This window comes from Carassius auratus, chromosome 8, assembly GCF_003368295.1.
Source record: "Carassius auratus strain Wakin chromosome 8, ASM336829v1, whole genome shotgun sequence".
In the NCBI taxonomy this organism is placed as follows: domain Eukaryota; kingdom Metazoa; phylum Chordata; class Actinopteri; order Cypriniformes; family Cyprinidae; genus Carassius; species Carassius auratus.
The window spans coordinates 19,936,164-20,080,342 of NC_039250.1; the positions used below are offsets into that span (position 1 = coordinate 19,936,164).

At 37.0% G+C, this 144,179-nt stretch overlaps 10 protein-coding genes and 2 pseudogenes across 18 annotated transcripts in view; 8 read left to right on the forward strand and 4 right to left on the reverse strand.

Annotated features, from left to right (window-relative positions):
• Window positions 1-7,933: 7,933 nt before the first annotated feature.
• On the reverse strand, window positions 7,934-11,014 carry LOC113107527 (solute carrier family 52, riboflavin transporter, member 3-A-like; annotated as a pseudogene).
• Window positions 11,015-15,921: 4,907 nt separating this feature from the next.
• Window positions 15,922-21,265, reverse strand: peds1 (plasmanylethanolamine desaturase 1). Its single transcript, XM_026270111.1, has 6 exons — window positions 21,069-21,265; window positions 19,002-19,121; window positions 18,679-18,770; window positions 18,273-18,417; window positions 17,962-18,174; window positions 15,922-17,593 (listed from the first exon to the last, which is right to left on the reverse strand). Exons 1-6 carry the CDS (start codon window positions 21,202-21,204, stop codon window positions 17,472-17,474), a joined length of 828 nt encoding a protein of 275 aa, XP_026125896.1. The 5' UTR covers window positions 21,205-21,265; the 3' UTR covers window positions 15,922-17,471.
• Window positions 21,266-23,068: 1,803 nt separating this feature from the next.
• Window positions 23,069-24,554, forward strand: cebpb (CCAAT enhancer binding protein beta). The gene has a single exon (XM_026270112.1). It carries the CDS (start codon window positions 23,240-23,242, stop codon window positions 24,074-24,076), a length of 837 nt encoding a protein of 278 aa, XP_026125897.1. The 5' UTR covers window positions 23,069-23,239; the 3' UTR covers window positions 24,077-24,554.
• A 15,088-nt stretch (window positions 24,555-39,642) lies between these two features.
• LOC113107529 (tyrosine-protein phosphatase non-receptor type 1-like) lies at window positions 39,643-51,056 on the reverse strand. 2 transcript variants are annotated; one of them, XM_026270113.1, is made up of 10 exons: window positions 50,935-51,056; window positions 50,723-50,816; window positions 50,171-50,261; window positions 49,659-49,759; window positions 44,888-44,986; window positions 44,577-44,714; window positions 44,096-44,305; window positions 42,892-43,053; window positions 41,995-42,170; window positions 39,643-41,912 (listed from the first exon to the last, which is right to left on the reverse strand). In XM_026270113.1, exons 1-10 carry the CDS (start codon window positions 51,036-51,038, stop codon window positions 41,663-41,665), a joined length of 1,425 nt encoding a protein of 474 aa, XP_026125898.1. In that variant the 5' UTR covers window positions 51,039-51,056; the 3' UTR covers window positions 39,643-41,662. The 2 variants fall into 2 exon arrangements, with proteins under 2 accessions (XP_026125898.1, XP_026125899.1); XM_026270114.1 differs by having other exon boundaries at window positions 41,663-41,912; window positions 50,899-50,942.
• A 1,239-nt stretch (window positions 51,057-52,295) lies between these two features.
• On the forward strand, window positions 52,296-63,386 carry LOC113107530 (adiponectin receptor protein 1-like). Of its 3 annotated transcripts, XM_026270116.1 has the most exons (9): window positions 52,296-52,404; window positions 52,491-52,572; window positions 53,250-53,442; window positions 58,654-58,770; window positions 60,162-60,333; window positions 61,012-61,198; window positions 61,401-61,588; window positions 61,675-61,868; window positions 62,158-63,386. In XM_026270116.1, exons 3-9 carry the CDS (start codon window positions 53,311-53,313, stop codon window positions 62,284-62,286), a joined length of 1,119 nt encoding a protein of 372 aa, XP_026125901.1. In that variant the 5' UTR covers window positions 52,296-52,404; window positions 52,491-52,572; window positions 53,250-53,310; the 3' UTR covers window positions 62,287-63,386. The 3 variants fall into 3 exon arrangements, with proteins under 3 accessions (XP_026125901.1, XP_026125902.1, XP_026125900.1); XM_026270117.1 differs by lacking the exon at window positions 52,296-52,404 and having other exon boundaries at window positions 52,409-52,533; XM_026270115.1 differs by lacking the exon at window positions 52,296-52,404 and having other exon boundaries at window positions 52,421-52,572.
• Window positions 63,387-65,025: 1,639 nt separating this feature from the next.
• Window positions 65,026-79,990, forward strand: klhl12 (kelch-like family member 12). The gene is made up of 12 exons (XM_026270118.1): window positions 65,026-65,192; window positions 66,012-66,250; window positions 71,002-71,155; window positions 73,393-73,610; window positions 75,442-75,591; window positions 76,530-76,644; window positions 76,816-76,922; window positions 77,101-77,296; window positions 77,681-77,839; window positions 78,021-78,119; window positions 78,712-78,898; window positions 79,020-79,990. Exons 2-12 carry the CDS (start codon window positions 66,068-66,070, stop codon window positions 79,144-79,146), a joined length of 1,695 nt encoding a protein of 564 aa, XP_026125903.1. The 5' UTR covers window positions 65,026-65,192; window positions 66,012-66,067; the 3' UTR covers window positions 79,147-79,990.
• Window positions 79,991-80,689: 699 nt separating this feature from the next.
• Window positions 80,690-86,139, forward strand: LOC113107532 (tubulin alpha-8 chain-like). Its single transcript, XM_026270120.1, has 5 exons — window positions 80,690-80,832; window positions 82,991-83,213; window positions 83,452-83,600; window positions 84,753-85,433; window positions 85,533-86,139. The coding sequence occupies exons 1-5, from the start codon at window positions 80,830-80,832 to the stop codon at window positions 85,824-85,826; spliced, it is 1,350 nt and encodes a 449-aa protein (XP_026125905.1). The 5' UTR covers window positions 80,690-80,829; the 3' UTR covers window positions 85,827-86,139.
• Window positions 86,140-90,428: 4,289 nt separating this feature from the next.
• On the forward strand, window positions 90,429-109,488 carry LOC113107533 (lysine-specific demethylase 5B-B-like; annotated as a pseudogene).
• Window positions 109,489-111,167: 1,679 nt separating this feature from the next.
• On the forward strand, window positions 111,168-122,418 carry LOC113107534 (leiomodin-1-like). 2 transcript variants are annotated; one of them, XM_026270122.1, is made up of 3 exons: window positions 111,168-111,598; window positions 113,569-115,272; window positions 121,011-122,418. In XM_026270122.1, exons 1-3 carry the CDS (start codon window positions 111,338-111,340, stop codon window positions 121,035-121,037), a joined length of 1,992 nt encoding a protein of 663 aa, XP_026125907.1. In that variant the 5' UTR covers window positions 111,168-111,337; the 3' UTR covers window positions 121,038-122,418. The 2 variants fall into 2 exon arrangements, with proteins under 2 accessions (XP_026125907.1, XP_026125906.1); XM_026270121.1 differs by lacking the exon at window positions 121,011-122,418 and having other exon boundaries at window positions 113,569-115,385.
• Window positions 122,419-123,593: 1,175 nt separating this feature from the next.
• LOC113106764 (CMRF35-like molecule 1) lies at window positions 123,594-126,036 on the forward strand. 2 transcript variants are annotated; one of them, XM_026268791.1, is made up of 7 exons: window positions 123,594-123,827; window positions 124,173-124,508; window positions 124,617-124,697; window positions 124,844-124,924; window positions 125,182-125,286; window positions 125,526-125,581; window positions 125,798-126,036. In XM_026268791.1, the coding sequence occupies exons 1-7, from the start codon at window positions 123,791-123,793 to the stop codon at window positions 125,957-125,959; spliced, it is 858 nt and encodes a 285-aa protein (XP_026124576.1). In that variant the 5' UTR covers window positions 123,594-123,790; the 3' UTR covers window positions 125,960-126,036. The 2 variants fall into 2 exon arrangements, with proteins under 2 accessions (XP_026124576.1, XP_026124577.1); XM_026268792.1 differs by having other exon boundaries at window positions 124,620-124,697.
• Window positions 126,037-132,961: 6,925 nt separating this feature from the next.
• Window positions 132,962-138,508, forward strand: LOC113107537 (ras-related protein Rap-1A). Of its 2 annotated transcripts, none has more exons than XM_026270127.1 (8): window positions 132,962-133,073; window positions 134,930-135,007; window positions 135,144-135,212; window positions 135,320-135,376; window positions 135,468-135,608; window positions 137,113-137,256; window positions 137,350-137,472; window positions 138,206-138,508. In XM_026270127.1, the coding sequence occupies exons 2-7, from the start codon at window positions 134,951-134,953 to the stop codon at window positions 137,437-137,439; spliced, it is 558 nt and encodes a 185-aa protein (XP_026125912.1). In that variant the 5' UTR covers window positions 132,962-133,073; window positions 134,930-134,950; the 3' UTR covers window positions 137,440-137,472; window positions 138,206-138,508. The 2 variants fall into 2 exon arrangements, with proteins under 2 accessions (XP_026125912.1, XP_026125913.1); XM_026270128.1 differs by lacking the exon at window positions 132,962-133,073 and adding an exon at window positions 133,104-133,312.
• Window positions 138,509-139,091: 583 nt separating this feature from the next.
• Window positions 139,092-144,179, reverse strand: part of LOC113107536 (PAK4-inhibitor INKA2-like) — a 10,665-nt gene continuing 5,577 nt past the window's right edge. Inside the window, exons 2-3 of one of the 3 annotated variants that reach the window (XM_026270125.1) lie at window positions 143,964-144,035; window positions 139,092-141,334 (exon numbers count right to left, since the gene is read on the reverse strand). In XM_026270125.1, the coding sequence (XP_026125910.1) occupies window positions 140,420-141,334; window positions 143,964-143,999 (951 nt within the window). In that variant the 5' untranslated portion in view covers window positions 144,000-144,035 and the 3' untranslated portion in view covers window positions 139,092-140,419. Of the gene's footprint in view, window positions 141,335-142,233; window positions 143,870-143,963 lie in introns of those variants that run through there. The other 2 variants (XM_026270124.1, XM_026270126.1) reach the window with 2 other exon arrangements.

Genomic DNA, 144,179 nt, shown 5'->3' on the forward strand with positions numbered 1-144,179 from the left:
CCAGGCATAAGATTAATTACCACACCACCCAGGAGCACATTAATGCGCTTTATTAGTCATATTTCCATGTTCTATGTGAAGTCATTGACAGAGGAGGAAAAACATCCTATATTGAGCCGTTATTTCAGATTTGTCAAAAAAAAAGTATTCAAAGGCTTTCCAGAGTACGTGGAGAAAGAAAGGTCAGCGCCTCATTTCTGATCTAAACCGTTTCAAAGCCTCTCTTTTCAATCTCTCAGCCACTTCTTCTCTCTCCCTCTCCCTGCCTCTGAAACATTAAGGTCAACCTTTGTAAATGTTTTCATATCTGTGATTTCTTTGTATAAGGAGGTATTTTAGGCTTTAGGCAGCTACATTAAAGCTCCAGTATGTAATTGCGAAAAGTAGACCAATCGCTGAAAACCAGCTGGCCCATAACCTTAATCCAGAATGAATAGCCTTGTACAGGTTTGTGTGTGTGTGTGTGTGTGTGTGTTTATATATATACATACATACATACAGATGAAAATATCAGCAAAATTAAGTTTGAATGGCATTTATGTTTTGTTATTTTGACCTTGGAAGCACTGTAAATATGGCAGAATGACATAATTACTACATCAGACAGATCTCTCTCTCTTTCTATCTCTCTCTCTCTCTCACACACACACACACACACACATATATATTCTTAGTACAAGATTAGTGTATTCTGCCTAGTTTTCCTCCTTATCTAGTTAAGGTCACTCTGTTTCTTTCTCTGAAATGAAAATGGAAATGTAGCTTTATAAATATGTATGTGCATGATTGCCTTCCAGCACTCAGAGTAAAAATATTTAGCATCTTTGATCATGTTTATTCAAAAGTTCATCTTTCTTCACAACTTGGATTGTTTTTCAGCGCATAAGCTGAACTATCGTCTGTTTGGGCTCAGGGTGACCTTGCGGAGTACGACAGCTGTTGTCAGATCTGACTGTGTTGCACAACTCTGCTGGACTTGTGCTACATGTGAAAGCTGCAGCCAGCGCAGCAGAAACATGACGGATGCTAAGTTTAGACTCACGGTGAGGACAAGCCCGTGGGGGAGCGTGATGTGCTGTCAGCCTTCAGCTCCAGGTGAGGAGTTTGCGTGTTATGGCATGACAAAAGAGCAGTGAGGTAGAATAAACAGCAGTGGATCAGTGAGATCGAGCCGGGAGGCAAATAATGGCCTGAATGTGAAAATCCCTCTATTGTCAGTGCCCTGAAATGTATGCATCGGTTCTTTTTTCTTTATTGACCTTGCGATATAACATTTGGTAAGGAAAGTCAGAAGTAATTAAAGGGATAGTCATTATTTTTCTCACACTCCAGTTGTTACAAACTTTCTTTCTTCTGCTGAAAAATGTTACTAACTAATCATAACAATACAACTATGCATGAACTAAATTGTCATTATGTTTTACATAAACTTAAATATCTTGTTCACCTATGATTGAAATTGGGTGATATTACTAAAATGTATATTTTATCAAACACTTGCAGGTTTTTGTAGGCATATAGATCATCATGATTCATTAGTGATTAATACAATTCAAACTTCAATTAAATCTTCAATTCTATTTAATTTATAAACTCTTAAAATCCATAATATAACTCTTAATTTATAAAGAGTTCAGGCAATTAGAGATCAGGATCTTTAATATGATTTTGTGATACTTTGTGACATTGAACAGTATATTGTTAATTCATTCATTCATTTGTTCATTTGTTGCTTGATTGATTGGGGGCTTGTGCTTTCTTCAAGATAATTTTGAACAGCACATCTAGATTTATTAAAATAAATGTTCCTTGATTTAATTTTGTCATCTAATGCATGTTGCCATTTATTTTTAAGTGTGGCTTTAACAGAATGCAGGGAAGAAGAGAGGTGTGTTCAGGACACCTGTTTAAAATGGGTTCCACAGAAATTACACCCTTCACCTTTAATGAAGTGAAATAAACTTTTCTATGCCAGCCTGGCATGTAGTTACTTGTAATGGTTCAGGGGTCAGGGCTTTCATGGCAGCTTGTTGATTTGGTGCAAATTACCTTGTGCTGTGAGAGAGAGTGGAGTGAGAGAGAAAGAGTGATGAACATCATAAAGCTCAAAGACAGCAGAAGTGACTTGTGAAAGGTGAGGATCTCTCTGAAGGTCACCATGGTGATGAGCTCATAGTGTTTGGCTGGCTCTGGTCCAAATGGACACTCTCTCCATCCTTTCATTATGTGAAAGCTGCTAGTGTCCTTTCCAGACGTGGGTAAAAATCATAAATCAGCAGGATGAGATGGAAGGAGAAGAAGATTGGAGGAAGAAAGAAGAATGTTGGGAAATAAATGGAGGAAGACAGACATATATATGTAAGACTGAAAGTCAGAGACAGAGAAGTTAAAGTTTTTTTTTAATGCTAGTGATGATCTTGTGAATGTGGGAGTCTTAGGGGTTATTTGAGGTTCAGTTGGCTGAACTTGTTAAGACTTCTCCTGTCATTCTCCCTGTATTTGGCTGTTTATTTGTCCTGTAAAAGTGCATTAGCTGTATTAACACCACAGTGCATAATAATGGAACCCTTCACCAGCGTAACAGAGAGATAACTGGTTCTGTGTAATGTGGTGTTGACTTGTGCTTCATTACCGTTACACTATCATGAGCCTCAGGATTTAAAAATATTTAGAAGGTAATAAACATCGGTTCCATCAAACCATTTAGTTTCCATATCCTTATGAGTTTGACGAACGTCAGCAACAAAAACAGTGTTAAAGTTAGATCATTCACATTTTATTTCACTGAACATTTTTATATTCACATCATGTACTGCCCTTTTGAATGAAGTCTCTTAACATTTATTTGTCTTCAGTGTCACATGATCCACCAGAAATGATTCTAATATGCTGATTTGCTGCTTAAGTAACATTTATTATCAATGTTGAAAACAGTTAGTTTTGTGGAAACTAATACTTTTACCAGTTTTCTTTTTTACTGAAACCCACACATAACAGCACAAACAGAACTGGAAGGAACTAAGAGGTTTGCAAATGTTTTGTTTTATTAGTTGGTTTGTTTCACTTCAGAACTGCATAATTTGGCTAGATATTATCGGAATATAAAATATGGATATAAAAATAACTTTAAGGTGACACGCTCATGTAACTTTCAAAAGCTATGCTGTTTTATATTGAATGTCTGTCAATGTCTGTACAAACTGTTATAGAAATGCTTCCCTAAATGAAAGCATATAAACATCAAGATTGAATATAGTCAAATGAATGAGAAATTATCTAGATTTTTGTATTTCCCAGATATATATTATTGATAAATGTTGTATTACATCTAAAAATGCCCTCATAACACTTTTCCATGAGATGATGGCTAAATGCAGCTAAAGTGACTGAAGTTCTGTTGCATTAATGTGCCATGCTCATGCTAATACACTTCACACGTTATTCTCCAGATGTGCCTGTCGTCAAGGTCATCCGCACCCACTAATAATGTTTTAATTAGTATTCAGGCAGCCTTGAGGGGGTTTTCTTAATTCTAATCCTCCTTAGTGACAAATAAGGCTACTGATGAAGAATATATCAGGTGAACTGACAGAACTGCAAGCAGTATTTATCTCTTCCATCTTTTTTTAAATCTCCATTTTCTACAATGAATGATCTTAAAAACCCTCAGAAAAGTCTGTTGAGGGTCTCCTCAGACAATGCACGTCAAACAAAGATTTACTGACCTCAACAATTTACTGACTGCAACAGACCTCAGACACTTTCAACCATAAGTGAGCAATAATGAAGTCACTGCAACAGACTAACAGCCTCTGACTTCCTCGCTGTGTTTCACATCCTAAACAGTCCCCATATGTCCCAACACACACACCCGGCAACTAAAGGTTCCCAGGGGCCTTAGTTGACCTTGCTGAACCTCTCTGGTACAATAAAGGGGAGGAAACATTTACATCTGCCAGACAGTGTGAATGACACAGAGCGCAGTTTATTAAAACGTAATGTTCACACATGGTGACGCTTGCACAGCTAAGCACAGAAGAGCAGACAGCTGATTCGGATGCAGAGGAAGATACTGAAAGGCGTTATGCCAAAATATGCCAGTGTTTCATAATGACGGATTTTGTAACATATCTTAAATTATTGGATGGCAGGGAAAGTATTGTTTTGCATCATTACAATTACTTCTCCTCTGACAGGAACAGAAAATGACACTTTAACTTGCTGTTCATTGCAGGTCTGAAATTACAATCAATCAAACTCTGCATTAGTTTGGTGCACATTCATCTCTCACTTGGTATACTACGGTTTAGTTATATTAAAGTGCACCTATTATGCACCTATATAATGAAAGGTTCATAATTTGGTTCTGGGAGTCCCCCAAAACTAGTTGGCATGGATGCAAGGTCAAAAACACTTTTATTGTCAAACTACCACTATATATTTACACTTTACACTGAATTATTACTGATTCAACAATAATAAAACCCATCAAGATCAGTTTTTCGCTTATGGGTCTTCAAAAGAGTGGCATAGAAAGCTTTCTCGTTGTCTTCCCACCTTTGCATCCCATGTTCTCTCATTCTGAAGAACTTTTCTGTTCACAGGTAGCGTGTTGAGTGAGTTGAGTCTCGGCTGATGGGCTAGGAGACTTAAGGGCATGTTGATGTTGTTGAAGTTTGGTCCAGAGCAGATGGAACTCGCAGCAGTGATTTTTAAAGAGCCCTCAACCCTCTGCAGCTCTCACGTGACCGAAAAGAAGGAAACCAGGTGGCTATGCGCTCTTGGACCAGCTGGAAGAGTGAAAGACCATCTGACACTCAGCCAGAGAATCATACTCTCTCATCAGCAAACACTTTGCATGTCAATACCACAGTAGCACAAAGGGACAGAGAGAGAGAGACAGAAAGACATAGATCCAAGAAATTGAGCTAATTATCCTGGTACTCGGCTATTTCTACCCCATTTTTCACAGCTGAACAATTGGGCCCTTAAGTGGATAAACCAGCACAGAAAGTGGTTTTTGAGCATCTTCAGCTCGTAAAGTCACTCACAGTGAGTGTTTGAACAGTGTGAATCAACAGTTTTCCTTTATACACACACATCCGAGATGGAAAAAAAAATCCAGATTATTTTACTATATATTATTATACTGTGTATTGTCCGAATTTGAACGTTCTCACAAACAGACCGATATGATCCTCAGATGTTTATTTGTGGAAATCAGGATGCTGATTACAGTGAGAAGGAGGCATCTTGCGTGATCTCCTGACCTCTGACCCTTAGGCGGTATAGGGGGTAATTTAGGCTTTTTACGCCCCGTTAGGATCAGTCAAGCATTTGTGAGTGCCCAAGAATCAGGGTCAGCAGCTGACACCACTCTCTCCTTTGCTCTCCATGCCTCTCTCTTTGTCTCTTGAATCCCTCAAGACGAGTGTTGTACTGCTCTTTTTTTCTTTTTTTTTTCTTCTTCATTAGTTAACCATTTCTGGCAGTCTGATCACCTGTCAGGACTCAGGCATGCAGTAGCAGGAGATCTGACTGTATAACCTAGCCGAAGGTCAGGTTTTGGTCGATTTCTCACACAGGGTGCATTTGTAATTTTGGGTTGATTTACATTGTTGGATTTTGTATTTCATCTCTGTGAGGATGTTGAATCAAATATTGTCACTGGCACAAATGCTACAGCACCCATTTTGGCTTTTGAAAGCTTGACTAAATTAGTCAAAATGGTCAAATACTGCAAAAAATATATTTATATATTCCTACTTTTTTTGCAGTAATAAGCAAAATGACACAAGATATAATATTTTTTTATGGAAAATGCATCAAGTCAAAATTAGGAAGAAATCTCTGCCAAAGGTAAGAAAAATAGACTAATTTTCCCTTTGAATTTATTTATTTTATTTTTATTTTTTCTCATTGGCAGGTATTTTTCTCACTTAATTTTGATATATTTTCAGAACACAAAACGCAATATTTGATGTTATTTTGCTTCTCATTTGGTAAATGAATCTTGATTTAAGAATGTTTAGTTATTCGTGCTGAAAAAACAAGACAAAATCATTTTATTTTAATTTTTTTGCAGTGATCATGTAAGAGGCAAGATGGATTAGAGGCTGTGATTAGTGCTTTGTCTATTTCTTTTTATTGATAGCAGTCGGTTTGCTCAGAAAAGGATGTGGTGGACGTCTAAGGATACAAAATCTAGACTTCTAGCTCAAGAGATGCCAGACTGATTCCAAAATGTGCAACTCAAAAGCTGGGGATTTATTCAGATCACAATCACAATTTGTGCCCTTGAGCAAGACATTGAATCCAAGGTTATTACGTATCTGCAAGTTGCTCGGGATGTAACTCAATAAAAGTTTCCACTAAATGGCAAGTATTTGGTTGTAACGAATTTAAAAAAAGTGTTTGCAAAGACCTAAGGCTTCTCTCTTCCTAAAAAAAAAAAAAAGAAAGAAAGAAAAAAAAACTGTAGTAAAAAGATTTATTACTCAAAGCTTTTCAACGCTATGAATCTTGAACCCACCTAGTGGTCAAAATATGAAATAGCACCTAACAAACGGATGTGTCCTATTACAATTGCTTCACATTTAATTCTGCAACTGATTATATATTTCAGTTATTTTATTTTATGTATTTAAAATTTAACGCATGGCATTATTTTAGAAATAATAATTAATAATTAGAAAGTTATTAATTTGTGTCTATTTTAACCATGCCCCAGTCCTTGCTTCTTGTTGTACTTGTTTTTGTCAAAAGTGAATGAATCTCTGATACAATGTTTTAGTGTGATTTGGTTGCTGCAGAGGTTTGATGTGAAATGTTTGCACAACAACCGTTTGGCTTGGTTTATTCATTTATTCATTCATTTTTAAATATATATTTTTGGAGCTGCTGTCAGTAAAACTCTCCTCACTCTGAAACCTCAGGCTATCTGCATTACCATAAAAAAATAAATATACAGCAAATTAGCGCCATCTAGTGATGACATAGATGTCATGACGGTTGACGTTCTGTTGACAGACACAAAAATGTGTCTCTCACTTTATAAAAACAAACAAATATCATGTGTAATGCAGTGCATTTACAGTAGTAGTCTATGGGACAATAAACTGCATTATAATAAATGTTAAAAAAACGTTTTTAAAGTATAGCATGAAGCAAGAAGTTAAATTAGATAAAAAATGCTTAATTAGTTTTATCGAAAACTCCTGCTGTGGCCATGTAAAGCCATTAAACCATGAAGCTTACACATAATAGGAACAGAAAGGGACGGTTTACACAGAGAACAATACACCCACATGAATCTAGACTTCTATTGTGAGCGCTGATTGAGAGAAGAGCCAAAATTATTATCTGTGGTAATTGACAACACACCACAGAATCTGAATAGTGCTTTACTCGTTAGAGAGCATTCATTCAACAGAAAACATTAATTTAGTAGTAAGCATTTACAATATTAAATAATGTATTGATATAATTTGTATATATATATATATATATATATATATATATATATATATACACACACACACACAAACACATACATGTATATATATTTAAAATATTTTTATATTAAATATATTTTTCTATAATATAAAATATAATAATATACATTTATAAATGTATATACAGTACATGTAAATATTTTTTATATATACTTTTATTTTGGATGTGATTAATCGTGATTAATTGTTTGACAGCACTAGCACTCATAAGATGTTGCTATAATATTGGACTGGTAATCCATAATTGATCCAGAAACACTTGTAGATATTTCCGGATATCACGAACTCTCAACATAATAAATAATAATCCACAATAATTAACAAAAAAAAAGTACAAATGTTAAGTTAATGTGAAAAGAAAATTAAAGGGAAAAAAGGAGCAGTAGTTCATTCCCCTGTTATTCTTTATTAAACCCTTATTATAATGGGCATATGGTGTTGCAAGCATCTCCTGATTGGAAAAGATGATATATGTTAACCAGGGGAAACATAATGACGGAGCCCAACAAAGAGCCCGCTTGAACTGCTGCTCCACACCAAACGAGGGCGCTGTGACCGCGGTCCCTCAGAATCACACCCACCATCACCTTCACATAGGACAGCAAACCGGTGTAGGACACCCATGACAAAACCTGAAATAAGTTCAAAACACACAAAAAAAGAAACAAATGGGTCATCAGTGCTCGTCAGATTGGAATAAAAAAAATATTTTTAGGTCAAATAATAGAAAGGAACTGTCATGTCTGTAACAGTAGATCTGGGGCAGGTTGCATAAACTGTTTTAGTCTTCAAGACCAGTCATAACTTTTTAAATTCCATTATGAAAAGGCAGATTGGTTTTATTTGTATTGAAAGAGTACGATTGATTACCCCTTTGGCAACTGCTTGTTGGTCAAATTAGTTCGCTGCATCCGAAAACTTACACTGTGTCTACACCGGACGCGAGTGGCACAGAGTTGTTTAAACACTACAGTACTCATTATAATCAGTGATGCTGTCTACACTGGATGCCGTGTGGCGTGACATGACAAATCCCTGACCGAAAACTGCTGCTGAGTTCTATTTATGACGTATTGACACAAATTTCCAATGATTTTCAATGGTTGCTTTGTCGCGTCTAGTGTAGACTTCAGCTGACGGCGTCCGGTGTACACACAGTGTAAGTTTTCTACATATATTTTAAGGTTTGGTTTTTTTCTGCACAAAGGCACCTAATGAAACTGATTTCGGACTGGCTTCTGAGGCAGCAAAACGATTTAATGATCTACAACAAAATAGAACAAGTTTTGGTGATAACTAAACAAATACTTAATTACTATAATACTGATTACTCGCTAGAAATAACATCAAAAATACAAAAAGTTAGTCAGAAATATATATTTATACACAAACTGACCACCAAACTCAACTTTCATATGCCATCTTATTTTTAAGCTCAACCATCACGGAATGGAACGCACAGGATTGTGGGATGTCAAAGGAAGCAAATGGGATACATGATACATCTATGCTGCCTTTAAAATTCGATCAGAAGAAGGTACCTCCGGAGACAGGAAGTAAAGCAGAATTTGGATTCAGACGTGCCTTGATGTCTTCCTGCTTTGACATGATGCCTCTGAAGGGAGCATTTTAGAGCTTTCAGACGCAGCCAGTCTTAACATGGTGGCTAAGTTTATGCAACTGGCCCTTAAAAGTGGTCAGTTATCAGGGTAATTATGCAGAGGTGTTGAGAAAGCACCAGTATATCTCACTCCAGCATTACTAGTGATGCAAACACTTGACTTTGAAACTAGTGAGTTGTTTGCCACATAGGTCTGAATTTCTCTAGTGTTTCAGGATTATACCAAATCCAGCATTAATCATTTTTGATGTTCACTAGGCTTCATTCGTATTTGGAATATAAGTTATTTATGAGTGATTAACATAATTGTTTCTTCATGTATGCTGTATTGGCTATGACTATTTTACATTTGTTTTATTTGTTGCTTCAGGAACAAAACTTTTGACGAGCCATTCACATTAATCATTTAACATTTAATTCCGAATAGAATCAATAGTAGATTCATTTTATGCAAAACATCTAGAAACGGGCTGATTACATTAAAAAGTAACTCACTATTATAGCGCCCCCTAGATGTGTATCTTGGAGTAATGGGCAGGGACTCATGGCAGCCATGGACATATTATAGCCTCCAAAAACAGAGCCCAGTAGACACAGGACACCCAGAAATACTAATGAACTGCAAGAGAATTATATACTCACTGTTAGTCAAACTGCAATTCAAAACCTTGAAATGTGCTTTACAGAATACAGAAAATAATGTAGACTCATCCCTCAAATGTTAGACAGCGGGATTAGCACAAGAAACATGAAGATAAACTTTTGGTTAAAACACGTCACTATAAAAAAAACTAATGAACTCATGCTTATGCACTCTCTATGAATAAATAAAATAATGTGTATGTTTGTATATCATGTATACATAAAATATAGATATTTTTGTAAAGCAATTTATACATTATACATTATACATTATATATATATATATATATATATATATATATATATATATATATATATATATATATTATTTTTAATAGTTATGTTTATACTCTGTGATCTAGCCGTTTGCTAGGATTTCATATTTTTAATGTATTTTGATATGTATTTGATGACAGCAGGCCTCAGATTTCAAAGCTGTATCTAACCTGGAATATATCTTTAAATGCAGAATGAAAAAAAAGATAAATAAATGTAAGATTTTGAGATTGTAATTAAAGTAGAGATACCGTTTAGGGTAAAACATGGCAATGATGCAGGCCACTGGATTGGCTACCGCCGACAGAGCAGCTGACAGGTGATAGGCCATATTTCCATACGGCATACAGGAGAATGTTTGCACTGAGGGCAGCAGTCCGTTTGTCGCACCGTTCACCCACAAAACCATAAAATAGATAAACGCCAGCTGATAGCTGGAGTGCAGTGGTTTAGAAAGCAGCACTGTACTTCTCATCTTTTCCTCTTCCTCTGGACTTTTTGTCTTTGGACTGGGGTCCATAGGGTCTTCCAAACCCCCACAGACGGTTGCAACAGCATCTGAGTCCGGGACGAGATTTTCAGTGGATAGTTCAAATGTACGAGGCATGCGGTTTAATATGATGAAGGAGCCCAGGCTTATTGTGTGCCAGGGTCACCAGCAGAGGGCCTAAGTTGGCCAGCTGAATGATGACTGTGAGGTACGAGGGCAAATCCCAACCCTCTGGCAGAACATTGACGATCAGAGGAAGCTCCACCCACAAGCCATTAATGGACACCCAGGAGCCCAGACCGAAAGCACATGCCAAGGCATGGATGTACAGAGGCATGCTGAACAGCTGCTTGAAAATGGGTAGTTGAAGAAATATTTGATGTCAGACAACTCCTTTTCAACTTTAGTATTGTAAATGGTGCGATGGCACTTCAGTTCGGCTATGTGTGGATGTCTTCTCTTCTTGCCTCTGTGAAGACATCTGATTACCTTCAGTGAGAAACAGAAAATAAATATTCAAGGTCCAGACCAAGTAATTAAATAGCAATTAATACATAGATAGATAGATATTTTTTATATATTTTAAAATGTAATTTATGATCCTTCAGAAATAATTCAAATATGTGTAAAATCAAGAAACATTTATTATTATTATTATCTATAATTCTTTCAGGATTATGTGATGAACAAAAGATTCAAATGAAGAACATTATGAATTTTTTTTAACAATACTAGTATTTACTGTCAAATTTATATATAGAAAGAGAGAATTGATATATAGAATTGTATTACATTAATCATATAATAAGTTTCATACAATGCAAAGTACAAATGCAACATAGCAATAAAAAGATCAGAAACAGATATTACAACAGTAAAATGTGAATTGCCGGATTAATATGGCTTGTTAATTGTAAAAAAAAAAAAAAAAAATATATATATATATATATATATATATATATATATATATATATATATATATATATATATATATATATATTTATTTATTATTTTAAATTATTATAATATTATAATAATGCATTGTATAATTATATAATATTTTTTTTAATTCTGTAATATTTAAAATTCAAATATGAATTGTTAAAAACTTTTTTTTTTTTTGGAGGGGGGGGGGGTGCTTGTGGTCTTATTTTTTATTTTTCACAATCAAAGACATAAAATTAAAATGAACTTGAACTTCTTCCCCGTTTTCCCAGCAGGGACCTTGATATCAATTTTATGTCAAATATTAGTCAAGACTTGATCAAGATGCTGTAACATGAGTTTAAATTCAGTTTGGACAGCAATTGGTGATTGGGTAAAAATAAGAAGTTAATCCCACACTGATTGGTTTAATGTTTATGACAATATGTTTGATGTTCAGTTTACATAAAATGTAAACTCCATGTCAAGTTTTTGACATCAGTTTGATTTGCATATTTGAGCTGTTTTTTGACGTCAATTTTGATGTCTTTTCAACATCAATTGTCCAATGGGTTAAGTCAAAGACAACCAAATTTACACAAATGTAACATGATAACAGTGGCGACATGTTACAAATATTCAATCAGCATTTTTCAGCTCTAGCAAAAATCTGATGCCAGTAACTCAGGACAAAAGACAGATTTATGTGCTACCTCACTGAAGAAGCATTAAACAAATACAGTACTCACATTACTGCTGAGGCAATGAGCCGGACTGAACACGCTCTTCTTCCTCAACAGACATTAGTGCTATGCAAAGTCATAAAAACAGCTGTCACTCCATCTGGTGTCCTGTATTTCTCAACTCGGTCTAAAAATGTCCACAATGATGTGTGATTTTTAGCCTCAGAATATGAGTGTGGGTGGGTCTGCCTCCCTCATAAAGGTCATCCCGCTCTAATAAGGTGCATTAGTCTTTGGTCACATGACAGGCTTCACAAAAAAGCCATTTTATCTGATCCAGTTTTTCTGTGAAATTCGTTGTACTACAGCATTGACATCAAGATGTAAAGTGTGCATCCACAGTGTTCAGTGAATAGTAAACATTTGACTTGTAGGTCTGTCATGCCTCTGAGATGTATCGTGAAAATGTAATTGTGAACAGAATATTCTCTCTTTTGTGGCATGTACTTTGACCCAATTCAACAATCATATCTGTCTTCAAGATGAAAAAATGTAGGTCACATTCACATAATATTTGATCTATAGTTCTTGACTCTGAAGTCAGTTTTCAATGGAATTTTAACACTCATAAGAGGACACTGAACATTTTACAAATGATTAAACTTGTTTTATTTTCTTGGTGATAGCAGGTAAAATCAAGGTTAACGAATCAAAACAGCACAAGCCATTTTGACTTTAAAGCTGATTCAGGCACAGCATACGGTATAAGTGCAGCTTCCTATGGTGTGGCCTACATGTACAACCTCTATTACTGATTAACAGCTTTGGTTTGGCTTTGAACTTTCCACCTAAAAAAGAAAGATTTAATAGAACTATTACCACATTAAATAAAAGCATCAAGCTGTTCAGATGAGACCCATGAGAACATTTCACAAAAATATTAAGCAGCACAAGGCTTTTCAACAATAAGAAATGTACCTCAAGCACCAGTCGCATCACAGAAATACAGTTATTTTAAATATTTCACAGTACTGTTTTTACTAAATCTTTTTTTTTTTTTTTACAGTTAATTTTATAGGACAGTAAAGAGACAACAGTGTTACTAAAGTGTTCTCAAAAGCATATATGAACTTTGAAAATAGTGTAGGCCTATAAATTAAAATGATTTTTTATTATTTTTTCGTCCCCTTCATTTTCCAATACTGTGAAAATCTTCCAAGTGCAGCACACAAGCATAGATTGTTTAGTTGTATATTGTACATTGTATAATTTTCATATATCATTATGAAGTTGCAATCTGTTCTATTGTTAACCACCTCGATTTCTCTTTTGGTTCAGTCACAATGGGAAGTCATAACAAGGATTGGAACAGGTGTGTGTGTGTGTGTGTGTGTGTGTGTGTGTGTGTGTGTGTGTGTGACATATCAGTCACAACTCTGTATAATGACATGGGTATAACACAGGTATTACGAGGAGAGGGTGACTTATGAGGACATAACCCATGTCCCCATTTTTCAAAATGCTTATAAATCATACAGAATGAGTTTTTTTTTGAGAAAGTAAAAATGCACAAAGTTTCCTGGGAGGTTTAGGGTTAGGTGTAGGGTTGGTGTAGGGTCATTGAATATACAGTTTGTACAGTATAAAAACCATTACGCCTATGGGATGTCCCCACTTTTCACAAAAACAAACATGTGTGTATGTTTGTTGTGTGTGTGTGTGTGCTCTTGTTTTTGTGACATATCAGGACACAACTCTGTATAATGACATGGGTATGACACAGGTATTACAAGGAGAGGGTGACTTATGAGGACATAACCCATGTCCACATTTTTCAAAACGCGTATAAATCATACAGAATTTTTTTTTTTTTTTGAGAAAGTAAAAATGCACAAAGTTTCCTGTGAGGGTTAGGTTTAGGGGTAGGATTGGTGTAGGGCCATAGAATATACAGTTCGTACAGTATAAAAACCATTACGCCTATGGAGAGTCCCCACTTTTAACAAAAACAAATGTGTGTGTGTTTGTGTGAGAGAGAGAGAGAGAGAGAGAGAGTGAGAGTGAGTGAGTGAGTGAGTAAGTGAGAGAGAGCGAGAGAGAGAGAGATTGGAATGAAGTTTGGAACGAAGTTTGGAACTTTGAAATGAAGGTGAAAGGTACAAGAAAAAGAATAAAAGGAATGTGTCACATGAGTTCACAGTTTTCCAAATAAATGCTATCATTCTAATAAGTAAACTTAATATTACCCAAAATATGAGTGGGTTGTTGAATGCAAACATTTAGCTGCAATGGGCAAGTCAAAGGTGAACGGAAAGGTCCATATTTGTCCTTTAATGGAAATCCAGTTATAATATTAGTTGAAATCTCTTGAACCTGTTGCCCTCCCACCAACAGCCGTCTGATGAGTAGCTCAGTCAAGAGCTAACATCTCCAATGCCCAGACATAAACAGAACTAAGAACACAAATCAGGCAACACATCTTTCCAATTCTTTATTAATTCCATTATAAATATGAACTTAATGATAAGTTTTCAAAACAGGAAACAACAAAAAGGCATTAAGGCGTTATTTTCAGTTTTGAACGAGAAGCCGTCCTACAAAAACATACTGAATGTGAGACTTTGAGGTGAATTGCAAAATCAGCCAAGATAGTGTTTTAAAGGCTTCTTCCAATAAATCAGTAAGAACAAACATTCAGTAACAAGTGTGAATGCCAAAGGTCATTGATCAGATGACCCCTGTGAGTAAGCGATTGGCTTTGCTTTGTTATCTAAGAGAAATTACAATATTTTTGAGCAAGCACAATGTGATTAGTTCAGTCTCCTCGTAGCTACATACTACTGCGTGGAAAGCTCGGAGCCTCAGAGGAATGGTTTTTAACACTCTAATCTTGCATGTTTGATAATACAATCACTCAGCTAACACAATACATTGCACACCAAATTAGTAACATTTCTTAAGCAAAATCCAACATTTCTGAGGGTTTATATAATATTTAGCCCTGCAGAACAAGCTTAACCAGACAGAAGCACAATCTTTACTGCATCGCCACATCATGATCACCTCACCTCTTCCACCATTTTAAATCAACAGGAAATAAGCTTAGAAATGTTACAGCTGGTGGAGTCCTTCACCATCAGTATATTCAAAAAAAAAAAAAAAAGAAAGAAAAGAAAGAAAGAAAGAAAGAAAGAAAAAAGTAGAGCTATGTAATATGATTTGATCGTCCACAATGTGGAATGTAGGAGAAAATGTCATGATAAAAATTTACAATACAAAATTAAAGTGAAGTCCAATGACAAATGTAACATTTTACTAAAAGTAATTGGTTAAAGCTCCATTTCCCTGTAAAGGTGAAAATCACCACTGGAGTATCCTCTTCAAATAAACACATCACAGCAGATCTATCAGCTGAGCAAAAATAAGTTTGGCATCTTGTATAAGCATAGAAATATAGAAGATATCAGTCGACTGTCAAAAATACTTCAATATTCCACTAAACATTTCTTTCTGAATTCAGAAAAGGAGGAAATTTAGATGTAACAACACATAACATTATGAATCAGCTCAGATATCCTTTTTTACAGTTCTGGCTGACTCCTTTGTAACAGTTTTACAACTCGGGACAAATGAATTGGCTCTCTAAAACACATTCTCTGAGCTTCTGTCGAGCTGACCTATCTAAACAACACATACGATCACCATACTGACCACATGAAACACAACAACCGCCACATTGCTGCTGACAGTAACAAGGTTTTGGCATGAATATTAACACAAGCACAAAACTTAAAAGCTTTATATTCATTAGGTTGACCTTTACAGTTTTTAACTTTTGAAGGCTTAAGAATCATATTTGCAAACATGGTGTAACAGTTATTGTTAGAAACATAATTAAACTGATTCAGAAAATTAAAAGTAAAAAAATGGCACAACAAAAATAATCACAATTATGTTACGTTTTGATATAAAATATGAATTATTCATTTCTTCTCCCATTTCCTCCCTCTTATAAGACGACTGTTACAATGGTATCCACACACGATAAACACTGCCTAAACTACATTTCTTAAAGCAAAGATCTTTTTTCTTTTATTATTATTGATGAAAGATTTCTTAATATTTCTATTAATTAAAAAATATGACTAATGCTGTGTTTAAATATAAAGTCAAGTAAATAAATCTTAATCTTTTTCTAATCCATTGTCATTGCAGCTTTCTAAAAGAAAATGTGTATAACGCTCATTAAATAAGCAGTTAGCAGTAGTTGTAAGTCACTAGACGGCTAGATGTTCTGATGATTCTGTTATTTTCATCATGCTGTAACTGCCTTAAACATCTCATATTATTATTATTAACTAAGAACTACAAGCTGTGTGATTTAACATGCTAGTGTTAAATTGTACATTAAACTGTTAAGTAACAATGTATGCAAATCCAAAACTCAAGCAATGGAGTGTTAGTTTGTGTCAGTCAAACTGGTTAAGCTCGCGTCAACCAACCCTACGATGAAGTTAATACAAAATAAAAATGGATGAGGCCTTTTCTGAGGTTCTGTTGGGTTATCTCAGTGTCGAGCAGCGAGGACACCAATGTGGATCTCACGGCTTAATCACACTGAAACACTAAAGACCTAAATATTGACCTATGTGGAAAAACTTCTAATAAACTTGGTCAACAGCTGACTTCTGAATTTGCAAATGTGCTTCAAAAGAAAGTATTAATAATGAAAAGATGAATGAAGTGTAAGGATGAGGCCAAGCAAAGCAAGTTTCTCGTGATTCATCTTTTAAGGCGTACTGAAGTAAGACTGCATATGATGCTGCTCTGTCCGTTCAGACACAAGCAACAGATGAAGACACGTGTTTTCAGCCCTCTGTGGTCAAAGAGCCAAAATGCCTTGACTTTACTGCACTTTAACCCCAAACAAGAGAAGGGTGAGAGCAAGAGATATTAGTCCCAAAGGCCAAACCCAAGAGCAGATGCAAAAATGAGTAGTCAGCAAAGCGTTGTGCAGTTGAAGGATGAAAAGGTGTCCAGGAAATAGCCCAAATTGTTCAAGTATCTGCATTTTAAATTTGCTTGTTTTTTGCACTTTGAAGAGTTTTAAACATTTCACAGAAGTCTCTAGTTTTCAACAAGGATTTAGATGTTTGGATCTTTATAGAGTGGGATATTGCTTTCAATGGATGGCTTTCTAATTTAGGGTTTGATATCTTGCCGTTCCTCTTGTTCTGTCTGAGGGAGGACAAATAGACGGAAAGATTGTTCTCCTATGAGCAGGTCTGAGGTAGGGGAGGTGGGCTGGTGGCAGAGGAAGATTACTTGGATTTCTGGGCCCATCTGAGATCATCTGATCTGGGTTTCTCTCCTGTCAGGCTCTGGATCAGATCTTCCAGATTTCTCCAGAATCCCAGTTTTTCTAGAGGATAGTTCAACCAGCCTGCACATACAAAGACATTTAGATCAACAGCTTGTTATAGTATGACTGACTTTAATTTGTATATAATTGGAATTTTACAATTTAAATACGAGTTTTATAATAAAAAAAAATTACATTTGAATACATGTAAAGTGTACACTTTACTGGGAAGACTGGGGAAATTCAGCTTTGCCATCACAAAGGTATAAATTGCATCTTAAAATATATTATAAAAATAAAAAAGCTGTAAAAATATAGTTGTGATAACATTAAACGAAAGCGTACATAATACAGACCGTAAACAGAGCACTGATATGTCCTGCCACAGAAAGTGTGATCAAGCGAGGAAGATATGAGCATAAAAGTGCTCATTGTTTGTGTGCATGTACCTGTGGTAATGCAGAAGTAGGTTTCATGAGGTGAAACATGGTGAACTCTGTGGTGTTTCCGTGGTAAAATGATATGACAATCCTGAAGAAACGTCACCCAGCGTGGGAGCCCGAAATATGTGTGCGACCACTTGTGAATCTGATTGGTCAATGTAACGAAAATGGCTAAAGCAAAGACGTAACAGTACCAGGGGTAGTTCCGATAGATCTCCGCTGAAGACAGATTTAGAAAGAGAGCAGCACAATATGAAATTAATGTGGTTCATCATTTGTCTTTTTCTGATTAACAGATAATGTATGTGACGTCTTACCTGGTGAGAGCATCAAAAAGTTTGCAGCCATGTTAGCCAGAGGGATGATGGTCAACATACAGTTATCACCATTAGTCTCAATGAAATCATGGCGTGTTATAGCTGTCGGATCAATGTGGTGCTCTCGAAACGGACGAATGAAGGCCTGGGATGAAGAAAAAGTTCATTTTTTTTTTAAGAGAAGTAACTTTGCTTGGACAATTGAGTAGATGAAACTATTTACCCGAGATTCATATTCCCTTTTAAAGATGTTTAGAAGACATTTAAAAGATGTTTAACGTACAAACACTAAAATGTCTGTTGCCATTAAATGTCTATCTATTAGTTCTCAAATTATTTTATTCATTGTTGTACCTTAAATCTGGCAACACTTAATAACATGAAAAAGACTGTTTCACTCCTGTACCTTCCCAACGATGGGCAGATCCACTGAACCCCATGTGTCAGCACCCCAGTGGACCAAACCAGAGGCAAAGTCTGCTGTCAGGATCCCTGCCACTACACACACACACACACACACACAGCAGAATCTGAGAATAAACTCAATCTCGAAATCCTATTATATAAACCAAAATGTCTTTTAGTTCTCATGAAAAAAGTAGGTTTTGGTTGTAGCAAGTCTAGCATATTCTAGCTTTCTTGAATACTGTGAAATTTCCAGTACCTAAGTACCTAATACTACTTTATTAAACACTGACGAGTATATGTGGGTTTGTTTGTTGTACCAACCGATGGCCAGGAGGATGTACCAGATGTGTCCTAGGTGGAAGTATGTTACCAGGTAACAGAAGTTGAAGGCCATGAGGGTAAAGCAAAGAAGCACACTGATCCATTCCTGACATCTTTTTCCTGTGAGGAAGAGATAGAGAGTCAGTACCTTTTAAAAGGCAAACTTAGTCAACAGGGTCCAAAAATAACAGCAATGCACCAAATTTGAACAACAAAAAAAGGTTTTTAACCATTAACCATTAGGCTACTGCAAATCAACCAAATAAACCCCATTTCCTATAGAAAAATAAATCTCCCATGGTTTTCCAAGAGAACACGTGACTAAATACAAATCAACATTACAGCCACATGAAGAAAGTAACCATACCGACAGCTAATATTCCGATACAGCTTCATATCACAGATACTGCAGTGTAAACATCTATTATTTGAATAGATGAATGAGACCGATAGATATGCTATAATTTTTATTTAAGCAATCTTCTCAGTGACACATTGTTTCAATTCACAAATACAATTACGCGCCGAGGGCAAATTCACCTTTCTCCTGAATTCAGTGCAGAATCACTTTGCAGAAAATATCTGAAGTGGCCAAAAAACATGATTCACACCACAGCGGACAGAATCTAGAAACACTGCTGTGTTTGTTCCTAGGTGACTGATTCATTCAGAGTTAATCCAATACAGAAATACTCAAAACACTCCCTGAATCACCATAGTGACTGTAAACAGAACAAGACTATCAGAGCAGACTGATGTGAATTTAGAGAAGCACTAAATCTAATGCTACCCAGAAATCCACATCAGTCAAGCTCCATTTGACATTGAACTGCAGCACCCCACCCACACCAACTCCAAAAAAACTCTACCACACCCTCACACTGCTCTGCTTACTGTGACGTTTTGTTTTGCTTCCGTTCCTGTTCTGTTCTTGTGTTCGTATACATCATTTGTCCCCTACACAATGTGCACTGTTCCCTGCTGGTACTGATGGAGTTCCTCCTCCCGGGGAACACTCAGGCTTACTGAGCACAATCTATCCATCTATTGAGGGCTTTTGGTTTTGTTTAAACCTGTTGTGCTAATACTATGAAATAGCATTTTGTTGTTGTTGTTCATATTTAACACATTCCTATGAAGATAAAAACAAAGAGCCAACTTTCAATAGGATTTCAATATTCAACAGTCCCAGTTTGGGACGTATACCTATTGACTTGGATGTTAATGTTAGACACCAAACAGTTGACGGTAGCCATTGACTTCAATAATTTGGGGAAAACATACAATGGAAGTCACCGGCTAACATCAACTGTTTGGTAACCATTACATTTCTTGTAGGGATGGTATCCCCTATAACGGTTACGTTTATGCTTGGTAAATCACATTAAACACTTGCTAAATTAGCTGTAGTCCGTTGGTTAGCACAATTAGTCATGTGATGTACATATTAGCGGCACCCATGAAGGGACGACTCCGCTCCTTGTAGAAAAAGACAGCTTTTATTCTGTAAATTATTATATTGTTATTTCTCAAAAATACCATATGTTTTATTTGTACAACTCTTTAAATTATAAAATAAATTAACGTACTGAACGCATCTATGTGGTAATCAAGAAAAGAAAGCGATCTCCTGTCAGTTTCTGACAGCTACAAGTAACGTTACCACAACTATTTCTGGAACAGAATTACTACCACAATGCATGATTAATAACCTATTCTGGTCAAATTCGCCACAGACAATAATGTTTGACTCGTCTGATAATAACTGGCGTCAAGAATGGGGCGCCACATAAACATCACTCATCCATCCAGAAGCCTGATAACTGCGTCGTGTTTACCCTCACAGAGACCCCAGACTGAATATGAACGCTGAATATTTACGTGCACCTTAAAAACACACTAACGTTACTGTAGATTACGAGGCGAATGCTACGGCTCCGTGACCGTGCTGTCCAGGGCTGTCCACGGGAAACTCGTGGCTGGCAGTCCGCTCAATCCTCGGTGTGGGCAGAGGCGGGCGGATACCGGCGCCGACGGGAACCATAAAGAACCGGTTTAAATTCTCACCTGGAGAGTATAACTCCGCGAGCTCTCTAGCACCTGCATGCTGTGGACCCCACCTCGCACCCGGCTGGGCCGATCCGTTTGACTCGGGTGTGTGAAAGTTTTCCAAAGACCCGCTTTTGCTCTCGGTGCTCGCCATATTCAGTCCGGTTCGGGCGCCGCGGATGCGTTAATTCCGCATCTAAAACTCCACGCCTCTGTCCGCCCTGTTCCACGTGTCTTCCTCTCCACCAATTGCCTTCGTCCTTGTGCAGCATTCATCCAATCAGCAATTAGAACACGCATAACAAACGTGACGACCAATTAAAAAGCAAGAATGTTCTGCCCCCTCCCGGATGCAACCAATCAGAAAATAGGCTACACTGATGGCGATTCATTTTAATTACTCTGATGTAAAATTGTGGTATTTTTCTGTGCTTTGTCTAAAATATATTTTTTCTCCTAATGTTATTAAAAATCTAACTAAATTTAGTGTTTTTAGTTTGTAAAGCAAGTACCGGTTGTAATTTCATTTCACAAGTCAAAGGAGTAAATGCGAAATACATGGTCTATGTAACAAAAACAGACCCTTACAAGACAAATAATTAGTTCGTTCGAAATTAAAATATTTCTTCAAAATAAAAAATATTTATTTTGGTCCATGCAGTCCTTATGACACAAATCATATACGTTGAATACAGTCTTCTGTAGATTTCTGACAGGGGACAGTCCAAAATCACAACACAAACCTTTGATGTAGGATCTGCGCTCTATATAAAGTAACGGAATCTGTGCAATAAATATTATATAATGATAATAAACCATACGTTAAATAATAATAAATACACAATATTCAAGATATTTGACATGACAATTTATACAGTTTCTCAACGTGCTGGCAGCTTTAATGAGTCAGTTCTTGCAAGACGTTGCACTATGATGGGGGATGTTCAGGAACTGAATAAGAAAAGGAAATATTGAGAGAGAAGGTGAAGCTAGAGGCCTGACGAAATTAAGTTCATCAGCTCTTCCAGTGCAATGCTTCACATAGCCACCACCAGATGGCAGACTAACCACATCACTCAAGAGGCATAATCGAGTTTATTGCAACCAATGCCTGCTGCCTCTGGAACATGACTGTAATAATCAAATTGAAATTGAAATTGAAATTACTGCTGAGGGTACTGAAGGTTAGACAATGATATTGATTCAGTAATATAGTAACAACTTTGACATGCTCAGCCCCTATATAAAATCTTATTTGTACTGTTATATCAGGCCTATTTAACTTTAAGAAGATATTTAATGAATAATAAAAAAAGTTTTAATAATAGTATTTGTAAATTTTTCAATCCTAGTATAATTATTATGTGCTAACCATATACCAGTTGTGTTATATTGTAAATATAGTCATGGCTAACAATGGCCTTTAGGCATGACTGACTGCACATCCTCAGATGCCTTGTATTGATGAATAATGTCTGTTGTCCACTTCAGTACATAAATAAACCAATAAAATCAATTATGCATAACTTTTACTTGAAGTACTTTATATTATTAGTTGTGTACATTTGTAAATAGCATTTGTATATGTGTGTTTGTGTGTGTGTGTATGTGTACATTGTATTTATGCATATATGTATATTCTTTTTAAGTGGTGTTTTTCTTTTCTGTTTCACCTGAAGCTTCAACGAGACAAAGTCCTTACAAGTAAAAACATACTTGCCAATAAATCTCATTCTGAATCTATATTTGTTCAAAATCTTTTGGTAGACGGTTAAGCATGTGTTCCTAGGAAAGCCTAAACTCATCAAATTCGTATCTGTTTATGCCGTGTTTATTTTCTATTGTTATTCCCTCGTGTGTTTAAAGACCCCAATTGTGAGCTCTAAGTGTGTCTGCGGTTAAAACCAGAAAAAACGCGTCACACCAAACAGAGAATCGCCGCCCCTCTCACACCCCTATAAACACCCCTTTCGGAGGCATGGGAACTGACTCGAGCTCTCCAGCAAGCGCTGGGCAAGCAACCTATCACCTACATCAGTAGACAAAAGTAATCCAGTTATTGCTGCCGACGGAAGACTCTCGAATTTTTGCGTGAGTTTTGCGCTGCTGTCGGTGACACTTGCGAAGTTGTCAGGGGAAGGCGAGACCCTGATCTCCGTCCTGCCGCAATCCGGCGGGTGTTAAGATCCATGGAAGTGGCCGGTTTTTACGAGGGGGACTACCTCGCTTTCCACAGCACTAACGCCAGCAGCAGTCCGGTCAGCGACGGCATTTGCAAGCAGCCTACGAACGGCTCCATGACGAAGCTTCATGACATTTCTGAGCACGAGAAAGCCATAGACTTCAGCATCTATTTGGACTCACCCCAGTACCAGCACCTGGCCAGCCAAGACGAAGCCCGGCACCGCGCACTGGGAATCTACAGCGACTTTCTCTCTGAGGAAAACAAGAGCAAGAGAGCGGCGTTACAGAGTTACAAGAACTACATCTCGCTGACAGAGCGGGACTCGAACCAGCTGACGTATCCGGAGCTCCAGGAGACGCGCATAGACGCCGTGTTCAGCCCAGACTTTCTAGGCAGCTTTGCCAAAACTAACTGGCGACACGAAGAACCGCCAATGGATGGTCCTGGGGGCTTTGACATGCGCTCGTATCTGCAGTACCAGAACGCTCCTAGCGGCAGCCTGGGTAACATTTCCACCGCGTCTTCCTCCTGCTCGAGTCCGCCAGGTACACCTGCGCCGCCAGGTAAGGGAAGATCACCTCAGTCTGGCGGCAAGATGGCCTCTGGCGGCAAAGGGAAGAAGAGGCTGGAGAAAGACAGCGAAGAGTACAGACAGCGGCGCGAGAGGAACAATCTCGCCGTTCGCAAGAGCAGAGACAAAGCCAAAATGCGCAACATGGAGACGCAGCACAAAGTGCTGGAGCTCGCGGCCGAGAACGACCGGTTACAGAAGCGTGTGGAGCAGCTGTCGCGCGAGCTGGCGACGCTGCGCAACCTGCTCTCCGCCACCGGCCAGTGCTGACGGGACTCTCGTGGTGCTTAGTGACTGTCAGTGACTTTCAAGAGTGCAAAATTTGCAACAAAAGTTTTCTGTGATTCGTTTAATAACGGGCGAGCGATCGCTCGTTCGACGCGTTTACAACCGAGAAAGAAAAACAGTAGTGGACTGTGCGCCTGGATTGCGCAATATCCCACCGTGTGCTCGGCATAACTCTGGTAATCTTGAAACCCTGTCATGTATTTCGTCTGTAAAGTATTTTTGTACGGGTTTTAAAGTGAGATATCTGCTGTTTAATATTCTGTTATTTAAATTCTTTTCGCCATATCTGGGGCAGCGGTTGTCATGGGAAGAGTTGTACTGTACTGCAGAGGTATGATGCAACTCATTGTAACAGTATTGGAAACGCAGTGAAGTAGTCTTATGAAAATGATAAAGATACAACTGGTCTACTGCTATATACTATTTTATTGAATTAAAAAATGTTTTTACTGTACTGGAATCCTGTGTGTCTGATCACATTTTATTACTGCTTTCAAAATCATATTAGTACACACCCATCCATTCACCCACAGCTGCTGAGATTCGTTTTCCATTATGCAGTGAATACTCCTGGTTTCACTTGAGCTGGCTTCTTTTAAACAGTGCATATACATGTATACACATCAAGACATATTAATCATTCACAGTTACTTGATAGAAATCTCCTGTTTCGTGACTGGAATTTCTGAGATCTTTTGAAATCTGTGTTCATGAGTCACCACGGTACAGAGGTACAGTTATCTAAAATACACAGCCAGGGTCCACAATCCAAAGAGTCCAGCGGTCCGTTAAAGACTCGGGTCCAAGGCTAGATAAGCACTGAACTTTCTAGCCCTCTCAAAACACACAAACACTCAGTTTACTCAACAGAAAGATTAAACCAAATATTAAACATGGACATGAAGTCCAGATGGGACGTGCAAGCACCCACATGGTTGGATTTGATTCAGATAAGGGAAATGATGAATGATCAGTATCAGTAGAGGTCGGTTTAATCAAATATACAAACTCATTTTACTCTAATTCAATTATTTATTAAAATGATTAAATAAAAAATATTGTGTCCAAACCACAGATGAAGTTATGTAAATTTATCTGGAATAAAATAATATACTCGGAAGGCTGCTACACACTACATCACTCAAAACTCTTTCTATTAAGGGGAGACACTGCAGGGAAAAACACTGTTTGGCTTTTTGGTTTTTCATAAAGTGTTTTTCAAACTAGTGGAAGTAAAACATCCAAGATACACTGTTAAGTGTTTCTTTTATAGCACTTTATCTATTTGATTTTACAATATATAGCCTGTTTTTAAAAGCTGTTTTCTCAAAATGAGTTTTTTTTTTGTCCTTGAACCATAAATATCCACTTCAGTAGCATTTGCACACACCAACCTTTACATTTTCTATATTCTTAAGGTTTTTACAGAGGTATTTGTTCACATTTAATTTGCTTGATTATATGCAACATTTTATTCCCCCCAAAATTGTGAAAATAGAGTGTCCATTCTAAGCATTTTCTGAATTATGGAGTGACAAAAATGAGATACCCAGAAATGTCCTCTGTAAAATCTTTTGACTTTAAAATGTCAAAAAAAAAAAAAAAAAAAAACATTTTGAAATTGACATCATCCAGTATTTAGATTTTTGTACTAGAAATGTATGCAAATTAGTGCATATTCCATTAAACAATGGCTCATTTGCATATTTAAACCTAACATTTCAGAAAACTTGAAATACAAAAATGTTTTTGATTATCAATGTAATCAATAAGCTGGGTAAGGCCACCACTGTTTTTTAACCCTATTCAGCTACAGTGTCTCTCTTGAATAATAAAAAAAATGTGTGTGTGTGAGAGAGCGTGAGAGATATAGAGAGAGAGTGACTGTGTACAATATATTTTAAAAGTATAGCCAAGGTAGACTTAAAAAATATCTGCATCAGTCAACTCATGATACATTTACATCATACACTGGATTACACGCTAAATCTATAATTTATTAATTTTTTTAGATATTTATTGTTGGATTTCATCATTGGTAACAGGGAAACTGAACTGTTGAGGTGTGACCGTTCCTGCTTGCGTCCTGCGGGAGGAAATGAAACCTGATGGACAGGTTGAATGACCTGCCAGTCAGGGAGGAGAGTAAGTAACAGGTAGACAAGGAATAGTTCATCATCATGACAATAGAAGGTGGGAGAGTGAAAGAGAGAGAGAGAGAGAGAGAGTGTGTGTGTGTGTGTGTGTGTAGGAGAGAGAGAGGGCTTTATCGCTGGGAGATTCAATTAAAAGCATCTAAACTAAATCTAGTTCTTCTGTGTGAGGAAGACTGCTCTGTTATGTGTACACTTCTCACACCATGAACACTGCTTTTACTATGTGTGATTTAACTTGTCTTTCATAATTAAATGCCTGCATGATGATTGCACCACACTCAAAGTTTTCTTGAGAAGTTTAGTTTGACATTTTGTTTGATGTTTGAAAGAGAACCTGTAGAACAGTGAGAAGCTGATCGGTAAAGGAGGAAAAGGGTGTTGTTTTAGAACAGTGATATTTCACAACGTCGTCCTAGTGCAGGAGGATCTTAGTTGCTCAACACTTCCAACTTCCTTCTCCATCTGTGCATGCAAGTGTGCTTGTGTGTGTAACGTACGGCTGCCTTAGATAACCTACTCTCTTTAATACAACTGCTTTAGTCCAACACAGATTCCGTCAACATCTGAACATTTTTAAGAACCAAGAGGTAACAAAACGCCGTATACCTTATGAATCTGTTGAATTATATTTTTTTACTTTTCTTGAGAAGTTTTCTTAATGCCATACTAAGCAAATGGTAGCGAACAAATAATAACACTTACTGCCTGAGAATTACATTATGCATTTCAAACTAATGCATACTTTATTTTACATTTTACTGTAAAATACAAAAATCATATAGGCAAGGCCATCATCAGGGCCTCTGACAAAGTGTGTCCAAAAAGATTTTAATGTATAAGAATACTATACTTTTCCCCCCCAGCCCTGTAAATTTAAGCAACAACACATGTAGGTATGTTTGAATACTATTTTCAACAATATACATTAGCCCAACAATTTTGAGTGTTGCGCAGGACATAGTGGCCCTGATGCCATAGCAAATGGCTGTACAAACTATTTTCAATCTAGCTACATATACTGATGAAAATGATTATGTGGTGAAGTAATTAATACAGAAAAAATAATTTCTACGTTATAAATTAAATATTAGTATTTAATTTAAGATTGTAGAATTTAAAGTTTGAACTTATAAGTATATTTAACTATTTAACTATAATTGTTTGTCATTTTTACAAAGATTGTTTAAGTAAATATCAAAGTCATGAAACCCATTTTTCCCATCATATAGTTGGACAAGAATAATTAATAAGGTAAAAAAGTATTAGCTGTTTTCAAGATTACTCATCTAAATCTAACTGGCCATGTCAAATTTACTTATTTCCTTTGTTAAATTTGTTAATTTAATTAATAGTTAAATAGATTTAACTTAATTCCATACTTACATTTTATCAATAAAAAAAAAAAATGTGTGCAAAAACTTGCTAAACAAAAATTGAGTACATTTTACTTATTGTTTTTTTTTTCCAGTGTATGTGAAGTACAGTTTCATCATACAGTGTCTATGACAGTGATTCATGTACACATCATTGCCTATATTTCATCATACAGAAATGACCCATGGGCATTGTCCTTTTTTCCTTAAGGCAGGGGTCACCAATAAGAATAGAGTTTTGGAATCCAAAACTAGATTAATTCTGTGAATAATGAATTGCTTACAGTGATTAAAGTATTTTAGTGTGTTTTCAGAACTCTTTATGTGCAGAAAAATAAAAGAGGCTTGCTTATTTTCAATCACCTTGTCCTGAGGCAAGTTTTGTTATTTTACGCTTATTTTGCTTATTCTGTCCAGAACAAAGGGGTTGTATGTTTCCGTTAACTTTGGTGACGCAAGTCACTTATTTTATGCTTATTTTTACTTATTCTCTCCAGAATAATTGTTTGGGCTTATTTTCACTAACTTTCACTGCATGTATTTTACGCTTGTTTCTCCTGCGAGATCTGGCGACTCTAAACTGGGTCAGAGACGTAGCCTACAGCTTCGGTTCCAGTTCGCTTTGTTTATTTAGTTTGTCCTAGTCTCCTGAGGACCGTTGATTGCTAACACAGGGGTTTCCAGTGTCAGGATTACAAGTTTCTTTTCCCCTTTTACTAGAGAGCAATGCCCCGCCCACTTCCAGGCTGGATTTTACCGTCAATAGTGTTACGTCTGTCAGTAAACGAATTGCTGCGTCACACTGCCAGCGGACCTGCTGATACTAATACGATCCAGACTACACTGGATTGTCAAACCCTTGCACGTCTTACCTCGAAACAATTAAAGACTGCTCATAAGGCCTCCAGCTATTCTCTTGGTTAATACCTGCTTCTTAAGAATCATTGTTCACGTCAGCCGTGAAACCCTAATCATACCCAAATCAAATGTTTTCAATTAAATCAAAAACACACTCAAGCTTTCTTCTGCATATTTTTAGCATGTGGTTGTCCTCTCACTTCCTTTAAATGACCTTTTCCTTGAAAACACATTTTAAAAGAAAAGAATTTCTCTCAGTGGGTCCTCATTGTGAAACAAACTTCTCAGGCCTCTTAAAAAGCTCTCCACCCTCTCGAAAAGCCAGCTGATACTGTCCCAATGTAAAAACACTATGGTTAAATATTAACAACACCCTCGTCGGAACAAACAAGGCCAACATATCAAAGGTGAACAATCTGTGGCAGACACATTTATAATCAATGAGTTTCTGACACCTTCCCAAGTGGTTAACATCACCTTTTAAGATGGTGTTACTTCTTAAAAGGTGAAACTAGAAAATGACTTGTTTTTGACTGAAAAGTGGTCAAAAGATGTCAGGTCAACCCACTGTTGATGAGAGGAATATAAATCTTGTATTCATTTGTTTTATGTGCACACTATAGTGCAGAAGCTGCAGGAAAGTACAGGAAGACAGTGAAAACAGAACTGAGACGTGGCCTATATGACTTGAACCTGCAATCGAATGAGGCTTATTAAGACTCCAATCATACCATTTACTCCTCCAAAGTGTTTATGAAAAGAAAAAACACAAGGTGACTATATAGAATCGTTGTGGTCTACTTGGAGTAGCAAGTGGGTTTTTGGGTGGGGATGAGGTCAGCAGTTTGAAAGTGCTGTGATGTACCAATGGCAAAACCTTTCATTCATCCACCACTTCCCCGTTTCTTGACTGTTTTCTGACCGTTCTTCTGTTTCTCCTGGGCTCGAGTGTATGACGCTGGCGGTGAACATCCGGGGGTCCTTGCGGCACGGCTGCCGGGAACTCAGGCATCCGCAATGGCCGTAAGAGGTGGAGCCATGACCCAGCAGGACACTGGCCCAGATTTCGACACTGTTGCACTTCTGCTATTCTGCGTTCTGACGCTTGCGCAGTGGCTCACGACGACCGCCACGACATTGAGTCGTACCGCTCGCATCATGCAGGACAGGGTTGAGTAATCGACAGCCTTCCTGTTGTTGCAAAACAACAGAATAGAACAGAACAGTGTTCAGGCCACTCTGACCATCACTATAGCCATTTTTAACCATTATAATTATTTTAATCATCTTTAACATGCCATAAAACTAGTCCTGTACAACGTTTTTATAACCATGCTTCTACTAACTTTTTTACAATTAAAGGGATAGTTCATCCAAACACTCTCAAAACCTTACTTTCTTCTGCAGAACACAATATTTTAACTGGGTGAATGATGACAGAATTAACATTTTTGGGTGAACTATCCCATTAAGCATCAGTCCTGTTACTTAGCACCATAAAAAAAAATATATATATATATATATAAACGGGGGGGGGGGGGGCGTTACATTTATCATGCACATTAGTCACTCTTTTGTTACACGTTTAGTTGTTCGAAGGTAATCTTGGAAATTGATCTGATACTTAAACATCAATCACAAACAAGACAATCATCCCACTGTCACAAATGTGACAGCATGACAGAGTGTGTGTAATATAAGCTTGAATGCGAAAAAAAGGCTAGTTATAGTTTTGGTTTCTTTATTCAGAAAATCACATTGCAAAACACATAGACATCAACAGCAAATTAAACTAGATTTTTACAGTTGCCAAGATAACAGGGAGCTGTGGGTGGTTTTCAGTGCATTGTTATATGGTTGCTAGGTGTTTGCATAGTTGAAAAAGCCCACCTATAAATCCATGTGATATTCTCGTCTCTAGATATTACGTCGCTGTCATCTTCAGTGAACAATATACTGTGCAAAAGTTTGGGGTCAGTAAGTACATTGTTAGAGAAGATTTCTATTTTAAATAAATAGTTTTTTCAACTTTCAAGTTTCAAAACTTTCATAATAACTTTGTCAAACTTTCTTTTCATCAAAGAATCCTGAATAATTCATTGTTTCCGCAAAAATATCAAGCCGCACAACTGTTTTTAATTGATAATAATAAGAAATGTTTCTTGAGCACCAAATCAGCATATAAGATTTCTGAAGGATCATGTGACACTGAAGACTGGAATGAAAATTCAGCTTCGTCATAAAATCATTTCAGAGTATTCCTATATTTTTTATTTAATGAATTCATTGTGCATAAACCTGATCTCTTAAAAAGTAATAGCGCTCCTCTTCTAAGCAAGCAACGTGATTTGAGGTATAATTCATGCTCATAGCACAATCAGGATTATTACTGGACTAATACTGAATATGAGCAATTATAGACATTTGCCTTATATTTTTGAATCATATCCAATCACTTGTGCACATGATTTGAAATAATGAGACTAAATCACATAAAGCATTCGTAAGACCATCATGCCTTTGATCTATTTTTTTCTTGAGGCCTCAGACTTTCTGTTGTCTCAGTAGGCCAAAACGACTCGGTATTTCTGAAGAGATCAGTTCCTTGCACTGATGATGTCACTGTATCTTCTTCACAAATGCTTATTTCCATCTGCCATCTCTGTATCGCAGAGCATGCGAGGGGCTCCAGCGTGAAGGTTGCATCTGCTCTCCTCACCTCTAAGCTCGAGATAGGCAATCAGTGCGGGCGGTTCAAAATAGGCCACAGTAAGGTTCAGAGGGTACTGATATTGGTCGCGCGTGTGCACATGCGTAAGAATAACCCCTCTTAAACTCACGTGATGGAATCTTAACTGTCTCACAAACACACCGTGGCACTCAACCCACATCACTACATTGGATCTCTTCCTTCCTGCAGAGATAAAGTGAACAAGACAACGCAAAAATACAGAGAGCAAGAGAACAGGGAAAAAACATGCAAGTCAGAATTTAACTGACGAAAGCTTTTGATAACGTGGGAAAGGTTGCTGTGTGCACTTACTGACCAATGCACCTATATTAAAAATGTTCACTATTATTTTTGCTCAAACTTAGGGCAGTAAGTTTAACTAATCAACTGTGATGCAGCTCAGTTCCACACAACATAAAACCGTGCAGCTTGCTGAAGTAAAGAGTGCTATAACTTTTCGAAAGGGACTTCTAGTTACGATAAAATAGCTGGGAAAATGAAGGAGAGATCTGATCCATATTTTACAACCAGAATAGAGACTTGAAAGTGGGCTCAGCAACTGCATAGCAAAACTGCAAAAGTTTCATGGACGCAAAAACCACACCATTATTTGATTTTTTTTGTTTTTATAAATATCTTTTACGTTTCTTTATTTCGACAAATGCCATCAGAAATATATATTTTTGCTTAAATTGAAGATTTATTGCCTATAAAATATCAGTCTGTACAGTTTTAACATCTATTTGGTTTTATTTAAATAATCATATTTTTAAAAAATGCTTACGACTGTTCAATGTGACCACAATTACTTTTATTTACTTACAAAGCATGCGCATGGTTAAAAACAATATCTGTGTGGAACAAGCGATATTCCATTATTTAAATATATGACATTCAAACAAATTGGATCGATCGGTGATAAATATAGAAAACAGAAATCTCATCTGTTTCATTTATGTATGATTAACACATGTGTGTCACATGTGCTTAGCTGGTCAAAACTGTGTAATCCAAATAGACAGAAATTTTATATGCATTTCATATACATCAATCTTAAATCTAGGCCTAAATATTTGTTGAGTGTAAATTTATGTTCACATAAAAAGAAACAATGCAGTCCTGCTCAGAGTTGTTGATATGTTGGTCAGTAATGAGAGACTTCACAAACATTTGACTGGACTTTGGATAAAGACCACTGAAGACACAATTGGTCACATATTGGCTTGTTAGGTTCTTGGATAATGAAGAGCCCTCCCTCTTTACAATCTCATGTATGCATTTGAACTTTTAAAACCCAAAGAATGATTACACACATAGCGTCAGGCCTTGACTTTGGGTTATCTCTGTCTCTGACCCCGGGTAGACTCTAAAACTTCCTGCAGTGCTAAGCAGTATCGTGTTTTATGATGCAGTGTGCGTTGTGAGGAAATGTAACATTTAAAAATGTGAGCACGAAATCCTTGTGATTACTTACGTTTAATCTCCCTTTGTCTGTAAGGAGGAAAGACTTATACAACAAAGCTCAATCAAAGCATTTTAACGAAAGATCCCACAAATAGACTGGTCTCTGCCCTACTGAACACTCCTGAAACTCCAGACACACCCTTTACAGCCAGACACATGACTCAGAAATTAGCTAGAAGAATATTCTTCAAAGTTGACAGGACTCTATTGCATGCAAACAGAGCTATACGTTATCACAGCATTTTTTGGAAGTCATTCAAAGTAGAGTAATTTATAGGCTGGGATGAAAGACTAAGATTAAAGATCCTGGACGATCTTTATTTTTATTTTCAGATGCTTGATCTGTCCCTTAGTTACCTTCACGTTTACTAACTGTTATTAAGCATGTTAGCTGATATTGACGCTCCAAACTCAAGTAAACACTAAGGAGAAAAAATAAAAGTTCATTACAGAAAAGTTCATTACAATCGGTGTATTTTCCATCTCTTAGTGTGGCTCACGGATGACCCTGATGCAATCTGGGAAAGATCCCTCAATTAATTACATTGAAGGAGGAAACCACAGAACACAAGATGATTTTGTGTTGGACAGTTGTGGGTTCCCTGTCATGGTGCTGCACCTGAGTGAATATCTGCTGAGTCACATCTTCTCAAAGAAGTTTGGTCTGTAACAGTGTCAACCGAAAGCTAACAGACTCTTGTACACACAAACACATAAAACAGCGATCGCACAAGATGTGGTCTAAAAAAGACCCGAAGAACCTTTTTGGCTCAAACATTAAAGACCAGGTTGCTGCTGCATTCCAGAGGGCCGGCCAGATCTTAGTGCCAAAAGACCCTTAGGCATATCCGTCATTTGCTCCGCGCTCGAGCAGCTGTAGTAGTGACAACAATGGCTCACAAACAATGTAGGTGTTTTGTAGTTGATGTAAAAGTGAACATAATGTCTTCATTAGTGAAGATGCAGTGGATTAATTTTGGTTTCTACAAAACGTATACAAGAGGGGTGGGGTGAACTGTAGCTCATTCTCATTTAAAGAGACATGCACCAAAATGGCTTGCTGTGCACAGTTATACAGAGTAAAAATTGTGTTGTTTTACACAGCCACTGAGGAATTTTAACCAAAGTATGTTGCAGATATTTCATGAAGACTCTAAATAATCATACCAACTTGTGGAAAAACGAGCATACGATGTCCCCTTTAAGGTTGTGACACCAAATCGATCATCGATGAGTGTCTGTCAGCTCAGTCTTTGCAGTGTGTTTCACACTGTTGACACTAGTCGTTCCACTTTGGTGGCATTCTGGTCTATTGAGCTTATTGAATTGCTGTTGGACAGTCAGTGAGAGAGACCACTTGGTTTGTTTTTTTAGCTGAACCCGTGCATGACAAACGACAAAGTCAAGGGGGCACAGAAATGGCTCTTCTAATTTTACATCTTCATCTTACCTGAGCTTTCCAATATGCAAATGTTTTCATAACGACTTGGCCGCCTGAATGAAGCATCGGCATTATTCCTGTCACACATGTGTACATGCTAGTTGGCCATTGACTGTAGTCTTTGCAATTTGTTCAAGCACAACTTTTTGACCCAAGCACAGGCAATGCGAGGTGACAACACATCGGCTTTTGTCATCACTAGTTCTTTGGTGTTGGTTTGGTTTGCCATGCTTGTGCCTTACCCAACAATGTCAAGAAAAATTAGCAAAAAGTGTGCCTTACAGTTAAGGTTACAATTTTCTACCTTATCTAGCCTTAAATGGTGCATTTTAGTACATTAGAGAACTAATATGTACCTATAAGACACTTTTACAGTCCCTTCAAGGGTACTGCATCAGTGACAAACTGTTGTGCAATTTTTGTTAAAATGACATGGACATTTTGGCTAATCAAACTAGGAAATGCATGTTTTGGTTAAGCTAACATTAGAAAACTAATAATACAAGTCAAAATTGTCAGCTTTTTCTAAATGTTCTGAGGGGCCCTAATGATCAGTTTGCATTATTTGTGCTAAGTACTCTGGTATTTAGGTTTCTTTGACCATATCTAACTGTGCAAAAGGCCCCGGGCATTTCGAGGGCCCTATGGCCTTTAAGACTTTAAATTGCACCAAATTTGGGAGACAAGTTTTACTGGAATCAAGCATATAAAAATAGATACACAGTTCATAATGTATACTGCTGCTGTTTTTCTGCATGATTGTCAGCAGGCCCTTTTTTAATAGTGAGAACAACACAGAGTACTATGCTTGTGAACGTGCTGTTTTTTGCTTCATGTCCTGTGTATGAAAACATCCCCCCATCAATCGCATATAGTGTTGCTATGACGACTCTGATGTAAAGGTGGTGAACGATAGGACAGTTGTTGTGGAATATTTTTAAACAGGTCATGGTACAGCGTATACCTCGAGAGCTTTTTTTGTGTCTGTGTGCGCGCGTAAATGCATTTGCAGGAGGAAGGAAGCGTTAGTCGTAAAGAAGGGGAAGCACCGAGCTTGGCTGTTTACGTAAACTCTGCAGATCTGCTTGAGGTGTAATGAAGTGCATGCGCACAGTGAACATCGAACAGGAAATTACAGCGCACGCGCTCGTTGCCGAGGAAACCAACCTCAAAAAAACAAGATGCGGTTGAGGGGTGCCCTGAGACCAGATGCACAATGGCCAGCACAACTTTTTTTCCATTTACTTGAGCATAAACAAGTGCAATCATGGAACCTGAGAGAGGGCTTAGCTGGTTTACTCCAGTCATAATGGCAAAATACTTCATGATTGTTTTGAATATGCTGAGGATAACCTGAAGGTTACAGAGTTCATGCTGAGTTTCAGTGGGTTCTGTTGTCTACTGCCAATATCAACTGCGGCATCCTAAATGTCATAAAATGCTCTACATAGGTGTCAAAGTGTTAAAGACAGGCACACATACTGTTTCAGGAACTAAACTTGCAGTTGATTTCAGTTGAGTTTAAGATGCGGCTAAGGTGCTTGTGGCAAGATACGATAATAAGCGAAAAATTCTTTGTTTTATTTAAAATTTTGTTTAAAAAATTACAGAAAACATTTATTTTGCTCTGTTCCAAACCAGTTCTGGGTTACCAAATACTGATCTACAACACATTTCTGAATTCCACTACTATAATTTTTTTTTTTATAAGTATGGTTTATATGGGCCTTTTTAACTATTCCATTAAAGTCTTGTGTATTTTGCTGCATTACATGTCATTCTAAATATTCAGCGGTCAAATCAAAAGAAGTCCTAAAGCTTTTTTAGACTTTGCGTCTTACAGTTTTAAACGCAAAGCACATTTTATGAATGGCCCCTAAGGGGCGGTTCACACAGGATGTGTTTTTGTGTAATTATATATTTTTTTATGTAAACATGCATTATACTTGTGTCTGTTACATGTACGTATTTAGATGTGTCTCACTCATGACACAGGATTCCTAAAATGTTAGATAAACTTCGAATAAATGAATCTCTCAAGTTTTTTAAAAAGAAAATTCAGTTCCACTGTTCCAAGTCTCATATTTTTGTGTTCCCTTGTGCTGCTTTTTAATTGTATTTTTCTAAACAGCATGAGTTAGATGGATGTGTTTGACTGTTGTGCTTGCACATAAACACAAACAATTGAACTTTTAAAAAAAATATGGTTCTAGACCTTACGTTTCCATTCCAGTGGGCTGGCCTGCATTTCAGGTTTTTACAAAAAAATGTGTTCATTTGAATAGTCCCTAAGGCAGCATCCTAAACGTCATGTTAGTCTCTACATAGACAGTAACACAAATATTATATATGTAACAGAAGGTATAAGTATGTTACAAGGCCAAAAGGCATGATGCTCTATTAAGCATAAAAATACATTGCACAGTCTTGTGATTTGAAAATATGCTTCAAATAGGCAGTTACTTTGTGGGCCACACGAAAAGAATCATGAGATCATTAATTTGCAATTGCTAAAATAGAGTTTGATTCTAACCTGACTGATGCTAATCTGACATACTGCTATTCTTATAAAGATAAGCATACATAACACACACAAATAATAGGGAAAATTCGTTTTTAATTGCATAAGTTTAAATGATACTTTTATTAATGCTCACTTGGTCTGAGAACAAAGCCTCTGTAATTTAATGAAATACTAATATATATATATATATATATATATATATATATATATATATATATATATAAAATTATTATTACTGTTTTTAAGAATCAATTTAATGATTAAGAAATCGCATCTGTGCTTTGACACTGATCGGTACTGAGTCAGAACATGAGTCACTCTTTTTTTTTTTTTTTCTCTGGAGTTTCCTAAATCTCTTGCTCCCAGGAAATATTCCAAAGGCAACGGAAATGGGAGGAGAAAGGACAGAGGGAGGTACATACAGGAAATAGAGCAAACCAATACCATTCCTCACTTATGTTGTAACACACACTATGCACTTGCATAAAACTCGCACTTGTCCAATCCAAGTAATCAGTTCACGGTGTATATACAGACCCAATAGAGTTTCATAGATATTATGTTTGTTGTCAGCACTCTTAAATTCCAGAATTAATATGGAGCAGCTGCTTGACACCTGAACCCACAACTGACCCGGGCCCCAGCAGGACTTTCTTGTTCGCTGTCTTTTTAAATGCACTTCCTGTACCAAGCCCCGCCCACCAGTGTTTTTCCCAAGTAGTTGGATCTGCCTGTCCTGTCTTGTCTGTTTTACGTCAAAGTACCACGAGTGTCAGGGAGTGCCCTGACTCACTCACACACACACACACACACACACACACACATTCCTGAACAGTGTGAACCACATGCGTGCACACAAACGCGTACTTGAGAACACACTCACCTCTGCTGTTAGTTTAACCCACAACAGAATGTGATCACACACATATGGACACAGACTGTCAGACAAGTATACAAACACTTCAGTCTCTAGCATCTGCTGAACTTTCTGGAACAATAACAATCATTCTTGTGATGACACTACACATCTAGTCCAATCCTTCTTACTAAATGATATAGCTTCCTGTTGGTTTACACCCAAGCTCATTATTTAAAAAGAGTCCTAGCGAGTGTATACTTCATTTGCAGCACTATTTTGATCATAGGTAATATAAGCATGTGTGTGTCAGCGTCAGATGAATCAGTCTTATCACAGGATTTATAATGGCATTTCATTTCAGCACTTTTTTATGTGTGGGTGTTGGAAGAATGGCACTGTTTTTAGCAATGTGTGATGAAATATGTTTTTCAGAAATACATTTAGAATTTCAAATTGAGCGAATCTGTTTTTCTTTTCAACAAGGAAATAAAAAAAGTTAATAAACTGCTCCCCGCTCCCCGAAACGTGATTCCAAACTGCTGAGACAGATGAGGAAAAATGAGTGACATTAAAAACAAGTTAACAGTTGAAAGAAGGAAGGACATATTATAATGTTACATATAGGTTATGTCACAGGAAATGGGATGAACAGCCTGGCAGATGTGACATAAATCACCTCTAATTGATACATTCCAGGAGTCTGTGTAAGCACATGAAGAGACAAAGTGACTATGGACCTTCTCAGACCAGTAAAAACCGACACAAACCAGTATGGTAAAAACAGGTTAAAACAACCACAGACGTGTCGCCTCAGACTAGTAGCGTCAGAGAAAGCGTCACTTAGTACAAATGAAACCTGCTCAAAACCAGCACAGTGTCCCGTTTACTGTATACAGATGGAAACATATTTATGGCATCGGAGTTGTAAAAACATTTAAGAAATCTCTTATCACAGAAGAAGTCTGTGTGGGATCGTAAGACTGCAAATATGCTCAAAATTATTTATTTCAAGGTGTGAAGTTTTATTTTGGTAAGGTAATGCTACAGGAAATGCCTGGGTACCAGCTGTACTGTGCTGACACACACTCAAGCACGTACACAAGGAAACATTACAGCTCAGGACTCAGGACTGACATGACTAGAGCATCACACAGATACAGACAGATGTGTTTTCAGAAGGCCTGTGGATTTAGAGCGGCATTTTTCACTGTGGACATGCTTGCATGAGGATTGGTTTCATTGAAACATCCCTGTTATATGAATTTTAGATTCCAATCACACGAGTTCAGACAAGTTATATACATAAAAATAAATAAATACAAAAAATTGTTTTCTTACTGGGGAAAAACCCAGCTGAAATTAAGGCCAAGAAGCGAGTTACTGATCCTTAAGCGCCCTCTACTGGTCAAGTGAAACGTCAAAGGGCACGTAACAAAAACGTCACTTCTAACATTTCGTTAGCAAAGTGATTCTATATGGATTTTTGGTAAAATTCTGTGGGGAAAACATACAAAACGCATTTTTTTGTGTAAAATACAAAAATAGTTTTGTTAAAATTTAAATTTATATAAATAAAGTATATTTTAATTATTTTTTAATATAATTTAATGGTTATGGATTATACATATCTTTAAACGCTCTCCTTCATTGTATATAAAATATAAATATATACTGCCGTTATATGTCACAGGGTTTTCTGCAGAGGAAGGCTAACATTGGACAAGTGAAAATAGTTGCTGGGGGATTTAGCGTAATTTCATACCATAACACTAACTGGTTCACCTTTTTGGTCTCGGGACAGTCTGGCCAGAGGTTTGACGGTCCCCGGCAGTCTGGGCCCCAGTCTATAACCCAAACCTGCATATATTTTATTATAATTTAAATGTGGGATCAAATGTGAGCTTGAACAAAATAGTAAAAGGATGATGAAAACTGCACATGAAACAAGCTCAAACTCCACCATACATCAAAGATTTTTGAGTCTGTAATCTATGATTTAGATTACCTTTACAATTATAACACTCAGACAGAGCTTACATTCATATTAAAGTTTTCAATATGAGATTTTATAAAAATCTGAAAAACTTCTCTCATCATCACATGATGGAATAAGATCAAACAAACTCAAAAAGAAAAAAAAAATAGATTTAAGAATTTATGTTTATTACCACTGCTTTGTATTCTGTCCAAAAAAAATACAATTTCAAATGTCAATACATCCAACTGGAACAAAGCATATGCTTTTCTTACAAAAAAACAAAACAAAAAAAAAACACATGAATCAACATTAAAAAGGACTCAACAGGATGCTGGGAGGGGGAAAATAAATTCTTAAGCCTCATATACAAAGGCCGAGGAAGTCTGATGTCTACCAGTCCAAAGATAACTGAAAAAAGACGAACAATGACACAAATACATTTCTCTTTATATATGCGTGTGTGTAAATAAAGCCGGCAAGAAACTTTACATTCTGTGGTCCAGCAAAGGGACCGGATTCAGAGTCACTACGATGAATGGTGGCCCTCTGCTAAAACAGAACCAAACCAAACCTCAACAGCTTCAGTGTGTGAAACATTGAACCTCTACAAGCTGGGAAGAAAAAAAAAACTCCTAGCGACCCAAAAATTGCCATTCTGGACTGGTCAAGCAGCAGTCAAAGAGTCACCACACAAAGCCGAGTCACAATTAAAAGCGTTTCAGGCCTCAATACACGAGGCTTCATTTGTTTTGAGGTTACTGCATTAGACTTGTTCACACATTGTTCAAAAGTAACAGTTCTGCAGCGTGGTTTGATTCAAAGAAATTTCTATGCCCGTCTGCTGTTAAATCTCTCTCGATAATAATTACTATGACAATAATATAGTAAAACAATAAAACACAAAGACAGCTCACTGTCACTGGTCGTTTCTCTCTTTGCATTCATTCAGTGCTGGTGTTTTGTTTTTTATATTTTTTGGTAAGTCGGACCTCCTGCGCTCAACGCACACCATTAAGGTCATGTGACAAGGGCCAGAAGCATGAATGTATCTGTATTGCAACAGAAAAAATATATATATAATTCAAACCCTGTATCATGAGTCACCGTCCTCTAAAAGGGGAATAACAAGTGAAAAATCTCATTGTACTTAATACTGCCACCTGCTGCCACATTTTTGTTGTAACAATCAATCAGTCAGGTTAACTTGCTTTACCTTGATTTCCAGAGCTGGCATTAAGTGAAATGCATGGAAATTTAGAAACAAAAATCCATGAGGTCTAGTAAGAATGCTTGGTTGATTTGAAGTGGTTTTAGTATTTCAGTTTAATAAAAATAAATGAAATGTGAGTTCTAGATAAACTAAATGGCCGTAGCAGGGCCCATAGAGAACCAACTGAAGTTTGTTCTGAATGTGGCATTCAGCTCCAGCATTTTAAATGGTCTGATTTGACAAAAGGAATGAACGAACGAATGAATGAATGAATGAGAGGCCAGTGCATCAGTCACTTGATCTTTTTTTTCCCCTCACAGACAAAGTGCCAGTGTCATCTTTGGGGTATAAACAAAAGCTGAGGCTAGAAAAAAGAATGAAAAAGTAAAAGCATTTGGGATGTTTCCTGCTGTGACAGAGCACTTGATGGTATCAGACATCCCGGACTACTTATGATCTCCCTTTTCTCCAAGACACACAAATACAAACAGGTTTTCAATCAGGTACAGCAGATTTGTGTTTTCAGCATGTATAAGAGGAGCTCACCTCCTGTTCAGCTCCGTCTGAGACTTAAAAATGCAATAGAAAATAATGATTGAGATACACACACACACACACACACACACACACACACAAAAAGTTCCCTTACTTACTGCAACAATAACAGAGTCTTTTGGATTTTCGTTGGGGTTGCAACACCTGAATTGTGAGGCCCTGAGGTTTTAAACGGACACACATTTATTAGATTGTGTGTAAGAGTGTGTGTTTAGAGAGAGGTGACAGCATTTTGGCTAAAAAAAATTCGCTGAAACTCTTTCCCAAAGACATTCAGAGAGAGTGAGACGGGCCCAGCTGAGAGACACAGGTCCAGCTGAGAAACTATGAGTGTCTGTGTGTGTCTCTCTTTTTCTTTTCCCGCCAATAGCCAGCACATGGAGGGATAGAAAAAGAGAAGGATGGAAAAAAAGAGGGCATCAGTGGAAATAGGTGCGGTAACAGGCATAAGCACCTACAGCCAGTACCGTGCACATAAACACACTGGTCAGCAGGGGGCTCCACGCTCCATCGGCAGCAACAGGAGTCACCTCCTCCGTGGGAGTCTTGGGCGGAGACCGTGCAGGTTTGGGAGGGGCTTCTCTTGCGACAATTGGGTCATCGGGTTCTCTCACCTCACCAGCTGCCCGTTTGCGAAGCTCTGACCCGTCTGTGAATGTCTGGGCCGCACTGTAGAAGCACAACAACTAAATGTTTACATGTGGCTGCTGGATGGGTACTACTAGAAAGAGAGCGATATTGAGAGTTTGACCTGTTTGCACAGATTTCTGCGCTGTTTTTTATTATCTCACTGAAGAAGTGGGTGGTGTCAGAGTTCACCAGTTCGCCTTTGCCATTGGGTGGGTCTACTCGGGGCCTTGGTCTGGGAGGAGGAGGAGTTAATTGAGGGGGGAGATCCTCCTCATTCGATAACTCCTTCCATGACTCCTACTCACACATGAACACAAACAGGTCACTGATCAATACAGAATACTGAAGGTGGGTGGAATGAACAAAAAAATAATTATCACAGCAGTTTTTTTATATGTGGCAGTGAGGTATATCATATGAGGATATATATGCTAGAAATTTAATACAAAAATGTTTTATATAATAAATTACAATTTAGAGGTAATAGAATTTTTTCAAAAATAAAATCATTTAAATATAAATCTAAACATAAAAATGACAGATTTTTTTTTTTGGCATTTTATGGGCAAAATCTATGAGTATTTTTAACACTTAATTATAATGATTCAAAAAATAATAAAAAAAAATAAATAAAAAATATATATATATAAAGAATTGCTCAAATTATATAGCAATGACTATTAGTTGATATTTATACTCATGCACTACCCTTCAAATGTTTGGGGTTAAATTTTATTTTCTGAAAGAAATTGATACTTTTATGTATGCATTTAATTTTAAAGTATTTATAGTGACAAGAAAGATTACTAAATATTTATATTTCTTAATATTACTATTTTACTGTGTATTTGATCACATAAATGCAGCATTGGTGAGCGTTTTTAAGAAACTTTTAATATCAAGAAAACCTCACCAACCCCAAATGTTTTAATGATATTAACACCATCATTATGCTCAGCTTTACATCCTATAATACCTCAGCAAAGCATCCAAAAATTGGTAACATGACTTTCATTACCTGTACAGACGTGTCTCCCATTATGTACTTGGCACCCTCTATGACAGCGAGGTAAGAGAAACGCAGCTGGTCAGCTGTCTGGATCAGACCCATGCGGTATCGCCGCATTTCCAGCAAGACCTCCTGGATGCGCACTGATGTTGGATCCTTCCTCTGAGACATCTGAGAACACACATAGCATTTCTTTAGAGGATGTGTGTGTGTGGGGGGGGGGCAAGACCAAATCTGCCGGTGCTGGTGAAGTACATATGAGAAATCCTGACATCCAGTGATGCTTTGATTCAGATTAATCTCATAAATTTCAACTGTTTTCTATTTTAATATACAGTAGTCAACATTTGAATGGGATCAAAACCTTTCATTAAAGTTGTCCTAAAACCATAATGCGTTCTTGTCTTAGGACAACTTTTTTGATCCTCTTCAAATGTTGACTACTGTATTTAAAAAATTAGTTTATTCCTTTTTTATTAACCTTTATCCCAGTCTTCGGGATCACGTGATCTTTAAGGAACCATTCTAAATGTACTTTTTTTTATTTTTATTTTTTATTTTGCAGACAATTTTATCCAAAGTGACTTACAATTGAGGGATACATAAAGCGATACTTCATAAAGAGGCCAACAGACACAGGAAGTGCTTGTAATACCAAGTTTTAGGCATTGTTCAAATTTGAACAAGCTAGAAAGAGAAAGAATAAATAAAAAGGAAAGACAATTTTTATCAGTCATATTTCTAATATGATGATGTGCTGCTCAATTCATATCGATTATATCATTAATGTTAGAAACACTTCTTAATATCTTTTTTTGTGGAAATCGTGATTTTCAAGATTCTTTGATGAATACGGAGGTCAAAAGAACAGCATTTGTTTGATGCCATTTTTGTAACATGTCTGTCACATTTGATCAAATGAACACATATTTGATGAATAAAACTATCTATTTTAAAGAAACCCATCTTACTGACCCCAATCTTTTGAACAATAGACTATATTTTATTTTTTAAATAAAAGAGTGCTGTGGTACCAATAATCATGAAATTGTATCTGCAATAAGCATAAATATATCAATGTCATGATTCTTGAAATGTAATAATATAACCCAATATGCTGTTGTACATGCTCCATTATTTATAAAGATTAAATATTAACCATCACTCTTGTCCGGCAGATCTGGCATTACATACAAGCGGTCAGTCCTCTCACCAGGAGGAGGCAGGTGTCCACAAGGCAGAACGTCCCAGAGCGGCCAATACCAGCACTGCAATGGACCACGACAGGACCGTGCTCTAGACTCAGACAGCCTGACTCACGCACTTTCAACAGGAAGTTGAGAAAAGATGCAGGCGACTCTGGCACGCCAAAATCTGGCCATGTGGTGTAGTGGAAATGAAGAATCTCCCGTGTTTCCTGTGTCTTTAAACAGAAATGACACAAGCATTAATCACCACGAGCACGTGCTTGTTAGAAATAAACCTCTGGCATCTGCAATATCCTGAAACTGTTGAGTGAAGTCAACAAACCTGTCCAGAAAGAAGTTCTGAACAACACATTAAGAACATGCATCATATTTTGTTTAAAAAAAAAAGAAAGATTTTTAGCTAAGTGGAAGAAAATGACTAAAGGAGGACTATATAAAACCTCAAAGCAGGACTGGATGAGATGAAAGGAAGATCAAGTGTCTCACCGACAGATTTTCCAGCTCCAGCTGTCGTACTGTATAGTACGATTTCACATCCTCTGAGATCAGAGTAAGTCTGAAATTTGTGTCTTCAAAAACAGCCTCCCCCTCCTCTCGCTGAGGCCAATACTGAGCACACTTTATCTGTACATACACACACACACACACACTTCTTCATTATATCCACACAAAACAAACCTCACACACACAACCAATGTTCACACTCCATATGAATGCTAGAAGCATTGCAGACAGTTATTCAAAGTGAGTCTGTGTATCCATGTGGCAGATACAGGTACTGTGTGTGTTTCTCTCACCGAGCCTTTCTCTATCACGCGATTCAGCATCACAACCCCTCGGCAGCGCTGCTCCCATACCATCTCCCAGAAATGACCACAGGTGTTTGGTAACGGACCCTAAACAGACACACAACCATTAAAACAAGCACATGCAGTATACTGTATTAATAATACATTTTAAACACATGCATAAAATAAATTTTTCCTGCAACAGGGTTTATAAGAGTAAACAGCACCATTAACTGCCATACAAAACTTTGGTAAGATTTTTATTGTTTTATTATTTAAATCAAAAATACAGTTAGAGAGAAAAAAAAAAAAGAATAAAACAAAAAGCAAATTGTAGCAATAATTAATTATATATATATATATATATATATATATATATATATATATATATATATATATATATATATATTAGGGGTGTAACGGTACGCAAAAATCACGGTTCGGTACGTACCTCGATTTTAAAGTCACGGTTCGGTTCATTTTCGGTACAGTAAGGGAAAGAAATGCAAACATTAAACTGCAGGTTGTTTATAACTATAAACTTTTTTTTAACAATTTGTTCACTTTTTAATAAAATATATATAAAATAAAAAAAAAAGAATAAGAAATAAAATACTGCTGCAAAGTTCTCCACTAAATAAAATACTCAGTCTCAAACCAATATCATATAATAAAATATAATGAAAAATATAAATAAATAACTATGATTACAGTGCAGCATTACCAATCCCAGCTTATAGGCCTGCTCATATTTAAAAATATATATATAACTTTTCCAAAGTGTAAAGTGCAGCATCAACAGTTTCAGTTTTAAGACCTGCTCAGATTTCGTTATTGTGTTGGACCGATCGGAATTAAGAGCAAAGGTCTGTTTAAATGCCGACGGGAGCTGCGTTTGAATTACAGTCGTTTTTCTTCTACTTGTAGTGATGTTCACACTCACGTAATGCCTTTTGAAAACATTAGGCCGGTGACACACTGGCATATTGCACCTGTCAAACATAGTCTATTTTGCCGTCAATACTGTTGACGGTGTCCTTTATCAGTAGGCTTTATATTTATGCTCAACATGAAGTATAGATATTGTTGTCGTGAAGACAAGATCCTGGTCTGTCGGTGGTCTCCCTCTATGTCACTTACAGTAGCAGCAGCGCGCCAGCACCACGTCAGGCACGATCCTGGTGTGTAAAGACACAGAAAACGCGAAGCAGCCGTCACGCAACTGACACGCAGCAGAAACGCCACGCTCACGCCATGCAGCCAGTGTGTTACCGGCCTTAGAATCAGCTGCAGGGCGGGATTTGCGCTGAACGCCGAGACTTCCACCACTTAATATGTTCTTTTGGAAACACGAAAATGTACCTATGTTCCGCACACGAAATATTGCATTCGGTCATTTGGTACACACGTGCACCGTACCGAAAGCCCTGTACCGAAACGGTCCAGTACGAATACACGTACCGTTACACCACATATATATTTCATATATATATATATATATATATATATATATATATATATATATATATATATATATATATATATATATGAAATATTGCTACAATTTAAAATAACTGCCTTGTATTTTAATACATTTAAAATGTTTATTTATCCAATGGCAAAGCTGAATTTTCAGCAGCCATTACTCTAGTCTTAAGTGTCAAGAAACATTTATTATCTTAAAATATTTTAGACAGTTGTGCGACTTTAATTTTGTAGAACCCATGATATTTTTTCAGGATTATTTGAATGGAACGTTCAAAAGGACAGCATTTATTTGAAATAGAAAACGTTTGTAACATTATAAAAAACTTTACTGTCGTTTTGATCAATTTAATGCATCCTTGCTAATTAAAGTACTAATTTTAATTAGATTCAAATCTCACTAAATCATACACAACATATAAAATCTATTAAATCATCTACAATATATACAAATACATTTTTACATTCTATTAAATGAATTTGGTATTTTTAATTAGACTCAGAATGGAAACTCCTGCACTCTATGACCTTTATCATTAGTCTGCATAGTAAATCACACATTAGAGCAAGCGTGATGTACATGATAGTGCGGGTGAGAATGTGTGTGTGTTTTGTGTGTTTGTGGCTATAGCTGACAGTGCTCTGACTGAACAAGGCTGACAGGTTGAGACGAGTCTGCTGCCGTCTAAGAGTATATATCTAGTCTAGTATATATCAGTGTGTGACGTCGACTGGGGTGTTGGCGAACTAATAAATGCGTAATACAAACGTCAACACAAATGTTAAAACCAGGATGGGGGGGGGGGGACAGGAAGTTTCCCCATTACTTGCTTAACCTAACATTGTTTTAGAGTAGCTAACCTTTTTGTCTTATGTGAAGTCAAAAGTCCCACCTGAAACAAACCAGAAATATTAACTAAAAACTCATATAATACTGGATCATTTAGCACTTATATAAGTAAGATTACCGTTTTTGCAGTGGTTCACCTTTAAACTGTAAAGCAGTTTTTAAAAAATCTGTTATTTTATAACTGCATTTAGTTTGATACAAAGTCTTTGGTTTGATATACTTTGTCTGACAGAGCTAATGTGACAAATAATAAAAAAAGCATTTAATTTTGTTTTGTTTCAATTTTATAAGTGGCCAATCAATTAAAAGCAATAAGCCCTGTGGAGGCGTGGTTTACAGTGAATTAACAGCTAAGGGGCGTTGTTAAGCATGAAGCGAAGCCCCTTCACAGGGCTTATTGCTTTTATAAAATGGTTATTCCATATATGTAGTAAGGTTTTACGAAATAAAAGAGAGGAAATAAAATGTAATGATATAAAGAAAAGCAGTATTCTTCCAACAAACAATGGCCATTTCTTTATATGCGTTTTTGTCTGTACTTGTGTTCTTGTGCATAAAAGATTAATTTAATTTATCAGAATCAAATGAAAATTAAACCCTTTTAAAGTGCTCCACAACAGAAAACATTTAATTTATTTCAGCTTAAAACTTAAAGTCTTAAAACTGCTAAATAGTAATATATTCTGACGTTTCTTAAATGTTAAACTTAACTTTTATTTTGAAAGGGGGCCGTGAAGAACTTGCAGCTGCTGTGTGTGTTATATGACAGTAGTTTTCTCAAATTAAATGGTAAAATGCTAATTAAGTGACTCTCAGAGCAGCTGGAGATGATATTTATTCATATCATCATAGTGAGATGACAGAGGCTGAAAACACCGTGAGTGTCGTCCAAAATTTAGTATGTGTGTACATAAGTCAACAAAACCGTGCCCCCCGCCATTCATTCACTGATAGCGGATATCATGGCGCCTTATGCGTGATATCACATGCTTCCACAGATTTATTCTATTACTATTGCATTTCACCTGGGCATTGTGAATCACGCGTATGGCTTTGTTCTTAGTTCTCATCAAAAGTATCTCCGCCATGATAAGTGCTGAAGGAATGACAGGCTTTCCATAGTAACGTCACGCAAGGTAAATAAGCGTGACATCTAGTGGAGAAGAGTAACGATAAGATTCACGTTAATCAGATATTGTTTTAAATGTGTGCTGAAATAAATACCGGAAAAGATCGAATCACTGATTTTGAGAATCGATATCTAATCGACACCAGTAAAAAAAAAAAAAAACGATCAATCGAAAAGTTTACATTTTGCCCAGCCCTAGTACAAGGTTTTTTGAGAAAAGCATTAATTATCGCATGAAAGTGGTTGCCAAGCAAAACACACAGTTGTAAACAAAGGTGTATAGCTTCCCAAATGATGCATTATACACTATGTACCCCACCATGTAGTGTATGAATTATATAAGGTTATTTTGTCATTTATAAAATGAGTCTGATAGCCCCTGCCCCTTCATTAGATAATTAAAGCTGCGACAGTTGAGTGCATGAAGTGTCCAACATTCCACACTTCATTTTTTCGGTTTAGTGCATAATTTGGGTATTTAAAGTGCACTTTTTCTTTTTGGAATTTTCTGTGTTGACACCACTCTCTCTATTTATACTACAAAACATCATAGAATGGTGCATAAGTACACGATTTGAGACGCATCTTATGTTTGTAGAGTCATTTACAACAGCTTAGAACCCAGCTCAGCCAATCAGAATCAAGGATCGGAATTATCCATTTTATAATAAAACTTTTGTGCCCCGTGAATTTCAGTGATGGCCTCAAGGAAATGAATAAAGAAGTCTCCCATGTTCAGGTTTACCTGGTTTGAAATCTCTGTTCTAAGTCACATCAGATGAAAATAAATGGCTAGATAGCAAGACAAATATTTCTTGTGAAAATTCAGCATGATATAAACATTTTTATCAGAATAAACAACTGTTAATGCATCTGTTAAGACAGGCACAAACATTTGCATACCATTTATGTGACAGGGTTTTTTTTTTTAACAGAAGAGTTCTTATCTTTTATCTATTGCACTGCAAAGAAAACTAACCAACCATTAAGATTAGTTCTTTTCTAAAAGCGCCACCTACTGTCAGAGAGTGATTTAACGTTTTCATGCAGCTTGTCTACCATTTTATATGACAGACAGTATACATGCAAATATTGCACCAAACATTTTGTTGATGTGAAGAGGCTTAAATATTTCAGGAAAACTTGACAAGAGATTTTTTTTTCCCAGGATATATGCTCCAACTACTATGCTAATGAACTCTTCAGTTCCTTTATTGTGTCCGTATCATCCTCAGATGTGTCAGGTGGTGTGCAGGTGCAGATAAAACATCAGATTCAGAAGATGCAAATCTGGGGTTAAAGTGTCAGTGGGTCACCTGAGTTAGTATGTAGTTTCTCTGAGCTTCTTCCACTGAGATCAGGCTTGCATTGATGTAGTCATTACTGCCGATCTGTAGACGAATACGGCTGTGGTCAACTGTGAAAAGAGAGAGCGATTAAGCTGTGAGGCGCATCACCCATGATGCTTTGCAAGTGCAGTGGTGGAACGACTCTTTTTCAGGTCCTGTTCTCAGTTCCCCACAAGAGAAAAAAACATGTCCCTGATGAAAACGCTCAATTGAATCAAATAAAGCACAGTATCATTCATTTAATGTGGTGTTTTGTGAGCTGAGGACCTTTTCAGGTTGTTGTGGAAAAAGAAAAAGACTCAGAGAGAGAGGAAACCACAACAGCTCTTTAAAGTCTTTGTGACGGAAGAGTTAAAAAAGGGAGAGAAAAAAAAAGACATGACATCTTCAGTGTGAAATGACTTTAACAGCTCGCTGATAACAGGCCCCTTCCGTTAGGTGTCACTGACTGTGTCGAACAGGGGAAGCAGCACACTTACATGGACTGACGTCTCTGTAGCGATTACGACTTCTGTTTTCTGGAAGTTTGGCGATCTTGCATGGTAGGTCACTGGACTGCTGCTTAATCTCCTACGGTAAAACAGAAGTATATGAGATGAAAATGCTTCTTACTGTAAGTGAAACAAATGTGAGGTAAATGGTTTGCTGGGGGAAACTATAAGGCACACAGTTATGGGGACCACGAGCATCCAAAAAACGATGCCATTCATCCATCACTCATTAAAAACTGCAAGTGAGCCAGATTAGTAGATAAAAGTGTCAAACTAACTAATAGTAGATTCTCTCTCATAAAAGATGAACTCATCCCACTCATCTCTATATTGGTCACTGTTTAAAAAAGATGAATTCAGGTCATCTCTATGTAAATTGTTTTATATTTAATTCTGCGAGTCAGGGAAGAAGCAGCGCAATCGGAATGTAAAAAAAAATAAACATCACATCAAAAAGACAAAACAAACTTCTTTCGGATCGTTATGAATATTTAGAACATTATTATAAATTATGGAGAAGAATCAGTCCTTTAACGTTACCTGGTAAACGGCGTTCCAGTTCCCGAGCTCATCGATTTCCCGAAACTCGGTTTCCATGGCCGCGTGTGTTCCGCGTCGCTCGATAGATGACCCCCTGACAATACAATTGGTTTTAAAGTCGATGTCGAATCACATGAAATAAAACTGACTTTTAAAGTCTGTTTTAATTTTATTACAGAATGTCTCTAATGGTACTGTTGTGTCGTTCTTACCGGAAACACGCCGCTCGCTCCTCCCGTAGCACGGCTCTCTGCTGTCCGTAGTGATCACGCCCCTCTTTCCTCACATTGACGAATGGAATTCCGTGAGTGGCCATTAACTCCTGGCTGAGGCCAATCAGCGCAACGTAGTGGGGCGTGTCAACCCCTTCGGCCAATGATATCACGGAGCGTAACAGTTCTTATTCTGGGCATTGTAGTTTTTTGTAGTTCGAGGTGTTTACACAATACGCATGTGTGTATTGAGGTTTAGAAACGTGTATGAAGTAAAATGGCTCTTTTTTTTACTTTGCAGTTTTAAGAGTGGAAACACATAATAACATGTTGTTATATCTTCGTCAGCAGAATTAAAAAAATTAATTGTGATATTTTGTACATCTACTTGTGAATTTTGGCTAACTTGCACTTTGAAAATATTTATTCTTTTTGTGTTTTGAGGGCATAATGCATCTTGTATTTCGATATAAAATAATACAAATGTTATAACACAGTTGTTCTAAAAAACAGGTACCTGGGCTTCATCTAGCGTTATGTAGAGGAATCACTAAATTAAATATAAATTAATGTTGAAACAAAATGACCTGGTTTCACAGACAAAAAGAAAAAAACATGACAGACATTACTTATTCTAAACCAGTATTAGGCCATAGTTCAATGAGGATATTTTAGTTTTAGTTTAGTTTAGTTTAGTTTTTTTTAAACATGTCTAAGACAAAACATTCCTGGTCTGCATCTTGATACAAAACAAGGACACTGACATATTCACATCAGTACAAGTTTCTTTCAGTTAAAATAGCTCAGGCTTACCCTGCTCATTCTGGGACTAGGCTTAAACCTTGTCTGTGAAACCGGGGGTATACATTTTAATTTAATCTTTGAGTAAAGTTTTTTTTTTCTTTTACATATAAGTACAGCACAGTTTTTATTTAACTTTTAGATAAAATACATTTTAATCGAATCATTATTTACGTTTTTATTTACCTTTTTGTAAGCACAGTGCAGTGTTAATGTTCAAACTGTGTATGTACAATGTTAAAATGGCTGACAACAATAAATACTCTTATTAGGAATAAAACTGTCTCGTTCTCCAACTGTGCAGAGCTGTAGCTGAAAAGTCAGGCCAACTACACTACTGTATTTTAATGTTAGTCATTACTTGGAGATCCAAATATTTTCTGAGGTGGTACTTGGTATAAAAAGTTTGAGAACCGTTTGAGAACCACTGCAGTAGGTTTTTTGTCCTGCTTTCTTTCTTTCTTTTTTTACTCCAGTTGAAGACACTATAACACAGCACAAAACATTCAACAGGTGAATTTGTGGGCCGGATAGTATGGATTCGTCCAGGCCGCACGTCCGCAGCTCACAGTCACAGCCCTGGGTCAAACCGGTTCCGGTACCACGTGTTCTTCCCTCTCTGACAGAGACGCAGGACGTGCCCACACTGTCTCCGCGAGCTGACACAGCGTATATCATACAAGACTGTTTCATCTGTATCAATTAAGCGATTTGTCTTGTAATTTGCTAATGAACTGAACCGCCTGGTTCTACAGGTTCAGAGACTCCTAGCGACCAGACGGCGAGCAGCGGCTGCCGGTAAACTCCCATCCACTGATTTCACAGCCTGTCAGCCAGGTGACGTATCAACACCGAGCTCTTATATTATTAAATCTAGTCGGTAATATTAATCTGGGAAATGTGATAAAAGTGACTGTGTTTTTGAAATTCATGATCAAATCAAAACATAGTGCATTGCATTAGCATTCAGGCTAGTGTCAGCTGGTTTGACAAAACGGATTCAGTTCAGTCATATTATAACAGCGATGTTACACGTCTTATAATAGCAATAATAATAATAATACAAACACAGGACGTTTAGCAGAATGTTGCTCGACCTGAGAATCCGCAGATGTTTGTTTTGTTTTAATGGTTTAATTATTAGTTTGATTGGTTAGCCTGTAAGCACGTTAAGATAACGGGATGTAAACCTTTAACACCATGGAAATTGGAGCAGCCAGATCTGACCAGATCTGAGCAGAAAAATAATTGATCATATTATGACAGATTGCACGAATACAAAATGATTATGTTTAATCTAGTTTACGTTTAATCAAGTACAAGAAATTAGCTTAAGGGCCCCTTTGACATCATGTCTTTAATTTCTGACAGGGTAAAGTGAACCAATTATTATATATCAACCAATTTGATATGTCAAGAATGGAATATTATAAAATCCATGATAAGTCTTGACTACATGGCCGATGTTTTTAACAGCCATGTGTTAATCTGTACTTTTTCTGCATCCTCATCAGGCCCAGATTGTGAACTGTGGAAGGAGGTGTAAACTCTGAGGAGTTTCGGGTTTGTCTCCCCATGACAACGTGTCACCGTAGTGACTGTGGCTCCCACAGTAATGCGGAGCGGTGCCCCTCTGAAGATGAGGACGCAGATCTCTCCGATATTGGGCCGCTGCTGACAAATACAGCTGAAGCTGAGAAATCGAGAGTGAGTTGTGAGGGAAAAATAAAACACAATGCCGTTTGGGGTCAGTAGTAGCAGTATTTTTATTTGAAGAAACTTATAAATTTATTTTGCAAAGGTACTTTAAATAGTTTAGAGGTTAAAGGAAAATGCCACCGTCTTCCCATATTCCACTATGTTCTTCCCTCATCTTAGACGAGTTGATACGTACCTCTCCCGTCTCTGTGCTTGCACTCAATCGATGTAGTGCGGTGCCGCTATGCTAGCATTAAGCTTAGCACCATTCATTCCTTAGGACCCAAACAGGGATGAATTTAGAAGCTACCAAAGACTTCCATGTTTTCCCTATTTAGAGACGGTTACATGAGTAGATACACGAGTTATATGGTGACCCAAAATAGACAGTGGTGATTTCCTAAGTGGATAAAAATGATGACTATAATAAATGGCGGAAAATCACTTCGCAGCACTTTTCGGCACAGCATTCAGGGTTTCCACAGGTCTTAAAAAAAGTCTTAAATTTATTTGTATCAAATTTGTAAATTGTACAGAAAAGTCTTAATTATGATTTCAAGAGGTCTTAAATTTGGGGACGGTAAGACCAGAATTGCGATAGGGAAACAGTTACACTCCGCCTGCTGGAAGAATAAATCAGCACTGTCAATAAACCTGTTGTTTTGTTCAGAGTTCAGACCAATGAGAAAATTGACCCATGTTCTGCAGGGGCTGGTGCTCTCTCTGGCAGCAGGTCTCACCCCCACTTCTGTTTGTGACAGCTGCCACGGTCTTTCTCGCCGTTTCTTCAATTTTCTCTGTAAAAAATACTACACTGTTCTCGGTGGCGTGCGGTGGTGTTTTTTAAAATTGTGATGCAAAGTTCCCACAGCGGTATTACTTTCATTATTATTATTATTTTACACTTTTGTGTATCAGCTACCAGAGTTTGTGCCAGGAGTCACGATCGTTTGTCGCCGTTTCTGCTGTAAACTACACTGTTTTATTTTTAAATGAAATATTTGATGATGCATATTATAAATCAGCAAGCAGATGCAATTAGAATATGAGCCCTATAAATTGCATTAGCATTTTCCAGTAAAGAACACACAAAAGGAATGCCCAGCTGCTGCTAGCCAGTACTGTATTTTTGCACACACACGCCCAATAATGCACACACACACACACACACACACACAAACATTTTATTTATTTAATGTAACACTTTAGTAATTATCTAGTTGCTTGCATATTACTATATTAGCAGTTTATAACGTATTTTTCAGACTATAAGTCGCACCTGAGTATAAGTCGCAGGACCAGCCAAACTATGAAAAAAAGTGTGACTTATAGTCCGGAAAATACGGTACTCATAAAGCACATACTAATGGCTTATTATGCGTGACCATATTCTACATCTTACACTATAACCGAACAGTAGGCTAATTAATAGATTAATAGTTACGTGAGGCAAAAGTCAATAGTTAATATTGAGAATTGTATCCAAAACTAAAGTGTGACCATAATTGTTTGTTTGTGATGGGTATGATTTGGAAAGGCACACACATCTTATTAAAAGGTTAAACGGCTGAAAATGCATATCAGCACAAAATCCAAGTTTAGAAACAGATTTGCATCAAGCCACACATCTGGAGAAGAGTTTAGAAAAGCATTCTGCTTCATTGAAGGTTCACAGAAGCATGTAGTCTCTGTTACCTTTAACAGGAGAAGTTTGAAATAACCAGGACTCTTCCTAGAGCTGGACTCCTGGCCAAACTGAGCAGCTAATGGAGAAGGGCTTTGGTTAGAGTGGTGACCAAGAAGCTGATATTGACTAGTGGAGCTCCATGATCATATATAGAGATGGGAGAAATCTACAGAAGGACAAACATCACTCCAGTACTCCACTGATCTAGGCTTTATGGCCTCAGTGAAGATGCATGAAAACACATTTGGAATTTGCAAAAAAAAAAAAAAAAAACACCTGAAGGACCTTCAGACTCTGAGAACCGAGATTCTTTGGTCTGATGAACCTCAATACTAAAGTATGTTTGAAGGAAACAGCTCTGCTTATAATTTGTACAGTAGCATCCCAAAATAAAATGTGCTGGTAGCAGCCTCATGCTGTGGGCCTGTTTTTTGGTAGTAGAGACCGAGGGACTAGAAAAGCTCAATGCACCAAAATATTGAGATGACCTTAATGAAAACCTAGTCTAGAGCATTCAGAAGCTCAGTCTGGGTCAAAGGTTCACCTTCCAACAGGACAATGACCTAAACACACAGCAAGAGTGGCTTATAAACAACTCTGTGAATGTCCTTGAGTGGCCCAGCCACAGTTTGGGATTGAACTCAATTAAATATTTCTGGAGAAACCTGAAAATGTGTGTATGCCCCAATCCAACCTGACAGAGCTTTAGAGGTGAAGAGAAGAATGGCAGATAATTGCCAAATTCTGATGAGCAAAGCTTTTTGAATCATACCCAAAAAGACTTGAGGCTATAAAGGTGAAGCTGAAGCTGAAGCTAAGTAGTGTGTACTTGTACTTGAATACTTATGCAATCTACATATTTCAGTTATGTTATTTTTAAGGTAACAAAATGTATGAAGATGTGACAATTCTGTTTTTGCTTTGTCATTATTAAAAGCTTTTTTAACACATAGTGTGGTCACACCAAATGTCGATATAATTTAGTTAATGGAAGATAATTAATAAAATCTATTTATGGCATTATTTTTGACGGCATCCTCACTTTACAGCATTTTTACACAAGTGCCTAAACCTCTGCTCAGTACTGTAGCTTTGCATGTTTCTTATAGCATTTTGGAGACATTGCCACAGTTCTTCTGGATTGAGTCTGTCTCAGTTTGTTCTGTTATTCCAGACGGACTGGATGATGATGATGATGAGATCAGATCTCTGTGTGGAGCACTGGCTGCTGTCAGACAAAAATCTCACTGGATTATTACATTTAATAGAATTTAATAGAAAAAATAATGTTTGGAAATATAAACTGATATTTACTACTGACACACTACAGCAAAACATAGACTTAAAACTATATATTAAAATAATCATGAGACCATTTTAATTGAGATACTTAAGTTTTTATTGATTTTTTTAATGTATTTTTATCATTTATTGATTTTTTATTTGTGACCTGACGGATTACTTATTCTTCCTCAAATCTGGTGAATACTTTGTACTTTGTTGCTTTATCAACCATTTCTGTGCAGAACACTTCAAAATCTTTTTTTTTTTTTCAAATACAAAAGCGAACAGTTCTGCTGAGCTTTGTGTAGGGATTTAATTTAGTGCTCATCTGCTTGTTGGTATGTAGTATGCATCATCAATTTTTATAATAAATTGTAATAAAAAAAAATAAAAAAACATTTCATTTCTCGGTGATCCCACATATGCCCATTTTCACTTAAATTCTATACTTAATTGAACTGCTCAATTTCCATTCATCACTTTATTAATTTATGTAAAATAATCTGACAACATTTATATAAACTCAAAGCCGCAAGGAACATAATTTAAGATAAATTTATGTTTGTTTGTTGTATGGCTTCTGCCATCAGTTGTTGCATGGCATCACTCAAGGCAAGGGAGGCAGAGTCTCTTTAGAGAAAAAAAAAATGGATGAGAAAGTTATCGATATTACAAAAACAAAATGTGATACAAAAAGTGCAAGTCGCTCGTTTTTATAAAGTAACTGTCCAACAGCGACACCCGCTGGTACAGATAAAAAGAACAGCTGAACATCAGTTGACAAATAAAATATATTGTTTGTATTGTTACTGCCTTTTGTTATTATTTTGGAATAAATGTACAAATACGTAAAAACAGTAATTTGATGAGATTTATTTGTTTTGAGAAACATAATATTACATAGTGTAAAAATGCAAACTATAATTAGCCACTTCTAATGCCACTTCTGTGTTTCCTCTTCATTGAAAGATCAGTTTTGTTAATACTGATTTAATTTGCTTGGTAAAAGCCCAAATGGAAGAATTTGACTCAAAAGATGGTGCACATTTAAAAAAAAAAATGGCTTAAGGGTAAAAATGGCCATAAAACTAGTTGGCAATGCTTCATTTCTATTATTGCTGTAAACTAACCACACGGAAGATGAAGAATTAAAAAAATTCAGGAGTCAGCTGTTAGTACAATCAGAGATAAGATATCAGCACAATAACACACTCTATAGCAAAATATGATCTAATTACTGTTAACGATGAAAATACCAGAAAACGATCAATTCATAATTTCATAATTTCAAAATGATAAATTCTAAATTCATGCCTGTTTGGCTCCTAAGGAATGAATATTGACGTAGTGGCGCCACGCTACAGCGATTGAGTGCACGCAATGAGACGGGAGAGGTGCATATCAACTCGTCTAAGTTGAGGGAAGAACATAGTGGAGTATGGAAAAAACTGTGGCATTTTCTTTTAACCTGTTAAATGTCACCCTGTCCCGTATACGGGACGCCTACGTTGACTATACTATATTACAATCAAATCGAATCTAATCTTGACAAACTGTATATCGTTGGAAAGGTCTAAGACTCCCAAATATATATATTTACCAATATTTTTTGTTAAAAATTATGTAGGAAAAGTTATAGATTAATTTATGACAAGAGTGCACCCTCAGAAATCTACATTACAAAAGGAGCTTTGACCTTTGTTTAAAAAAAATACTTCCTCGTTGCCTTTTTCTCTATCACATTTTAGAAATCATCAGAAGTTATATATCACTTGAAAACATAAAATCTCAAAATTCATTCTTTAAAACCCATTTTAAAATCAGACATTGCATTACCATGTAAATGGCACATCAAAATCATGTTACAAAATGTTTTCAGTCATGAATTATAAAAATTTAGGTTTGTATCATGCACATTCAAGTCTATCTTCAAAAACGTGAGTGACAGTTAACAGGTTAAAGTAAACAATTATAAAGTTCCAAAATGTTTCTATTTCAAATAAATTATATTCTTTTGAACTTTCTATACATTAAACAATCTGACAAATCAGCAGTATTTTAAAATGTATTAAAATGAAAGAGTTATTTAAAAAAAAAAATTATATTTACTGTATTTTTAATCATATAAATGCAGCTCTGCCGAGACCCCAAGCTTTTAAATGGTAATGTACATATAATAGCTGGAGTGAGGAAAGAAAAACTAAACTTACTTAACTAAAAGATAATTAGAAGCATGATTGTTGTTGCAGGGAGCATCAGCATTACCTGATGAGGAAGAGGATGAGGATGAAGGAGGTTTGCGGGTGGCTACACTGCCCATGCAGGCACACCATGCTATGGAGAAGATGGAGGAGTTTGTACACAAGGTAACAGATGTTTATGCTTAACTGTCCTGGTACTCCTATTGATGTATTTTCAAAATCGCATGTGTTTAACTACTGTATTTTTAATTTTCTCAAAAAACGACAGTGCGCCTTATAATCCGGAGTGCCTTATATATGGATCAAGGCACTCTGTCAAAATGTTGACATTCCCTTTAGCACAGCTCCATCTAGTGGATGCATAACACAAACCCAGTCAAACGTTTGACTGCAGTATCTTCTATTCTATGCACCTTATAATCCGGTGCGCCCTATATATGAAAACAGTTCTAAAATAAGCCATTCACTGAAGGTGCGCCTTATAATCCACTTATAGTGCGGAAAATACGGTAATCGCAATGTTCATGTTTTAAATGGATTGTTATTTAAATGTGGCCTATTTCAAGTCTGATATGTTTGTGTTAAAGGGGACCCATTATACCCCTTTTTAGGGCTGCACGATGTGTCGTTTAAGCTTCAATATTGCGATGTACGAATCCACGATAGTCACATCGCAGGATGTGCGATGTAGGCTGTCGTAGTTTATCCGTTATTCATTAACTGTATTGCTCCCCGGCCCTTGACGAATGTGATTGGTGGAGAGAGAGAGAGAGAGCGCGCGCGCGAGAGAGAGAGAGAGAGAGCGCGTACGCGTGCAAGAGAGAGAAAGAGCGAGCGAGTCCCGGCCACACGCTCACCGTTTTCAAACAACATGAGCGTTGTCTTGCTCTCTCTCCCTCGCGCATATTAATCAATTGACACGATGGTGTCGATGTTTAAATCATTTAAAATGAGAATGTAAGTGTGCTCACCCCATTTCTGTTTGTAAGAAAAAATTCGATTAGATTTCATATCGCAATATATATTGCAGAAAAATATTTTAATTGGGTGTCCCCAGAAAATGTCTGTGAAGCTTCAGCTCAAAATAACCCACAGATCGTTTATTATTTAATTTTAAAATGCCTGTTTTGAGTGGAAGCAGAAACTCGCTGTTTTTGTGCATGTCTCTTTAAATGCAAATGAGGTGCTGCTCCCTGCTCCCTTTTTCCAAAATAGGGCTGTGCCTTTACAGCTCTTTAAACCACTTGGAAATAAGTCACATGTTTATATCAGATAAATAAAATTACATGAGGGTGAGTAATTAATGACAGAATTTAAATTTTTGGGTGAACTAACCCTTTAAGTGACAGCAGTGTGATATGCTGTCTATGCTGTAGATGAGCCAAACAATAAAAGAAAAACAGTAAATCACACAAAATAAAAGGAGTGGGTGGATTTTTATCATCATAGGATGGTGGTGTACACACACTGCCAACACACATTTATGTTCAAACAACATGTGAAAGTGAATGTTGCATATTAAGGGCACCTTTAATGCAAAGTCTTTCCATTACCAGGTATGGGAAGGATGCTGGCGAGTTATTCCGTACCATCTTCTCCCCGACTGGCTAAAGGACAATGATTACCTGCTGCATGGACACCGCCCGCCCATGCCGTCCTTCCGTGCCTGTTTTGGGAGCATCTTCAGGATTCACACAGAAACTGGAAACATCTGGACGCACCTGCTGGGTCTGTGCTTGTGTTATGTGAAATGATAATGCAAAACCTTTTAATGTTACAAAACAAGCATCTCTTGAAATACTATATATCACTGTAGCCTCTTTATTAAATGACTATCAGAAAAACATACTCCTCAGCAGTTTTTATTAAGCATTTCCTGTTTTATTATATACATTTAAAAATTGTTCAAAAGTTAGAGGTCAAGATTTTTTTATGTTTTTGAAAGAAAGTCTCTTATGCACAAGCCTGCATTTATTGTTACTGTTTTGTATTTGAATGTATTTTGTGTATTTCAGAATACGTTCATATAATTGCATCAAATTAGAATGATGTCGTTCTAATTTGCTGACTTGTAGATCAAGAAACCTTTCTTATTATTACAATCACTGTTTGAAACTGTTTTTCTGCTTATGTTTTTATGGAAACCATGATAGATTTTTTTTCTATACGGTTTTGATGAGTATAGAAATAATTTGGAACAATGTATAAGTGTTTACGGTCACTTTTAAACAGTAGTATGTCATATAACCCCATTGGCTTTTTAAGAAAGATAAATTGAACGATATTTGTAATGTGATAATCCAATATTTGTGAATCACTGCCCTGAGGATGGCACTCTAATGTATAATTATGTGTCTGGTATGTAGTTTGAAAGGCCAATTGAGTTAATGTAATGTATCCCTACAGGCTTAATTCTGTTCCTGTTCTTGGGTACTCTGACAATGCTGCGGCCAAACGTATCCTTCATGGCACCCGTGCAGGAGAAGGTGGTGTTTGGGGCGTTCTTCCTGGGTGCAGTTCTTTGTTTGTGCTTCTCCTGGCTTTTTCACACTGTCTACTGCCACTCGGAGAAGGTCTCCAGGACTTTCTCCAAGTAAGTGACACCCGTTTTTATGCTCTTTGTGTGTATGCATTTTATGAGAGGCAACAAATGTATCTGTTCCACAAAAATCTCAAGCAGCACAACAGTTTTTAACACTAAATTTTTTTTTTAGCACCAAATCAGTGTTTTAGGGTGATTTCTGAAGGAACATGTGACCTTCAGTAACTCGAGTGTATGTTCTTCATGTCTGTAGGTTGGATTACTCTGGTATCACGTTTTTGATCATGGGCTCATTCGTTCCTTGGCTGTACTACTCGTTTTACTGCTCTCCTCGGCCGCGGCTCATCTATCTCTTTGTTGTGTGTGTGCTGGGTGTCGCTGCTATCATTGTGGCCCAGTTGGACCGATTCGCCACCCCTCGCCACCGGTCCACACGTGCAGGTAACATTCTCTTCTGCCTCTCAGAGTATTCCACCTACCTGATTAATTTCAGATGTTTCATAAAACCTTTTTTTTTTCATATTTAGGTGTTTTCCTGGGCCTCGGTCTGAGTGGGATCATCCCCACAATGCATTTTACCATCACAGAGGGTTTTGTGAAGGCAATGACAGTGGGTCAGATGGGCTGGTTCTATCTGATGGGTGCCATGTACATTAGCGGAGCAGCACTTTATGCTGCACGGATACCTGAACGCTACTTCCCTGGGAAATGTGACATTTGGGTAAGACTCAAGGACATTTTTATATTGGAAAGTAGTGTAATAGCATATTTTAGCAGTACAAAAACAGATATGCTTGTTGATGTTTATACTGATGATATTAATTGAATTTGTAATTTTTTTTATCATAATCATAAACACAAAGTTTTATAGCAACTAGTTTTGATGTTTACAGGACTTTGTGATTCATCTATAGCAGCTAATTAAATGGAAGTCTCACTTTGACTGAAAATAGCTTACTTTTGCATTGCAAAAAAAGTTTCTGTGGTCTCTGTCTGTTTTGCTTTCTCAGTTTCAGTCTCATCAGATATTCCATGTGCTGGTTGTGGCAGCAGCGTTTGTCCATTTTTATGGCATCTCAAACCTGCAGGAGTTCCGCTATGGCCTGGAAGGAGGCTGCACAGATGATACTCTGCTGTAAAGAAAAATAAATCACTCAAACTTTGGCCAGTGCCTGCTCACTTCACAATGAACCTGGACCCGACACAATGCTAATTTAATCATTGTATTATCTCTTGAAGGATTTTAACATTTATTTTAGTAAGATGTTTATTAGTTAAGATACTTCATAAATGAGGTAGTCTTGTGTTTATATTGTTCTTCAGCTTTTCAGTGCAGCACAGAATTTATTGTAAATCACTAGAATAAACCATAAAGCATTACAGAGGTCTGGAGAGGCACTACCTCCTCCAACACTCTCATCTTTCATCCGCCCAGGGTTCTTAAAATGTCTTAAATAACGTATTCCTAATAAAAGGCCTTAAAAAGTTAAAATATGTCCTAATTTCAAATTTGATGGGTCTTAAATATTTTTGGTCACATTTACTGCTTAAATAGCTTCAGTCTGAGGGACCTGATGACTGTTTACAACCATTTACACGCAGTTTAACAAATAGGCCTTTATAAAGGTAAATAAAAACATGCAGATTTAAGTATTTAAAGCTGTTAGAACACTAATGAAAATATTGCTTCAGAATCATTGTGCACCACCAAAAATCTCAGTGATGTGGTAGTTTCGTGGGATATTTTGTGTGGAATATTGTCTGCTGATATGAAAAGTTCACTGTATATCGTAGAAATAAATAAATATAAATAAATGTATCGTAGAGCGATGATTTTTTTTTTTCTTTTTACATTTAAAACATTAAATATTACATGTATGTATGTAAAATAATGTGTATTTCCATTACAGGTGTAGATCTTAAATTTCATATAAGGTGGTATTAAAAAGGTCTTTAAAAGTCTTACATTTCACTTGTTCTGTAGAAACCCTGTCTGACTGATCTGTTGGTTTATGCTTCTGTATTTTGTAAGAATTTTAGGGAAAACACATGAACATGCTTAAGTCTCAGTTTTCTCAAACACGTTTGTATGATCAAACCTTAATTTGTGACCTAAAATGCTTAACCTAGAGCTTCAGCAGTGTGTTTCACGTTGGGACACAATTTGATCTTTTGTTTGAGAAAATCGGGGTTTGGGAAGTCAAGATATTTGAAAAGAGCAAAATAAAGATGAAACATCAAGAATTGCTTGCTTTGATCATTAATAGTATTTTTTTTAAGTATACTGACCTTTTGGTGTGTGTGTGTGTATATATATAGAGAGAGAGAGAGAGAGAGAGAGAACACTTACTTAAAATACCTTCCAGTTATCTGTGTTAATCTGACACCTTGTGCTAATTTCCTTTATCTGACAAACCCTATAACTGGCAGCCTAACTTTCCAGTTTTCACTGACTTTGCAAGATAGTGAGCCATACTAAAGTGATTGTTCCAAATATGTGATTTCTAGAATAATGCATCTTTAAAATGTCACTAACTCATTCAAGTTCCCCAAAAAGGCTGAGGAGCATGTTGTGTGGAAAGAAGAGAACTGGTTCAAAGTTCACTTAAGTGAAGAAAGCAAGTTTTATTTGGGTCTGATGGGAAACATGTTTGTCATCAGACTGGGGAAAGACTGAACCCAAAGTCCTTAAAGTCAGTGAAAGTTGAAGGAGAAAGTGTCATTGTCTGGGGGTTGTTTTCTTCTGCAGGAGTCAGGCCTCTTATACAGCTACATGGCAGAGTGAATGCAAATGTTTATCAGAACCTCAACATGCAGTTTCTTTCCTGCATTCATCGCCCAATCAGCCAGAAATTTTAATGAAGGACAATGTCCCTGTCACACTGCAAAACAGGAAAACATTGAAATAATGAAAAGGTTGAGCCAGAGTCCTGAACTAAACCAGACTGAAAATAGCTGTTTCGCTAATTTGGATCACTGTGTTTTACACAAAATAACATGTAATTGTTGGAAAGCTTTGGTTATTTTATAAAACACTCTTTTACTAGCACAATAAAGCAGCCCACCACTAAAATTCCTTCAAATTTTGAACCTTGAAGATTACATTATTTCGGATGTAAGAAATAATTGTATTTCTGTGTTCATAAATTATTCTCTAATTGTGATCTCCACTGTGAGTGTGTGTTTGTACATATGAATATAAATATATTTTAGTTTTAAAAAATGTTGTATTCAAATTATTTCAGTTAGTTACCAAAGCTAACCAAAGTTTGAGGTTCTAATATTGATCAGAAAACCTACAAGGTAGTACACAAATCCAACACAACTGTTGTTAAGGCCTAACTTGAACAACAATCATGACAGATTTTAGTCATGACAGAGGTGTTTGTTAAAAGATTGCATGACTACTTTTCACTTGAAATTATTGTACAAACAGAGATGTTCAGTTTGTAGTCTGAAAATGGAAAATGACGTGAAAGTTTCCATTGAAGACTGTAGTTTACATTACTTCAAGCAACGGTAATATATCAAACATAAACTGTGTTTAATAAAAACATAACTTGCTAACAAATTGTTACATAAAGACTGGAACTGATGTGTAGTTCTTAAAGCATTTAAAATCCACACCCTTGTGGTAGTTGTAGGTTAATCAGGAATAGTTTTATCTGAAAGTTCATCTTGTTGAGTTGTTGAGTCTTGAGTTGTTTTATAAAACAGTAAATTTTATAGCGAATTATATCGTTTTTTATCATAAAACGTTTTTTTTTTCATAGTTATTTATTAATTAAATGCCTGAATCTTTAATATAAGATGAAGCGCGAGCACAGGGGTCGCAGTGCGCACGCGCGCTGATGACGTCGCAGTGTTTTGCTGAAGATGCGCGCTCACGTGAGCTCTGCTCTTTTCATTGCTGGAGTAAAATTAATTCAGTTCACACCTGTAAGGGTCTCCCTATAAGGGGTGACAGCAAATGTCCAGATACACAGCCGTGTGCTGTCATCCAGTCCCGGTCCGTTTCTGTTCTGCTGTGGATCCGCTGGACGTTGTGAGTTCAAACTGAGATGTGTATGTGTGGGTTAGCATACGTTTTCAGTTAGCTTTAGCATGTAGCCTCAACTCACCTCTGTGAGGCTTAAACTCTCACCTGATTTACACCAACACGTTTCGATTACGTTATACTAATAAAATTATATGAAATACGAAGAATTTATTCCTGTTTCCCGTCTACTGTAATACACGTGTAACTAGTACCCTGTCTATCACAGCCTACAGGTAGACCTGTCCTAAAGCGTATGATTGTTTATGGATCTACACTCACTTTAAAAAAAAATGTACTGAAGATGTTTATATTTCCAAAAGGATGGGAACTTAGCTGTTTCATGAAGAATCTATCATTTTATAATTTTACTGTTTTTGCAGTTGTCATTAAAGATCAGTTCCTTTCTGTGATTTCTTTGGAAGGTTTTTTGGTTAATAAATTTTTAAAAAATAACATTCTCATCGAATGATGATGTACTGGTGTAAACGTTTAAGCTACAATACAGATGCAGATATGGACAAATATTGTCTGATATTAAAGGAATAGTCCACCCAAAAATGAAAATTCTGCCATATCGTTAAAAACCAGAATGACCTTTTTGTTCTGTTGAAAATAAAAGTCGATGTTTTAAGGATTATTAGTAACCAAACAGTTTGATTCCCATCAATTTTCATCATATGGACAAAAAATACAATGGAAGTTGAAGGTAACAGAAACCTAAAACTCTAACTCAAAATATTGTATTTTATGTTCCACTGAAGAAAAAAATGTCTTATATGTATTTGGGATCAGCTGTGTTACTCACTGATTGGTTGTGTCCTACAGAAATCATCATCCTGCAGTGCCTGAGGTTTTGCCACTCCACCCCTCCCCCTGTGGTCATGGCGCCCAAGGACATCATGACCAATTCACATGCCAAATCCATCTTGAATGCCATGAACGCCCTGAGAAAAAGCAACACGCTGTGTGACATCACTCTGAGGGTGGAGGGCACAGATTTTCCAGCCCACCGCATTGTGTTGGCGGCCTGCAGTGATTATTTCTGTGCCATGTTCACCAGTGAGGTAACAAGTACACTACATGCACACTCATCTCTCACATGTTACACAAATCACTGTGGTCTTAACTGGAGCAGTCTGTTCACTAATTATTACAAATTATTAAAAAACTATAATGAGCTAAATGAATGTCAACAAATTGTCGTTGTCACTGGATCTTGACATGGCAGTCAGCAGACAAGCTTCAACATGTTGAGCTTTTTTGATTATTCAGTTATTAATGTTTTTAATGTTGCTTTTCATCATCATTTCCTGTCTTATTTTCTATTCTGTATCAATAAAATAAGCACAAATGAAAAAATACATTTAAAAAATCTAACTCTGTTACAGTTCTGCTCCTTTACAGTAGGAGGCAGTCTCTTTATTCTCAGTTGAAGTTGATTTAGAGTTACAAGAGGGAACACAACACATGTTGTCAAGCTTCATTGCTGACTCATTGATGAGCATGTCACTCCTCTCTTCTGGTACAATGTAAGAAAAATAGTGTTATAGGAATATATATTATATAATAGTAATAGTAGTGGCTTAATAAATTATTGCAGAAAATAAGCTCTGTGAGTTTATTATTCTTCAGACTGGAATACACTACATGACTTGTAAAATCTGAACTGATTTTAAACAATATAAAAACAACATAAGGATATATTTGATATTAAACCATTTACATTTTTTCATAACTTTTCCTGTTTCTTCCTTTACCTGAGTTCCCAAAAACATGGCTTGCAATGTTTGATGTCCTCCAGTTGGATTGATGCATAGTCTGTAGCTTAAAAAAAAAACATTAGTTATAGTAATATAGTGAAAATGTAATGGTTCTAGGCCTGCACGATTAATCGAAATGAAATTGAAATCGCGATTAGACAGAAGCTGCGATTGTCATCTGTATCTTTCAGTAAAGCATGTTTCTGTGATCAGTAGTAAATCTCCATCCGAAGGTCAGAGGGCGCTCTCGCGTGGAAACTCCAAATACACCCCAAAGAATAAACCCAGGAAATGGTGAAAAACGTGACTAATAAACACACAACTACAGCAATATATGCTTTATCTGAGTACATATTATTATAATATTCATTATAATTGAATTATGCATTTGGTGGTCAGTTTTTGTGTAAATGTATATTTCAGACTAACCTTTTGCACTTTTAATGTTAGTTCTAGCGAGAAATCAGTATTATAGTAATTATATATTAGTTTAGTTATCACAAAAACTCATTCTATTTTGTTGTTGACCATTTAACTGCTGCACTGCCTCAGAAGCCTGTTTCATGAAGTGCCTTCGTGCAAAAATACTTCCTGCAAAGTCATTGGGTCTCATTCATGAAACACGAGCAGAACGAATTTGTGTGTAAATCGCGTGTAAAGTGGTTTTGGCGTAAATTTTCGGATTCATTAAAACGTTCGTATTTTCCAAATGTTAGTTGGTACGAAAGAAATCTACACCTGCTCCCAGCCACGCGTAAATAGTGCGTTTAACGTCTGAACGTTTTGCTCATTAATACGGCTGCATTTTAATTCATAATCGGGTACATATTTACACAGCATTTTGAAAAAAATATTATATAAATTAATTACATACGGTTTTTCTTTTAACTTTTATTATGAGAGCCAGTAATAGCCCTTACGGAAATTAACCATGGTTTTACTACAAATGAAACCAAAAAACCATGGTTACTATAGTTAAACCATGGTAACCACAAATTAACCATGGTTTTTCTATATTAACCAGTTTAACCACGTTATATGTAATAAATCTGTGGTTAGACAAATGGGAATCAATACGCCAAAAAACCATGGGTTACTACAGTTTTACTATAATAAAACCATGGTAATTTTTCGTAAGGGAGGATCTGTAATATGCTGCCAAACTTCCTTTTTTAGGACCTGATACGCCACTAGTACGCTTGAAAATAAAATGTGGCGTTTTGAATGAACTTCTGATAATAAAACTTCAATTTCTGCAGCTGAGAAATGTTTCTTTTTCAGTCGCTTTTGAGAAGACATGTTGAAATCCTTCGTTTGGTGTCATAATATGATGCTCATATATAGTTGTCAGTCGGATTTAATAGGCGGGATTTATGGTAATTGAGAGTGAGCGTGCACGCGCGTCCCATTTACGACTGATTGGAATTCATTAACACACACACACATTTCACTATCACATCTGACGTTTACGAAGTTTTTGTGAATCAGGAGAAGAGTTTTCGGGAAGTTTTCTTTACGCGCAAATCACTCAGATATTTACTCGTATATTTACGAATGTTTCATGAATGAGACCCACTGTCTCATATGGCAGCGAGAGAGCAAGTCAGCTGCCTAAGTTTTCGGATGCAGCCAGGGGGGCAGGGTTTCATTTTTTTTATTGAAGCACCCCTGGGCGCCGCCATTGGCTAGCGGACCCCCACCTGCTGTTAGCATTCCATTGACTCCCATTCATTTTTGCGTCACTTTGACAGGGAATAACTTTACATCTGAGGCGTTTAAAGACTCCATTTGCCCATTCATTATTTCTAAAGCAACACAAAAATGTAGGCCCCCAAGGCCCCATTACCTTGTATCTTACGTTGTGGCCCTGTAGAAGCAGTTTTTGTAAAAATAGGCTAACGATTGCATCACAACCTGCGACTCTCTGTCGCACAGTAGAGAAATTACCGTATGGACTGGAGGAGAAGCTCATAGGCAATCTTTTAATGTCTATGAGGCTATCGGGGGGACGTGGAGGCATGAAGTCAAGGGAGAAGCCCATAGAGAGTCCATAAAAGACACGGGACAAAATTGTTCAATAACGTCTACAAGATTCGGTGGGTGATTCAGATTTCTCTTGGCACAGCGATTAGAAGACTTACAATTTTCAGACAGGTTGCTCACGTGACCTCTACGTCATCAAGCTCAGTTTGAGTCTGCGCAGTACGCTCGACCCCCAGGAAGTGCGTGCTTCTAATTGACTTCACTTGTCACTGTTGAATCCAATGGGGCCGCTGTATCCATTTCTTTTACTAGGTGTTTCTCAATGTCCAGGAAGGATCCTCGGAAGCCAGTATTTCGAGGATGATACGTCATCGACATCCGTCGAAGGACTTTTCCAATGTCGAGGATCCTCGGAATTTTAACCAAGGACTGAGTCCTTCATTCGAAAAATATGCCATACACAGGAAAGGATGCATATGTGTATCCTTCGCGTTCTCAAATCACCCACAATCCTATGCGCGCAGCTTTGCTATCTTGTTCAAAAATGTAAAAATGTCGAACGTTAGTGGAGTCGGAGCGTTAACGGTTTTTATTTACGTTACCAAACATTTGTTATAACTGTAGTAAATATAAGTAAAGTTTAACGTTTAAATGCCAGTACAAATTACTACCATATTGATATTGTAAATTATACAAATACAAATGGTTAACTGAACTGGACCTGTCATTTAACAAATGTTAACTTGGTTGCGTCATTGGCATTTCTTTTATAAATAACTAGTTAAGTTGTCCAAAGTAATTTAACGATACCATTCAAACGGACCTTTTCACTGACGTAATGACGCAATTACGTGCACTTGCTAGCCTGTTCCATTTACGTGTTCTCCCGAATGCTAAAGAGGAGTCTCGCCTAGCCTCTGAAGGAAGTGACATGGAAGGATCAGTCCTGCCAAGGAAGTATCCTTGACATTGAGAAACGCCTACTGTCTATGGTTGCAGCCCATATTAGTGATTTCCTGGAGCATTACTTCTACTAGGCATATGTGGAGTTTCTCTGAAAGGGTGCCCTCTGGCTTCAAGTATGAATTAAACAGTTGTGTGCTGCTCACAACACCCTATTTTAGGTAAATATAGACTTTAAAAAAAAATTAACTGGTTTCCTAAATTATCATCAAACTATTTTTTCGATTTCATAATCGTATGGTTATATTGTCTGCATTTTTCCCCCGTTTTTTTTTCACGTAGCTTGTCAGTGAACTACGGCTCTGTGTAATAAATGCTGAAAGCAGGTGACGGAGATTTTCTGCTAATCACAGAACCGGCTTTTCTGACATGATGTGCATGATGATCATGTTCGATTAATCATGCAGCCCTAAACCATTATATAATGCATTCAAATCTGCAGAGTGGCTCTGACTTTGGGCAACTGGCATCAACTTCTCTAGACTGTAAATCTGGGCAATGGTTGTGAAGTGTATTACTTAAATGTTTTGTTCATCATGAAAATTCTCACAACTTTAAAATTTTTAAAAAGCCTAAATGCAATCAGCAAAAGATAAAGCTATACATAGTTTATAAATGAACTACACTTGCATAACTCTTTTGATCTTTAGAGAAACATTGAATGCACTTTATATTAATATCTTTAACTATTATGTACTTACTTTCAAATGGATAATTTGATACAATCAACTTATACTTTTTATTACGTCTTGTAATTACATCTGTAATTACAGTTGACCATACCTCTACCCTTTATACCTAAACATACCCCCAGACCTGCACCTAACCTTAAGCAGCAAAGTGTTTTCCATTTAATTCTAACTTACAGTTCATTATTTTATTATTATGTACCTAGTATTTAAAGACACCTAATATGAAGTGGGACTGAATTTTTTTTAATGAAAGTTTAATGTAGATATATAGTTTGCAGGAGTATGATCAAAAACACGGTGAGACTGTAAAAGCAGATGAGTGAGTAGTTGAGAACTTGCTTGCTTCCATGTTTTGGCCTACAAAAATATGTCATGTTAAATATGCTTATGTCTCATCATTTTCTTGTTGCTCTATAGCTTGCTGAAAAAGGGAAGTCCTTTGTGGACATTCAGGGCCTCACAGCGGCCACCATGGAGATCCTGTTGGATTTTGTTTACACCGAGACGGTGCTGGTTACAGTAGAAAACGTTCAGGAGCTGCTGCCTGCTGCCTGTCTCCTGCAGCTCAAAGGTACAAATGTACAAACCAGCTCAGCTCAAGTTGTTGTTTCTTTGTTATGGGATTTTAATATTACCAAGCCCATGTGATTATTTGGACAACTTCATGGTTTTCTTACATACACTGAAAGTAAATAACAAGATCAGCACATCTGAATAATGCACATGATGAAGCCTTTTTTATTTTTTACCTGTGCTGATTATGATACATTTATTTTGGTAAATTTTACATGTGGCAGCATGATGTGATGAATTGTGATGGAGACAAACACAAGTACAAACCTGCATGAGATTAGAGGCAATTATTGCCACAGACCAGCTATTAGAGCTCAGCTGCAGAAGATAAAGATTACAGAAGAATCTGACTGAACTCTAAGAACTGAGGGATTTTTCTGTCTTCTGTCTCCATTAAAAAAAAAAAAAAATTCATCCCATACATTCTTAAAATTAATCTGCCAAGGTTGTCAGTTTGCTCAAAGTGTAAGAGTAGTGTTGGTACACATCGCATAGCCATATGTTTTGCTTTTGTCGATTAATGTCACGATTCTGGAGCCAGGTCTAAAGAAGATATTTGGATAAATATGTAAAGACCCTTGGCTCTTTATACTTGGTCTGGTACACAATAACTTGACACTTGCACCGGGGCTAAACTTTTGCTCAGAAGTTGCTTTTTATTCCCCGAAGATGCAATTACTTAATTGGATTAAGGACAAACCCCATTATTTCACCAGTGGTAATGATATATTTTAATTTGAAAGAATTAATGCATCACTTTAAGGGGGCTGTGGATTATTTCAGATGTATCTGGTCTCCTTTTTTGCCATCCTACCAGACCGAACTAAAGAAATTAGAGCTTGTTGTAATAATTTTTTTATTTTATTTAATGCTGTTGTTATGTTTGCACACTATCCCGGGGATGGGGTGTTTGTAAATGTATATTTTTTTCTTAAATATATATTTTTTATTTATGTAATTTGTATATGTTATGAGTAACAATGGTTGTTCTTTTTTTCTGGGAACATGATACTTTCTTTTTGAAGATTCTTTGTTGAATAGAAAATTCAAAGAAGGGCATTTATATGAAAGATTTTTGTAAAAATATAAAAATGTTTACTTTTTAAACAATTTAACAAGTCCTTGCTGAATAATTAATATATTTTCTAAAAAAGAAAGTTGTATAACATCCTTCTGTGAATACATCCAATTTAGCTAAAAACTCACTGTAGATATGTGGGGTAAAAAATACTGTGTTTTTTATTTATTTTTTATAGAAACTGAAAGTGATGGTTTTAAACAAATCAGAAAACCTTTTTTTTATATATATATATATATATATATATATATATATATATATATAAAAATAACATGAATCACATTGAGTCACTTGCCTTTGAAATGTGGTGTGAGACCACTCATACCCACTTCTCAGGATTAGAGTTTCATTTAATAATTTTGTGTCTCCTATTATGTTTATAATATAATTATGTAACCACTGGCCAACTTTGAGATTGGAAGTGGAAGAAAAAGACGTGCATCGCTCTTAGCCTTCTAAGGAACACTGTGTCCTTGGAATTAAAATGGAAAACAACACATCGCAGATACTTTTAAGATCTGGCATCGATACCAATTTGAACAACATGATAAGTAGGGCAATTGTCTATTGTCTGAAATGGGATAATCTTTTCAGGCATCAACAAAATCTCTTGTGTACTCAAACTAGAGGACATTTCTGACAAAGGTTGTGACAAAAACCCAAAAGCCCTGGGACAAAGCCTGAAAGCTTTTTTGAAAAGTACTTCATCCTGAAAGTAATACATTTATGTTTTGCATAAACAAAAAGTAACTTGATACCAAGGTAACGCCTTCCCTTTTGTCGAGAATGACAGTGGCAGTATCAGGCTTCTGGGTTGCTTTGAGCAGAAGGAAATGGTAGTTTCCATTAAGAGCTGTATAACTAGCCAAATCCCTCAGGCAAATCCATTCTAGTCGGACACCAGCATTAATGCGAATAATTGTTTCCTAGCACACTAAATTACCAATGGAAAAAAGTGTTTTCTTGAATCGAAGCAAGTTTGTCTGCCACACATAATATATCTGCAATATAAATCATTGACTTTGGTTTTCATTTCTGCTAAATGCATTTTCCTGATTTAGTACTAATACCTGCAGTGGATTTAGATGTCATTCTGCTGTATTTCATGCAGATTGTATTTTCAAGCCAGTCTGATGTTTGTGTTTTGTTCTCCACAGGTGTGAAGAGAGCTTGCTGTGATTTCCTTAATAGTCAGCTGGATCCATCAAACTGTCTGGGAATCAGAGACTTTGCAGAAACTCATAACTGTCTGGACTTGATGCAGGCAGCTGAACTGTTCTCACAGAAACATTTTGCTGAGGTGGTGCAACAGGAAGAGTTTATGCTGCTCAGTCAGAGTGAGGTGGAAAAACTCATCAAGTGTGATGAGATCCAGGTGAGATTGTCTGCATTGACCTTCTCTGCTCCAAGTCCAAGTGCACTTGGGAAACTTTATTCATTATTACAACATTCAAGTCAGAAATATACAGAAGCAGTCAAAACAAAATAAGATAATTTTACACCCAAGTAATATCATCTGAATTCAAAATGATGGAAATAGTTCTTTTCTGTCACTACTACACAACTAGTTACATGTAACGGCGTTACGTAATTTAATTACAAAATAAATGTAACTTTAATCAGTTACAGTTACTAAGATAAAATGAGTAATTAAATTCCAGTTACTTATGAAAATATTAAAGATTACAAAAGGGATTACATTTGAATATTTACACACATCCACATACAGATTTAATTGATTTCTTTCCCAAATTGCACCGACTATTGAGACATACGGCCGCGATGCAAGAATCATAGTCTGGTTCGTAGAACCTAGTCATTAAAACGGGATTGCTATTGTCTAACATGGAAGGAATATGCCACATTTTGGACAAATAAATAAAAAGTAGGTCAGTACACTTGAATCGAAGCATGATATGAACCACTGGTGTCTGCGAATATTAAGCCGCAAAAGACAGTTTATGAATCCTGCACATTCTGCGTGTCTGTGGAAATCAGGCACGGACTGGAGATCGGGAGAACCGGGACAATTCCCGGTGGCCTGGCAGCCGATCTGGTCCACTATTTTAATTTTATTATTGTATAATTGCCTGCCGAATGTACTAAAGCGATCATTTCCAAATCTGCCATTCGATAATTAAATCTCTAATAGATCATGGATCGGTTGTGCACGTGCGCTCTCCACGCCTCCACCAAACTTTCTGGATCAGTCTTAGAGTAATCAATGCGAGAGAGAGAGAGACCAGAGTTGACTGTGGAAGCGCACAGCTAGCGCAGAGAATCAAAACTACTGTTCAGGGTTTCAAGTGAAGGTCCGTTTCTTCTGTAAAGATGCTTTTGTAGTTTTGCATTTGTTCACTTAGTCAAGCAGCAGCAGCACATTGCTCACACTCACTCAAAATACTGTATAAACAACATCATTATCTATTGTAATGTTACTGTAGTAATTTGGCTGAAAAATAATCAGATTTTATTACAGGTTTAGGGGGAGCTGCGACAGACAACTCTTACGAAACCCCTATGAAAATGTACATTTTAATATTTTGCCATAAATCCAGAGACAAAGGTTACTATTGTTAAACCATGCCACGAATTAAAAATTAATTTACAAATGAATTTATTTAAAAATAAATACAAATGGTAATCCATTTACAAAAACAAACAAAAACAAAACTAAAACATGGTTACTGTACTTTTATATAATTAAAGCATAGTTAATTTTTGTAAGGGATAAAATATTCTATATTTACTCTTTAAGGCCACAAGTGATACAAAAGATTATTATAGAATGTAATCATTATTTTACACACTTACTGGTCAGGGTTAGACATTAATCTGCAAATTTGGCACATGGGGAACCAGTTTAGGGGTTTTGAGCATCACATTTGACCACAAATTTGAAATGGTATTTATTGCTTTTGAGACTTTTAGCCACTTTCATTAATGAAGAAAATGCAGTAAGTGCAGACTCATAAGCCTGCTTTTTTGTCTTCTTTTATACACATGGACTCAAACAAAAACATCTGCCTTATTGTGTTGTTAAATTCCTGTCTCTCACCACCGTCCAATTCTTCTAAAGGTGTAATAACAGTGTTTGGACTTCAATTTATGGTTACTTGGCGAAGACGCAGATATAAAACCATGAAATTCAAAAGCAACATATAAAGTTAGTTTTGCTATGGTGTATCTTTGTTTTATGTGTGTAGGTTGACTCAGAGGAGCCTGTATTCGAGGCAGTTCTGAACTGGGTGAAGCACAACAGAAAAGAGAGAGAGCCATACCTACCCGATCTGCTGGAGTATGTGCGCATGCCGCTGCTCACCCCACGATACATCACTGATGTCATTGATATAGAGGTCAGATTCTGCTAATCAAATACATGCTGACTGCATGAATGTACAGGATGCTGCAGTTAGAAGCAAAGATGTTTAATGTTTAATGAACAAAACAACCATATAGAACATATAGTTATACTACAAATATACTGAACAAATGAAATGCTCAACCTGTCCCCACACCCTCAAACCACAGCTAAATTACAAAAAAATAAACATGCACAAGTTAAAACAGGAAAATAAAGATAGCCTAAAGTAATAAAGGGAAGTAATAGATCTCAAAGAAAGAGAAATAATTATTTCAGAATCTGAAATGTAGAACAATTAATTGAACATCCATGTTCTATTAACAATGTAATCAATCTGGGACTTTTATTTTTATTAAAGATAAAAGAAAACTTTAAAGATATTTAAATGAATCAACATTATCAAGAGGTAAACCATTGCCAAAAGTAATATTCAAATCAAGGTAAACCATTGCCAAAAGTAATATTCAAATCAAGGCAAACCATTGCCAAAAGTAATATTCAAATCAAGGCAAACCATTGCCAAAAGTAATATTCAAATCAAAAGGAAAATATCAACGTTGTGTACCAAACATCATTCATCAAGACTTCTTATTCAGTATATGCATATTGAGTTAAAATTGGATTAAGAATGGACCGGACTGAAATAGAGAGAGAATACTTAATGCGTTAAAATACAATGATTATTGATTAAAAATAAGTTTCTCAGAAAAGAAGTAACTCTTGCACATTTTTATATAGAGGGAACAGAACAAGTAGACAGAGGCCAATTAAATAAATCAGAAAGAGGACACATTAATACAAGGGCAGCTGATTTAACAAATTTAACTTTCAGTCCATCAGGACCAACACTACTATTGTATAGTGTTTTTTTTTGTGTGCATTATTGCATGATATTTGTACATTGTATTGAGTGTTGCTTCTATTTTTTAGCCACTGATACACTGCAGTCTGCCCTGTCGAGATTTGGTGGACGAGGCAAAGAAGTTTCACCTCCGGCCAGAGTTACGCAGCGAGATGCAGAGTGCACGAACCCAAGCAAGACTCGGTCTGATGCCTCTGTGTGTTTTCAATATTTAGGCCTCAAATTGATCCTCAGTGTATATATAAATCATTATGTCAGTTCATTCTTTCGCTGAATTAGTTTTGTGTGTTGTAACATGTTCATGATCTTCTTGTGAAGCCTTGTATAAATATTTAACATTGGAATGGGTTTTAGGTGCCAAAGAGGTTCTCTTGGTAATTGGAGGATTTGGCAGCCAGCAATCACCCATTGACGTTGTTGAGAAGTATGATCCAAAAACCAGAGAGTGGAGCTTTCTTCCTGTAAGTTATATGTTGTCCATTGATTAGAAACATTTGCCCAATGTCAGTGAGCAACAGTGATGAAGCAAACAGCATGTCTGTCTGTAATGTAGTATTTTTTTAAAAGATGTTAATGTGATGAAGTGTAATGCTGTAATTTGACCAGCAGTTTATTTGTCTCAAAACATTTATATTCCAGAACATTGCAAGGAAGCGACGTTATGTTGCCACCGTCGCCCTGAATGATCGCGTCTATGTTATCGGTGGATACGATGGCCGATCACGCTTGAGTTCAGTTGAGTGTTTAGACTACACAGCAGATGAAGATGGAGTCTGGTACTCTGTTGCCACAATGAATGTACGCCGAGGCCTTGCAGGAGCTACAACTCTTGGAGGTATCTATTCAGAATGCTTGTTTTCTTAGTTTTTAGTAGTAGCTTTTTTTTTTTTTTTAGAGTTTTAGTAGTTTCTTTTGGATTCTTGGTCAAGGTGGGTTGTGTTTATGAATACTTCTAGGCACATGAGCTTTGAATAAAGCAGTACAGTTCACATAAGCCTGAAACTGAATCTGCCAACCAAACGAGTTCAGTGAGTGTGAGTTATGTGGGTTTGGTGGATGTACAGCAGGATGATTTTCTTCAAACAATGTTCTTAGTCTACATCATCTGAAGATCTTTCTCTTTTGCAAGTTGGTTGAGCAAACCAGCTGCGTGTCGATCAAAATGTTGCCATTTTCAGAACTAGTCATGTTTAGACGGATTTCTTTTACCCTTTCACAGATATGATCTATGTTGCGGGTGGATTTGATGGCAGTAGACGTCACACCAGCATGGAGCGTTATGACCCCAATATTGACCAGTGGAGCATGCTGGGAGATATGCAGACTGCAAGGGAGGGAGCAGGACTTGTTGTAGCCAGTGGTCTCATTTACTGTTTAGGTAATGTGTTTGTTTGTTGTAGAAGGTAAAAGAATATGATTTTGGTCTTGTGCTGAGAATCCAGAAATACAGTTGCTCATAACTAGCATACATAATAGCAAAAAGGGCTTGGCACAGACATGTTCAGATAGACATGTAGCTTTTCAGACAGTGTAAACATTGTGTTGTTTTGTGGATTCAGGTGGTTATGATGGTCTGAACATCCTGAATTCTGTAGAGCGGTATGACCCTCACACAGGACACTGGACCAGCGTCACTCCCATGGCCAACAAACGCTCAGGTACTCTCACATAAGAATCCTATTTAACATGTTAAAGGGATAGTTCACCAAAAAATAAAAATTGAGCTTATGCTATGCCTATGTAATCTGCTGGAATGCCACTCTTTCATGAATGCTAGTATGACATCAAGCAGAAACTAGAAATTATGGTTCAGAAACTTTTAAAATGTATATTTTTTTTAACACAAACTTTATTAGAAAAAAGTCATGTACATCTAAAATGGCTTCAGGGTGAGTAAATCATGGAGAAATGTTTTATTTTTTTTTGGCAAACTATCCCTTTAACACATTATCATTATTCTATAACAGGTGCTAAGAAATATTTAGGTGAATAGAAACATTTGTACATATAGCATGTTGTATACACTTCCCTTCAAATGTTTGGGGTCGTTAACATTTATGTTTTTGAAAGAAGTCTCTTATGCTCACCAAGGCTGGACTCAAAAACAGTAAAATAATATTTAAAAATGATGTATAGAAGAGACAATAAATAAACTTTTGCCCTATATAAAAAAGTTGTATTATTAGTTTGCGATCAAACCATAATTTGCAGATCTCCACTGCTATATACTGTGGCTACTTTCATCTACAGGGGCTGGTGTGGCTTTGTTGAATGATCACATATATGTTGTTGGAGGGTTTGACGGCACGGCCCACCTGTCTTCTGTAGAGGTGTACAACATCCGCACAGACTATTGGACCACTGTGTCCAATATGACCACACCACGCTGCTACGTAGGAGCCACGGTCCTGAGGGGCCGCCTTTATGCCATTGCAGGGTAAGATGTCAGTATAGCATGGTATACTCTTCTCAATTGGGTTTTTGCCTTGGTTACTACCAGAAAATAAATGAATGACTTAATCTTTTGCTTTGATACTGCATCTGTGTTCTTTCTGCAGATATGATGGGAACTCACTGCTCAGCAGCATTGAATGTTATGACCCCGTGATTGACAGCTGGGAGGTGGTGACTTCAATGGCAACACAACGCTGTGACGCAGGAGTTTGTGTGCTCAGAGAAAAATGAGAAGAGATTTAATTCTGACATAGAGGCCCTTTTTATATCTGGACGCTGGAATCTGCACTCCACTGTTCAGCGGAGCATCAGATCCCATTACCAGCCTTTTTATGGCTCTTTCCTGTTTTGGATTTAAGTTTTGTTGCCATCTGATCTCAGTCCTTGTTTTCCCTTAGGGGGATAAATGAGGGATAAAACACTAACTTTATGATACAGTAAACGTGTGTTTTGCCACCATGTTTTTGTCGTCTTCATACAGACCCTGTGATCTTTGGTTTCCTGAGAGATTCACTCAGTTGGGTCCTTTAAAGTGCAATATAATAATCTACTGGTGTTGAAATGTCTCAGAGAAGAGACAAGTATGTGTATGCCTTACTGCCCTAATGACTGAATCCTTCCTGAAGAAGTGAACATCGCCAGATTCTTTAGGATGTGACAACAGAGGTGCTTTGTGTAATCTGTGTCAATCCTGTCTTTGACATCCGTTTCGACAAAGTCACCATCATCTCTGGTTGCTGGGGCTCGTCACATTGACTCAACCCTTTATATATATGTGCCTGAAGCACCAGGGATTTTCCATTATCGTGTATAGAAACATTAAGAAATCATGAAGCCAGTGTGCTGGTGTTTTAAGTGTGTTTAGTAGTGTCAATCTGAATGCACGGGTGAATTTAGTAGTGCTCTCTCAGTGAAACCGTGTTGTTAAATACTGGAAACTGACCCATTTATATGAATGAAGGATGACTTGCATGGTGGATGTTCTGCAGTATTTCATTGATGTGGTATGCAGTTTTAATAGTGTGGCTCTATGATAAAGACAATAAAGGAAATGTCTGTTTATCATTTAACACAATTGAGGTGTACATCATCGGCTCAACTGTGAGAAGATTTTTTTGCCATAGCTGCACATCCTTAGCCAAAATTACAAAAACATTTCAACCGCTTTTTGTAAGGGATCTGGTAATTTTGCGGTAATTTCATACATCATTTAAAGACCCATCAAAATAGGTTTATATATTTATTTATTGTGCTGATGACGTATTTCTTATTGGAACGGGAAATTTGGGCTGGAATGTGTTTTAATGCTGTCTTCAAGTGCACCTTGGCAACTCATACCATTCAAAAAGGATAACATGGAAGTAGCGTAAATACAGTAAAAATATTATTTTGTAAACAATAAAACCCAGAAAACTACTGATTTCAAAATGAGTTAAAAATAATTTTCTATGATTTTTTAAATACATTTCATCACTGCCTTTTTTGTTTTACAAAGATTGTAAATATTTTGGCGTGGATGGTTTATTTGTTTGTCAGATGAAATTTGAAATGTCTTAGGAAACCTCCCCTTTTGTGAATGTGAAGAAGGAAAATGCAGAGAGACGTTCGCTCTCGACTCGAGAACGGTGTTGCAATACTTTCAAATATAAAGACGAGAGTTTGGTTACACCAATCGTATGGCGAGGAGGGTGCGTGTTTCCTACGCTGACCAATCGCGCTTCGCGGCGGGCGGTGTTTGTTCACGCGCTTATATAGACGGAAGCGCGCACTTTGGACCCCTCATTGCTGTGTTGGCGGAGATACGTTACGCGTCTGCAGTCAACGGAGCTCAAAAACTACTTTTCTTTGCTAATTTGCACGGAATTACTTTTCAACGTTTTCTTTAAAACTTGATTCCACGAAACCTAAGGCAAAATGGTAAGTGCGATTACAGTTTTAAAAATGTATTCTTTATAGCTTTAATAATAAAAAGTCAAATGTGGTCTTTCCCACCAAAACGAGTTATTTTTGAAGTTGCGCATTATTTAACTGTTTAATTTATTAGTCGTGTGGCTGTTGTTTAAACATCTTAAAGGGCCAATTGACTTAAATGTAACCGTACTGTCATTCAGTATGACTTTTGCTATTCCTTGGACCACAAAATTTCATTTTGTAAAGACTTACGTTAGCTTACATCCTTCATTCACGTTCAAAAGATGCGACCTTTCGTCTCTTCCGTGTATTCGTTTTCGCGTGAAATAATTCGTGTGCGCCATGCAGAAAGTACGACACACTTTGAAAGCGATTTTTCCCCCCCCGGCCGGTATTATATGGTTTGATCGTAATATGATATAACTCAGAAGCTGGCGCGAGGAATTCGTGGGATCCCACCGCAGAAGGCCGTTCACGCGCACGGTCCGGTAAGAGCGCGAGGCTGGGGGATGGGAGTCTGCTGACTGTTTTCCCCCCAACTTCTACAGAATTTTCCCCCTCAAGATACACTTGGAGCGGTCATTCATTTAAAGTACCGTACCGTTACTCGTTTTGGTCGTCGCTTTGATGTTGGTGGGTGAATAATAATTCTCTTGTATCTCTATTACGCCACAACTCAGGTTACTGGCTCCTTCCTGTCGCCCATTTTGCGATAAAGCCCGAGAGATCAGAGAACACGCACTCTCGAGTCACTTTACTACTTTTAACCTTAACCTGAAAGATCTTGTGCTTGTTTCACAAACATTCTTATCTGGATGTGCTTGAGATACCAACTTTTCACCTGGACACTTTAAGGATATAGTTCACCCAATATTTATAATTCTGTCCTTTGTTCAAAACCTGTTGCATTTTTACGCAAATGGGGATCTTAGGCAAAATTGACAAGTTTCAGTCATCTTGCAAGTAATTGATTCCTTTCCCCCTCTATATAAAGGAATTGAATGGTGACTGATTTTAATTTAATTTTTTTTGTTCAACTGAAGAAAGTCACGCAGGTATGGAGCATTCTCGAAACATTATTTTAACACGACGAAGGGACATGCATTGTGCAAATAATTTCTGAGAGATTCAGGAAGTACATATTTACCGGATATAAGTGTTCAGACCAGACCTAATAATGATTAATTCAATGTAAGAATGTCCTCCGTTTTCCAGGTTTGGTTTCTTCGGACACAAATATTTGAGATCAGGTTTTAAATAATAATAAATAAATAAAAAACATACCGTATGTAAAAAAAAATAAAATAAAAATAATAATAATTAGGGGGAAAATTAATCCTACATTTAAAAAATAAAAGTTTGCTTGTGGCTAAATATTAAAAAGTTGATGGATTTAAACGTCGTTTAATGACGCTGCAAAGTGAAACATCACCAGGCTGTTTGCGCCCTCTGCAGGTTTGTTTTAATACATAATGTGCTGAAGTTGGTTATGTGTTCATATTATGTATAGGCAATATTACACTTGTATTTTTACTGTTGTTCAATACAATCATGTAATTTCCTGGTTTTGATATTTTATTTGAACCAACTATTATAGCCTCATCGTTAGTTTATATAAATAGTCATACTAAAGCCTGGTTTTCACCCAGGTCTATTTGTTACAAAAAATATCAGATTATTCATTATCAAAATAATCAGAAGATTACTTGATTACCAAAATAATAATTAGTTACAGCCCTAGATTAATACAAATATTTTGAAATACAACTGCATTGTTTAACTTTTTGTAATTAAAGGAAAAATATCTTGTAATTTGTACATTTCTTAAAAATAGTATTAAAATATCGTCACGTTTAAATAAACCAAGTATCTGCATTTTGTCTCATCTCGTGGATTGTCACACCCCAGTGTCGATAAGTGGTGATATAGCTTTTAATTTTCCAAGTGTATGATACAGCTTTCGTTCTTTAGTTTCGGTCAACCATATATTAATGAAAAAAAGAAAATCGGTTTGAATAAAGACAGCAATTACTTTGCCACAGTAGCCTTTCAAATGTTAAAATTGCCGCAGTCATTTCTTGCTTTGGATGTGTTGGCCCGGCCCCAGAAAAAAGTTCAGGATCAGGGATTTCTGCTTTAACCCCTGCTCTTTTTCCTTGTGCAGCGTGAGTGCATCTCCATACATGTGGGCCAGGCCGGAGTACAGATTGGCAATGCATGCTGGGAGTTGTATTGCCTGGAGCATGGCATCCAGCCTGATGGCAATATGCCGAGTGATAAGGTCATTAGTAAAAGAGACGACTCCTTCAGCACTTTCTTCAGTGAGACTGGCTCTGGGAAGCATGTGCCACGATCGGTGTTTGTGGATCTGGAGCCTTCAGTCATTGGTGGGGGATTATTATTATTTTTTCTTTGTTGGTTTAATAAATGATTCCAATTAAACGATCAATCATCATAAAACTAAGCTTGTAGCAAATCTTTGATTTATGACACCTGAAATGTTAAAATTAATATGTGCATTATGTCCAACATCCAGAGTACCGTAGTTTCAAAATGTGTAAATCGCTGGTTTTGTTTTAAAGAGCTGGATTTCAAAAATAAATGTTAATCGTATTTTTGTTTCAGATGAGGTCAGGACTGGGACCTACAGACAGCTGTTTCACCCAGAGCAGCTCATCTCTGGGAAAGAAGACGCAGCAAACAATTACGCCCGCGGCCATTACACCGTTGGCAAGGAAATCATTGATATAGTGCTGGAGCGTGTCCGGAAACTGGTATGAATTATGATTGAGTTACAGAGAAATGCAAAGTAGAGACGTACTAATAAGACGATAAAAGTGTTCATGTTATGGCCATTATTTTTCTTTTTTTGTTAAAAGTAACAAACAAATAAAAATTAATATTTTAAAATGCTACTAGTGATTTTTGGCTGTCACAACTTTTTGTACAGTATGAACAAATTGATATTTTAAGCTTCACTAATACATTAAATTTTAGTTAATTTTAATATTTATATTTAAATACGTAATTTAAAAAAAAAAAGTTTTAGATGATAGTAATGATAATCTGAATTAGGGGTGTGCGATATGACAATGTTTGATCATGGACTTTAAAGAAAAGTCTTCAAGATCCGCTTTTGAAGAAATATCGTAGTATTGTGCTCAGGGTTGGGCCGATAGACAATGCCATCATCCATCGCCGAGACAGGGCTAGCAAAACTTCAAAATCCCTAGTAGCGCTTCGGGCAGGTACTCTTCAAATTTTGGTAGCCCCAAAATTTAACTAGCCCCCCTGACTGACCATAAACCGTTAGAAATTCTCTGCCACGAGGTGGCGCTTTAGGAGCTCTGAATTTATTCAGTGACATCATTGCCTTTTGAAGTTTAATCCGGCCACATCGCGACTCTTTTTGTCTTGTTATTACCCTCCACAACTGTAAGACCTCTTGAAATAATTAAAACATTTCTTATAGTATTTAACTTATTTAAAACTTTTAATGGCCTAAAGTTTGAAACAAATGACTATAGAAGTTAAGGAGATGGAAGGATTATATATATATTTAAAATGTTTAATTGCTATTAATTTATTAAATTATTGATTTTGTGCATTGTTATACATCGAACTAATAATGCATTCAAAAGTTGTGTACTGTGCACTTTTTTTCATCTAAAAGTACTGGTATATGAACCAAAGTGTAATAATTGGTTTGCAAACGAGCTGATACAATATGATATGTGGGGTATTTTGGGCTACACCCAAAGCATGCACACTAAAAAGCCCGTCAAACCGCACCTTAAGTAAATAGTCTTTTGTGCTAATATTGTCAAAACTTTTAAAAATCTTGTTCCACAATGTAGTTTCTAAATTTTAAAATTTTGCCGTTTAGACAATACATCTGATAACATGAGTTTGTTTTTGTTTTATAGACAGACCAGTGCACTGGTCTCCAGGGTTTCCTTATTTTCCACAGTTTTGGTGGAGGCACTGGCTCTGGTTTCACCTCCCTGCTGATGGAACGTCTCTCAGTTGACTACGGCAAGAAGTCCAAGCTCGAGTTTGCCATCTATCCTGCTCCTCAGGTCTCCACTGCTGTGGTTGAGCCATACAACTCCATCCTAACCACCCACACCACCCTAGAGCACTCTGACTGTGCCTTCATGGTAGATAACGAGGCTATCTACGACATCTGCCGCAGAAATCTCGACATCGAGCGTCCCTCCTACACCAATCTCAACCGTCTCATCGGCCAGATTGTGTCCTCCATTACCGCTTCCCTGCGCTTTGATGGTGCCCTTAATGTTGATCTGACCGAGTTCCAGACCAACTTGGTGCCATATCCCAGAATCCACTTCCCCCTGGTCACATACTCTCCCATCATCTCTGCTGAAAAGGCTTACCATGAGCAGCTGTCTGTGTCTGAGATCACCAGCGCCTGCTTTGAGCCATCTAATCAGATGGTGAAGTGTGACCCCCGGCATGGGAAGTACATGGCCTGCTGTATGCTGTATCGTGGTGATGTCGTTCCCAAAGATGTGAATGCTGCTATTGCCAACATTAAGACCAAACGCTCCATCCAGTTTGTGGACTGGTGCCCAACTGGATTCAAGGTGGGAGAGATTGACAAGACTATATATTAAATGGTCTTTTTTCACACTTCATTAAATTTAATGTCATCTCTTTTTTTTTTTTCTTTTTTTTTTTTACAGGTTGGCATCAATTACCAGCCACCTACAGTGGTCCCCGGTGGAGACTTGGCCAAGGTACAGAGAGCTGTGTGCATGCTGAGCAACACCACTGCTATTGCCGAGGCCTGGGCCCGTCTGGACCACAAGTTTGATCTGATGTACGCCAAGCGTGCCTTCGTTCACTGGTATGTCGGAGAAGGAATGGAAGAGGGAGAGTTCTCCGAGGCCAGAGAGGATCTTGCTGCACTGGAGAAAGATTATGAGGAGGTTGGCACGGAGTCTGTGGAGGATGAAGAGGAGGGAGAGGAGTATTAAAGATACTTTAAGAGGCTGATCTGACACCAGTTTACAGTCAAGAAGAGAAACTGGTGATACTTCAGCACTTATAGCAGTATTTGCCTCTCCATTGCCAAGCTGCTTTATGAATACCCAATGATGGGTAACAAAGCCCTGATGTGTGTTTATAAATGTTGTTTTGTTCTTTTCTATACCTCTTTTGTCTTATTTCAAAGAAACAAGTTGCCAAAGGCATTTCTGTCTGTGAACACTTTTTGTAAGCTGTCTTTGTCTCTCACACATGCTGTAAGTGACTGATACAGTTTAAAAATAAACTTGTCATGTGTCTTGATTGTGTATTAATTCCCAAGAATGCATGAATTGATTAGTGATGTGAAGCTTTAGTCTTCATGATGCTTGACGTTGCATTGCCACTGGCATGTAGCTAGCACAGCACAGCATGCGTTCAATCCATTCCTATGGAAGTTGAACTTAAAGGGGTTATATGATGCATTTTAAAATTGTCCTTTCTCTTTGGGGTGTTACAAGCTCTTGGTGCAAGAAGAAGATCTGTAAAGTTGCAAAGACTAAAGTCTCAAAGCCAAAGCGATATTCTTTATAAAAGTTAAGTCAACCACACAATCCTAAAACGGCCCATTCTAACACGCCCTTACATCTCTATATCTGGATGTGGGAAGATTTGCATAATGCCACCCAAATGTTCATACACAGAGAGACATAACATTGTATTTGGAGATGCTGTGTTTCATTGTAAAAAGCAACACTACTTTGTTTGGCCTTCCAAAAGACCAATCCCACACATTTCCGTTGAGTTTATGAATGCAAGGACCAATCAGAGGCGTTCAGATGAGCCGTCACTGCGCATGCTGGCTAACTTAATTCTCTTATCAGAAACAAATTGAAGATGTAAGATATAACTAACGGTGTAAACCGCTTTAGATATTACCTGAGTTTCTGAGAGTGATCCCGCTGGACTCGAGTGAAAATGTTCTATGCTCTCTTTTTGTATAATGAAAGATCTTATAGGCTTATTATTAATTTACAATGGTTTTTATTAAGTTAAAATTACAAATCCGTCATTTTGAAAAAATATCTGGTACTTAAGTAAAAAGTAGATGGACTAAAAATAGATTACACTATTAGACTACTTTGCCCTTCACACATAGATAAACTGACAATCTATAAAGGTACACCTATTTGAGAATTGAGATATTTCATAATTTATTTTGGGAACAATATGAATTTTTTTAAATAACCCCTGCTGGAAAAAAAAAATGGACACCATTACAAAATTTGTAATGGTTTTACTGGTTATAGTGAGAGTTGTATTGGATTTACTGGAAACTAATGGATCCTGTAGTTCTCTACTGGTAATTGGTTGCCTCCTATTGGTGGCTTGTTAAAACACTACAGAAAACCATTTTTTCATGATTAAATGTTGATTGTGGAAGCCATTCAAACCTTCATTTTGTTTTTCAGTAGGAACATAAGCCTATATCAGTTATACAGTAATATTGTGGCTGCTATGTGTCACATGACAAGCATGAGAGCCCCCCCCCCTCCCCCTTTACTTGTGCACCTCAAAAACGATGACACTGACACTAAAATACAAAATGATTTATCAAATACATGAAACATTATGAAATGTTATAGATTACTTCTAGAGATTGCAGTGATATGTGGCATGATTAAAAATGACAATGAATAATACTTAAACTAGGTTGAGATTAATTTGAAAATTGTTCCCCCTAAAAGCACAAGTGGCCCCTGCCTGGACCCCACAGTTTTTGTGGTCTAGAACTGCCCCCGCATCACACCACAGCTGTAATCTGAAGCAAAAATGAAGCCCTTAACATGTAGGCCTACCGTATGACCACACAATTTGTAAAATTGTCATGTTACTATTTGAAAATCTAACTTTCAATTTAAAACCTATTACAGAGGTTTGCATACTTAAGATAAAGAAAGAGGGTACTAAAGATCCAAACAGTAAAGTTTTGTGTTGGTAGTAAACAGTATGTGAGATAAGGAGACTTGTATTTGGCTTATTCAGTACTCAAATGTTATACCTACATTGGAATACTGCAAAAAGGTTACTATACCACTCTTCCCTATTAGTCAAACAATTTATTGTGTTTATATAGGCAATTTATTATTTTGACAGCAATGTTAACCAAAGTTGCCCCATGTATCATCAGCCTAAAACTCTTATCGTTAGATGAAAGTGTTAAACTAGTCAAAATAATCAATGGAGGAGGGGTATTTTTTTTCTGATTCTGTGCAAGAGGGTGTTCTTTTTCTGGTCCAGGTTCAGTAGCTCGTTTTTTCCAGGCCCAGGAAAGATTATGTAAGCACATCAAAAGTAAAATGTATCTTTACTTACAAAATACCATTTACAACGATTCTTTACAATTCTGTGCAAAACATTTCATAAAAGCAAAATGGTTTATTAATTTATGCAATCAGTTTTCACTCCAAAAGAACAAAAACAAGGCTTTAAAACCACATTGTTTTTAATTCATAGCATGCAAAAATCTGAAGACAAGGTTGCTTTGAATGGCAGGCAATTGAAACTGTAATTTGATCATCTACCAGCAGGGGCTAAGTGGCCCATGCTTCAAACAATTAAATCAGAATCAGAATCAGAATCAGAATCAGAAAGAGCTTTATTGCCAAGTATGTTTGCGCATACAAGGAATTTGTTTTAGTGACATAAGCTTCCAGTACACAGAGACACCAAAAAATTAGGCAAATAAATAAGTGTATAAACAATTGTGCTATAAATGATAATGGAATAGGATTGAATAAGATGCAGGGATGTACTAGGATGGAGGGGTAACAAATAAATATAAGGATATTGCACTTTTGTTAAAGTGAGACTAAAGTGAGGTCTCAGGATTTGCAGCTTTTGGCTCAGACCTTGTTACTAACAATGGCCACAACATTCCGTTTCCTCCCGCTGAAAACCAATCCTCAAGCACTTACATTTTATGACCGCATAACTATAATATATTTTTTAACTGGGAGACCCAACAAAGTTAATATTTATTTTTTAACCAGGTGTACCTGTTAAAATATTTGGTGTGACCTCAAGATATATATTTTAACACATTGCCCATTCTAGATTATTAAAAAGGGTAAAATATATTTATTATTAAGTTATATATATATATTCTGATCTAAATGATGGTCAACCTGCAATACAATAATTGTGTTTTTTCACCTCAACTATTTTTGTAGACATTTTTGCCCTCCCACATCAAAATACCTTAAGTAAAAATAAATTAAACTAATGTACACCATTGATCATTTTAATGACTTTGCGATGAAAGCACCATGATCCAAACTTAAAGGGGGCAGCTGTGGCCTAATGGTTAGAGAGCCGGACTAGTTACCACAAGGTCACTGGTTCAAGTCTCGGTGCTGGCAGGAGTTGTAGGTGGGAGGGAGTTAATGAACAGTGTTATCTTCAACCCTCAATACCCATGAATGAAGTGCCCTTGAGCAAGGCACTGAACCCCCAGTAGCTCCCCGGGTGCTGGATATATAGCTGCCCACTGCTCTGGATGTGTGTTCACTTCTCACTGCGGTGTGTTCACTTGGATGGGTTAAATGCAGAGCACCAATTCCAAATATGGGTAACCATACTTGGCAAATGTCACGACTTTCAAATGCAATAGGACTACTATTTTTCCTGGAGTTTTTTCAAATAAAACAAAGACTTCCTTCCATTCCACTTCAACATGTCCATTCATGTTAATCTACAATAAACTTTCTGAATCTCAGTCTCATACATGGCCTTGTTATTTATATATTGAAATATAGCATTTATTACAACGTTAGTTTAACATTTAAGTGAGATGCTACTAGATTTGCCTTTATTTCAAAACACAAAAGTAGACCAACTTGCTATTTAAAGCGCTTTACTACAACGCCCCCTCCCCCGTGCAATTCGTCACACTCTATACGCAAGTCGTCCAATCAGCAGCCGAAGTGAGTATATTTAAAGAAGAAGTCCCGGCCACTATCAGCTGTCACCTGAAGGTATCCATACGCGGAGGTAAACACTGGGGCGGAGCGAGTCAGTTGACGGTTTCGAGCGCATGCTGTTAGCAGAAGTGTGTTTAAAGATACAGAGAACTCATAAAGTTTTTAAAATTACAGTAAACCGTGTGGAACACACGTAGTATTTCTGTAAAGTTTTCACGTAATCGTACAACTCGACATTGCCTTTGAACTTGACAAAAACGGACTTCCTTGAAAATAAAAGATTTGAGTCTTTCATTTTATATAACACCTCATTATAAGTAATCTGTAAATAACTGAACAGTTCGAACTTTCGTTTGAATGCAGCGTAAATGTGAGGAGTATGTGTAGTTTGTTTCTTGAGCATTAATAGCGCCTGTACTAATGTAAACGAATAACAACGTATTTCCAAGCTGTGGTTATTAAGCATATATAAGGCAAACGGTTTAAATTATGCAACAATAAACGGTAAATATCAAGGCCGAATTTGTCCCTTTAAATTGGTTCTTCAAAGCTACAAATGAGTGGACACGCTAGCTTTGTCTCTAGATTTTTGAGCGGATGTGGTCTCAACCTAAGAGCAGTCACGTCACGGAGAGTGTGTGTATGTGCGCGCGCGCGTGTGTGTGTGTTGATTGTTCGTGTTGTTCAAGTGTTAGCCGGACTGGGGGAGTAAGGACGGACAGACCGTGTTGAAGATCCCAGGAAGTTCTGTCTACGCTTCGCTGAGCGACTCGATTCTGCTCCGGAACCGGACCTGCAGGATGACCCAGCGGGGCCCGGCCGAGTTTACCCCACCGCCCGAGTGTCCGGTGTTCGAGCCCAGTTGGGAGGAATTTGCAGACCCGTTTGCGTTTATCAATAAAATCCGACCCATTGCCGAGAAAACCGGGATCTGCAAGGTTCGGCCGCCGCCGGTGAGTGCTGTCCGGACGGTCTGAACCGGGCCGGATCTGCGGAGTGATTCAGAGTTCGGTTTAAAGGGAAAGGTCTCAATATGGCGGCGCAGTGACAGCGCTGCCGAACCGCTTTGTGTGTAGCTATAGGAATAATATGCGAAATAACGTCGTCCAGGGTCCGCGAGCGTGTTATAACTACTTTCTGGTCTCTGAGCGTGTAGTTCACGGCTAGCTCGGTTCTAGTGCTGGATTAAACGTCACGTTTACTTGCACTTTAGTTTGCAGATTGTCAGTGTTAATCGTTAATACAGAATACTGTTGATCTCTTTATATTTGTATCATGTATGTTGAATTATTAGTACTGGTGTAGTTGCTTCTGCATCTTTAGTGACATTGACGACCAGAAACCCCCATCATTTCCTCATCACTGGATTAAAAACACTTTTAATAAGTTCCGTGTACTTTTAAGAAGAATTTAATGTCGACAAACAGACAAAAACCATAAAGAGACTAAGAGATACCTGCCAATGCGGAAATAAACATTTCCTTTCATTTTCACCATAGCACATTGACTATACATATAGCCTATATATACTATATAAACTTGAGATTTGTTTATATTTTATTGCATTAGGCTATTACCTCAATGAGAAGAGTGTGTTAATATAAACTAATAATACCATCATTATATAGTTATATCATCTATTCTGGTCCGAACGAACGCATTCTGTTGCGGATTAGAGAATAATGCAATTAATTAATTACTGTTTATACCTAGCAACTAAATATAGTTTACATATTAGCGAAATGATCCGGCTCAGCCTTTCGGTGTTAATCTGAATCCGAGCCCCTGAATCCCGAATCTGTCTAAACCAGTTTGAAGGGTTTCGGTGGCTCTGATGGCGTCTTTATGTGAGTGAACATTAGACAAGCCCAGTGCCACGAATATTATAATTTATTCATCTCTGAATATGGTTTTGTGTGTCTGAGAGACCGAATATGTACTTTACAATCGTATATATTATAGACATTTAAAACACATTTTTTTGTTTATAGCCAAATTTAGGTACCATGTTATTTTAAATGCTGTTTAACGTTACTTGATTGTTGAAAATTCTCGCTCCGTCTGTTGTGTCCATGATCAAACCGCTGCTTCTGATCTGATTCTGATCTGATTCTGGCGTCGGGTTTGATGTGAATTCGACTTCTGATAAGAATCTATTAAACTCGCAGCTACGTGACGTGATTCACGCTTGAGGTGGCAGCTGAGAGAAAGCGTAATTACGTGAAACAAGCGATGATTAACTGGCAAAATATGTCAAGCATCATTAAAGGACGACGGCTTCGTATCAGTGACGATATTAATATCCAAAGAAGTGATGTTTTGATAGGGTTTTTAATCTCGCAAGGGTTTTAAAGCTGAGAACGTTTTCCAAATGGCCTCTTGCTTTCCAACACCATCATAGACGCGCACTGTATTCTGGCACGTTTTAAAGTATTTGGACCGTGTGAACGATTCACAGGCTCGGTTCGGCTCACGAGCTGGACCCGGACCTTAATGTAACCCTATGGATACCCTCGGGCCGGGCGCGTCCTCCATGTTGCGAGCTATGTAGTGAATGAACCATCTGGCCATTTTGTGTCTTTCTGTAACTATGCTGCCTGAACAGCAACCAAGGAAATAATTTGGTAAATGGATTTAATATGCACAGAAATTACCTTAATTTTCTTGATTATGTGTAGCTGATGTAAAAGATATGGATTGTGGTGAATATCGTTCGTAATGTAAGGCACAAATCATCTTGTGTACAGTGGTTTGTTGTACAGACTCTCAAATGGTGTGCCTTTTGGATATGCAATTTATGTGTTATGAGGCAAAAAAAAAAGTAAGCTCCGAATAAAACACTTTTTCATGTGATTACATAATCACACTATTATTATGAATGTATGAAAGTAAACAACTACGGTTTGAATTCTGAAGCTTAAATGTAAGGTTTTGAAGCTCATTTTAATTGTGATAATTATATCCTGAGGTGACTTTTGGCTAAGAAAGGGTAACACTTTATTGATCCCAAGAGGGTAATGTCTGGTCTCAGTAATCAAACTATTAATTACATTGTGTGTATCTGGAGACACGATTGCATATGTGTTGCTGTTTTTCTGAATGCAGTTGTAAGCATGTGGTTATGGGAGGCTGGAGAAACAGAAAATGTGTTAAACTTGGTCTGAAAAGGTTTATTTTAGGTGATTGAGCTGAACGAAAACCACAGTTCCACCGTTTAGCCATCTTCAGCAGGTTGCATGTGAGTGAACGTGTGCTTTTTAGTTTGCATTTAGCCCTGTTAAGCAGACACACATTCACAAGATTCTAGACCACAGAGACCACTGGAACCACACAGTTCCAGTCACATTTGAGCAGGGTTCAGGTCCCTTCAATTCATTTTATGAATGCAAAGAAAATATTTAACAATAGTAATGTAACCTGATTAAAATGGCTCAGGCAATATGTATTGTTCCAACCATGTGTATCTACTTGCTGTTTGTGTAGATAATTGTGTGTGTCCGTTAAAATTATCAGTGTCCAGTACCCTCAGTATGAAAGTCTTATCTATAAATGCGAAAAACAGTCACCACCTAATCAAAATCTCTTTTGTGTGCATGTATGTGTGTTAACACATTGTTGATGAATTCACATTACAAACCTGCAAAGCCTGAATTTAGAAAATCATAAAAATGAAAAATGATGTCTTTCATTAAGCCTCTATTGTTTTTACCATGTTTGTGTTTCTGACCCCAGTAATAATGAGTTAAAGGCTCAACTCAAGGACACATAATGCTGTTTAGAGTTGCAGTTTAATGGGGCTGAAGTCTGTTTTTGTGAATATTTGTGATGTAGCTTTGCTAGAAATATAAATAGAATGCACTGGACTGTACAACTTGTTCAGTGATCCCCACTGGATGTCACAGATTGATTTTGGTGTAAAATTATGGCGTTGGATATTGAAGTTAAATATATTCAGAAATCAAGCCATTTAAAGTGTAAGTTCACTAATTGTTTGCTTGCTTTGTGTGTGTGTGTGTGTGTATTTGTTTAGGATTGGCAGCCTCCATTTGCATGTGACGTTGACAGACTTCATTTTACTCCACGAATCCAGAGGCTCAACGAGCTTGAGGTAATTTTACAATTTTGCTTCGAGCTAGAAGCTAGTTTGCACAAATTTGCCTATATGATATTTTAAAATATCTCCACAAATATAGTGAGACATGCTGAAATCTAACTTGCGAGATCATCTGAAGTGCTTACTGTTTGAAAAAACTCATAAATCAGTCAAATCATTTGATGATATCAACAGGTTTGTCACAGGGTTAAGTCTAGGGTCAGGGTTTAGCAAATATCACCTCTGTTGGAAAGCAATTGTCTAGATGAGATAATATAGTGAAACTGAAGGCTTGTGCTTTGTAAAGTCAATGGTCACAGTCTTGTCAGAAGAATTTGGGTCTGGCTTTTGAAATGGCTGATATTTAAATAACACCATCTCTGAGATGCTTAATAATTAACATGCACCATTCACAATTTTGCTGTATCTTATTTTCTCTTTTTCTTGGCTCTTCCATTACCCTCCCCCTTTCTTACAGGCTCAAACAAGAGTTAAACTCAACTTCTTGGACCAAATTGCCAAGTTTTGGGAACTACAAGGATGCACACTTAAAATTCCACATGTGGAGCGGAAGATCCTCGATCTGTACCAGCTCAACAAAGTGAGTGAGTCTGTCATTCAGGCTTCTTTATTGGACTGGACAAGTTAGGCCTCATCACTTATGACTCTGTTCAGTATTTTTAGTTGAAACCTGTTACTCATCTCTGTATGAGTCACAGAGTAATTCATGTAACCACTGAGTTCTTTTTTTATTGACCAAGCGAAACAAAAGCATTGAATGTTTATAATGGTTCTTGCAATGAAGTCCAACACTTTCTTTCTCAATCTGCCAGTTGGTTGCAGAGGAGGGTGGATTCGATTTAGTTTGTAGTGAGAGGAGATGGACGAAGATTGCCATGACATTGGGGTTTGCCCCAGGAAAAGCTGTGGGGTCCCACCTGAGAGCCCATTACGAGAGGATCCTGTATCCGTACAACCTCTTCCATTCTGGGACAAACTTGCTGGTGAGTTTAACACATAAACGCATCAGATCGATATATCACACACTCTCCATAAAGCATTCAGCAGTCACGCAAGATTTTTGGGTTTCGGAGTCCAGTTACAGATGGCCTGCAGTGTTAAAGCTGGGCTTTTAGTGTTAGCAGTATTAGTTTCTACATTAGGGTTTGATTGAGCATGCTGCTCTTATGAATGCAAACCTGTGGTTATTAAATGTGTTTTATTGTGTATTAGCTGCTTGTTTTATGTATTCTCTGCCAATATTGCAAGTGTTACTGCTCTTTGTGCCACAGCCTCTGCTAAATGTGGTTGCAAATTACTTTTGTTTTTAGAGACAAATATCAGTTAGCAAAATGCACAACATGGTATTCATAACTTTTCATACACTGTAAGCTGCTACCTTTCATAGATGGAAGAATCCATCAAATGTTGATGTGATTAATACATTCAATAATCTTATATTACAATGATATTAATATAAAAAAAGTGTAATAATTTCAGTAATATTACAATGAAAATTGTTTAAACCATAGATAAATATAAAATATAAACTAAGTATATAATATGTAATTATTATCAGATATGTTTCAACATTTCGTAAAACACTCAGTGATCACATGCAGGAGCATTTGAATATGAAAAGTATCTCGGAGCTTAACAAATTTTCTTTCCATTGACCGAATGCTTGACATCTCTGTTAGAGATGTCGTGACCTCTGACCCCGAGATCACTGGCATTTTCTCTGTAATGTTTGGTGCTCTCTTCCACATCAGGCTCTTGACCTTGGAGCCAAACTGACAAGTTTTGTGGCACCTCCTGGGCTGGAGGAGGTATGTTTCTACTTTCCGCATCTGACTATTTAAATCTGGACAGGATGTGATCTCATAAAGAGTACTGTGGCAATGAATGTTTCATTTAGTAGTCGCTGTGGCTCTTACTGCCGTACTGAAATGTGCTCCTGCTCTCTGAAAGGTCACACAATCCATCATTTAAATGTATGGATTCATCTTAATGCAGTAGTTTATTACATTCTTATGAATGTTTTACACTAAATATTTCCCAGTTCTTTCTTATGTTTAATATGTAAACATTTCCTTTTGCTGCTTATGTCAGTGTGTGTGTGTGTGTTTCTATTTATTTATTTTGTTTTATTTTTGAGTTTGTGTGACAAATGGGAGTGCACTGGTGTTTCTTTGACGGACAGCATTCAATCTGTCCTGACCCTCACCAAGCCCCCAGCTGTCCTGCCGAGACACTGTTGCTTTTATTCTCCACCTACTACTCTCGTCTTTGTTTTCACTTGCTGCTCTTTCTATTTTCTCTTTCTATATTTTCTTTTGACTTCTGCTGCATCCTTTTTTCCTCCCCTCCCCCCCCTCCTCTCAACCCACAGAGACCGTGGCCTGCTTTCTGTTCACGCTAATCTCTTTACACCTCCAGCTGTTCTCTCTCCTCCCTCTATCCTCTGTCTGTACGTAAATCTGTCATCTGATAGTGGTAGAAGGCGTCCATACAGTTTGGATGTCGTGTAACTGGGAATGTTGAGGATTTCATCCCGCATGCATTCACTGATGTAACACTCTTTATAGCCAGGCTAACAAGTTTTTCACACATTAGTATAGCTACTCATTGGGGTGGACGGTGTTTTAGATGTGTTTGTGAAGTGCGAGGCCTCAAATTGACCTTTGACTTTTCATAGCCTTTTTAAACATTGAGATTGAGATTTGTCTGGATTAAAAACAGACCTTTAACCATTGTATAAATGATCTTCCGAAGTTTGTTGCAGTTAAATCTAAAGATTATTGGAGTATGTTTTAAAAAAAACACAATTTCCCTCTTTCTGCGGAAAAATGTAATGTTTAATTCAAAGTATTATTCACCATTTCTAGCAAATTTAACAATTTAAAAATTTCTAATCCTACACTAGTTTTTAAGGGAATGGTTCATGCAGAATTGAGTTGTGTATCTTGTCACCCTCTTCATGACTGACTTTCTCTACACAAAAGGAGATGTTATGCAGAAGTCCAAGCTGCTCTTTCCTACGGGAAGTCAAGCTCCAACAAAGGATCGTAAAGGGGTTCATGCAACATTTCTGAAACTGTTTTTTACCTTAGTGTTAGGAAAAATGCTGAAATGTTTTATTTGCACAAACTCTTAATACGAATCTTTATATTTCAAGTTAAAGTCACATCATAGAAAAGAGCAGCTTGGGCCTTCTGCCTAACATCTTCCTTTGTGTCTAACAAGAAAAAAGGCGAACTGTACCTTTAAGTGCTGCATTAATTTAATGTGAGAGCATTGTAGTTTTCTTATTTTATATTTTCTGTAAGTTTAAATGTGAAGGGCACATTTGACCAGTTGAGTTGTTTTTCTTGTTTTCATCAGTGTCTGCAGAAGGCATCAGTGAATGATGTAAATAAAGATAAAGAGTATAAACCCCAAGAGCTGCTGCAGAGACAAAACATTCACATTCAGCCCAGCGACACGAGTGCACCTGCTAGACGAGCCAAGAGGATCAAAACAGAGGTGAATACTCCATTTGTGACTGTTTTAGGTTTATAATCACAGCCTGCCTCCATTTGTCACAGTTTTGGTTCCCTAAACGATCCACACTGTATGTCCATTTGGATATAAACTTATTTCTTGTTTGTTTTTTTAAAGATGCTCACCAAGCCTGGATTTATTTGATAAATAATACAGTAAAAATAGTAATACTGTTAAATATTATTACAATATTAAAATTAAATTAAATATAAAAAAACAATATAAAATAAGTTTTCTGTTTTAATATATTTTAAAATGTAATTTATTCCTATGATGTCATTACTCCAGCCTTCAGTGTCACAGGATCCTCCAGAAATCATTCCTGGTGCTCAATAGACATCTGTTTCTTTTATTTTTGTGTTTGTAGTCTGGCTGTGTCAAGTCAGAGGGAGGTGAGGGATGTGAGAACAGGCCCAATCTCAGGAGGAGAATGGGTTCCTTTGTTGCCAAGCCTGAACCAGGTGAGCACCTAACCCTTGCATCTAACCTCACATGATGCATTATATGACATATAATATTTATAGTCCAGCAAAGCAAACACGTGATTAGCACAGCTTTATTAGTCAAATCAGTGTCTTTATATGAATAAATGCATATGTATGTGTGTATTAGAGCGAGAGGTCCCCATACAGGTAAAGCAGGAACCCGTGGAGATAAAAGAAATAAATCCTGAACCCGAGAAAAGCAAATCACGTTACAAGAAAAACATCCCCGCTCCTCCAGTCAGCACGGTAAATTGCCTCTCCTCTTTCTTATTCAAATGAAAGCTCTTGAGCCTTTCTGACACATCTAAATCACAACCATAACAAAGTTCATTCAAATCAATTTAGTTGAGGGAACCAGTTGCCTGAAACAAGTTTAAAAAACAACAACAGTTGAGTATTGGGAAGTTGTAATGTGGGGGAAATCATTAATATTAAATAAAGCTTTGTTTACATGTGATGTGATCTAATAGTGCTGTCTGTCTTTCTCTAGGTGGACATGTATGTGTGTTTAGTGTGTGGAAAGGGGAACGATGAGGACCGATTGTTGTTATGCGATGGTTGTGATGACAGCTACCACACCTTCTGCTTGATCCCGCCTCTCAGTGATGTTCCTAGAGGGGATTGGAGGTGCCCTAAGTGTCTGGCTCAGGTGAGTTACAAAGTAAATGATAACAGTGTTTGTTCATTATTAAAAGTCAGTAAAAGCAGCAGCTGATTCTGAACAGCACTATTCAGAACCCAGTCAATGTTGGATTTTTAGAGAATTTGATTTACTACAGTATTTGGTTGACTCGTTTATGTGTTTCTGCAGGAGTGCAGTAAACCTCAGGAGGCGTTTGGCTTCGAGCAAGCTTGCAGGGACTATTCTCTGAAATCCTTTGGGGACATGGCAGACTCCTTCAAGTCAGACTATTTTAACATGCCTGTTCATGTATGTACAAAATCCCTACTGAGACTCTGACATTGATTCTCATGAGGATAGATTTTACGAACCTAATTCTGAACAATGAACTAACCTTAAGCACTGATATTAATGTTGATTTTTAATATTTTGTTTTGTTTTAGATGGTTCCCACCGAATTGGTAGAAAAAGAGTTTTGGAGGTTGGTCGGTACCATTGGGGAGGATGTGACAGTGGAATATGGCGCTGACATCGCCTCGAAAGAGTTTGGAAGCGGTTTTCCAATCAAGGGTGGAAAGTTTAAGGTTGCGCCGCACGATGAGGTACAACTGCAATATCAGATTTTGAGATATTACTCACGATTTCCGACTTGTATTCATATGTGGCACATCCTGTTTCCATCACTGATGTCGTTATTCTGTGTTGTGATTGATTGCTGTAGAAATATCTTCGCTGTGGTTGGAACCTGAATAACATGGCCATGATGACACCATCAGTGCTGACTCACGTCACTGCTGATATATGTGGCATGACTTTGCCATGGCTGTACGTGGGCATGTGCTTCTCCTCTTTCTGCTGGCACATTGAGGACCACTGGAGCTATTCCATCAACTACCTGCATTGGTAATAAGTTACTTGCTTAATAAAAGCCATACATATCAGTGTTATATATAGTGCACTGACTGAACTCCCTGTACCTCCGTCCCTCAAATATGGTTTCTGCTCTAAATAAACATGCAGTTACCTAGGAGAGTGTGTGATTTATAGAAAATGTCAAAATATCTGAGACACACAGAATTAACTTCCCTTATACACAAGTTTTTATAAGCAAGCATGCATTACATTGGTTCAATATATTGGATATTTATAATGTAACAAAGGATTTCTTTTAAATATCCTATTAATTAAATATCAGCAAAAAAATTGTATCATGGTTTTTACCAAAAATATAAAGCAGAACAACTGTTTTGGCACTGATAATAAATGTTTCTTGAACACCAAATCAGCATGTTAGAAGAAATGTTACACAGGAATAAATTACAGTTTGAAACATTAAAACAGAAAACCGGCCTCTTAAATTGTAATAATATTTCACAATGTTACTGATTTTCTAAAAGAAGTGGAATTGTATGTGTGAAGACTGTGATTGTGTTTGTATGTGTTAGGGGAGAGCCTAAGACGTGGTACGGTGCTCCTGGTTTTGCCGCTGAGCAGTTGGAAGCAGTCATGAAAAAACTGACCCCAGAACTGTTTGAGTCTCAGCCAGACCTTCTACACCAGCTTGTCACAATCATGAACCCCAATACACTCATGGCCCACGGAGTACCAGTGAGTAACATTTATACACAATCACATGCTCACCTGGAGTATCTGGGAGTAACACCATGCATTCTTTTTTAGATTTACAGAACCAATCAGTGCGCAGGAGAGTTCGTCATCACTTTCCCACGGTCCTATCACAGCGGCTTCAACCAGGGCTTCAACTTTGCAGAGGCTGTGAACTTTTGCACAGTGGACTGGGTGAGGATCTGTTATTGTACTATTATAATAACATTACAAATATATTAATGTAGATTTTCTAAGGCAGGTCTCAGAGATGAGTATGCAGTTTTAATTGATATGATAATTGTTGTTGTTTTTTTTTTTACTGATTTGTGTTGTAAATTTGGTTTGCAGATGCCCCTGGGGCGTCAGTGTGTGGATCACTACCGCCAGCTGCACCGTTACTGCGTGTTCTCTCATGATGAGATGGTGTGTAACATGGCCATGAAAGCCGACAGCCTGGACGTGGTTCTGGCGTCAGCCGTACAGAAAGACATGCAAGTCATGATCAAAGAGGAGAGAGAACTGCGGGACAAAGTCCGTAAGATGGTGAGAGAACACAAACAAAACCTGTCAAATCTGTGTGTGAGAGACGCCATTTGTGTGGATGACACTATAGTGTAAGTTTATTCAACCATGCTCATTAGTCTTCTCACTCTGAGAAAAACAAACGTATATGGAAGTGCGTAATAAAATATGCTTTAGTTAATAAAACAAAAAACAAATCTCTTCACACTCAATGGACTTTGTGTGTGATAAAACCATCTACTTACGTTACAGTAGCATTATATAATATATCATATAGCTTTTTCCAAATTTCCATAAACATTGACAACCTAAAATGAATGGTGTTGTGTTATATTGGTCATTTTAATAGGCCATTTTTTTCTACTTCTGTATAAATGATCATTTGACAATACGCTCTCTTTGTATAGGGGGTGGTTCAGTGTGAATTGTTTGAATACAACCTGCTGGCAGATGATGAGAGACAGTGCATAAAGTGTCGCACCACCTGTTACCTGTCTGCTCTCACCTGTCCCTGCAGACCAGGAGTCCAGGTGTGTCTACACCATGCCCACGACCTCTGCTCCTGCCCCGTTTCCAATTACACACTCAAGTGAGTCCCCACTTCTGCTTTCAGTACTCCTCTGGGATCAGGCTGCAAGATTATAATTATGATTATGACTAAACAATTACATTTTGATTGGATCATTGAAGTGGTTCAATTCCTAATCAGTGTTTAAGATACAAATATATGGTGTTGTTATTGTTGGCTGTGCCATTGGGGAAAAAACTCTCTTAAGTGGAGCTCTGGTGAAAGTTTCACTCAGTGTAATGCTCTACCACACAGTTACCTTTTCACACTGGATGACCTTTACCCCATGATGAATGCTGTGCGGCAGAGGGCGGAGTCCTATGATGAGTGGGCGTCACGAGTAACAGAGGGCATGGAAGCAAAGCTTGACAAGAAACGCAGTGAGTTTCGTTCTGAATTAGAATCCACTTTCAGCATGTGTAGTTTTTAAAATTCTTAATGTTAACATTTTATTTATTAATACACAATATATAAACTTGAAGATAGATTCCCCTTAAAATGATTTAATTAGAGACAACCAGGAAATCAAAAAGACATTTTATTTGCTTAAATGTTCCTCATCTCACAGTGCACAGTTATTGGCATGACACTAATTTAGAGGGAAAAAAATACTATGCAAAATAGTATATGAATATTTAGGCCACCTTTCGCAATTGAATTTTTTATGGACAATCAAGTCCCACACTACATGTATTCTATTTCAGTCATAAAAATGTCATAAAAACCACTCAAGTTAATTGCTTTTGAGTACCATGTCATTGGTTTCACTTCTGCTTCTCAATGGCTTTCTCTCTCTCGGTCGCTGTAGATGTCACTGTGTTTCGCGCCCTTCTGGAGGAGTCGGGCGAGAAGTCGTTCCCAGAGAACGATCTCTTGCGTCAACTGAGGCTGGTTACTCAAGATGCTGAGAAATGCTCGTCTGTTGCTCAGCAACTGCTAAATGGCAAGAGGCAGACCAGGTACATGCAGAAAAAACCACAAAGAGACTAGAATGAATTCTACTCCAACAAGCTAGAGTTTCAGTACAGTTTAAAACCTAGGGGTTGGTAAGATTTTTAAAATGTTTTTGAAAGAAGTCTCATATGCTCGTATACTGTAAAACTGTAATATTGTGAAATATTTAATAATGAAGTAACTGTTTTCTATTATTAAGCTCACAGTGTCAGAATGCCACTCAGTCAACTCTGAAACAAGATGCAACTCATAGCCATTGCATTATGGCATAATGGCAATGATATCTCATAAACGATAAATTAATGGGCGGCTGTCACAAAAGTGCGCATCAGATACATTAAACACGGAAGTTCAAACCTGTGTGAACAGACCTCAGTGGTTCTTCTTTTGATTTTATTGGTAGCTGAACAGGCACATTTGCGCATCTTTTCTTTCTAATAGCAGCTGGCAAGGTGGACACTCTACTGAATACTGCCACCTACTGCACATCACCAGCATGACAGCTGACTTAAAATAAGGATCGGTCTTAGGATAGTCGATACCGTTCAGTTAAAATAATGTTTGATCGGCCCGATACTTCAGATTGGCTAAGGACATCCCTGTTAAAAACAGTTTTGCTGCTTAATATTTTTGTGGAAACCTTTAAACTTCTTGCTCCTTAGCAATTTTAATGATTGCTCACCACGTGATCCAGCTCATCACGTGGTGAGCAATCATTAAAATTGCTAAGGAGCATTTTCTGGTGTGCAGACTCATTGTTTACCTTTGCAACTACTTGTCTGCCCAGCACCCAGTTTTAAGGTTTAGGATGTGTGTGCTGTACCTTTGAACCTTTACAATTAACATGCAGTCTTAAAAATGGCAGAGCGCATGCCGCAAATAGTTGGAAAATAAAAACAGCGAGGTCCATTTCAATTCTCAAAGACAGCCATCTATAAACATACTTGGACACAAATAGTACAAAGAGGTGCAAGAATGACCCCTTACACACTCACTTTACAAGTACTTCAGCTCACAGTGTTTATAACCATTTCAGGGGAATTTCCAGAGTGGTGGGCTTTATTTTTCTGGACACATTGGTTTGGTTGGGCCGAAACACATATGGCATGTGGACTGTGTATTATTTCATGCATTTGTTTATGTCTGTCTGTCGTCATCTGTCTGCAGGTACCGCACAGGCGGGGGTAATTCTATTAATCAGCTCACAGTGGAGGAAATGAGATCATTTGTCCGCCAGCTTTATAACCTGCCCTGCAGCCTAACACAAGCACCGCTTCTGAAGGTGACTGACACACACGTGCACACACACACACATACATGCAGTCGTGTAAGATACAGGCAATCTTCCTAAAGATTAATGAGGCACAGTTCATTTCTAAAAAGCTTATATAATGCAAGCCATTAACTCTCTCTCAGGAGCTGCTGAACAGCATTGAGGATTTCCAGCAGCATAGTGAGAAGCTTCTTTCTGATGAAGTGAGCGCAGATTCTGTTAGTGAGATTGAGTCGTTGCTGGAGGAGGGCTCTCAGTTTGACGTGTGTCTTCCGGAGTTGCCGCTGCTGCGGGAGCGTTTGGAGCAGGCCCGGTGGCTGGCTGGAGTTCGGCAGGCAGAGGATCCCGTATCAAACCCCTGCGGTCTCTCTCTGGACAGCATGCGCCGGCTGATCGATCGAGGGGTCGGACTGACACCGCATCCCTCCACCGAACGCACGATGGCTCGACTGCAGGAACTGCTCACAGTGTCCGAGGAGTTGGAAGAGAACGCACAGGCGCTGCTGAAGGCCAGGTGGGGGCAGTTCTGAATGAAGACCCTTGCACAGATAAAACAACCATTAATCTACTCATGCTACTCTTTGTTTACCCTTTGGAGTTATTAAATTATTTCATGCCACAGAGCCCCAGATATGAAGAATCCCCTTCTTGAAATGTTAAGGAAATGCAGCCCTTGATTGAGAGTTTAATTTAATAAAAGCTGTGTGCTGAGGAACCGGCAGGAGGCACCACAAAGTGACTGTATGATGAGCTGAGTGACATTTGTTAATGTTTACACTTTTTCTTTAGGCCTCCAGAGAGTTTAGAGACGCTCAGTTCTATGCTGACTCGGGTTGACGGGGTACCATCATACCTGCCAAACTGCCAGCTGCTGCAAGACACCGTGAACAGGGCTAAAGAATGGCTCCAGGAAGCTGAAGATTTACAGGTTGAGTAATCCACATTATACAAACTGTGTAGCTTGTATGCATTTATTTGAGCTAGTATATCATCTCACGTTCATGTTTTTGAAGCTTTATTTGTCTGCCGTGTTAATAGCAGTTTACGTGATTGTTTGTGTTTCTGTTTGTGCGGGCAGGTTGGAGGTCAGACTCTGGTTCTCAGCTCGCTCTCTGATATGGTTCTGAGAGCTCATGCTATCCCTGTGCGTCTGGAGCCTCTGGACCAGCTGGAGGTTCTGGTGTCGGAGGTGCAGGCCTGGAAAGAGTCGGCTGCTAAAACCTTCCTCATCAAAAACTCTCCTTTCACGCTGTTGGAGGTTAGACTGGTCACACTGAGTTAATGAGAAATAATCTGTTGAAATATTTAGGCTTTTAAAGTGAAGTTTTAACCTCTTGAAATTAAGTAATACAATATAATATAATATAATATATACTATACTATACTATACTATACTATACTATACTATACTAAAGGGGTGCCCCCTAATAGATGACTAATCGTTAGTTGACCAAAAGAGGCATGGTTCACCAAAATTGTATTAGTTGATTAGATGCAGAAAAACAAAACAAATACATTGGTGAAATCACACGGTCTGTGATGGAGAGATCGTTAACGGCTGTTCTTTGTGGTAACACAGTACATCGGGCAGGACATCCAAATGCTCGCTTATCATTCATCCACCGCAAATATAGTTTATCAACTGAAATATGTAAGTATTAGCAACGTTACATGGCTCTTTGTGAACTTGAGCGTGAAACTCTGTGTATATCTTTGCCTTACAGACATTAAAAACATATCTATTTAGAGCAAAGGGTCTACTTTCAAATAACCCAATTCAAATGATAAACAAAATATTCTAAGATTATGTAATCCGTATGAAACATGCATACAGGTGCACCACTGCGGAGATAAAGCCGACTTAATCTCATTAGCCCAAAACAAAGAAAGCACTAGTTTATGAAATTATTAAAATGTTAATGCAGTCTCCTTACTGTTACTTACATTCATAATCATATTTCTGCCGGTGTGCCATGGCAAGCTTTATGCATGTGTCTGAGTGCTTATTAGACTATGTAAGACATTTAAAGGCGCTTTATAATGCTTTAAAAAAAAAAAATTATCAGTAAACGTGCAATTAGTCAACTAATGCTTAAAATGAACGACTACTAGTCAACCAGAAAAATCCCAAAAGAATTGGGGGTTTCCTAATAATACATTTATTTAGAGAATTTAGTTTACAATTAAGGTGAAATATGGCCTGTAAATGTTTTCATCACATTTTATTCATAAATTGTTTTAAATACATTTTATTTTGAATAAAGTTAAAGTTAATTCATGGGTCTGGTCACTCGTGCAGGTCTTGTGTCCTCGATGGGAAGTGGGCAGCTCTTTGAAGAAGAAGATGAGGAAGATGAAGGGAGAATGCGTGTCATCAGGGAAGAAGAAGCTTGTGAAGTTGGACAGTATGAGTGATGTTGAAAGAGCACTTTCACACAGCAAAGACTCTGCGTCTGCTGTGAGTTCCCTATATGGTACAGTCCAGAAACATTTCTGATAACGCATTGCCTCTACATCTCATTCTTTTTCTCTTTTCCTCTCTCGCAGATGTTTACTCTGGCTGAGGTTCGTTTAAAAGAGCTGGAGTCACTATGCGCTCTTCGTGCAGCTAATGAATCGAAGCTCCTGCCTACAGCAGACTGTGCTTCTCTCAAAGTGTGTGTGTGTCAGAAACAACCCATGGGTGCCATGCTGCAGTGTGAGCTGTGTCGAGATGCTTTCCACAGCGTGTGCGTACGTGGACCCTTCGATCCCCTCGACCCAGAAGCCTGGCTGTGTCCGTTATGTCTACGGTCAACAAAGCCCCCACTGGCCAAGATCCATACCCTGTTGTCATCACTGCAGCGGATCCGTGTGCGTCTCCCAGAAGGTGATGCTCTGCGTTATATGATTGAACGCACTGTCGGCTGGCAGCGACGAGCACGAGAGGTCATAGACTCGTACAATCACTCGCTGACCTCTCAGGACTGCAGAGGAGCTTCACCAACACAGAGCCACAGGACAACGGAGCACAAAAGGAAGGTTAGACATTATATCACAGACTGTTAGCAGATTGATGTTTTGTTTCCTATATTTCCTATATAAAAATGTTTGATTTTTCTATAAATACTATAGAATTTATTTATTTTTATTTGTGGTTTACATCGCTTTTTTTTTTTCATTTTCTTTTTTTTTACTGTTATGTTAATGTATTTCTCGTTACCCATCAATTAAAAGTCATTGTTGTATTGTAGCTACTGTGGGGATCTCCATCTCAGTGTCAGGACTGGGGTGTTTCTGGGCAAGAACAGTCGGTGTTTTACACAGAGCAGTGTTGTATCCCTCTCCAGGGTCTGTATCATTCTTGCACACACGCAAACTCATAGAGCATTTTCCTATTTTCTGAAATTCACGGTGCAGTCAAAGCAGCAGGATGACTGCTTGTGTTATAAAATGAAACCGTGTCAATGTTCCAGGTCTCAGTTCGGAGGTGGAGGAACTGATGGTGGAGGGTTTGCTCCTGCAGGTGTCTGTCCCAGAGACCCAGCAGCTCTACAGACTTCTGCTGTCCGGCCCCCCCGACCACAAACATGTCCCACACAGAACACCCACCCTACCTCACACCAAAACACTCCTCACCGCAGAGAGAGGTGAGGCGCGTGAAGCTGTGCAGGCAGCATTTCTGTTAGCGGTCAAAGTTCAGTCACTAATTGAGAAGAACCTTCAGGAATTAGAAGTAAAAGATCTGTTTCTCCAGTGAGATAATGTATAAACTGAGACCAACCAACCCAGAGCTAAAAGATCACTAATATTATATGCTTATGTAAAAGCCAAAAGCCAGTGTGATTTCAGCTTCATGTTTGGTAGCTACACTTCAGGTCATATTCCTGAAGAAAAAGCTTCCTTGAATCCACCAATCAACAGAAAGTTGCTGTTACTATGGAAACGAGAATCATGGCAAAAGCAGCAACTTCTCACTCTCATAAAGCATGAATTATATACATGAATCAGTTCTGTGCTCTCTCGATGTATACTGAAAACTTCAATCGTATTGTATACTTAATATTAATAAGTCAGTAGTTCTATATTGTATTCTTGCTTTTTGATTTTAATACATCATTTGTTTCGTGCAAGTACAGTCTTTACTTTGAAGCTGATTGCTTCAAAACAAACTTGGATGTTGTGATTTATGTTGGAGCTGGTTGGTTAAAAGGAATAGTTCACCCAAAAATTAAAGTTGTCATCATTTACTCATCCCCATGTCGTTCCAAACCTGCACGAGTTTCTTTCTTGTGCTGAACACAAAAGAAGATATTTTGAAGAACCAGGCAGTTGTTGGTCCCTGTTGACTTTCTATAGTAGCAAAAGAAATACAGTGGAAATCAATGGGGGTCATCAACTGTTTGATTACCAGCATACTTTAAAATATCTTCTTTCATATTCAACATAAGAAAGAAACTCATAAAGGTTTAGAACGACATGAGAATGAGTAAATGATAAAAAAAATAAAAATCGGGGGCGAACTATCCCTTTAGCTGATGGTTTAAAACTCCTTTTTATATAATTGTATGTCATTATTCAATCCCTTTTTTATGCATAATATTTTTGTGGAAATCATGATACAATTTTTTTCTTTTGAATGGCAAATTTTACTGCACCGCATTTAATAAAAATAGAAAATTCCTTTTATGGTCACTTTTTAAACAATGTATTGCATTCTTACTGAAAAAAGGTATTACTTTAATGTTTAACACGTTCTTTAAGAATTTAAATTACTTATCTCTGTTTTCCTCTTTGCCCTCTATAGGGAGATGCAATCACTTCAGCAGAAAAGAAAGCCAAGCGGCGAATGAACAGAGATGAGGCTGAGATCAGGGATAGAGGGATGAAGCCGAAAAGCAAGAAGCAGCGAATGGGTACAGAGAAGCGGCGAGAGAGGAAAGCGGCTTCGGTCTCTGCATCAGATGTGTCTCAGTCAGAAGACTCTGAAGAGGATATGACCCAGTGTCCAGCAGAGAACTGTCTCCAGCCGGAGGGGGAAGAGGTGGGCAAGTGAACGTAGCGACTTAGTGGGTTTGTGTGTGTTTGAATGTGTTTTGACTGGTTTCTCTCTGCTTTAGGTGTACTGGGTTCAGTGTGACTGCTGTAACCGCTGGTTCCATATGATTTGTGTGGGAGTATCAGCAGAACTCGCAGCCCAGGAGGATTACATGTGTGTGACCTGCAGCACAACCAACACAGTCCGACGGAAGTGAGACGGACAAGGGAGGCAACAGGTCTCCCAACCTATCCTCCTCCATCCCTGCTCCTGGATGTGTAACTGATCCCTCCCTGTTCCCTAACCTATGACCTCTGACCTTTGTAACAACGGTGCTATTTTACTCTTTGTTGGACTCTGTTGTCCTGAATGATACTATTTGGTCACTTTTTTGTATTTTTACAGCTTTTTTCCTTCTGTCAAACTGTTTGTGATTGTCTAAAGCAATGATAAATATGCTAAATGCTGAATGAATATAGCGGTGCATGAGTTTGTGTTTGTGTTGCTTTCTGGTGTGGAGGAGGGACACTCTCGTGAATCAAAGCGAGGGTCGTCTTTTCTGCATGCACGGCCAGAAACACCACAACACAGGACAAACAGTTTTCACCAAATACAATAAAGAATAAATACAAAATTATTTTTTTGGAAACGTATTGTTTCAGTACACAGGCATCTGGGATTCTCTCCGTTGTGACGTTTTATTTCCTTTTGTAGATTAGTTTTATTTATCGGAGCAATAATGTCATTTGTAAGTTTCAGGAGGTTTCGGCGGTTTCAGTTGTGCTGGTGCTTTTAGAGATGGTGGTCAGATATTCAGGATATATAACAGACACACACACACACATCAGAACTGTAGCAGACAGAAGAGTGTAATAAACTGCCACAAAACCTGCTCAAGACGTTTTGGAGGGTGAGGGTGGTGGGTGTTAGGGTTTGGGGTTTGACTAGCGTGTTAAAAAATGTCCCAATTTATAGTGTGGAATAAAAATCTTTGTTCTAATATCAGAAAAGTTTCTTCCCTTCTTTATTTACTGCTCACTGGTGTGTTGGTGCATATGGTTTATTTATATATTATAGTGTTGTTTTAATTTTAGTAGTTCTGTGTGCTTTTGCCATTTTTATTAGTTTTAAAATATTCATTTTCCACACATTCACAATGTCACAGATGCTCTTAACCAAGCATTCTTTTGGGCGTTAGTGTCTCTTTGAAATTTCTTTAATATAAGATCATTTTTAAACCGGTTCATTTTTTTTTTCATTTAGTAATCTATTGGTTGTTAGCCATTTTTGATATGGTAACTGGTCATAATTTATTCATAACGTTTTTTCACATAAACCAAATATTCCATGCAGATTAAAGAATGAAAAAAAAAAAATGAAATCGTCAAGCAAAATCATAAAACATTGTTTATAATGAAACCCATTTAAGGAGCAATGTTTTTTTCATGTGTCTGAGTGGATTTTCCACTTTTTTTTTTGAGTGTCTTTGCAATCCGGTTATCTCAGATTTATTTATTTTATTCTACTTTGCTGTTGTAAAGATAGTTATTACGTCTTAATATTCAACAATAGAATTATAATTCATTGTTTCCACTTAAAGTATTAATGATTGACCTAAAATACGTTTAGTTAACTTGGATATTAAAGATATCTCAAATATAATCTAAAAAGTCAATTGTGATAACTAATAGCAGAAACATTTACAGCGGTAAATTCGGACTATTCTGTCTATACATACAGTGTTCACATCATTTTTTACAGGCTATGGTTCACACTTCCAGAGACTTCACCGTCACATAAAATAAAAATAAATCCCCCAAACTCTCGCTCAGATCGACGTCACGTGACTCTTGACTGAGTCCAGTATGAAGTTAGCATCATACTGATTCTTTTGATTCGTCGCTTCTTTGAGAATGTCTTGTGTCTTAAAAAATAATTTTAATTAGACTCACTTGTTGATTTCGCGCTGTTTGTGAAACGTCGAATAATAATATGTATACAGTAAAATAGCTTCCTTACCAAGTAAAATACTGGTGAAAGCTCTGCCATCTAGCGGTGATTCATACGCATGTCATTTCATCTGGCAGCAAAAGCCCATTCCTCCAAAAACAAACCAAACAAAACACATTTTCTCCATTGCTAACACTCTAGAACTGATTCAATTTGCATAACTTTCAAAACGGTTCATGTAATTCTCACACAAAGACCATTTTTTTGGAGGGAATATATATATAGAGTATTTAGAGTATATATATATATATATATATATATATATATATATATATATATATATATATATATATATATATATATATATATATATAACAATTTACATATTTTTACACATTTTAATTTTGTTCCATGTTTTCTACAAACCACTACACAGACAATAAAAGGTTCAGGTTCAATCACGTTTTCCTACAGAAAACATTAAGCACATAGCCGCCCTAATAATAAACCCAAGCCACACAATGAACACTCAATCAATCAACACACATTTTCCCATGTAAAAAGTAGCAAAATTTCGGTCAATGCCTGGTTTAGGGAAAGTGAAAGAAATACGACACAATTCTTACAAACTTTTGAGAAAATAATATTAGGGGACCACTGATGTACAGGGACACTATCTGTCTGACAGATAAACGCTCTCTCGTAATTATTTTGTGCGTGTGCGCAGGCTGCACGCGGTCACGCAGCCGTGAAGGATCGCGCGGAATTAGTCTTGGCGCTCGAGCTTGTGCTGGAGCCCGAGATCGGCACCCCTTTTATCATAGATACTATTTAGAGTCGGCTGTATTCCCGCAGATATCCAACATTACACTCAGCCTGTCAACATTAAATATATCCAAAGAAAATGTCCAGACTAAAGGTCTCAGAGAGTCAGGGGAGCGAGGAGTCGGACACGGAGCTGCTGCTCGAGACGCTCTCTCCGGATGAGGTGGAGGAGCTCGTGCGGGAGCTCGTTTACATCGAACCAGACCCGAATGTACCGGTGGGACTCATTCAGCGGAACCAGACCGACAAACTGCCATCCAGAGGATATGACAGAGACGCTATGCTGGACTACTGTGAGCGGGAGACCAAGAAACTTATCCGGAGAGAGCTGAGCGCAGAGGTGATACTAATTAATTATTATAATAATTTTATATAATAGTAATAATAATAATTATTATTATTATCTAAAATATTATTATTACTATTTAAATAAAATTTAATTACAATTATATTTATAGTTAAATGTTATTATTATATAATAGTTTTTTTTTTTACTTTAGTTCACACAATTATTTTCTTTATGTTTATTGGTAATAATATTAATAATAATAATTATTATTATTACTACTACTACTACTACTACTACAGTAATGATACATTTCTTGTACAGAATAACGCTACAGTATTCTTAATAATTTGACTCGTTTTAAACTTCACTACAGGATATTTTCAGTGTTTCAGTTCAATTGCATGCAGGGAGATGAAAAGCTGACCTGTGGTCATCTGTAGTTCAGTCTCCAACTGTTGAAGATCTCATATATTTGTGGATCTGTGAACAGTGGCTGGCTGATTTAGCACTGAGATCCCTGTTAATCAGTATGGCTTACATGCCTGGCATTCTGTCATGATCCTATGTATCAACACCCATTTTGCTGCACACACATGGCCCACTAAGGGACCCTAATGGCATATAATGTTGCCATCATCTGTTGGATATGAAGTTTCCTTTGCTTTAGAGTTTGACTGTGCTGCATATTTACAAATCTTTTTGTACTTCCAAGTGTGAACCAAAGCTTTTTTTTAACAACAAATCTCCAAAACATTTCTGACAAGAGAAAGTTATTTCAAAACACATTTAAATTTCTCCAAGTATACATTTTTTTCATGCACTTATGTTTGGAAACAGTATAAACTTATCTTGGGGGAAAATCCTAAGCATGCAGTTGTTTTTTACAGCCTTATGTCTTTAAAAACATTTAGTATCATAGTTAAGTTTATTGTTATCTGGTAGAAACATTCTCTCTTCCTTTTGTTGGTTCAGGGTGATGGTTATCTGTAATTGGCACTCCATTTAAACCATGCAAAACTAACCTTTAACATCAAAGTTGCTGTATTCACTTCTACATCCACCCTAATATGATTTCTAAGAGCATGCCCTTAAAAATTTATATTTTGTAGAGTAACAGCCGAACAGATGGTCTGGTCCTTCTGGGATGGTGTTCCTTGTGATTTTGGAGAGTGATAGTTGTGGTTTATGTGATTAAACAGGTGCTAATGAAGCACTAGCAATGTGAGACATACTCAAGGCCCCACATTATACTTTTAAACTATTGAGTCACTGAAGTGTTTGTTTGAAACATGTTCAGAAGGCAACAGAACATACACAATCTCAGAGGAATATCACAAGCTTCTAAGTTCTGTATGCATTAATTTTTTATCAATACAGAATTGTAAATATCATCTTTATGATCTTATTGATATTCTCCTGTGTCATTGTGTTGTCAGAGTGAATATGCTAACTGGATAGTCACTTCCACATGTGTTCAGTAAAACAGCTGTGAGAATAAAATGTATGTTCTGGTCATTTTTCAGTGGTTAAGAGTGATGCATTTCAGCGATTTGTGAATGTGTTTACTTAAAGCTTGGTCTCAGTGAGGCTTTGAAACTGTCAAGGACAGAATTCCTGTCCTGAACGTTCCTCCCTTTGCTGCCTTACAAGGGCACATCTGAGAGTTTTAACACTGTTTCAAACAATAGCTTACAAATCTGCACGGTACGTTCCCTTTTAATGACCACAAAAAATAACTCACTCAGTCCAGCTGGGTCAAGCCACTGGTTCTGTAATTATTCTAGATAAGTTTTGTTTGTTTGATGTCCCCATGGATTTAACGGTGATGTTGATATTTATCATTAATTACACACAAATGAAAGCAAATGGAAACGTATGTGGAATGCGAAAGTGGTGATTAAAATGTATAGAGTCAGATAACAATTAGCCGAAATCAGATATTTAAACTATCTAAAGACAAACAGCTTCTCAGATTTAATGTGCTGTGGTGAATTAATAATGTTTTTTTGTGTTTAATGAAGGGAGGGGATGGCAAAAGGAGAGATCGACTCCGCAGGATGAGGAGCAGAGAGTTTTCCAGGTCACCGAGTGACGATCCTCTTGACACGGAGAGCAGAAATACTGAGAGCGAAAAAGATCAGGATAGAGCAAGAGAAATGGAGGATGACTCTAAAAATGTATCTAATGAAGACAAAAAAGGCAAAGAGAAGAGAGGGGAGGAGGAGAAGAGAGAAAAAGAGAGGATAGGTAATAAGACAGAAAGTGGAAAGGAGCTTTCTAGAAAAGATAGAGGAAGCAGCAAAACTCTTGACCTCATATCTAAACTGCAAGAGAAAAAAGATGATACAAAAGAAAGAGGGAGAAAGGAGGGGAAAAAAATCAGTGAAAACTCCAAAATACGAGGGTTGGTCTCCAAACTACAAGAAACAGAAGATCGAAAAGTAAAAGACAATAGGGCAGATGTCAAGAAACAATATGAAAGCAGAAATAAAACCATAGAAGATCCAAAGAACAACAGAGCAGAAGGAAGAGTAAACATTAAAGATGGAGGAACAGAGGGAAAGAAAAGCAGATCTGGAAAAATAGAAGAAATAAGCAGAAGAGAGAGGGTAGAGGAGGATGAGAAACATCACTCACAGAGAGATACAACCAGAGCACAGAAAGAGAGTGAAAAAGAAGAAAACAACAAGGTGAAAATATCTACCATTTCCAGCCATAAAACCTCATTGAACTCTTATAGCACGGATGACCGTTCTGTTACCACTGAGGAGGACGAGTCTTTTAGTGAAGATGTTGACAGTGACACTGGCTCCAGCATGTTTGAGGACCTTGTGGAGCAGGTTCTCAGCAATGACCCTGAACTAACAGAGCTCAACGTCAATAATTCAGACGCCATTAAGAGAGACACCCTGATACAGTTTGCAGAGGGTCTTCGCAGCAACACTCACATCAAAACCTTCTGCCTTGCAAACACAAGAGCGGATGATCATGTTGCGTTTGCCATCGCCGGAACCCTACGAGATAACTCCACCCTGACCAGCATCAACCTCGACTCGAATCATTTGACAGGCAAAGGCATCCTGGCCATCATCAACTCTCTCCAGCACAACAGCACGCTTATGGAGCTGAGGTTTCATAACCAGAGACACATCTGCGGAGGGAAGACGGAAATGGAGATGGCCAGAGTCTTACGGGACAACTCTTCACTGCTGAAGCTGGGGTATCACTTTGAGCTGGCCGGGCCCAGGATGACCATGACCAACATCTTGAGCCGAAACATGGACAGGAAGAGGCAGCAGCGGCTAGAAGCGCAAAAACTCACCAGACAGGAGACTATGTCCAGGCCATGTGATGTTAAGAGCTCACCTGAGAAGAATAAGCTGACAATATCGTCCATCAAGACTCGTAAGAACGACTCTAAATTTGCTGCCCTCTCAAAATTCACTTCTGATCAGGAAACTCCAAAAGCTCCTCCCACTAAGTCACCGTCTAGACCCCTCCCATCTGAGGTACCTGGGAAGAAAGAAGGGGCAACAGGAAGTCGTCAAGCTCCTCCTCCACCCCCTCCTGGCCCAGCGTTAGATGTTCAGGCCCTGAGGAGGTCGCTGACCCCAATCTCTCAGAAGAAACCAGACGGCAGTGCAGCTGTCCGACAGACGGACAGGAGCTCCAGAGATCAGCTACTGGACTCTATCAGAAACTGCAGTATGAATGCTCTCAAAAAGGTGACACGGACATCACATTTCATTTCTACACATGCCAGTACATGACCAAACATTTAAACACCACCATCTCAATAAGAAGATGTGAAGGCTTCTTTCTACAGCATTATATTCCTAAGATATTTTAATGCAAGTTACACTTTTATAATGTTTGGCCCTCTACACTCTGTGAACCCAAAATTCTGTCTTTACTTAATTAAGTAATATTGACTAAACATTACTTAAAACTTTTAAAGTAATTAAAAGTTTTGGGCATATAAATCAGAATGTAAGTTCATGTAATTTGTTTTCCTACAAAATATGTAGGAAAATATGTCTAACAACTTAAACTTAATATTTCAAGTGTAGTTAACTCAAAATCGTAATTTATTAAAACAGCTTAAAACAGCTTGGTCTTTATTTAATGTGTTTGGCCGTTCAAGCAGTTCTGCCTTGCAACAAGAGAACTAGTGCAGATTGGCAATTGCAAAAAGCGCGTCATCTCTCTTCATTTTGTATATAAAAAAAACAAAAAAGATCTGTTTCTTTTTTTTGTTTTGTTTTTTTATTCAATTTAACTGAGTAAAGAGTGTCCTAAAACTTACTTCAAACTGGTTTGAAGTAAGTTTTAGGACACTCTTTAATCAGTTAAATTGAAGGAACAAGTTTACTCGATCAGTGGAGTCGAGTCAACTTATTAGGGTTTTCATTGTAGCGGTTTGAGACCGTTAAAAATCCTCTCCCATGGCCTCATGGGATATTAAAGTGTCAACTGGATCAACACTTTAGTATCGCGCAGTAAGTAGTAGATCACATAGGTACTTTTTACATTCTGAATTCTACAAATATTACTCCTTTAACATACCGTTTTTCTAGGGAATATTGCGAATTTGGATGCAGTCTCGGTTTACTGTGTGCGTACTTGTGAGTGAAATAATTTATACTGACAAATCATGACTCATCATTAAGTTTTGTACTACAATTTATCTTAAACTTACAAAAAAACAGGAACAACTGGAATTACATGTATACAAAAATCATATAGCCTTAAATTAATACTTTTAAAAATAACAGATACAAGTATGTACAGTTGGCTTAGTCTGTAATTTAAGTGTGAGTTATTTGTTGTGTTTAAAGTGGTTTGAAGATGACACACTTGCACTTGGTATTGTTCGAGAGTCTTCTGTAGAGAACGTCTAATGTTGACAGAGACTGAAAGTGATATGGAGATTATTAATTAAATTAATAACCTCATGCACACAGTCGCACATTTACAGTTCAACTTCAGTTGCATTAGATCAAGGTTTAAAGCACTGTTCAAAGTTAGTATAGGGACCAATTCTTACTATTAACTAGGTAGCACTTTATTTTACAGTCCTGTTCCTCATGTACATACTATGTACTTATTATTGTAATTACAATAACTACACTCTAAAAACTGCTGGGTTGAAAACAACCCAATTTGGGTTATTTTGACAACCCAGCGCTGGGTCAAAAAGGGACGAACCCAGCGCTGGGTTATTTTAACCCAACCAGTTGGGTTATCATATTTAACCCAGCCTGCTGGGTTGCCATTTTTTATGGTTTAAAATGACTATATTGCAGGGTTTCAAAAACCAGAGCGGGTGTTTTTTATCACTGTATTTCAGAAGGAAAACTACTGTATTTAGAAAATGTTCGATATCATTTCGCATGTGCTTGATAAGGCAGTGTTTGTGAGCTCAGCACCGCTCTGCAGCCGTTACCGGAGAAACCTACCTCTCCCGCTCTTAGCGCCTCCTGCTGGCAGAAAATAAACTCGCAGAGTGCAGCCATGTGGGGAAACAATGCATTTCTACGTTAAAATTAACCCAAATTGAGCTAGGCATTAAACCTACAAATGTTGTTCATTTTAAATATCACTTTTACACACAAATAATAATTATCAAAAGGAAAATAATTTATTAAAAACAAGAGAAAAGTCAAAAAGTAACATGTTAGAAGAAATGCAGAAAAGGATGGCATTAACAGCTACAGAGTTCATAAACAAAGCATTGAACATTTGATGAATATAACTTAAGATCAAATTGGACTTTGTTCAGTTGTATATATTGTATAAAAATATACGAAAACACATACAATAAATTTACAATTAGTTAGGTTCTTTACCAACTATTCTGGCATGACAGTACACAAATAAATCACAACATTAACTTTGATATTATAACATTTAACAGACGCGTGTGTGTGTGTGTGTGTGTGAAAGAATGTGAGCAGGTGTATGAATGACAGAGTGTAAACTCTTCTACTAAACAACACAGAAAAAGCATTTAACTTTTTTTTTTTTAACAAATTATACACTTACAGTTTGTTTCATAGTCCATTAATACAGATCATGCATCACGGTCAATTTTCATGATCTCTTTAGCATAACTGATGTAATCATGAAGAAACCCCATCAGCACAGCATCTGACATCTTCTACATAATCCAGGGCAGCGTGCTTCTTTAAAACCACCGCTGCATCAGTTTAGGGGAAAGAAGATTCTCCTCTCTGACCAGCATTCATCCCAGTCACCGCCTGCTCTTCATCAGTGGCCTAAGAGAAACACATTTGAAAAAATTAAACATTTAATTAAACTATCCATTTTCAGGTAGAGGTGTATTCACATCCGTAAGGATAGGTAAATAATCGGTTTTAAAGTTTCAACACTTTGTGTGGTTGTTTAATGTCTGTCTATCACAGCTCTCATGAAGTCTATAATGGCAGCACTAGTGTGAGGACAGGTGATATTGTTTGAATAAATATTGCTTTCAGAAAGCTTCTTTACTGAAACATTAAAACAGACATGACATTCACATACCTCACAATATTCATGTACGTGGAGGGCTGCTCTTCAAACCGTTAGTTCACCAAATAATTAAAATGTTCATAATTTACTCTCCCCATGTTTTTCCAGACTCATACAAAATCTGCTAATTTTTTGGAAAACGTATGAATATATTTAATATTCTCTTTTTGTGTCCTCCATTGCTGGTCTGGGAGACCAGTATTTTATTTTGAACATACATGTTTGCTATCATATAATTTTAGATGTATTCATATATAAATATCAGAATTTACTTCTACAATAACTCTATATTTATGAAGCTTGAAAATACTGATTATCTAAACTATAAATGGATTAACAAATATTATGAGAAAACTAAAAATATATTAATTTATGTTGTAAAGACAGACAAAAGTCTTATAGGTTTGGAAGGACTTGAGGGCAAGTAAATGATTTTTTGTGTGAACTTTACCTCTAAGAGCGAAGACCAAGAATGATGACTCTCCAAATCAGACAAGACAACTCCAAACTTGGTTTGATTTCTGCAATAAAAAACACAGACATCAATGGTCTTAATGAAATGAGCAAGTAATCACACTGTTGTTGCATCAAAATGTGAAGTAAACCGGCAGAAGACAACAGAAACATTTATTTTCTAAAAATAACTAACATAAAATCTCAAAGGAATGATGCTCTCCCATGTCTCTTGCTTTTAACATCTACAAAAACAAAAAACAAACATTATTTTACTCTTAGTAAAACACAACAACAACTGATAACATGAAATTATGAAGTTTACTTGCCTTAAACGATCTTTCCCTCTCTTCAGAAGAAGCTGAGAAAACCACCTCCTCACACAAGCAGACTTCTGTGTCCTTAACTCCAGTTAGTTTGAGTTCTGCAAAGAGGGACATCAATGGTTTCAATAAAATATTAACATATACATACATATATATATATACATACATATATATATATATACACACACATACAGACAGACATATATATACATATATATATATAAAATCACACTGTTTTTGCATCAAAATGTGAAGTTAACAGGCAGGACACAACATAAACATTAATTTTCAAAAAAAAAAAAAAGTAATAATAACTTAACTTACATCAGTCTCAAAAGAATGAAGTTATCTTGTCTCTGGATTGCAACATCTAAAAAAACAACAACATTATTTTAGTCTTAGTAAAAATAAAGATAACTTGATGTTATTCTGAAGTTTACTCTCCTTAAACCGTCTGTCCCTCTCTTCAGAAGAACACATCCTCCTCATCCTCACACAGGTCTGTGATTCCTCACACAAACAGCTTCTGTGTCTTTAACTCTCAGCGCGAGGACAATGAAGATACAAACTTGACAAGTCTGAAATATTACATGTAAAACATACTTTTAACAGTTACCACTTCAACAGCCTCAAAATAATTATGCTAGTCTTTACTACACAATGCCGTTTCCTTTAGGAGACAAACATACATTCAGTTTAACCGCGACAAATTCACATGAGCGTAACCGTGACCATAACCGTCTGTTAACGCCTCAAAAAGTACAGATAATGTTAAATCTTATGTAAATATGACAAAATACATTCACAGACGTTATATTAAAAGTACATCCTCCGTTCAGTACCGTTACATGAGGCAGTTAAGACCTCCGTGTCTGAGGCGAAAACCGCGTCCGTTTTTTTTTAAATATATATATATATAACGTTAAGCTCCTTTGTTTCCGCCTTTCATACAACCGGGTAAACAATAAAAGATAACTTTACATTTTGAATATTTACTTACCATAGTCTTTCACTCGCTTCTCGCTTCTATCACGCTGAGAAAATGGCGGCTGCTCGCACTGGAGACGTACGATCTTGACGTGACGTGCGTGCTCTCCTTCACGTCCGCGTCCTCAACCCAGACCCGCTGGGTTAAACATTTTTTTTTTAAACCTTATTTTCAACCCAAACTTGGGTTAAAACATCCCAAAGTCCTATCCAACGGCCTCAACCCAGCAGTTGGGTTGAAAAAACAACCCAGCGTTTTTTAGAGTGTATGTAATAACTAGGTACTAACCCTGAACCTACCCCTAACCCTACCCCTTGTATTTACCTTGTGTTACCAGCACTTTCTGAGATAAATACACTGTAAGTATACTATAAGTACATGTTAGTACACGTACTGTAAAATAAAGTGCAACCATTAACTATATATTAGTATGCCTATTATTAACATATTGGCTGTTTATTAAAGTACATATTCTGCATGACCAGCAAATTAGTTTTTTGAGGCGATTGTTGTAGTTTGTAAGTATGTATATAAATAATGGTTTGTTAATAGTGAGAATTGGACCTTAAAATAAAGTGTGACCAAACAAATCTATGTGGATACATGTTGTGACTTAGGAAGAAATTTTATGTCAGATGTTCCCATGCACATACAGTACAAGCATTAATAATCCCCACAATTATTGTTGATGAGATTCACTGTTTTAATTTTTATTTGGATCTGCTTTTCTGCATGTATGATTGTGGTTTGAGGCACCGGTGTGCACAGGGATACAGAACATGACCAAAAAGGTGTTTTTTTTGTGCTGTTGTTTTTGTTTTTACAAATGGTTGTTCTCCAGAGTTTTGCCATTTTAAATAATTCATGGTAAATTTTTCTTGTTCATTGTGGTAACAAACCTGATGCCACACACCTCCAGAGATGCTTTTCTATGTTTACAGATATGAAGTGACATGGTGCATATATGACATTTATTACAAAATATTTTTAATATTGAAATTAAAAATATAAATGATCAAAGAAGACTATATGGGTACAGTAAATAGATGGCTTGAAAAATGGATTTTCACTCTTATTTTTACATTCTAACAAAGTTACGTTATCTTGTATCATATAATATTTTAATATTATAAATGCTTAATCTTCATGTCAATCTTCCTCTCAGGTTGAGATCCCCAAGCGGTTGAGATAGCATCTGTCCAGTGTATGTGCTTCTACCTTCAGATTCCCCAGCAGTCCTCCAGTGCCCCATCGGACTCACTGAATCCTCAAAATGAGATTCTTCCATAACTGGCTTAGACGCTCCGAAATACAGCCAGTTTGGATTATTTGAAATCTGAACATTTGAGGTGGGAGTGGGACACAGTGTGATTTTTCGAGGACTGATTGCTAAACAGTCAACATTCAAGCTGTGAGGAGCATCTGTTGGGGTTCAAGTTTCCTCAGAGAAATTATTTGTCAAATTTATCAGATACATTTTGACTAATTGTTCTAAATTTTTAACACTCTTTAACATACTTTATAATATTCTCATATTCTTTTGGAATGTTTTGGATAAACCTCGCTTCCGCAGAAGATCGACATCACTGCCTGTTCAGCTCCGCCCACTGATTCACCCAGTCAGTCATGGCCAAAAGTTTTGGCAGTGACATACATTTTGTGTTTTGCAAAGTTTGCAGCTTAAGCTGTTGTGGTCTTCATTCACGTTGTTTCTAGATTATTGTGTAGAGTGATCAGATGCATTTTAAATAATTGCTAAAAGCTTAATTGGCCAAAAAAAATTACTTTTCACAAAAAAACGAATTCAATTTTCTAATGACAAGCTAACATTAATTGACTAATATCAGCAGCACCTGTGAATGTGTGAATGAGTACTAATAAACATGTGCAGCCATCATCGCTTCAAATGCATCAAAATGGCCTCACATGCAAGGGAATTGTTAAAAGTATATTTCACATGAAAGGACCATTTACTGGATCATCAAGAACTTCAAGGAGAGAGATTCGACTGCAGTGAAGAAGTCTTCAGGACATCCCACAGTGTCCAGCAAGCACTAGGACGTCTCCTCCTGAGGAGGCAGCTACAGAATCGTGTCTCCAGCAGTCCAGAGCTTGCTCAGGAAGACTGGGACTAAGTTATTTTTTCTGATTTATGTGATCACTATTGCTTAGTCTGTTCTTACAGATAACTTGATATTTATTGTTATTTATGAATTTTTGATCTAAATCACAACAGTGTACATCTATTAGGAATGTGTCAAGCATACAATGTTAGCCGATCATAGCAGAGGGCCTGTACTTAAATCTACAATATGCCATGCCTATTCATACAGTGAGTTCTGATGAGCGTGGTCAAAACAGGAAAGGAAATAGCCTATATTGCTTCTTAATAATGATAAATTATGTAAAAGTCTTAATAACATAATAAGTGGACCTCAGAGAACAGCACAAGATAAAAAACAAAGGCAGATCATAACCTGTTCAGTTCATGAGTTCATATAAAGAATCTCAAAAAAATAAAATAATAATAATGTTATGTTTTTGTTAAATAGTAGGGCATTCAAAATAATATTCTGATTATGCATCCCATATTGTGTTCATTTACATGATCTGTTTGGATTTTTCATCTAGTATTCTGAGATTTTGAGCTTCTGCATTAAATTATATACTGTTTTAAAAATGTATTAATCAGGGTTTCATTATAAATGCTATTCATCAAATTGTTCATCAAACAATCCTCCATTTGTACAAATGACAGCTTTGCAGACCATATACCTTCTATTATTGGGTTTAATAAGATATTGAGCTAAAGGTTCATCATGCATTCTGCAGCATATTTTGTAGTATACAGTAAAGACTGTAGACAACCCACTCCCTCTCACATCTGCAAATGACCAGATCCATAAACAGCATTTAATATTTATCGCTCTTAGCTTTAAAATTAAGATGAGAGCAAGCACACCTGCTTTTAACTGTGATAAATAATTTAGATGTCGCTTGAGAAGTTAGCAAATATGACTCACCAGAGGCCTCTGTGTATGTAATCTTACCTGATGTTGATTAGATGTTTTGACTGTATTGTGTTAGGTTTGATTTCATGAAGCTTGATAACAAATTGCTGAATTAACCACCACAAATGTTTTTTTTAAATGGTTTCATTTAAAAAAAAATGGAACAAGGAACAGTTTTGTTGTTTTCCCTTTTATGAGGTTTATTTTGTGGATAAAGAAGACATATCTAACTGCTGTCTCTGTCCCACAGTATCATTTCATTTTTAATTTTAAGGAGCAATTTGTGTGTCCTACCTACAGGTGGCAGAGGGGACAATGGTGCCCAAATGCAAAGCAGAGAGTAGATGGAATATATAGAGATCATTTTCAAAGTAATTCATTGTCAGTTCTCTGTAGGATAAAATTGGTCTATATGTAGATATTGCGGTAAAGCAAAAATAGCTACGACAAAATAAAATCAGCACATAAAGGAGCATAATTTACGGAAGAGAAAATAAATGACTTGGTAAATGTATTTTAGAGCAGACAAATGTTCACAGAAATGCACAGCCCATGTTTTTATTGGAAGAAAAATACAGAAGTAGCCTACTATGAAAAGCTAAAAGTCTGTCTCCCTCTTTTTCTCTCACGGTGTTTTAACAACACTAAACTTGCGAAATCAAATACTTGCAAATACATCAATGATGAAAAGTTGCAACCACTGCTGATCGACTTCATTTCCTTCCTGAGCCAAAGACCAGGCTCACTGCTAGACAGTCATTGGTTCCTTTTTTGTATGTTAGCCTCTCTCTTTCTTTCTGTCTCTCTTTCTTTCTTAAAAAAGCACTGTTATTCTGGTAACTGTTGGAACAAACAAGTTAGAGTCAGTAAACCAATTTTATCGCTGGGATATCTTGGATATCTTGCTTGAAGAGGATGTGATAAATTAGGGAGAATGAAAGTCCATCTTAAGATTCTCTCTGTTTTTATAGGTAAGTACTTTTTCCCTGCTTGATATATAATCAATAATCGTGTACTGCAGTCGTGTGTTATGTTAAAACAGGGAATACATGAACTTGGTCACCTCTGAAGTGAACCATCCTAATGATAATATCACTAAAGTGTTTTAAAAACAAACTTCTGTAATAAATCCATAATGTTTTGTGTGTGTGTGTAAACTTATCTTGCCTGACTGATGTGAGCAACTCAGAAAGAATTTAAGACGGTCACTTTGGTAATTAGAGGTTTTAAACTGTTTCATTTGTAGCTGTCTGACACCTGTCTGTATACTGTCTATCTGTATAAAATAATGACATTTTTAATTGTGTTTTCTCTAGTTTTGCCCAGTGTGTTGATGACGTCTGGAAATGTTTATGTGAGAACAGTGGGTGAAGGGGTAGACATCAGATGTACATATCCAGTTGACCATAAAAATACACTCAAGTACTTATGCCGTCATCCTTGTAAATCATCCAAGCATGTTTTGATTAAAGCTGCAAAGCCTGATCTGGTCGTCTCAGATGGAAGATACTCTTTGTTTGATAATGTAGGTGTACAGACCTTTACTGTAACCATCAAAAATCTCAGTATGACAGACTCTGGTGTTTATTACTGTGGACTTGATCGATGGTTCACTGACACACTGAATAAAGTTAATCTATCTGTTTATCAAGGTAGGTATTCATGCAAACAGTTTGTGAATATAATGTGTAAATTTTTCTTCCCAACTGAATATTTTATTTTATTATAGTAAAACTCCTCCTTTTCTGTTTTATTCTCAGCAGTTCCTGTGAGCAGATCTACACACACTCCTGAAAACACACATATAACATCCACATGGACAACAACGCTCACCTCGGCAGGTACATCCAGTCAGCAAACTAATGATCAGTTTTACAACAATGCTTTGATTACTTATAATTTAGGAAATTATAATCAGTCAAGTCTGCTTAGGCCTATATTATATATTATATGTATAATCATATGTTATTCTCTCCTTCTCTCTCAGATAATTCTAGTTCATATGAGCAATTCTCTTCAGCATCGCCAGTTGTCCAATCAAAGGGATCTACACTACTGGGGAACTCTGGTAACAGTTTTTTTTTTTTTTTTTTTTTTTTGCATGTATTTTAAGATGAAATTCTTATTTGTTTGCAACATTGTATAACATAAACATACACATATAACACATACTGATAATAAAAAATAGCATAGCATGAATGCACTGTAAGTCGCATTTGATAAAAGCGTCTGCCAAATGCATAAATGTAAATTGCATATATCTTATTAGAATTTATTATAAAATGTAAAATATTTAATGACTATTCCTTTCACTTTTTATTTCAGTCAGTATTACTGTAGCTTGTGCAGGTCTTCTGGTGATGCTGGTGTTTGGGGTTCTTGTGGCGTTAGTGTCTCTCTGCAGGAAAAGATCAGATTTAAAGTCCAGATGTAAGACCACACACACATAACACCCAATAATGAATCGACAGTTTCATGAAAGACTCACGAATAATAATAATAAATATAAAAAGCCCTATTGCATCTGTTTTAAAAAAAAAATGAAATAGAGGGCTTGTGTGACTGATGGATATTAAGTTTTGAGATCATGTCTTATTTCCTTCGGATCACTATTGACACTTAATTTACTGCGACTGAGTTCTACAGTATATTTATGGCCATTTTTTCAGGTCTGAGACCACCCGTCCCTGAAAATCCAGTTCAAAATTCACCAAATCTCAACCTGGTATAAAAACATCTACTCTTTTTACACAATTTTACCCTAAAAAGTACCAGCATCTAATTACAGTACAAACTGTCTGAACAACATTATAGACATGAATACATTTGCTTTGTTGTAGTAAAGCTAGTTTAGTTTAATATGATTATTGTAAAAATGTTGAATGTACACTGAACTTATGTTTTGGTATGTCAACCCTTATGTCTCTTTCTCTTTCATCAGGTCTCTCAGACTGTAGATAATGGCAGCCACCTCTATGATGAAATTGTAACTGAGTACAGTATGGTTGGTCTGGCTAGATATGGTGATTCTACTGTGGAGCATTGTGATCCTGCACCTCAGAATGATGAGGACACTTTGTATTCATTTATCATGAAATACTGAGGATAAAAGACTAGATCAGTGGCATTCTTTCCCCCGAAAATGTAACTCTTAAAACCCTGTTGACATGAAATGGTGTATATGGTCAGTTTGCTAAAAACAAACAAACAAAAAAAAAACGTCCTGCTGTCATAAAATCTAATATATATATATAAAATATATACAAACAGAATGGGTAATAATATTAACAACAGAATGACTTCGCTAGTTCAAATGATCAAAATCTTCAAAATCCAGTTCTTCCAAATTGATAAAGTAGCAGGTTTTGTGCTATACGTCTGTGCAGAAGACAGTTGCAGATATAGTATTTCCAATAAGTAATGGAACCTGTGCTTAGCAGAAAGGTCATGAGGGGGTTTCCAGCATTGAACAAGTCATTTCTTTGCTGCAGTCAAAGCTGCTAGACAAAATTTCTGTTCTTTCCCACTTACAGAAAATGTAGAATTATCATTCAACAGTAAAAAAACAGGATATTTGTGAAAATTAATCTTAATAACCTTATATAAAACATCAAGCACATTGTCCCAAATTTTTTGCACATCTGGACAGTCTCATAGCATACAGTATATATCAGTGTGTAGGCAACCCTGTCCACAAAATATGCAATATGGGTGGGGTAATATACACATAACATAATGTATACGTGTGGTTAAATATGCTCTGTGAATAAATTAATGAAAAGTGAATGAATTTGTGATTTGAGTTTGAGTAGAGATGGTGTGTAATATTATTAGACTTTCTTTTGTCTAATGTACTCATACAATCTCTTAAATTAAAGCCTGTTTCTTTTTTTTTTTTAAGAATGGCTTGATGACTGCTCATTTTGCAATAAAAATGCTGTTCTAAACAAAGGCTTACCATTTAAATTAGAGAAGTGTTGGGTGTTAGTGGGACTCTGACTGTGTTGTTTTCTTTTAACACTCTGAAATAGCTTAGGTGTGTGGCAATACTGAGGCCTTTCCTCTTCACAGGGTTTTAATAACTGCATCCCTGGAAGAAGTTAAAATTAATCTCAGAATACACAGCTCCTTTAAGACTGATATGGGTTGATTTCAAACGTGTAGTACTGTGCAATATTAAGTTTGACTACATCTGTTTTTTACTGTCACTGTTTCTTGATTTTAACAACATACAATGAGCTTCTTAAAAAAAGAGAGATTTAAAGTTCAAATTCTTTCATTTGTACCACTGTTTAACTGTCATTGGTTTGTCCATTGTAAGTACAAGTCTCTCTCTCTCTCGGAAGTAAGTTCATCTGCCAACTGCAATGTGAGAAACAGTAAGCAGAAAACTTTTACAGTGCACAGTTTATTTTTTGTTTTATTGTCATAGTTTCTTTATAAATCCTATACGAAGGTGGAGGTGATATCACAGAGAATGAATACTCTTGTGAAGATTCTGTGTCATTTCATAGGTATTTTTTTTTCCATTTCTTTACATTTTCAATTAATTTCCATAATATTCTCTGTTGATTATTTTAGATTTATTTGACATCATAATATGATGACATTTCTCAAGTTTCTAAACTTGAAATTCTGTAAATTATGCGTTTGAAGATTTCTTTCATTGCTCTATTGTTTCTATTTTTTAAATGTCAAAATATATAATTTACAATTCTTACAGTATGTATGTCTCTGTTTAATTCAACTGGTTTGACTGTGTTTTCTCTAGTTTTGTCAAGTGTGATGAAGTCTGAAAATGTTTATGTGAGAACAGTGGGTGAAACGGTGAACATCAGCTGTCCATATCTAGATTTCCATATATACACCCAAGTACTTTTGCTGTCATCCCTGTAAATACGAGCATGTTTTGATTAAAACTGCAAAGTCTGACCAGGTCGTCTCAGATGGAAGATACTCTTTGATTGATAATGTAAGTGGACGGTCTTTTACTTTAACCATCAAACATCTCAGACTCACAGACTCTGGTGTTTATTACTATGGACTTGATCAATGGTTCACTGACACACTGAAGAAAGTTAATCTATCTGTCCATCAAGTTAGGTATTAAAACAGTTTCATCTTCAAGTCATCTTCCCATTTAAATATTTCACAAATATGTTTTATCCTCACCAGTTCCTGAAAACACACATATAACATCTACATGGACAATAACTCTCACCTTGGCTGGTACAAGTTCATCCATTTAACAAAATAGATGCCCATCAAGACATTTCTCCCTAAATTATTTACAGTGCAGTATGTAATTCTATATCCTTATTATTGGAATAATTTTGACCAGCTGAAAAAAAAGTAAAGTTTTTTTTCTTGAATAATAATAAATTTTACTCTGTAATAATTTAATAATAATTTTACAAGTAACACTGTGATTCCGTCTTTCCCAGATAATTCTCACTCAAATGAACTACTGTACCATCAACAGTCCAAGGTTCCACTCCTCCAGTCATCAGCTCCTCTGGTGACACTTTTTTTTTTTACCCAATTGGTTGTTTATGTTGCTCTATTAGAATACTTACAATAACTGTAATTGGTAATTCATTTATTTGCATTTATTGTAGCATTTATTTATTGTATTTGTACTTATTTTTATTCCAGTCAGTGTGATGGTTGTTTGTGCCTTTTGTTGTGTTATTCCTGGTTTTCGGGATCACGGTGGCTTTACTGTGTATCTACAGCAGAAGATCAGATGCAAAGTCCAGATATAAGATCATGAACATCAATGTACTGTTTTAAACTACCATGTCATATTCAATCAAGTCTCATATTACTCAGGTCTTAATTTCTTCTAATTCATTCTGACCTTAAATGATAAATTAAATCTAACATTGTTTATATTATTCACATGTTTATGCTTTAAAAACCTTATACCACTGAAGATACAGCTTAAGGTCCACTCAAGATCCACCAGGTATGGAAACCTCTCTGTGTGCCAGCAGGAACATTTTGCACCAAACTTATCTAAAAAATGTTCAAGTATAAAAATGATCATCAATGAATGCTTGAGTAGTTGAACAGTCATTCTGTTTTGCTCTCTGTCAGGCTGTGGACGATGTCTGTACAATGGTAGTGTATAGTTTGGACGACCCACCAAAAGAAGACCGTTCTTGTCTAAACTATTCAACTACAGTATATTACTGCACGTGACTCAGGAGAAGAGTCATTCTGGAATGTGGAACAAATTATTTACTATAACAATTACTCCATATTTAGACCTTATCATAATCTCATCATCATCGTGAGCAGCAGCAGCAGAGGCAGCATCTCTCTTTTTATCTCTATGATAACACGATTTCTGTAATAAGTAAAAAAAAAAAAGGATATTGTTTGCAGAGTAACTTTAGCTATCATCCATCAGTCGGATGACCCAATTAACTTTAGTTCATCATTTCCTGTATGGCAGATAAGTCTCTGTGCTGCATTCTATTTTAACACTGTTGCAGAGCATTTGTGGTTGTATGTGGTCAAAGGAAGGAACATTTTGCAATGTCTGTTGCAAACAAAATAAGGAAATGCCCTTTAGCTTTGATGTGTTTGGTTGCTCATAGCCTGTGGCCATTGTTATATCCTATGTTGAATTATTATGAGCTCTAAACTCATGGCCATAGCAAGGGTTGGAAAATTAGTGAGGTCTGGGGTGGAGGGAATGTGCTATAATAACCCCCACAAATACAACTCTCAATACTAACATTTAAGAGACAGAAATCTAGATGTTTGTGAAAGATAATTTTTCTGTTTTAGAGGGATGAACACTGTAAAATTAATGCATCAACATTTGTTAATATTTGTTAACATCTATATGTTAGGGTTGGATCATGTTATCAGTTGTTTATTTCCTCATTTGTATAAAAGTGGATTTAGAAAAAAAGTGTCCGCTAAATGACTAAATGTAGCCTAATGTAATGTAATCATGCAATATTACTGTTATAGTTTTCATTAATAATCATTGCTATATAGATGATAACTTTGTCTAGTACTCTTATGAATGTTTTAGCATGATTTGTAAAAATTGTACTAATGACACAGCATATATTCCTTAGTGTTTGGGTAGGCTATTTATTTTCATTATGTAATCTGCTTGTTCCACAGATCTAGTATTTTGGCAATGTTGATAATGTTTCTGACAGATATTATCATATGAAAGCAGATTATACTAATAATTAATGCAAAAGACATGATGCACACTTGCGTATCCCAGTTCACATGCATGAAACCCATTCCACATGCACAAAAAAAAAAAAATAATAATAATAACAAAAACCAATTCACGTACACAAAATAAGAATAAGTATTCATACGTTTCACAAATACAAAACCCAGTTCACTTTGGTGACATGGTTGGTTGACTTAGTTTTGTAGTGGCCACAACATTTTAATTTGTGGGAACATCGTATAAACTGGTGGTAACATGTTGTGGCCACAAGATCATTTTGTCGAGGTAACGACATTATGTCATGGCCTCAAGGTGGCCTACAGTATATTGAGAGAATCCATTTCTCATAAACAAACCATTTTAAATGGCTAAAAAACGTTTTAAGGGATGGGTGGCAACCCTATAGTTAACTGAAATTAAACGATCAACTGCACAAACCTCTGATCACTGCCAGGGAAGCTTCTTCCCCCAGGCCATCAGGATCCTAAACTCAAACTCAGTCTCTTAACCTATACATGACTTAATTATTAGTAAGATACTTACTGAACATACTGACATTGACACTTGCGAACAGCAATTTCTATAATTATATAATTATATAATTATTTATTTACTTTTTTATCTCTATTGCTGCAATGTAAATACCCTGTACAACCTGTTTGCACATTCTCCACTTGAACATTCCTGCTCATCTTAATATTTATTAAGTGTAGAGTATACTGTCTTGCCAATTTTATTTTACAAGTTTTTTATTTTATTCTTATTTTATTTTATTCTTAGCTTTTTCCATATTTTATTTTTTGTATAATTTTTCTTGTGTTTGTATTCTTTAATAATTGCACCGTTCATGGAGCGGACCTGTCTTACATTTCACTGCTGGTGATATACTCTCCATATAACTATGTACGTGACAAATAAAAATCTTGAATGTAGCCTATTCTTATTATGTGCATGTGAATAGTTCTTTTGTGAATATGTATTTTTTTGTGCACATGAATTGGGTTTCATGCATGTGAATTGGGATACGCATGTGCATCGTGTCTTTTGTGTGAATTATTATTGAGTCGAATATGCTTGCTGGTCATATAATTAGAATATCATCAAAAGGTTGATTTATTTCACCAATTCCATTCAAAATGTGAAACTTGTATAGTATATTAATTCATTACACACAGACTGATATATTTCAAATGTTTACTTCTTTTACTTTTGATGATTATAACTGGCAACAAAGGAAAATCCCAAATTCAGTATCTCAGAAAATTAGAATATAACTTAAGATAAATACAAAGGAAGGATTTTTAGAAATCTTGGCCAAATGAAAAGTATGAACATGAAAAGTATGAGCATCTACTGCACTCAATACTTAGTTGGGACTCCTTTTGCCTGAATTACTGCAGCAATGTGGCGTGGCATGGAGTCGATCAGTCTGTGGCACTGCTCATGTTTTATGAGAGCCCAGGTTAATCTGATAGTGTCCTTCAGCTCTTCTGCATTATTGGGTCTGGTATAACGCATCTTCCTCTTCACAATACCCCATAGATTTTCTATGGGGTTAAGGTCAGGCGAGTTTGCTGGCCAATTACGAACAGGGATAGTCCTTAAACCAGGTACTGGTAGCTTTGGCACTGTGTGCAGGTGCCAAGTCCTGTTGGAAAATATAATCTGCATCTCCATAAACTTTATCAGCAGCAGGAAGCATGAAGTGCTCTAAAACTTCCTGGTATACGGCTGCATTGACCTTGGACCTCAGAAAACACAGTGGACCAACATCAGCAGATGACATGGCACCCCAAGCCATCACTGATTGTGGAAACTTTACACTGGACCTCAAGCAACATGGATTGTGTGCCTCTCTTCCTCCAGACTCTGGGACCCTGATTTCCAAAGAAAATGCAAAATTTACTCTCATAAGAGACCATAACTTTGGACTACTCAGCAGCAGTCCAGTCCTTTTCGTCTTTAGACGCTTCTGACACTGTCTGTTGTTCAAGAGTGGCTTGACACAAGGAATGCGACAGCTGAAACCCTGAAAATGTCTTGCATACGTCTGTGCATAGTGGTTTTTGAAACAATGGTCGTCTTTCGGACAACTGTCAAGTCAGCAGTCTTCCCAATGAGACAATTTAAAGGCCTTTGCAGGTGATTTGAGTTAATTAGCTAATAATTTTTAATAAACATTTGAAATGTATCAGTCTGTGTGTAATGAATTTGATTTCACTTTATGAATATTGAATTCACTTTATGAATTGACTTAGTGAAATAAATCAACTTTTTGATGATATTCTAATTATATGACCAGCACTTGTTTATCATGATTTTGTGTTCCCCATACCAATTGTGCTAACCTGTCATGGGCTTTTCTTGATTGTCGTCAGTTCAAATGCAGGCGATGCGGTGTTGCAGGATATTGCTATAAAAACAAATCAAAACAAAACACAAAAATAAAAAAGAAACAAAAAATGTTTCAAATCCTTTGCAAATATGATACGAAAAAAATATTGCTGACCCTAAACGGAAACCTCCTACTATATTAATTTCTAAAGTTTCAAATTAAGTGATAAAGGCAGGTCCAAAAGGAGTATAATAGTTGGATCTGGCAACAAATAAGCTTTGCCCTCGCACTCGCTCAGAACTGTAGCCTTGTCCAAGACTTGCGGACTTTGCACTTGACCACTTGGCTACTTAAATTACGTATTTTTTAATACATTTATTATTATTATAATTATTATTATAATTATTATTATTATTATGTTGAACATATGTATGTATGTGTAACTTTATATCACGTATTCAAATTTATTAATAAATAAGAAAACAAAAGAATTTGTAGAAGTTTACATAATTTAGATTTATATATCACAAATAAATGGAAGCACTTATTTATTATGTCTCTTTAACCCGTTCGTGACTGTACTGTTTCAGGCCAGCCTTCCGCGCGCTGCAGTGACGTTTGCATCCGCGAGAGTGACCGGAGTCTGAGCGCGCGGCGGAGCGGCGGGATACGGTGAGTAAACTGTTAACGAATCCTCGAACCACCGCGACCCGGCACGGTAGTTCACAGTTACACTCACCAGCTCGCGCACTATACAGCGAGCGCCGGGTTTGGGTTAATGTCGCTCCATAAAACTTGACGTAACGAACATGCTAATGCTAACTCGAGCTAACGAGCCGCAGGGCGGCTGACTGAGCAGAATTATCCCGCACAGCAGCTCTGCTTTCTTTCGGAGTTCACAGGAAACACCGGTGCGTTTACAGGCCACGGTCTCTCCTGCGAGCAGACGAAAACAAACACATGTCCGCTTGTTAAGGGTGAAATATTTGATCTGTGCGCGTTAAATGGGATTACTATGTGCTGGTTAAACTCTTGTGTGTTTGTATTAACCTGCGTTTTGATTCACATATGAACTTCCAATGTCCACACTTACAGACTCACTCGACAAGTGACAAAAATTACATTTCAGCTGGTAGTATAGAGGAATGCTTCGTCCAGACTGAATACACGTTAGTCTTGTGTTACGTTATGATTACAGTCCTGGTGACACCATAATGTTATTGAACCGTTTAGGGGAGACCGTGGTCATCTATACAATTGTTGCAATGAGTTTAATCTGTATTTGTGACATTTAGTTTAATCTGAAGACATTCAAAGGTGTGATCAGGAAAAAACGAATAGATTAATAACAAAAACTGGTTGGGAGAATGACAAAGTTTTGGCTGTGCCTTTTTATTGCTTACAGTGATTGACATTAAATGATGTAATTCCTCTTAATTTACTCATGGGTATTTATTTCCATATATATATATATATATATATATATATATATATATATATATATAAAAATAAAAATTAGGTTTATAAGTTAATCACAACCACCGAAAATATTGCTGTACCATTAACTGATTTGCTTATTTACTTTACAAAATGGGATCTGAGGAGGTTTGGATAGGATGACAAGGCAGTCATTCTTCTTTCTCTTCCAGCGACCTGCCACTCATATGAGATTGCAGCAATTAGGAAAAGGCAACGATTCAAGCTATTCCAGATATACAAAATCAAGTTCTGCCTCACATTTTCCTCATTCAAGAAGCTGTTTTTTTTATCTGATATGCATCACAGGAGAAGAGGAAAGGGGTTTAACAATCAAAATTTTCATTTCATGCTAACTTTGACTTTCCTTAGTGATCATGTTTTACTTGAGGCACTTTTTTCTAGATTTAGTTGCTTCAGGCTGAATGAACTTGTGCATTAGCATGGCATCAGTTGGATCTGCATGCAGTAGATAAGCTGTTTGTTTGGTCATTTGGATGCATTTGCATTCTTGATCACAGTGGAATTTAAAGTGCACTCTGAATGACCTCAGATAGCCCTGTAAACATTTGTTGGGAATGTGGACAGCACAGCTGTAATGACGGTGCTTTAAAGAAAACTCAGAGTTGTTGTTTTTTACCATGCAAACTTTATAATTAAAGCATGCTAACTCTACATGAAACGAAAGGTGCAGAAGTCTTTTCTTTAGTATGATGAGGGTGGGTCTTGACTTTTTCTGGAAGAGGCGGGAGGATCACCCCCATCATGCTGACATAATGTAATCAGCGAAAAGGATTTAGATTTTAAAGTAGCTTCAGAGAAACACTTAAAAAATTCTAGATTTAAAATAATGTAGGTGACAGGCCGCTGCGTACCTAGTAAGTCATGAAAATCTTTAAAAAAGTGGTATAAATATGCTATTATTATTTTTTTTTCTGGAATCCTTAGTTTGCTAACCACTTCCTCAGAAAACCAGAAACCTGTTTTAAGCTTCAAACCTTGCACTGATGAATGATAAGTGTGTGTGTGCGTGCTGTGATTGAATCTTACAGGCCTCAACAGAGAGACCTACCATGCGTGAATATAAGCTTGTGGTCCTGGGCTCTGGAGGCGTAGGGAAGTCTGCACTGGTAACTTCAGCATTTTTAAAGTCCACACTTAACTGTATTATAAAATGGGCATTGTATACAGTATTTATAGTTTTTCTCTACTGTAATATTTATTCAGGTCTTTATTTGTATTGAATGATATTCTGGTCTTTTACAGACAGTTCAGTTTGTACAGGGAATATTTGTTGAAAAATATGATCCCACAATAGAAGACTCCTACAGAAAGGTAAGTAAACCACTTTGTTATAGCTGAATTAATACAAAATATAGGGCAATGCGTTAATGCAGTACTGACACCCTCTCTCTCTTTTTGTTTATTTTATTTTTTTAAAGCAAGTTGAGGTTGATGGGCAGCAATGTATGCTAGAGATCCTAGACACTGCAGGCACAGTGAGTTTAATATGATGCATGGACTCAACTGGCAAATTAGTTCATTAGTCTTCAGTGTGAACTCAATAGATTATTGATTGTTTTCCTACAGGAGCAGTTCACAGCGATGCGGGACCTGTACATGAAGAACGGGCAGGGTTTTGCTCTGGTTTACTCCATCACAGCACAGTCCACCTTTAATGATCTGCAGGACCTACGGGAGCAGATTCTGAGAGTGAAGGACACAGAAGATGTGAGTCGCTTTGAATAATAATTCATGAGATACATTATTATTATTAGTGGTGTCTGCCTTGGCAAATCATTATTTTTTATTTTTATTATCTGTCAGCAGCTCTAGCAAGTTTAAACCAGCAAAGGCAAAACAAATAAACCACAAAACTTATTTGATTTTACTGAAGCAGGAGCTTTGAGACAAATCAGCAGAAGCTGTATTCACACTTTGGCACACCACACTTATGACCAGATTATCCACTTTCTTTTTTTACTGCTCTTATATACAGTTCCTCAGGCATTTCAGTTTCAGGCTACGTCCATACGAAGCCAGAGCTTTCCCTATCAAATCCTTTTTTTTTTTTTTTTTTTCTGGTCTCAAGAAATGTCTGCATCTACATGAAACCACAAAACTGCATCACTCAAATGATGTAGTATACACGCCAGACTAGTACATGGCGCTGTAGTTCTGCCACAGAGATGCACTTAAAACGGAGAAGAAGACTTGTCACATAAACCTTGTGTGCGGAATACAAACGAACATGGAACAATACATTTATTAATCTGTGTTAATGTTAGTTAATAAAAAGACAATCGTTCAGTGTTTGTTTATGTTTTTGTTTCTATTACCTGACAGTGTTGACAAAACACCTATATAATACAAAATTTATGCGTATACAGCAAAACGCATTCACTCAGTGTGGATGGGGCCTTAGTTCTCTAAGCCAGCGGTTCTCAATTCCAGTCCTCGCGCCCCACTGCTCTGCATATTTTGCACATTTCTCTTTGTTAACACACCTGATTCAGATAACCAGCTCGTTAGAGATGAATTCCGTGCATGAACAGTGTTCCAATTGTTCATTGCTCCCTACTCCCTGAGCAGGGGAAATCTGTTGAAGTTTACCTCACATCGAAACATTCATTCACTGATTTGTGCTGTGCAGCGTCTGTAAACATGGACAACTGTGACATCATATACCTCTGTAAATCAATACAATTTAAATTAATGTCTTGCACACTTCAATGCACTTTGTTTGGAACACATAGCTACGTTCGCTTCGAACTGGAATCATGGCTGAATATCCTGTGATGTCCACTACGCAGGGCACTTATGATCGAATAGAACAAATGTCTGAAGCGCTAAGAGAAACGTTCAAAATGTGCAGAGCAGTGGGGCGCGAGGACTGGAATTGTTGAGAACCGCTGCTCTAAGCATTAAACATACACACACACACACACATGGATAATTATTGACAATTTAATGCATCCTTGCTGAATAAAATCATTAACTCATTTTTTTTATTGTGTTGACCACAAACATTTGATCAGTAATATGTATATGAATCCATGTTACATGAGCACAGGATGTATTTTGTGTGTCTAAATAAGACGCTGATCTTTTAAAAATCAGTCTAGCCTAAATCAAAACCATGTTTCTTTGAACTCTCAGTGAGTGTAGTTTCTAATTTAAGGCAGATGCAAACATAGTTAACACGCTCATCAGATGTCTCTCTCTGTTTGTATAGGTGCCAATGATCTTGGTTGGGAATAAGTGTGATTTAGAGGATGAGAGGGTGGTTGGGAAGGAGCAGGGCCAGAATCTCGCTCGTCAGTGGAGTAATTGTGCCTTTCTAGAATCTTCTGCCAAATCAAAGATCAACGTCAATGAGGTGAGTCACAGTTTTAATAAAAACACATGCACCAGGTCACATAAAGACAGTCCTCTAATGGAAGTCCTTTGTGTCATTGTTTGTGTGTGTCAGATCTTTTATGATCTGGTAAGACAGATAAACAGAAAGACACCGGTGGAGAAGAAGAGAGCGAAAAAGAAGTCAAACTGCATCCTGCTGTAACACAACTGCATCACTGCAGCAGCTCTGAGCCAGGTAGTCGATCAGAAGTACTCAGAAATACATTAGGAATCAGTACATGCCCTATTAAAGGAGTCATATGATGCTGCTAAACAGAACATTATTTAGTGTATTTGGTGTAATGAGAGTGTTTACAAATGAAGTGTTTGCTGCACCCAGTGGGGACATAATTATTGATTATAATGACTATTACTCGCTAGTACTGTAAGGGGGTCTTGACCCTTAACTTTTATAAAGAATATCTCTTTGTATTTGAGACTTTAGTCTTTGCAACTTTACAGATCTTCTTGCAAAAAGAGCTAGTAACACTCGAAAGATAAAGGAAAATTTTAAATTGCATCACATGACCCCTTTAAGAACTCCTTTCATCCATGACCAATGATACCCCTGTTTTTTTTTTTTTTTTTGCATCAACGATATCTACTAGGGATCCACAAAATACAATTTATTAAATGATGCATGTATGATTAAATGGTTAAAAGTTTTTTCTAATTGTTTTAATAACACCTGTATCTTTAAAAATAAATTTCTCATATCATGACCTATTTGATATGAGTGGATCTCTAATATCTGAGGTAATACCTGGAGAAAGCTGTTAATAAGCATTCCCAGTCATCGTAATGGCGATGCAATTATTTGCATCTTGTTGCATCATTAAAACAGCACCACTTGGAGCTTTAGCATTTTGCTTTTAGACAAGACTAACTTGAGATGGAGTTCATGACACCCCCCCCCCCATTCTTTTCAGATTGCCGAAATGAAGAACTGTTGCCCAGCTGGCCAACATTCCTGTTCCTCTCTACAGTGATTGGCCAAACAATTAATAAGACTGAACACCAGACTCCTCAACTAATACACAGACTTGACAGAAAAAGAGAGATGCAGCCTCTGTCTTTTCTTCCAGAGCAGTCTTGACATTTTTCTGCCCCCATTTTTTCCTCACTAAGGATCTGAGTCTGGAGATGAAGCTCCGTATGTGACATAGTAAAGAGGGGGTTAGACAGTCTGGGAGAGGGTTCAGGGCTTTCTCCGTGTGTCCTACAGAGAGAATGGGGACATTTCAAAAACATGCTCATGTTTGTAAAACGATCAGAGATGTTTCATTTTTTCCCCCATAATGTTTGGACTATCATTTGTACAGAGAAAAAGCTGTGTCCTTTATTCATCAAAATATTTTCTGAGTGACTTGGAACACTCACTCTTTTCATGTTCCCCATAACATGCTTAGGTTCTTATTTCCTCTTATCTAAACAAACTGTGAAAATGAAACCTGTCCTGTTTTCTTTTGGTGGTAAGGTTAAAATAAGAAATGTGGATCTGTCTATCTTGAAGATTAAGATATATTGTACTGAAGTCAATGCATTTGTTTTTTCACAATCAAAATTAGATCAATTTTTCCAGCTTTTAAAGATAATTACATTTTAGTATTTTCTTCCTTTTTTCCCTCGGTTGTATTTTGCAGTAGGCTGTAGCTCAGCCTGGGATAAATATCAACCGTTTTGTGCCTGAGCAGGAGAAGGATGAAATCAGATCTAAAATGCAGAGATGACTTCTCCTCCGATAAGCGCTAAACCAATAATCAATAGTCAGTCCTTGACACTTCATTTGCCATGTTAAATCGGTCTTGATGTGTCTTTTTTTTTTCATTGTTCTGCTCCATGGTTTTGTTGAGCATTTCAAACACTGGCTGGCTTTTGATTTGATTTTAAAGTAATGTGTGTTTTGATTTGTTTTTTTTTTGGACATAGATTTAAATAAATGTATTTCATATTGATGTGTTCTTTTGTGTATTTGCAGATTACCATTCCTCACCAACATAGACCATTATACAGATACAGTGTTTCAGTGTGGCTCACTTTATGTACTGTAGTTACAAATATGGGACAAAGCCATATAATTTCACTTCTCTTACATTTTTCTACAAAGCTTTTTGCAGACATGGAATGCAACAAACATAAACATTACAAATTTGTTTTTGTTGCACACCAGATTACATGCTGCATTAAATGCAAACACTGTCTCTTAATTCATAAACATTCATTGATTAGGTGTGACAAAAGCAGATTTTCATGATGCACAAGACTTGAATGGAATATCCCTTTTACAAAATGTACTCCTATAGGTTTACAGGAACTTCAAGTAGATTTTTTTGTAATTACCATAGCTCGGGTATACAGACTATAGCAGCACCCACAGGCATTTATTTATTACAGATAACATGAAGGTGCTAATAAAAAAGGCAGGCATTTGCATTTGCTCAGTTTTCATTTTTTGCATAAGAGTTTAGCATCATTGCATAGATTTTCTGACCAATACAAAGCAGGTTTATGCTTGCAAAGCTAAGAAATGAGTAAGACATTTGTAAAAAAGCACAATTCAGGACTATTTCATAGAATGATTGACAGTTAGGCCTAAACCTAAACAGATGGATACAGACATCAGCAGAAACAGCATTAGGCTCATATATTTTTTTCCTGTTAGCATCACTCTACCATGCACACATCTCAAAAAACTAAATAACAAAAACATACATACAAAATGCATTCCAGAGATGCTTACCTTACATAACTTTGGATTCAATAGCTTCTGGAGTGCTACTCCTCTCACTTGAGAAAGAAGGACGATATTACCTCAACATCGCAGTCTGTAGTGAATGGTGTTTATTGCTTAACTTTTATGGATTGCTTCATATTTAGTTGTGATACCATGATGAAGTGATATAAATTAATGTATTTCATCGTTCTGAATTCAGATTTAGTTATTTGTGTTTGTAGTTCACAATATAATTATTTTGTTTAGACTACTTCCATATTACTGTATGTTTTTGACTTGAATATGAAATGTTGGAATAACAAATTGCCAACTAGGTGCACTTCAGCATCTTGTTACAACAATTTTGATCATAAAGTCCACTAATTATGTCTAACAACATGTGTAACGGTGTCTTTCGTTAATAATTATATTAGACCCACACAGCTGAGCTGTAATCAAACACAGATGGACGTTTCTCTACAATATCCACCCATCCTCTGTCAGTCAAACCCTCTGAGCCCTGATAAGTCATGCCCTTTTGTTTGGTGGGTGTGGTTTTCTTCTTCATTCCTCTTGTTCTCACCCAGAATGGCTTGCTGATATCTGACTTTGGCTTTCTGCATGTGATTTTTGGTTGTTTACACCCATCCATTCCTTCACTTTCTTGGTGGTGTCGTGGCCGAACGCGGCGTAGGACTCGCTTGAAGATGTTAGCTGTTAGTGAGAGTTTCCTGGAGAGATCTTGAGAGTGACCGCTAGTTGATGACTCTGAAAGCGTTTCTTTAAGACTCGAGTCATTTTGATCCTCACCTGCCGCCTGGCCTTCAACATCAGGCAGGTCCAGCCAGTTTCCAACCAAATCAGCAAAAACATTGTCGCCCAATACCAATGGCTGTCTGTTTCTACTATGGTTCATCAATGAGGCTGTCCAGTCAGTAGAGTCATCAATATCGTATGAGGAGAAACTGTTGTCAGTTGTGTCTTCCTGAGAGGAAAAAGAGGAAGAAGTGCTTAGACTTCCTCCGTAAACCCTCCTGGGAATATGCCGGTTCTCTGCTGGAGAACTAGTGAGGAACAAAGATGGTTCCATGGTAAGCTCAGTCCTGAAACTTTCTTGTGAAATACTTTTTTCTGGATTCTGTGTTTGGTTCAAGTGGGTTATTCTTGAACTGTAGTTTATCTGATCGAGCATTTTGCCAGTGTATGAAGAGGCCTGGCTTGTTTTACTGGAGAACTCCAGCTCCTCCAGCGCAGTCTGGACCTGCAAGAGTTTGAGCTCCTGGAGGGCACCGATAACAGAATTCATCTGAGCTTGGAGACCCTCATCCGACTGCCACAAAGAATCCTATAATGGGAAAAGCAAGAGAGCAATAACTATGACACGAAGCTATCGTCAGTGAAATCTGTTGTGACTGATGAGTAACGCTTATCTCACACTCACTTAACAGTAATTATCAAAAATCAATATTACACCAAATAGTCTGCATTTTCTGCCCACTGTGTCATCACAGACACCTGGCTCAGCATCTGCTTCAAGAGAATGCAGATTTTTTTGTTCTTGTCACAGCCTCCAATTAATTGCTTACTTGGAGGATTAAGGCATGATTTTCTTTAAAGCTGATTTGAAACCACTTAAAAAAACTGGGAGTATTGAGATTTTTAGTAAGCAAGGATGCATTACATTGATCAGAAGTGACAATCTAGACATTTGTGTAACTACTATAAATTTTAAAATAAATGCTGTCCTTTGATCTTTCTATTTACCAAATAATTCTCACGTTTTACACATTGAGCAGCACAACTGTTTTCAACATTATTAATAATAATAAAAAATGTTTACCGAGCATCAAACCAGCATATTATAATTATTTCCAAGGGATCATGTTTTATTGCATGTTTATTAATGTTATTTTTTTTGACGATTATGAATATACAAAGTTGTAAGCATACCTACAAATTGTAAAAAAGGTTGTTACAACATTTAAATGTTGTAGACAGAAAACATGGCCTAGACAGAAAAACACAATGAATGTCTTTATACATGGTTATGAGCCAAAATCTTTATATCAACTTTTGATATCCCATGCTGTATGGAGTATTTGAGTATTATTTATTATATTAAATAATTAGTTGTATTTATTAGTATTTACTATAAATTAATACATTCAAGCAGATTCCATCTCTGTACACTACAAATAAATGCCCTTTTTCTTCTATTACCGAATAAAACCACTGTCATCTTACCTTCTTTCACCCTGCAGTCTCTCTGTTTCCCTATCTTTTATTTTCTCGTTTCACTCCTTGTTTCTGTTCCTTCCCTTCCTGACCAGTGTGATTGATCAGCAGCCAGTCTGTGCACAGCAGCACACCACTGATGCTTTTCTACCGTAGTGTTGTGTCTCAAGGCATGATGGGAGATGTAGGAGGTCATGGGCATGTGGGTGAAATGACTAGACTGTGAGTCATGGGCGAACAGCTGAGGCATGTATTTTTCTGGGTTGGTCATAAATGCAGGTGTAGGGAAACATAGCGCTTAGCTTGTACTTTACCTAAAACATTTCATAATTTGATATTCAAATAGGATGTTATATTGGCTGCTTATGTAGGCAGTAGAGCCATAAGGTCATCTTTTACAATGAGAATTCAGTTTAAAGAGGCAAATTAGCAAGTTATCAATAATATCTGTCTATAACTTGCCCTGTTTGCTAGTTATGGCATGTTCCGTGTTTGCTATTTCATCAGATTCACCCGTAGGTCCTATTTCTCATTTTGTGATGTCACTGACTTCTCCCGTGTCAGTTTCCGGTGGGATGTGCCCAGACGGGCAGCAGTATTAATCAGACATCACTGACCCCACCAACAAGTGATTGATGTTGTGAGTAACATCCTTGTGGCCCTGTTTCCTCATTTGGCAAGCCTCTTTTTTCGCTCACTCATTCATTTTCAGTCTCAACCATACAAATAAGGGTTGTTTAAATATAAATAAATATATATTAATACATTTTTCTGTCATAAGGGTTTATTGCAGGTTTCTTCTACTGCAGTGTGGGATGTGTTCACTGATCATACAGTCAACTCAAAAATGATTCAGAAACCTTCAACATTTCTCACTTTATTACAATTTATTCGCTATAGTTCAGAAAATGGTAATAAATATGACAAGAACTCTGAGTTTAACTGTGTCAGAACAAATTCACCTTGATAATGTCAGATAACTTTGAAAGAAAGATATTTAATAAATTAAATTGAATAGCTGTCAGCTGTGAAATTTAAGTACACAATTAGAAAATACCAATTTATGGCAAACCAGTTACCAAGCAATGCTTGTTCAGTCTGTGTTGTAAAAAGCTCTTAATGGCAATTAAAGAAAAAAAAAAAACACTTAAGCAAAATGTGGTCAGGTCAAAGTGTCTGAATTATTTTTGGTCCCAAATCAGTTTAACTGGTAGTCCACTGTATGAATAATTTTTGGGTATAATTGAGTCACAATTTACTTTATTCTGCTATCCTCGCTTACATAAAACGAACTATTGTGTCCTGCACCAACTATAAACATATCAAAAATTATATCTGGTGTCTGAAATGTTTTTTGTGTGACTGTATAATGTATATTACATATATATTTCTCTATTATGTAGATCAGTTAAAGTGTTTTAATATGATGATCACAAGCTGCACTTAAATTTTAAATCATTACAGAAGGGCGAGTATCGGCCAATCAGCGGCCTCCTTTTCAAAAAATGCGCTGCCAATCAGGCTGCACCTTTTCTCCAGCGCCCAAACAACAACTGGATAAACATCAACAACACACTTCACTTGAGAAAGCCGCGACATTAAAATGGTTGATGAAAACATTATAATTCAGTGAAAAACGAATTGTTACATGTACATATATAAGAATATTCTTGTGATAAAAAACACACCTGTCTTGTAAATGTAGATGAAGAGAAAAAAAATGAGCAGGAAAATCTCACCAGTTCATGTTTTAGACGCCGAAGGTTGCAGTCCATGTCACCGAGATCCGTTTGGTCTTCCCTCAAAAACTGCTGAATTACAAAATGTAAATACTGTATTAGCTAAACACAGGTTAATTCATTAAGACTTTAGTTCCTGAGATGTCGCTGAACGCTGTGTTATTTGTTTTTTCCGCCTTCGTGTTTTATGCTCAGTCGTGAGGTAGGACCAGCGGT

What these genes read in the sequence shown, in the direction of transcription:
- peds1 (XM_026270111.1), bottom strand. Translation starts at nt 21,204, where the DNA reads ATGGCGAGCACCGAGAGCAAAAGCGGGTCTTTGGAAAACTTTCACACA. An exon ending in GTACATCCTCCTGGCCATCG is followed by an intron (nt 18,771 to 19,001) that starts GTTGGTACAACA and finishes GTGTGTGTGTAG; the next exon opens with TGGCAGGGATCCTGACAGCA. An exon ending in ATCTGCCCATCGTTGGGAAG is followed by an intron (nt 18,418 to 18,678) that starts GTACAGGAGTGA and finishes TCTTCATCCCAG; the next exon opens with GCCTTCATTCGTCCGTTTCG.
- cebpb (XM_026270112.1), top strand. Translation starts at nt 23,240, where the DNA reads ATGGAAGTGGCCGGTTTTTACGAGGGGGACTACCTCGCTTTCCACAGC.
- LOC113107529 (XM_026270113.1), bottom strand. Translation starts at nt 51,038, where the DNA reads ATGGCCACTCACGGAATTCCATTCGTCAATGTGAGGAAAGAGGGGCGT. An exon ending in GAGCGAGCGGCGTGTTTCCG is followed by an intron (nt 50,817 to 50,934) that starts GTAAGAACGACA and finishes TTGTATTGTCAG; the next exon opens with GGGGTCATCTATCGAGCGAC. An exon ending in ACTGGAACGCCGTTTACCAG is followed by an intron (nt 50,262 to 50,722) that starts GTAACGTTAAAG and finishes GTTTTACCGTAG; the next exon opens with GAGATTAAGCAGCAGTCCAG.
- LOC113107530 (XM_026270116.1), top strand. Translation starts at nt 53,311, where the DNA reads ATGACAACGTGTCACCGTAGTGACTGTGGCTCCCACAGTAATGCGGAG. An exon ending in TGGAGGAGTTTGTACACAAG is followed by an intron (nt 58,771 to 60,161) that starts GTAACAGATGTT and finishes TTCCATTACCAG; the next exon opens with GTATGGGAAGGATGCTGGCG. An exon ending in GTCTCCAGGACTTTCTCCAA is followed by an intron (nt 61,199 to 61,400) that starts GTAAGTGACACC and finishes TCATGTCTGTAG; the next exon opens with GTTGGATTACTCTGGTATCA.
- klhl12 (XM_026270118.1), top strand. Translation starts at nt 66,068, where the DNA reads ATGGCGCCCAAGGACATCATGACCAATTCACATGCCAAATCCATCTTG. An exon ending in AGGAGCTACAACTCTTGGAG is followed by an intron (nt 77,297 to 77,680) that starts GTATCTATTCAG and finishes ACCCTTTCACAG; the next exon opens with ATATGATCTATGTTGCGGGT. An exon ending in CATGGCCAACAAACGCTCAG is followed by an intron (nt 78,120 to 78,711) that starts GTACTCTCACAT and finishes TTTCATCTACAG; the next exon opens with GGGCTGGTGTGGCTTTGTTG.
- LOC113107532 (XM_026270120.1), top strand. An exon ending in TCTGGAGCCTTCAGTCATTG is followed by an intron (nt 83,214 to 83,451) that starts GTGGGGGATTAT and finishes TTTTTGTTTCAG; the next exon opens with ATGAGGTCAGGACTGGGACC. An exon ending in TGGAGCGTGTCCGGAAACTG is followed by an intron (nt 83,601 to 84,752) that starts GTATGAATTATG and finishes TTTGTTTTATAG; the next exon opens with ACAGACCAGTGCACTGGTCT.
- LOC113107534 (XM_026270121.1), top strand. Translation starts at nt 111,338, where the DNA reads ATGTCCAGACTAAAGGTCTCAGAGAGTCAGGGGAGCGAGGAGTCGGAC. An exon ending in GGAGAGAGCTGAGCGCAGAG is followed by an intron (nt 111,599 to 113,568) that starts GTGATACTAATT and finishes TGTTTAATGAAG; the next exon opens with GGAGGGGATGGCAAAAGGAG.
- LOC113106764 (XM_026268791.1), top strand. Translation starts at nt 123,791, where the DNA reads ATGAAAGTCCATCTTAAGATTCTCTCTGTTTTTATAG. An exon ending in TAATCTATCTGTTTATCAAG is followed by an intron (nt 124,509 to 124,616) that starts GTAGGTATTCAT and finishes TTTTATTCTCAG; the next exon opens with CAGTTCCTGTGAGCAGATCT. An exon ending in AACAACGCTCACCTCGGCAG is followed by an intron (nt 124,698 to 124,843) that starts GTACATCCAGTC and finishes CTTCTCTCTCAG; the next exon opens with ATAATTCTAGTTCATATGAG.
- LOC113107537 (XM_026270127.1), top strand. Translation starts at nt 134,951, where the DNA reads ATGCGTGAATATAAGCTTGTGGTCCTGGGCTCTGGAGGCGTAGGGAAG. An exon ending in TAGAAGACTCCTACAGAAAG is followed by an intron (nt 135,213 to 135,319) that starts GTAAGTAAACCA and finishes ATTTTTTTAAAG; the next exon opens with CAAGTTGAGGTTGATGGGCA. An exon ending in GAGTGAAGGACACAGAAGAT is followed by an intron (nt 135,609 to 137,112) that starts GTGAGTCGCTTT and finishes CTGTTTGTATAG; the next exon opens with GTGCCAATGATCTTGGTTGG.